This window comes from Geotrypetes seraphini, chromosome 1 (assembly GCF_902459505.1).
Source record: "Geotrypetes seraphini chromosome 1, aGeoSer1.1, whole genome shotgun sequence".
NCBI classification, from domain to species: Eukaryota; Metazoa; Chordata; class Amphibia; order Gymnophiona; family Dermophiidae; genus Geotrypetes; species Geotrypetes seraphini.
This window is the reverse complement of record NC_047084.1, coordinates 407,713,181-407,857,359: the sequence shown is the minus strand read 5'-3', so window position 1 is coordinate 407,857,359 and position 144,179 is coordinate 407,713,181. Positions and strand designations below refer to the sequence as shown.

Genomic DNA, 144,179 nt, shown 5'->3' with positions numbered 1-144,179 from the left:
CCCACCTACTTGCCCAGGACTTAAACTCTGAACCCTTTCCTCATGGATCCTGCTCATCCCTTTCTTCATGGATCCTCAGTGGGATCCATGAGGTCTGCAGGAGTTGAAAAACGAGAATCCTTGCAGATACTATGCCACGGCCACTTTCTTTTTGAGGCCATGGACTTTTAGTACCTTGGGATCCTTATTTTAACATCTACCCTTGATGGCTTCTTTTCTGTTTGTGGTTGGGATTGCTGGTGCTGAATATTGCATAAATTGCCTGCTGTTTCACCCTAGATCTGTGATGCACAGATCCCAAAGCTAACATATTCCAGGTAATACATTTAAAATAAAACTCTTTATCCCAGGACAACCTTTGTTGTCTGCACATTTTATTTTTCCATCATGTTGGTCAACGCTAACAGAAAACCATGTCTTTCATACACACAGAAACACCCTCGCCCAGTATGGAACAGTAATCACAAACTAACTCCCCCCCCCCCCTTTTACAAAAGCGTGGAAGAGGTTTTTAGCACCAGCTGGTGTATTGAATGCTCTACCTGCTCCGACACTCATGGGAATTCTATGACCGTCGGAGAAGCGCAGAGCATTCAGCACAGGAGCTACAAACCTCTTCCGCATAAAGAAGTCAGGCGCTGCATACAATAAAACACCACAGAAACAGTGGTGCATGTCCCCTAATACTATACAAGTAAAGAGAAAGGACCAGTGTTCCATAAACAAATCGTGATATGAAAATGCAGAGAGGAACACAAGTCTCTGGAGCCTTTGTGAGCATTTACCATCAGTGACATGATTTGTACCTAATTCATCTTGAGGTTGCTTTTACCTTGATTTTAATGTGATTGTTTTGAATACACTATTTCTCCTGGATATCCAAAGACTGTGTTTTTGTTTCCATAATACTGTAAAAAATATAAAGATAGCAGATGTAAATTTGATAAAAAGGAAATAACAAATCACTTTACAAATTAACAAACAAAAAAATAAAACAAAAATGGAAAATAAGATAATACCATTTTATTGGACTAATACATTTTATAATGGAAGATTAGGTTTATACCTTCGATAATCTTCTTTCTGTGGTCTCTGTAGGATTCCATAGTTGAACTCTGAGGACTTTCTTAGAGATCTGACTCCACAGGTGACCTTTGAGGGAAGGAATGCTCAGTAAGCCTGGTTCTAAGAGAGAGGTTGTAAAGGCTCAGCATTAAAGATATTTTTCACAGCAACCTGTGAACTGCATATATAATTGCATACATTTGCTTGAGAAGAGAGCTGTTGACTAAAAGGCTTCTTTGGGTCTGTTTAGGATCTTTTTGAGACATTGGGGAGTAGTAAGTGGGAGAGAGAACTGAAAAAATCTTAAAGTCAGGCCAAGTGCATTATATTTCATAGGGGTATGAATCCTCTCACCTCACCTGAAAAGTGTACCTCTGGCTGGTTTCAGCCTTTTATTTTGAGACTGAATTCTGAGGATTTTCTTAGAGATCAGATTCCACAGATGAGCCTTGAGGTTAATTCCCATCCGCCAACCTAAGGCAGAGCTTTTTTGGCTCTTTAGTTTAGGAACAAGGCATTGCTTTGGTAGGATTTTTCTGTTCTTTCTTATTTCTTCCAGGTGTAAGTACTTCTGCAACACAGTATGACTGGGAAACATGTCACCAAAGCTGCTGCTCAAGTTACAGCTTCTGTCTCTGTGCAGAAAGAAAATGTTACCCAGGCAGAGTGAGTGGTTCCATGCACAAGCTGTCTTCAGCTTGAATCCCTCATTAAGGAAGTAAAGGAACTAAGAGAGGAGGTGGCAAGACTGAGAAGCATCCATGAGAATGAGAGGTGCAATGATGAAATGGTTCATGAGGTGTCAAAGATTTCCAGCAGTGGGGAAGAAGAGGCTGTGCTGAGGGAAAACAGCTGGACTCAGATTACGGAACACTGCAAGACTGGTACTGTGACTCCACTGCCCTTGAACTGAAGAACCGGTATGCTGCCTTGGAAGTGGAGGAGATGAGAGCATCCCAGGAAAAGGAAGGCACAAAGCTTGAATTCCCTAAAATTGCTGGATCCATGACCACTAGAAGGTGTGAAGTTTTAGTGATTGATGGTTTCCTTCTGAAGGGTACAGAAGCATCCATCTGCAGACCAGACATGATGTCCCGGGAGGTATACTGTCTGCCTGGTGCCAAAATCTAAGATGTTACAGAAAGATTGCCAAGACTCATTAAGCCTGATAGCTATTATCCAATGCTGCTCATCCACATTGGCACTAATGATACAGCCAGGTACCCCTGCAAACGTATCACGAAGAAGGACATTGTACTACTCGAAAGGGTCCAGAGAAGAGCGATTAAAATGGTTAAGGGGCTGGAGTAGTTGCCGTACAGTGAGAGATTAGAGAAACTGGGCCTCTTCTCCCTTGAAAAGAGGAGACTGAGAGGGGACATGATCAAAACATTCAAGATACTGAAGGGAATAGACTTAGTAGATAAAGACAGGTTGTTCACCATCTCCAAGGTAGAAAGAATGAGAGGGCACTCTCTAAATTAAAAGGGGATAGATTCCGTACAAATGTAAGGAAGTTCTTCTTCACCCAGAGAGTGGTGGAAAACTGGAACGCTCTTCCGGAGGCTGTTATAGGGGAAAACACCCTCCAGGGATTCAAGACAAAGTTAGACAAGTTTCTGCTGAACTGGAATGTACGCAGGTAGGACTGGTCTTTGACCTAGGGGCTGCCATGGGAGCGGACTGCTGGGCACAATGGACCACTGTTCTGATACAGGAGCAGCAATTCTTATGTTCTTAAAAAGTGACTTGTGGCTCTGGGAGAGAAGGAGAAGCAGCCAGGTGTACAGGTGGTATTCTTGTCTATCCTCCCCGTTGAGGGAAAGGGCCAGGTCAGAGAAGCATACATCCTGACGATGAATGCGTGGCTACATGGATAGTGTCATCAAGATCTTTTTGGCTTCCTGGACCATGGGATGATCTTCCAAGGGCTGCTGATGGTATACATCTATCAAAGAAGGGAAGAAGTGTCTTCGCCAGCAGGCTGACTAATCTACTGAAGAAGGCTTTAAACTAGAAGTGATGGGGCAGGGTGATCAAAGTTCCCGAGTGAGTATAAGCCCTCAGGTAAGTAAATCACTACATACTTCTACATGGATGGGAAAAGGGGGCAATGTTTGGAAAGCAGGATATACTAATGCTCGAAGTATGGGAAACAAGATTCTGGATCTAGAAACTGTGATGGAAGAAGAGGAATTGGATATAGTGGCGATCACAAAGACATGGTTCATGGAGAACCATGACTAGGATGTAATCTGTTCAGGAAAGAAAAGGAGGGGGAGTAGCGTTATATGTTAAAGAACATATTAAAGCCACATAATTGCAGAATCTGCTGGGCAAGGAAAAGGCACTGTGGATCAATTTGGAAAGAGGGAATGGTAAATTTATTTAAATTGGTGTAATATACAGGCCTCCTTCATGGACGGAAGAAGAGGACAGATTTAATAGTAGAGTAGAAGTTTTACTAAATAGGTGATCTTAACATGCCAGATGTTGATTGGGGTAACCCTATTGTGTGATCTTCTAGAAGTAGGGAGATTCTGGATTCTCTTCAAGGAGACCATTCCAGCAGTTGGTAATGAAACCCTCGTGGGATGGGGTCATACTGGTGCCCAGCTTGGCGAAACTTTCAAGATGTCGTACAAGGCATCAACCATGCAATCCACTCTGGAGATGAGAAATCCAAATCACGAAGCACCACAGTGTCAGGATCATGACACAGCTTAGAATGACATGTCCGGGCCACAAAGGAGAAGGTCATCACTTTAACACTTGCCGCAGCCAAAGCAAATAGATGCTGAAGGATGAAATCCATGGTCCTGGACATCCTTCAGCCCCCCCCCCCCATCCCCCATCGCTGGGGAGAGATGTGCACTTGGTGATCTGCACCACTAAAGAATCCACCTTCAGGGAAATAAAGTGCTTGTTAAAGACATCTGCCATGGGATAAAGCTGTGCCATGGATTGAGCACATTTCAAAGAATCCACTGGATTATCCCAGAAATCAGTAAGAATCCAAACAATGTCAGGATTATCTGGAAAAGAGACTCTGGACACTCATGAAGGAACATTCAGCAGTGACTGGCTGCTCCGTCTGCAGCTTTAATTCCTGCTGGGATTCAGATATTAAATCCACAAGGTGCATGGTCTTAAACATAGTAACATAGTAGATGACGACAGATAACGACCCGAATGGTGCATCTAGTCTGCCCAACCTGATTCAATTTAAATTTTTTTTATTTTTCTTCTTAGCTATTTCTGGGCAAGAATCCAAAGCTCTACCCGGTACTGTGCTTGGGTTCCAACTGCTGAAGTCTCCATCAAAGCTCACTCCAGCCCACTTACACCCTCCTAGCCATTGAAGCCCTCCCCAGCCCATCCTCAACCAAAAGACCATATACAAACACATACTGTGCAAGTCTGCCCAGTACTGGCCTTAGTTCTTCAATATTTACTATTATTTTTTTTGATTCTAGATCCTCTGGTTCATCCCACACTTCTTTGAACTCCGTCACAGTTTTCCTCTCCACCACCTTTCTCGGGAACGCATTCCAGGCATCCACCACCCTCTCTGTAAAGAATTTCATAACATTGCTCTTGAATCTACCACCCCTCAACCTCAAATTATGTCCTCTGGTTTTACCATTTTCCTTTCTCTGGAAAAGATTTTGTTCTACGTTAATATCTTTCAAATATTTGAATGTCTGAATCATATCTCCCCTGTCCCTCTTTTCTTCTAGGGTATACATATTCAGGGCTTCCAGTCTCTCCTCATACGTCTTCTGAAGCAAACCTCCTATCATTTTTGTCGCCCTCCTCTGGACCGCTTCAAGCCTTTTTGTGTCCTTTGCCAGATACGGTCTCCAAATCTGAACACAATACTCCAAGTGGGGCCTCACCACCTTTTATTCTTCTACTGGTTACACCTCTCTTTATATAGTCCAGCATCCTTCTGGCGGTAGCCACCACCTTGTCACACTATTTTTTCGCCTTTAGATCTTTGGACACTATCACCGCAAGGTCTCTCTCCCCATCCGTGCATATCAGCCTTTCACCTCCCAACATATATGTCTCCTTCCGATTATTAATCCCCAAATGCATTATTCTGCATTTCTTTGCATTGAATTTTAGTTGCCAGGTATTAGACCATTCTTCTAGGACGTCACCGATGTGGCAGGTCGCAAGAGGCTGAAGCTCCGTTGGGGCTGCGGCGAAATTGAATGATTGTGCTGTGAATTTGGATTAAATTTCCCCTTCTTAATGCTCCTGTCGTGGTATGATATGGCAACTGCTACCTGTCGCAAATTACAGAACAGCGAAAGGCAAATCGGGTCCGGGAAACAATAAACAGCAGATTTCCCCAAGCGTATCCAAGATGGTGGCAGACCTGGCTGTACAGCATGGTGCGGGAGCGCAGGTATTGGAGGTGAAGGTCTCCGGATGAGCATGTGGCCCTCCAGAGCCCAGAGGGTTTGCGGAAATGCTGGCGAGCCTTTGGAAGAATATTTATACCAGTTTGGAGCAGGTGGAACCCAGTAAAGAGTTGGGCATTTATAGGAGGGGCTGGGAGACTGACTTACAAGTGCCTTTGCGGACCTGGGATATTTTGGCACAACTCAAGGGAGTTTTGCCAAAATAGTGCGGCCTTGCAGGAGTGCTACTATAGGGTGCTATATTGTGAGTATTTAACGCCTAACAATATTTTTTGTGGGGGTGCTCTCACTATAATGTGCCCTAAATGTGGGACAGGGGAAGGGACTCTTGGCCATATGTTTTGGAGGTGTAGCTTTATTCAGACGTACTGGGGGGACATCCTGCATTATATGCGTAATGTGCTATTTCTTACCCTGACTGGTACACCAGAACAATTGGTGTTGGATCTTCCTGAGGCCTTTGGGACGTTAGGTGGAGTGCGGCGACTTTTATGTCGGAAGCTCAGTCTGGTGGTCAGAAAAGGCATTATGAAATGCTGGACCTCTGATGCACCTCCTGGGTTTTGGCTTTGGCATGCAGGTGTGCATCAATTGACTTGTTGGAAAGCCAGGGATGTGAACGGGTCTAGGAAAGGAGGGCAGAGATTTTTGCAAACTAGGGACCCATATCTTCGGCAGTTACATCCCAAGGGTTGCAGTTTACTTCTGAACGACTTGTGAGTGGTGTGAGGAGGGGGGCAGTCATGATGGGTTGGGGGGGTTTGGATACTGGTGGGTGACCCGGGGGTGGAGTGGAATTGCGGATGCTGATTTCCGGGTGGTTTGTTCTCAGTCCCGAGAGGTAGCCTTTAGGATGGGAGATGTTTTTGGTTTTTTTGTTGGGGGTTTTTTGTTCACTGGATTAGAAACATAGAAAAATGACGGCAGATAAGGGCTATAGCCCATCAAGCCTGTCCACTCCACAGACCCACCCCCTAAGTCTGTTCTAGAGCCCCCGCTCCATTCACCCTCTCAGGGATCCCACATGGGCATCCCATTTACCCTTAAAATCTGGCATGCTGTTGGCCACGATCACCTGTATCGGAAGCTTGTTCCAATGTTTAACTACTCTTTCAGTGAAGAAATACTTTCTGGTGTCACCATGAAATTTCCCGCCCCTGAGTTTAAGCGGATGCCCTCTTGTGGCTGAGGGTCCCTGGAGTAGGAAAATATCTTCTTCCACTTCGATACGCCCGGTGATATATTTGAACGTCTCAATCATGTCTCCCCTCTCTCTGCGTTCCTCGAGAGAGTAGAGCCGCAATTTGTTCAGCCTCTCTTTCGTAAGAGAGATCCTTGAGCCCCGAGACCATCCTGGTAGCCATCCGCTGAACCGGCTCTGCTCTCAGCACATCTTTACGGTAATGTGGCCTCCAGAATTGCACACAGTATTCCAGATGTGGTCTCACCATGGTTCTGTACAACGGCATGATGACCTCAGGCTTCCGGCTGACAAAACTTCTGTGGATGCAACCCAACATTTGTCTTGCCTTAGATGAAGCCTTCTCCACTTGATTGGCAGCTTTCATGTCTGCACTGATATTCACTCCCAAATCTCGTTCTGTCACAGTCCTAGCTAAGGTCTCACCATTTAGGGTGTAGGTTCTGCACAGGTTTCTACTGCCGAGGTGCATGACCTTACGTTTCTTGGCGTTGAAGCCTAGCTGCCAGGTCGAAGACCAACGTTCCAACAAAAACAGGTCCCGTATCATACTATCGTGTAAATTAGAGCTGCTCACTACGTTACATAATTTGGCGTCGTTGGCAAATAGTGTTATTTTGCCTTGAAGCCCTTGAGTCAGGTCCCCTGTGAATAAGTTGAAAAGTAGAGAGCCCAAGACAGGTACTCCGCTTGTCACTTCTGACGTTTTAAAGAGGGTACCGTTAACCACCACTCTCTGAAGTCTTCCACTTAGCCAGTCCTTGACCCATGCAATTAGCATTTCTTCCAATCCCAACGATTTCATCTTGCTCAGCCTACGGTGAGGGACGCCATCGAATGCTTTACTGAAGTCTAGGTACACTACTGAAGTCTAGGTACACTACGTCCAGGAATTCTCCTGAGTCCAGCTTCCTTGTTACCCAGTCAAAGAAGCTGATGAGATTGGATTGGATTGGCAGGACCTACCCTTGGTGAATCCATGTTGACTGGGATCCCGTAGATTCTCCTCATCCAGGATCATGTCTATTTTTCGTTTGATTAGTGTTTCCATGAGTTTACACACTATTGATGTTAGACTCACCGGTCTGTAATTCGCAGCCTCCTCTCTGCAACCTTTTTTGTGTACAAATGGCTATATCTCCACAAATATTCCACAGGCGAAACTAAAACTTTACCAAAGTTCGTTTGAGACATGGTGGACTCTGCATATGAAGTTTCATCAAAATCCGTGATGGTCATGCAGGGCACTTTCCAAGAATCTGATCACTTGAGATGGAATGACCCTGTAAGTGGAACAACGTTAGCCGTTTTCCAGTCCATGGGTACTCTCCCCGTAGTGAGAGAGAGATTGAAGAGTGCAGATAGCGGTTCCGCCAGAACATCACACAACTCCCTGAGTACTCTGGGGCGTAGATTGTCCGGTCCCATGGCTTTATTCATCTGGAGTGTTGTCAGTTGTGGAGGGAGAGCTGCATATGAGGATGGGGGTACAGGGTTATACTGGGGGTTGTGGGGGCTGTTTCTTGAGCCTGTTCTCATAATGCTTGGGAATTATCAGAGCACAGATTCCCAGTTTGCTTTGGTTTTGGTGGATTTGAGGGTACGGGGCTAGCCTTTCCAAGTTCAAAAGTAGCTGGGGGACGGTTGGGGGGAGGGATGGGGGAGAGTATGGGGACTATGTTGATGTAATTTCTGTTTGTGTATTTGTTTTGTTATATTATTAGACCATTATTCTAACTTTTGTAGATCCTTTTTCATATTTTCCACTCCTCCTCGGTGTCTATTCTTGTTATCTTGTTATCATCAGCAAAAAGGCAAACCTTTCCTTCTAACCCTTCAGCAATGTCACTCACAAACATATTGAATAGGATTGGCCCCAACACCGATCCCTGAGGGACTCCTCTACTCACCTTTCCTTCCTCCGAGCGACTTCCATTAACCACCACCTTCTGGCGTCTGTCCATCAACTAGTTTCTAATCCAGTTCTCCACTTTGGGTCCTAATTTCAGCCCTTCAAGTTTGTTCAAGAGCCTCCTATGAGGAACCAGATCAAAGGCTTTGCTGAAATCTAGCATATGTCCTCGATCCAGCTCTCTGGTCACCCAATCAAAAAATCCAATAAGGTTCGTTTGTAAAGATTTGCCTTTAGTAAAGCCATGTTGCCTTGGATCCTGTAACCCATTAGATTCTAGGAAGTTCACTATCCTTTCTATCAGCAACAGTTCCATTATTTTTCCAACAACCGAAGTGAGGCTTCCCAGCCTGTAGTTTCTCGCTTCATCTCTGTGACCACTTTTGTGAATCCCCAGGAACCATTTCCATCTCCAGAGATTTGTTGAACGAGTCTTTAATAGGACTCGCCAGAACCTCCCTCAGTATCCTGGGATGGATCCCATCCAGTCCCATCACTTTGTCCACCTTCAGTTTTTCAAGTTCATACACATTTTCCTCCATGAACGGTGCAGAATCTACTCAATTTTCCTGTGTAATTTTGCCAATCTCAGTCCTTCTCCAGGATTTTCTTCTGTGAACACAGAACAGAAGTATTTGTTTGGCACATTTGCTTTTTCCTCATCACTCTCCACATATTGGTTCCTAGCATCTTTTAGTTTAGCAATTCCATTTTTCATCTTCCTCCTTTCACTGATATATCTGAAAAAAATTTTGTCTCCCTTTTTTACATTTTTAACCATTTGATCTTCCGCCTGCGCTTTCACCAGACGTATCTCTCTCTCTCTCTCAGTTTCACCCAGTACTCCTTTCTGTACTCATCTTCTTGGTTTTCTTTATATTTCAGGGACACCAACTCTTTTGCCTTTATTTTCTCTGCCACTAGTTTGGAGAACCATGTTGGTTTCCTTTTTCTCTTCTTTTTATATATTTTCTTCTCATAAAGTTCCGTAGCCATTTTTATAGCTCCTTTCAGTTTAGACCACTGTTTTTCCACTTCTCTTATGTCCTCCCCTAACAGCTCTTTCATCAGGTACTCTCTCATTTTATTAAAGTCCGTACGTTTGAAATCTAGGACTTTAAGTATCGTGTGGCCGCTCACCACTTTAGCTGTTATATCAAACCAAACTATTTGAGATCGCTACTTCCCAGGTGAGCACCCTCTCGTACATTAGATATACTCTCTCCATTTGTGAGGACCAGATCCAATATTGCTTTTTCCCTCATGGGTTCTGTCACCATTTTTCTAAGCAGAGCCTCTTGAAAGGCATCCACAATCTCCCTACTTCTTTCTGATTCTGCAGATGGAACTTTCCAGTCCGCATCCGGCAGCTTGAAATCTCCCAATAGCAGCACCTCCTCTTTCTTTCCAAACTTTTGGATACCCATAATGAGATCTTTATCAGTTTGCTGTGATTGAGTCGGAGGTCTGTAGACTATACCCACGTAGATAGAAGTTCCATCTTCTTATTTCAGAGCGATCCATATCACTTCTTTCTCTCCCCAAGTCCCTTGCATTTCAGTCACTTGGATATCGATGTTTATATTGTCACAATCCTAGCTCTAAAGCTCGGCTGGTGCCAAGCATGTCTTTGACTAAACCTAGCCCAGACATCCGAAGAGCTGATCATGGTGATAGGGTTGTGACAAAGAATAAGGAAAAACCTGTGTTCCCCTTTAAATCTCAGATGGCTGATCTCTGGGGAGTAGAAGACTATGGAGGTAATAGCCTGGAACAGCCACAGAAGCATTCTTCTCCCCCTGTTAACTCCCAGCTGCAGGAGCTAATTATAAGTCCTAAGAAAGCTAGGCAGAAGTTACAGGCTACCCCTCCCCCTCAGAGAACAGGGTGTGTCCGCCTCAACGCATTAGAGGCTGCTCTGAGGAGGAGACAGTTAGTTTACCCTGGGCCAGCCCAGGAAGGAGACTTCCAGGATTGCTCTCCTGAGTCTCACCCATATCAAGACATTGAGATGGTGGATCCAGCAACTGACCCTGTTGCCAACCAGCCAGCATTACCAGAACCTATGGACTGCCTGGAAACTGTCAGTATGCCTGAAGATATTACTATGGAGGAAAGTTAAGTTTCCAGGTTGGGTAGTTTGTTTGTATGCTCAAGTTAGCCACCATTGATGTTTTGTTTCTCAGTTACTGTTGTTCACCTGAGAGAAGAATGAGAGCAGTGCTGAACTGTTGGCTTGGGGCCTGAAGAAAAAAAAAAGAATTGGTTTTTTTTTGAAAAGCTTAAATGTTCTGAACTAGTTAAGGTTATATTTTGGTTCTTGAAGAGTGTGTGTGTGAGGAAGTAGTGTAATTGGGGAGAATCCACTTTCCATTCTTGGTTGGGATTGCGGGGCCATTTGTGGCAGTCTGTTTAACAGAGTTAAGTTGTGGATTCAGCTACTCCCCTCCCCCACCAACGTCTATTAAGTTGGCTGGGGCCAAGCCTATCTTAAATCGGGGCTTGGACACCACACTGTAAGGAAGCTATAGAAGCAGTATAATAGGTGGTAACTGCCCTCTTCCAAAGGGCAGCAGCATTCAGGACTGCTTACTTCCACTTACCTTAAATACCTGCATGAAGGTGAGAGCTGTGGCATATTATTTTTCAGCTCAAATTTTACTTTGTACCTTTTGCTTATTGTTTGGGGAAAGACTGAACTGAAGCCTATGCTAGGTTCAGCTCCACAATAAAGTGGGACTTGAAGGACCTTTAAAATGGACTCTTTTGAATCTTTTGTCCTTTTATATTGAACTGTGAGACCAGCAGGACTTCCAGTGTTACTGGAAGCACGTCGGAGGTGGGCTATCTTGTGCGCTGACCGGAGCCAACATATCCACAGGCAACGGCTTCGCCACAATTGGTATCAGGAGTGGGATATAGCGCCTCCTGCTGGACATTTGAGGAACTTTGGAAAAAAAAAAAATCTTGGTTTTTTTGGGGGGTTTTTTTGGCTTGTTATTTTAGTTTGTTTCTTTAGTTCCTGCCCGGGAGCAGCCGGTTCCAGACTCTTCGGTCCGTGGTGGCTGGGGGGAAGTGAAGTCTTCTCATGAAGGAGAATATCCTGGCAGCTGAGCGGAGGCAACGTGGTGATGTTACCGGAAGAGTCTGCCCCTACCTGCGAGGAGCCGGTGTTAGCAGGCCACAGGAAGGAATACAACCGGGATTGAGAGGACAAAAACGCGGACAAGCGACTGGAGGCCAAGGAGGCCTACAAACCAAGGCACAGACTCACCAATCGCTCTGGTAAGAGTACCTCAGCAAAGGGGGTTGGTGAGGGAATTAGAGGTGCTAATGTAAAGTACCGCACTTGGAGTATTTTTCTTTTTGCTTCTGTTCTAGGCACAAAGGCAGGATGGATCAGCAGCAGCTGATGGCTTTCCTATCCGCTGAGAGACAGAAGCAGAGCGAAGACCTGCAGGCTGTACTAAAGACTAATCAGGACTTGTGGTACCGGTCGCAGGAGCTGTCGAGGAGACAGCATGACGAGATGGTATTGGCGATGGGGGAGCAAACTAAGGTACTGTCTCAACTTTTACAGAGACCCTCGCCAGCCACAGGCAGTGAGCCAGGACTGAGTGTGGTTCAACAAACAGCAGGAGCAGCTAACCCCCTTGCGATGTTAAATCTGTGCAAGATAACACCGGCAGATGCGCCGGCTGAATTTTTATCTGCCTTTGAGAGGGTAGCTACTGCTGCTGGTTGGCCTCAGGGTCAGTGGGCTGTTAGGCTTCTTCCCTGCCTTGCAGGAGAAACACTATCAGCTTTCCAAACCTTAAGCCCTGAGTTAGCCAATGACTACCAGGCCGTTAAAGTCCATATTTTGGAGTACCTGGGCTATACTTCTGAGCATTATCGGCAAAGATTTAGATCTACCATAATGCAAAAGAAGGAGAGACCCAAGGCCCTAGTACAGAAACTGTCCAAACTGGCTGAAAGGTGGCTATATCCTTGGCTAGGAGACCCCAGGGCCTTAGTTCTTGAAATTATTAGAGAACAGTTCCTGGAATCAGCCCCTAAAAATTTGAGGGGTTGGGTCAGGAGACAAGGATGTAAAACCCTGGCCCAGACTCTAGAGGTTGCTGAGGCGTTTTTAGATGCCCAAGGCGCGTCTGAAGCGGAGCAAGCAGCCTCTACGCAGAGTCTGGCAAAGGGGAGGACTTACCGGATACAGGACCAACTTCACAAAACCTCAGGATATACCAAGCCGAAAGAAACTCTTGTACAGCAAGGGACCCCCCGATGTTTTCGGTGTGGGCAACTAGGGCATATCCAAAGGTTTTGTGACGACAAAAGGGACTTAATGGTAACTCAAGGGGACCCCACTTCGATTCCGGAGGCCTATCGGGTGTTAGTCTCGGTGGCAGGAAAGGAAGTATTGGCCTTGGTAGACACAGGGGCCGATCAATCCATGATGTCCACCCAGTGCTTTCAGCAGCTATTCTCGGCGGAGGGGTGGCGCGAAAGGAAAGACACAGTCACTATTAAGTGTGTTCATGGGGATAGGGCGCAGTACCCCCTGCGGTCTACGACTATTCTGAAGGGAAATAAAGTATATAGGGTAAAGATTGCCATTGTACCGGGCGCTCCCTATGACCTTATACTGGGAAGAGATTGGAAAGGCTTAGAAGAATGCCTCAAGCCCAAGCAGGGACTGGTAGGGACTCGCTCTCAAGGTCTGGTAGTCCCGCCTGAGGAAGGGGAGCTGGGAACAATATTTCCCTTCGAGGACGGAGTGGTAGAAAAAAGCTCCCGAGCTCCGAAACCCCATTCTCGGGCTCAAAACCAGAGACTAAAACGGCAGAGAAGCCAAGCAATGAAGCAGGTTAGGGTGGCTAAGGAAATTCCCTGGCTTCCTAAAGAGGTGATAAAGCTATTCCCCACCTTCCCGGACGAACAGAAAGCTGATGCGTCCTTGTTAGAACTTTGGAGACAGGCCTCAGTACCCACTAATAGTCCAAGTTACTTCAAAGTAAAGCAAGGATTATTATATAGGTGTTTCTCAGGGAAAGACCCCCATGCTAACACAGAGCAACTAGTGATTCCCCGAGGGTTTAGGAGAATAGTCCTACAGACAGCGCATGACTATCCTATGTCAGGGCATAAAGGAGGGAAAGCTACGGAGATTCAAGTGTCTCGTAGGTTCTTTTGGCCAGGAGTCGTACAGGATGTTGCAGATTTCTGTAAGTCCTGTCCTACTTGCCAAAAGCTCTCGTTAAGCAGGCTGGCTAGGGCACCGCTTATACCCATCCCTAAGGTGGGTGAGCCATTGTCCCGATTAGCGATGGATATAGTGGGTCCATTGGAAAGGACTCCCCGGGGGTATAACTTTATCCTGGTAATTGTTGATGTAGCTACCAGATACCCTTGGGCCTTCCCTGTGAGGAAAACTACTTCAACGGCCCTTATGAAAGAGCTAATGGGACTTTTCTGTATGGTGGGTTTCCCTCGTGAGGTCCTGACAGATCAGGGAAGTAATTTCCTTTCGAAGGACATGGAAAAGTTCTGGCAGGATTTTGGAATCCGGCACCTGAAAACTTCAGCATACCACCCTCAGGCCAACGGGTTGGTTGAACGTTTTAATTAGACGCTAAAACAAATGCTGAAGAAAGTGGGGATTCAGGACAAGAAGGATTGGGACTTATACATTCCTTTAGTTTTATTTGCAGCACGAGAAAAGGTCCAGGACTCCTTAGGAGTGAGTCCCTTTGCGATGCTGTTCGGTAGGGTTCCCCGAGGAATACTGGACATAATCAAGGAACACTGGGGGTCCCAGGAGGGTGAAGAGACCAACGTAATATCATATTTGGCCCAATTAAGGAAAAGATTAAGTCAAGTGGCCCAGTTAGGGAAACATAATTTGGAATGGAGCCAGGAAAAACAGAAACGTTATTATGACAGGAGATCCAAAGAGCGTCACTTAAAGGTGGGAGACAGGGTGCTCATATTAGTGCCCTCGGATCCACATAAGTTCCTGGCGGAGTGGAAGGGGCCAGCCACCATCATAAAAAAAATAAATCAGGTAGACTACCAAGTTAAAGATGGGAAAAACCGGATACAAACTTATCACGTCAACTTGCTTAAACCATGGCGTGACAGGGAGACATTAGCTCTAATGGCAGAGCAGAAACCAGACGATGACTTGGGCCCACAAATAGCAGATATGGACCGAGTCGAAGGGGTCAATATAGGGACAGAACTGTCCAGCGAACAGGCAGGACAGTTACAGTCCCTGGTGGAGGGATTCGAAGATGTATTTTCTCCAATACCGGGCCGTACTGAGGTGGTCACTCATGAGATTGTGACTATCCCAGGGAAAGTGGTAAGGGTGAAACCTTATAGGCTTACAGAAGGAAAAAAGAAATTGATACAGGATCTGGTGGAGGAGATGCTGGCACTAGGGGTGATTGAACCATCCCAGAGCCCCTGGTGTAGCCCTGTGGTTATTGTTCCTAAAGCAGATGGCACTCCCAGATTCTGTATCGATTTCCGTCAACTGAATGAGGTCTCGCAGTTTGACGCCTTCCCGATGCCCCGGGTAGATGATCTATTGGACAGGCTGGGACAGGCTCAATTCCTCTCAACGTTGGATTAAAGAAGGGTTACTGGCAAATTCCCCTAGCTCCCAGTGCGAGGCCAAAGACTGCCTTTAGCACACCTTATGGGTTATACCAATTTAAACGAATGCCCTTCGGACTGCATGGTGCTGCTGCTACTTGTTAAAGAGGAATTACTGAAGTACTACGGGAGCACCATAGGTATGCAGAGGCCTACTTGGACGACATAGTAGTATTCTCCACCGACTGGGCACAGCACCTGCAGCACGTAAGGGCAGTTCTGCAGTCTTTAAGGAAAGCGGGTTTCACGATCAATCCCAAGAAGTGCTATTTGGGGCAGAAGGAGGTGAAGTACCTGGGGTACGTGGTGGGGAGAGGGCAGGTCAGACCCCTCATTGATAAAGTGAGTTGTGTGAAGGAATATCCTTTACCCAAATCAAAAAAACAATTGAGAGGTTTCCTGGGTCTACTCGGGTACTATAGGCGATTTATTCCGGCGTTCTCCACAAGGGCTGCAGTCTTGACGGACATGCTAAAAAAGAACAGGCCTGACAACCTTCTGTGGGAAGATAAGGGGAGGCAAGCGGTGGAAGACCTTAAGGAAGCCTTATGCACGAACCCGGTTCTGACATCCATTGATCTAGCGAAGCCCCTAGTCTTGCAGATGGATGCATCAGGAACTGGGTTGGGGGCTATTCTGAGTCAGGAGGTTCAGGGGATGGAACACCCAGTGTTGTTCCTCAGCCGTAAACTATTCCCCAATGAGAGGAACTATGCTACGGTCGAGTTAGAGTGCCTAGCGGCCAAATGGGCGATGCAGACACTAGAACATTATCTGCAGGAGCGGGAATTTACCCTGGTAACAGATCATGCAGCGCTTAAATGGCTCAATACCATGAGGAATAACAATGCCCGTCTAACCCGTTGGTATTTGGCCCTGCAGACATTCAGGTTCAATGTGGTACATCGCCCAGGCAAACTAAGCACCAATGTAGACACATTATCTAGGATGCAGGATGAGAGCCCCACATCCCGGGAAGGCAGGGACGATCAACCCTTAAAGGTGAGGGTATGTCACAATCCTAGCTCTAAAGCTCGGCTGGTGCCAAGCATGTCTTTGACTAAACCTAGCCCAGACATCCGAAGAGCTGATCATGGTGATAGGGTTGTGACAAAGAATAAGGAAAAACCTCTTCCCTCACAATCAAGTTTGTCTAGTCTATGTTGTAATATACACTATTTATACCTCTAAATGTAGAATATATTAACTCCCCTTCCTTATTTTTATTTATGTTTTTATTGTAATGTACACCGGCCAGATATTTATTTGATGGTCGGTATATTAAAACTTAATAAACTTGAAACTTGAAACTTGTTCCCCTTTAAATCTCAGATGGCTGATCTCTGGGGAGTAGAAGACTATGGAGGTAATAGCCTGGAACAGCCACAGAAGCATTCTTCTCCCCCTGTTAACTCCCAGCTGCAGGAGCTAATTATAAGTCCTAAGAAAGCTAGGCAGAAGTTACAGGCTACCCCTCCCCCTCAGAGAACAGGGCGTGTCCGCCTCAACGCATTAGAGGCTGCTCTGAGGAGGAGACAGTTAGTTTACCCTGGGCCAGCCCAGGAAGGAGACTTCCAGGATTGCTCTCCTGAGTCTCACCCATATCAAGACATTGAGATGGTGGATCCAGCAACTGACCCTGTTGCCAACCAGCCAGCATTACCAGAACCTATGGACTGCCTGGAAACTGTCAGTATGCCTGAAGATATTACGATGGAGGAAAGTTAAGTTTCCAGGTTGGGTAGTTTGTTTGTATGCTCAAGTTAGCCACCATTGATGTTTTGTTTCTCAGTTACTGTTGTTCACCTGAGAGAAGAATGAGAGCAGTGCTGAACTGTTGGCTTGGGACCTGAAGAAAAAAAAAGAATTGGTTTTTTTTTGAAAAGCTTAAATGTTCTGAACTAGTTAAGGTTATATTTTGGTTCTTGAAGAGTGTGTGTGTGAGGAAGTAGTGTAATTGGGGAGAATCCACTTTCCATTCTTGGTTGGGATTGCGGGGCCATTTGTGGCAGTCTGTTTAACAGAGTTAAGTTGTGGATTCAGCTACTCCCCTCCCCCACCAACGTCTATTAAGTTGGCTGGGGCCAAGCCTATCTTAAATCGGGGCTTGGACACCACACTGTAAGGAAGCTATAGAAGCAGTATAATAGGTGGTAACTGCCCTCTTCCAAAGGGCAGCAGCATTCAGGACTGCTTACTTCCACTTACCTTAAATACCTGCATGAAGGTGAGAGCTGTGGCATATTATTTTTCAGCTCAAATTTTACTTTGTACCTTTTGCTTATTGTTTGGGGAAAGACTGAACTGAAGCCTATGCTAGGTTCAGCTCCACAATAAAGTGGGACTTGAAGGACCTTTAAAATTGACTCTTTTGAATCTTTTGTCCTTTTATATTGAACTGTGAGACCAGCAGGACTTCCAGCGTTACTGGAAGCACGTCGGAGGTGGGCTATCTTGTGCGCTGACCGGAGCCAACATATCCACAGGCAACGGCTTCGCCACAATATAGAGAGCTACTCCTTCACCTTTTTGACCATCTCTGTCCTTTCTTAAAAAGATTATATCCAGGTCTCCCTCTAACATCAGGGTTTGCAGATCATGAACTTTGTTGCTTAGACTGCGAACATTTGTGGTCATCGCTTTCCAGCTATTTTTCAGTGGTAATCTTTTTTGTATAGTTTTTTGTTTTGTTTCCCTTCCCGTTGCAATGCTAAGAAGTGAGTTGCTAATATTGTTTGTGTTGCAATCTTTACAACATTCACATCATGTCTTTTGCTGGGGTGATCTCTATAATTGTCCTATAGTCAGTCAGGGTCTTAGGCCCCTCCCCGGTGTATCCCAATATGCACAGAGAAGGGGAAGGCCCACCATTCAATGGAGGGGGGCCTGCTGGCTGGAGGGAGTATAGATCCCTGCAGCTGGCCAACTCAATAAGGTAGTTGGGGAGTCCGGGTGGGCTTGGGGGTGGGGGTGTTTCCGGCAGGAGGGACTGGGGGGTTTCAATGTCTCGTGGGATGGTTGTTCCAGCAGGAGGGACTAGGCATTCCTCCTGCTGTGGGATGTCTTGGAGTGGTGGTGGCAGGAGGAATTGGGCATTTTTGCTTTCGTGGACATTCAGGGGTGGGGGGGGGGGCGATTTCAGGGGTTCCAGCAGAAGGGACTGGGCATCCCTTCTGCTGGTAGTCTTCACAGGGGGGACAGGTTCTTTGCTACTAAACTGATCATGGCAGGGAGATTCCCTTGCCTCAATCAGCTCAGCAGCAGCAGTGTGACATGGACACTGGTTAGAAAATCGTGATGTTAGCCGGGCTTAGGGGGGGGGGGGGTCTGTCCATGAGGACAGACATGATTCTATATAGGACACCCATGTGCGATTCTCAAAAACCACTTAGGTGGCTTCTGAGACTGGGCATTCTATACAGAATCTGGCCTAAAGTGTTTTACATATTACAGTATATACAGGTACTTATTTTATATCTTGGATAAGTGTGTGTGTGTGTGGGGGGGGGGGGGGTTAATTGACTTGCCACAGTCACAGGAGGGAATCCTACTGATTAGCTCACTGTCAGTTTTACATTTTTCTGTATATACAGATATATTTACCGACTATGTTATCATACATTATGCCTATTCTGATTCCTGTATGAACATATAACTTTCATATGACAAATATAACATAAATCATTTATTTACTCAATAACTACACAAACTTGCAACATAAGGAGCTTGGTTTTAGAGTACTAATTAAGGTGTAGAAGGGAGTTGGCTGGGAGAGGCATGTCTCAGGAATGCAAGGAGTTTCTGCTTTATTCAATTGTTCCAATGCTTTTCTCTGCAAAAGCTCAGGTAGGCTGCATGATATGTTTTGTGCTGCCAGTCAAAAACATGTAATGTTACGAATCCAATAACTGAATTATAGCCAGAGGAAGACTAATATAATATTAAAGCAACTGATAAAAAGAAAAGCTATGAGCCTTCGTAGAAAAGAGAAGTGGCACTTCTGTTTCTACTAGACCAGTGGTCTCAAACTCAAACCCTTTGCAAGGCCACATTTTGGATTTGTAGGTACTTGGAGGGCCTTAGAAAAAATAGTTAACGTCTTATTAAAGAAATGACAATTTTGCATGAGGTTATAGTTTAAATCTTTCCTTTTGGCTATCTTAATAATAATATTGTAATTTATAGCTAAAGAGACATATGATCAAGAAACTGTTTTATTTTACTTTTGTGATTATGATAAACGTACCAAAGGCCTCCAAATAGTCCCTGTGGCCGAATGTGGCCCCCGGGCCATGAGTTTGAGACCACTGTACTAGACCTATGGTACAGAAAGTAGTACACAGTAATACAGTAAATGGCAGCATATTCCATCCAGTTTGTAAAACAGACAGGCCAGAACCTTGCCTGCCACTCTGTGCGAGCCCCAGTCACCCAGTGAAAAAGGCAATATTGGTAATTACAAATGGAGACAATATTTTTTTAAAGTCGATAAAAGGAAATTTTAATAAATTTCAGGAGGTTTGGGGTCCATTAATAGAATATTGTGATGAGTAGATATCATTTTTCCCATATTGGTACAATTGTAAAGTGAGGGGGGGAGGGATTTCGGATCTGTTATTAAACATTTAGGCAAACAGAAAAGATTATATAATATGTTATATATGTAATCACATTTGAAATAGTGGGGATGGGGGTGGGTTTAAATATAGCTAACAATAACACTAAAATTCAACCCTTCCATATCCCCCCTTACCCACAAATTTCACAAAGCATTCACCCTCAATTCAGATCACTTGCCATGCTGTAAGGCAGTCAGCTTATACATATTCTGCCACTCCTGTAGCTTCTGTACCACCATTGACCATGTATTGGGTCGGTTCCACCTGGCCGCAATCACAGGTCTGGCAGCAGTGAGAGCCAGCTTACAAAAACTAGACTCCCCCTGCTCCAGATCGAGCCCATGCCAATATAGCACTGTATGTTTCCAAGAGACAGGCATGTCTTTACACAATATCCTTGATAGCTCCTGAATTACAGAACCCCCAAACCCCTGTACCTTAACACACTCCCATCCAGTAGCGTACCAAGGGGGGAGGGCAGGGAGGGAGGCGGTCCGCCCCGGGTGCAAGCCCTGAGGGGGTGCTCCCGGCCTTGGCGTTCAGTCCCCCCCCGAAGGACCGCTCGCCCCCCTGGCCTCCCCACACCACCTACGAAGACATGGTTTTCTGTTAGGATTGACGGTGTAGGATTGATCTGTACTAGTCTGGCTTGTTTAGTTTTACAATGGGTGTATTGCTGTAGTACTGCTCACTGCAGCATGTAAGATGCTGCCTTTTCCTAGGTACTTATATATGAGGGCATGTGAAATGGATTTAGGGCACCCGCGCTCTCCCTTGAGCAATGAGAAAAATATAGCGGGAGGTCTCCTCACTGAAGCTTGTAGCATTTCTGGTGGAAAATGGGTATAAAATACTTATGAGATGGTATTATACCCCGGTGCTTCCAGCACGGATGGGAAATGGGGGAAGGGGGGTAACAGACATTGTTGGAGAGGTTGTTGGGAAGTGAGGATCTATTTGCATATGTGGTGGGAGCAGTGGCGTACCTGGGGTATGTGTCACCCAGGGCCCATCATTTTTTGACACACCCACCCATGTAAAAAAATATTTTTTGTAATAACCATGAAAAATAAATGGTCATAATAGAAACAGGCACTGAAAATTTTCTTTTATTGAACCTCATATATGTAACCATTATTCCAAACATAACATAAATTATGTCTGAATTGTCATGACATCAGAAATACATATGGAGTAGTTGCAGGTGATGCTTGGGACAGTTCTGATTGTGTTAGTTCGGTTTTATGTGTTTTTTGAATAGAAGGGTTTTTATTTCTTTTTTGAAGGTTTTGTAGTTTGTGGTCGAGGTCAATAGGTTGTAGAGTTGGGGGTCGAGTGTTAGGAGGTTGTCGAACAGTTTTTTTTCTTTTGACGATTTTGGATGGAAGGTGTGTGAATGGTGCGTGAGTTCTCCTATGTCTGGTTGAGGTGGATTTAATTATTTAACTGAAGAACTTAGTAACCTCCCCCCCCCCATTCCACACACATTAATTCTCTTCCATTTTTGTTCCCATTCTAAAAAACACTGATAAGTTCTCAGAAAAAAAAATACATTAAAATAAGAAGTGAAAACAAAGGCCCCTACAGATGAGAACATAACATAAGAATAGCCTAACTGGGTCAGACCAATGGTCCATTATGCCCAGTAGCCCATTCTCATGGTAACCAATCCAGGTCACTAGTACCTGGTCAAAACCCAAAGAGTAGCAACATTCCATGCTACCCATTTAGGGCAAGCAGACACTTCTCCCATGTCTTAATAACAGACTTTGGACTTTTCCTCCTGGAATTTGTCCAAACCTTTCTTAAAATCAGCAACACTATCTACTTTTACCATAACTTCTGGCCACTTCATTTTTAAGTTTAGATCTTTCCTTCCAAACAGAGACCTTGCTAGATGTCAAATACAGAAAGAACAAGGTAACTTCACAAGGACTTAGCTGTGCAGGAAATGTGAATCTCCTCATACACCTACCATATAGTGCAAAAATGTGCAAAGGTCGGGTTTTTTCTTTCGATCACTACATAGCCTAATGCCACACAAGCAGCACTGTTTCAAACATATTCTGAAGGTCAATGCTAAGGTTAACAAAGTTTCCTTCCTTGGACCACAAGGAAATACTGACAAACCACTAGAAGAGATCCCAAAACAACTACCCAGGCACAACACCCAAAGACCCACTCAGTATGTGAACCAGTTGAGTGGAGTGGATTAACTGGGGGGTGGAAATGGGCCCGGAGTTTGCTCAGCAGAATTTCCCAGACCACCTCTTCCTCTCTACACATTGACACGCTGCCGCCACCACCACCACCATTAGGAACACCTCACCGGGTAGGCCAGCAATGCTTATAAACTTTATAAAACACATTATTATATTTTCTTATAAAGCACATATTTTAACTGAACTCTCTGACATCCTCAGCCTTGCCATTCACAAAAATAGAAAGAAGAAAAGTTCCCGTTTCCTGCTGTCTCATGTCCCCGGCCTATACAATATTTTTCTTCTGCAGACCCTTTAAAAGTCTGACCAAATCCTCGTTTCACTTGCATTATAAAGTACTGAGGATGCCATCTCTCCCCAATCCCAGGTCCTAAAGTCTAAGACAGTAGCGCAAACTAGGGCTGCCCGATTCAAGAAAAAAAAAAAAATTTTGATTCGATTCAGCCTATTGAATTGGTTTTTCGATTCAACTTTCCTGCCCAATTGGGTGTTTTTTTGTTGTTTTTTTTCAAACATCCTGGTGGGTTTATTTTATAGCTTTTTCACCTCCCTTTGGCTTCTCCTAACCACACTGACGCTGTGGTGTAAGTAAAATAAAGAAACAAAAAGGACTTTTCCTCTCTCTGTTAAATCCTAGCTCACGTTTGCGGTCTAACACCAGCTCTGGCAGGATACACATTTCAAATCTGACATATTGTAATCACAAAACAGAAAATAAAATTAGTTTTTCTATCTTTTGTTGTCTGGTTATTTTTCAAATCTTGTTGGTCCAAGGCTCTGGTTGTCTTCTGTTAACTTGCTTGCCAGGGTCTCCTTCCTTTTTTCTGCATGCTAACCATCCATCTGCCATCTCTGTCCTCCCCGTTTCCCTTCCCTCCCCAGGAGGTCTGGCATCTTTCCTTTTTTTCGTCTCTCTCCACAGATCTACATTTTCTCAACTACCCTTTCATCCAGCATCTCTCCCTCCTTCCCCACCACCCCAGGGCCCACTATCTCTCCCTTTCTTTTCCCAACTACCCTCCTATCCAGTATTTCTATCCCCCCTTCACACCATCCCTTGTGTCCAACTTCCCTCCCTTTCTGTTCCTTCCCTCTCAAAAACCATGGTCCATCATCTCTCTCCCTCTTCTCTATTTTCAGACCCATTATTTCTTCCCACCCAAAGTCCGGCATATGCGCGTCTCTTTGAACCCCCCATTCCTCTGTGTATTTCTACACCAGGGTCCCCCTCCCTGAAGGCCTGTCCCCCCTTAAAGGTCTGCATCCCACCCCTGAAGGCCTGCCAGCCTGATCCCCTTGAAGGCCTATCCCCCCCTTGAAGGCCTGCACCCCCGAAGGCTTGTCCCCCCTCCATGAAGGCCTGTCTGTTCCCACCCCTTGAAGGCCTGTCCCTCCCTTGAAAGCCTGCCTGCCTGTCCCCCCCCCCTTTGAAGGCCTGTCCCTCCCTTGAAAGCCTGCCTGCCTGTCCCCCCCCTTGAAGGCCTGTCCCCCCTTTGAAGGCCTGCCTGCCTGTCCCCCCCCCTTGAAGGCCTGCCTGCTTGTCACCCCCCCCTCCCCCTTGAAGGCCTGCCGGCCGCCTTGCCTGCCTGCCTGCCCGCACGCCCGCCCCACAGAACACAGAACACACCTTCGCCTAGTATGGAATGTCATCACAAACTAACCCCTCCCCCTTTTATAAAACTGTAGTGTGGATTTTAGCCACGGTGGTAACAGCTCTGACGCTCATAGAATTCTGAGCATCAGAGCTGCTACCACCACAGCCGGCGCTAAAAAACACTCTACAGTTTTGTGAAAGGGGAATAAAATAAAAATATGTAGAACCACCAAGAAGCTGGACTCTGCATACAATGCAATACCACAGAAACAGTGATGCATCTCCCCTAAAATAAATAAATAAATAGAAAATAAATAAAAAATAAATAATAAATAAATAAATAGAAAACTTTTTTTTTACCTTGTCTTCTCTGGTTTCTGCTTTCCTCATCCTCTTGTTACTCTCTTCCTTCTATCCACTGTCTGTCATCTCTCTGCCCCTATATGGCATCTTCTCTCCTTCTATGCCCCTTCCAGAAACTGTATGCCTCCCCTTTCCATCTCTTTCACCCCCATTGGTCTGGTATCTGTCTCCTCTCCTTCCCCCCTGCTCTGGCATATCTTTCTCCGCTCCCTTCCTCCTGTTTTTCCCTGGTCTTCCTTCTCAATTTATTTTCTGCCTCTGTCTAAATTCTTTTTTACTATTCAGTCCTCAATTTCCCTCTTTCACTGTGTCTACCTATAGCTTGCCAACTCTTTCCCTCACCCTTTCCAGTAACTAACTCTATCCTCTTCCCTCAATCCTGCATGTGCCCTTTTTTTTCTTTCTCCTCCCCACTTCCTTCCAGCATCTGCTCCCCCTTTCCCGCACACTTCCATTCAGCAGCTGTCCCTCCTCTCCCCCACACTTCCATTCAGTGTTTGTTTCCCTCTCTCTACCCCTTCCATCTACTGTTCACCCTCTATCTCGCCCCTTCCATTCACTGCCCTCTGTGCTCTTTCCATCCAGTTTCCACCCTCTCTCTCTCTCTCTCTCTTCCATATGGCATTTTCCCTCCTTCCATAAACTATCTATCCTGTGCCCCTTCTCTCCTTTGTACATGATTGATTTCAACTCTGTCACCTCTCCATTTTTCTCTCTCTGTCAGCACCCCCTGGCATCTCTCTTTTCTTTCTTTCCCACCCCAGGGTCTGGCATCATCCTTTCCATGATTCCCGGCATCTCTCTCTTTCCTTTTCTTCCATCTCCTCCTCCATGCTCTGACATCTCCTCCTTCCTTTCCCCCTTCCTTTTCCCTTGGTCTGGCATTCCTTCCTCCTTCCCTCTATGCCCTGGCGTCTCTTCTTCCCTCCAAGCCCTGGCATCTCCTTTCATTCCCTCCAGTTGGGTACAGCAACTCTCTCCCCCTCTGCTCCCTTTCCTCCTTCGGTCACCCAAGGCCTGGTGTCCTGAACTTCATCGGGCAGCAGCAGCATTCACAATTCACTGCTGTTGCTGGCTTCAGGCCTTCCTCTCTGTTCGGTCCTGTCTTGATGAAAACAGGAAGTAGGCAGGACCCGGCAGAGAGGAAGGCCTGAAGCCGGCAAAAGCAATGAATTGTAAACGCTGCTGCTGCCTGAAGAAGGTAATTGCGCCAGGCCTTGGAGCACCGAGGCAGACCGCTTCTCCTCCCTCCCAGCCGAACCCCCACTGACCCTCCTATCTCTCCCCCCAAGTGAACCCTTCCGGCCCTCCCAGCGAGATGACCGAGCAGCAAACCTCCCTCCAGTAGCATCGGCAGCCGCAGTGCTAAACAGGCTGCTTCACGGCTTTCTCCTGCTGGTGAAGCGTCACTGATGACGTCATCAGTGACACTTCACCGGCAGGATAAAGTCGCGAAGCAGCCTGTTTAGCGCTGCAGCTGCCAACGCTACTGGAGGGAGGTTTGCTGCTCGGTCATCTCGCTGGTCACCTTAAGTAAGGAGGGAGGGAGCGGTATAGGGACCGGGCCGGCTGTGCACCCCCCTAAGGCTGCACCTGGGGCAGACCTTCCCCCCCCCCCTTGGTACGCCACTCACAAATTCATGAAATACGTAGATAGGTCTTTAGGTCTTTTTTGAAATATTTAAAATTAAATTGCTGGTTAATATTAGTTGGTAATGCTTTCCACAGTTTGCTGCTTGATATTCCCATCTGGAGTTAAAAGTTCTATTGTATCTAATGTTTCTAATGACTGGATACGATAAGTATAATTGTTTCTTAGGTTTAAAGATGGATTATTAGAAAATTTTACACGATGTGGCATATAATGAGAAGTTTCCCAAAACCGTATTTTAAATAGAATACAAAAGAATTTATAAAGTATTCTCCCTTCTATAGGTAGCCAGTGTAATAATACATAATAATAAATAATGTTGGACCTGTAAGTAGGGAAATAAATCCTGAGGAAACAACTCATATTTAGTCTGAAGTTCATGGAAAGGCCACATTCTCCCCAATGCCACATCATACAATTGTCCTGCCACACCAAACCCTTTAACTCCAAAGAAACAAACACTGAGCAAACACTGGATTAAATCTCAAGGGAGCAAACCAAGAGTATTATCTGGCCTCTAATGAAGACCCCTGTACTGCCCTCCAAACCCATGTTGTCTCCATATCATCTGAATCTCTGTTAAACCCATGGCAAATGCATCATGGAAGTTCATGGAAAGGCCACATTCTCCCCAATGCCACATCATACAATTGTCCTGCCACACCAAACCCTTTAACTCCAAAGAAACAAACACTGAGCAAACACTGGATTAAATCTCAAGGGAGCAAACCAAGAGTATTATCTGGCCTCTAATGAAGACCCCTGTACTGCCCTCCAAACCCATGTTGTCTCCATATCATCTGAATCTCTGTTAAACCCATGGCAAATGCATCAAATAAGTCTTTTCCACTATCGATTGCCCTATTTCCACCCACTTCTTTGACTCTTGAGCCTGCCATTTACTGAGGGCTCTTAACTGAGAGGCCTGGTAATACTTTACCAAATTGGGCACCGCTAATCCTCCCAAATAAAGAACTCATATCCCTACCCTGGGGCACCTACCAGCCCAAATGAATCACAAAATTCTACTCTGTAAGCCTTTTAGCATAGACCGGTTCACCCAGATCAGAAGAACCTGGAACAAAAACAACAGTTATAGCAAAATCATCATTTTTACCTCTTCAATATGGCCTAACCGTGAAAAATATATCCCCTCCCATTGGTCCAAGTATTTCCTAATGCGATGAAATAACGGGGGATAATTGAGATCATATAAATTTATACCCGGGAGTTCAAAATGGACTCCCAAATAATGCAGGGAAGAGCATACCCACCTAAATGAAAAGAGCTGTTGCAAAGCTACACTACATCTGCCGACAAGTTCACATTGAGCAGTTCAGACTTCCCCAAATTAACCCGAAATCCCAAAACTTCACTATATTCATCCAATTCAGCCATTACTACCATCAAAGATCTTTCAAGAGCCTGTAGGGTAAAAAGCTAGTCATATGCAAAGAGACTTACCTCCTAATTCCCACCTAATAACTGAACTCCCATTATTTGGGGATTGCTATGCAATCGCTGAGCCAAAAGTTCAATCACCAACACAAACAATAGGGGCGACAGCGGGCATCCCTGGCGTATCCCCCAAGATAATAAAAAAATCCTAGAATAGCTACCATTGACCTTTATACATCCCACCGGGTTAGTGTAAAGAATCTGAAACCACTCACACATCCGACGTCCCACCCCAATAAACTCCAAGACCTAAAGGGCCAGGACACCCGATTGAAGTCCTTTTCAGCATCAATTGACAAAAATACTGTCTCCTGTTACAATCACCGGGCCTTCTCCATTAAAATATATTCCCTTCAAATATTGTCGCCCACCTGCCGGCCCACAACAAAGCCAGATTGATCCAGGTGCACAAGACAAGGAACCCAACTCATCAAGCGATCTGCCAATACTCTCGTAAAAATCTTAGTATCTACTCCCAACAGTGAAATCAGATGGTAGGTGACACAATTCATTGGAATAATTGTGACCCCCGCCAAAGCTTGAAGAAGGGCAGTTGAGTATCATCCTCCAACGAGTTAAGAAAATGCAATAGCGATAGCATAAGTAAATCCAGAAAATGTATATATTTTACCGTAAAGCCATCTATCCCAGAAGACATCCCAGGTTTCATAGACCGGAGAAGCTGCCGGGCTTCAAGAAAAGTTATGGGTCTATTCAGCCACACTGCATCCACTTTCTCAAGTCAAGAGATCTAAGATATTGATCCATCTTCCCAGACTGTACCTCCCCCTCTGGAGTGTATAAATGCATATAGTATTCCACAGAGCAATCCCTTATATCTTCCAACCTCCTAAGGACCTCTCCAGAAGCCACCTGAATAGACAAGACATTATTCCTCAATTGACAAACCCGCAACCTATGTGCAATCAACCAACCTACTAGCTTTATTATAGATCTCAAAATATTTTTGCTGCAATAATTGAAGATTAAATTGCAACTATTCCAATTCATAAGTCCTGTCAAGCTCCTTGTAACCACTGCCACTCCTATTCCAAGGTTGATGCTTATGCACCCCCTCCTACTGACAGATCTGGCTAAGTAACTTCTGTATTCCCTCCTGCTTCTTATGATAGGCTGCTAAAGCAATAAGGCAGCCCCTCATTATAGCCTTCAGCCCTTCCCACACTGCTTCCGGGTCTAAATATTCCTGTATCCAAGCCCCTACTTGGTGCTCTACCTCAGAGTCATCCAGTAAACTATCATTAAGCTCCCAAAAGTTTTGTCTCTGGCAGTGGTGTACCAAGGGGGAGGCACGAGGGGGCAGTCCGCCCCGGATGTACGGCTTGGGGGGTACACAGCCGGCAAGATCTGGGTCCTCCTACCCTTCCTTTCCCCTGGCGGCGCCGCTACAATCCTACCTCCCCCCGCCGACAAGAAGTCTTTCCAACGTCAATTCTGATGTCGGAGAAGACGTTCCGTGCACGCCAGGCAGTGATTGGCTGGCCTGTAACATCCTTTCTGACGTCAGAATTGACGTCGGAAAGACTTCTTGTTGGCGGGGGGAGGTAGGATTGTAGCGGCGCCGCCGGGGGAAAGGAAGGGGAGAGGCACTTTTTTTCCCCGCAGCAGGGAGGCCAGCATGTAGGCAGGCAAGCTGGCTGGCTTTAGCGCAGCAGGGAGGGAGGGAGATAGGTAGGCAGACAGGCAGGCTGGCTTTGGGGGTGGACAAAATCTGGAAGGTAGTGGGGGGACATAAGAAGTAGGCACTAAGGACACGGGAAGGAGGCACTGGGGGCACTATGGATACAGGACGGAGGCGTTGGGGGCACTAAGGACACAGGATGGAGAAACTGGGGGCACTATGGACACAGGAAGGAGGTACTGGAGGCACTATGGACAGGAAGGAGGCACTGGGGGCACTATGGACACGGGACGGAGGCACTGGGGGCAATTTGGACACAGGAAGGAGGCACTGGGGGCACCATGAACACAGGACGGAGGCACTGGGGGCACTATGGACAAGGGAAGGAGGCACTGGGGGCACTATGGACACAGGACGGAGGCAATGGGGGCACTAAGGACACAGGACGGAGGCACTAAGGACATGAGAAAGGTACTGGGGGCACTAAGGACATGGGAAGGGGCACTGGGGGCATTATGGACACAGGAAGGAGGCACTGGGGCACTAAGGACACAGGACGGAGGCACTGGGGCACTATGGACACAGGACGGAGGCACTGGGGGGCACTAAGGACATGGGAAGGAAGGAGGGAGGGAATAGAAAGGGATAATTGTTGGGCCTGAGTGCAGAAAGAGAGAAATGAAAGAAAGGATACAAAGTCAATTAATAGATGTCCCCTTTTGATGAAAAAAATAAATGGTCATGTTACCTCTGACTTATTTTCTCTGCAGCAGAGTCGACAGCCGTGCTGAGGTGCAGGAAGATCCTGCACTGACTCGTCTGCCGGCTCTGCTCCGGAAGAAGTAAGTTACATCGGAGGGGGTGGACCCGGCAGATGCAGTCATTGCGGGACTTTGCCACAACTCCCTGCGTCTGCCGGATCCACCCCCTCTGACATAACTTACTTCTTCTGGAGCAGAGTCAGCAGACGAGTCATCGCGGGACCTTCCAGCATGTGGCTGCTGAGTCCGCTCCAGAGCAAGTATGTCGGAGTGGGGTGGACTAGCAGCCGGCAGCTACAATCATCGTGGGACCTTGCTGCATGAAGGGAGAGAAAGGAACAGGATTGCTGGAATGGAAGAGTGGTGGAGGGAAAGAAAGGGGGCAGGGTGGTATGGAAGGGTGGTGCTGATAGAATTGATGTACAGAGAAAGGGGAGAGTCATAAGGGGGAAGGATATTGGAGGGAGAGAAAGGGGGCAGATGCTGATTGAAGAGGGGTGGGGCAGACATTGGATGGTAGTGGGAAGCCTATGCTGGATGGAAGTGCAGATGGGAGAGATAAGGGAGCAAATGCAGGAAGGAAATGGGAGGAGAGAAAGAGGGGGAGCAGAAGCAGGATGGAAGTGGACAGAGAGAGGAGAAGGTACTAGATGGAAGGGTTGGAGAAAGAGGGTACATGATGGAAGGAGGGGATAAATAAAAGGAGGGCACATGATGGGGAGAAAAGGATTGAGTTAGGGAAACACTGAAGGGGTGAGGGAAAGAGGTGGCAAGCTTTAGGTAGACAGTAAAAAAAGGACATTGATGAGAGGGTAGTAAGAACGTAATCTAGACAGATGCAGAAAATAAATTGAAAAGGAAAATGAGGGAAAAAAGGGAAAGGGATTGCAGAGGAGAGGTGTGGGAGAGGGAAGGAGAGGAGAGAGATGCCAGACCAATGGGGGTGAAAGGAGAGATGGAAGGGGGAGGCATACAATTTCTGGAAGGGGCATAGAAGGAGAGAAGATGCCATATAGGGGAAGAGAGACGGCAGACAGTGGATGGAAGGAAGAAAGTTACAAGAAGATGAGGAAAGCAGAAACCATAGAAGACAAAGGTAGAAAAAAAATTTATATTTATTTATTGCTTTAGGAGACATGCGTCACTGTTTCTGTGGTGCACTGTATGCAGAGTCAGTTTCTTACTGATTCAATTTAACCTTTGTCTATATATTTCTATTTTATCCCCCCTTTTACAAAACTGTGGTGCGTTTTGTAGCACAAGCCGTGGTGGTAGCTGAAAAGGATCTGGTCCCAATTACTGCCTCACATGCTCTGTCGTTTGTAAGTCAGATGCATCTGGGGACAGTCTCTTAGAAACAACAGACGCCCATTATCTCTAGAAACATGTCCACTTTATTACAGTCCTGCAACCATTTTTATATCATTTTACAAAGGAAGGGAGGGGGGATGAGCACAACTATGGCATATAATACTGTCTAAAGTCTAAAGGTGCTAGCTTCTTATCTTAATACAGAATTACTTAGTCAAACACAGCTGTGGAAACAGCTAACTTCAAAACAGGATAATAAACGCATAATTCAGACATAAAATGACCTTGTAGCATATCAGCAGAATAAACACAAACTGAGTCTGTGTTTAACTAACCTTGTCAACAAGCAAAGCTAGGAAACTTACAAGACATATGATGTGTGCCCTTTCAGTAGCAGCTCTGATGCTCAGAATTCTATGAGCGTCAGAGCTATTACCACCATGGCTAAAATCCACACTACAGTTTTGTAAAAGGGGGAGGGGTTAGTTTGTGATGACATTCCATACTAGGCGAAGGTGTTTTCTGTGTTCTGTGTGTTCGAAAGACATGGTTTTTCAGACAGACTTCTTGGGTCACTTGGCCGCCCAATGGTACAAAGTGTTAAGTGGATTTAATAAAAAGAAATTAAAAACTGGTTTAAAAGATATTTGGAGCATTGAGATTAAGCATGAAATTACTGTATCTCAATGGCCACGAATTTGGTCTTGGAGAATGAAATGTATGGTGTCAGCATCTATGAGACAAACTTGGTTTTTTCTGTTGCATAGAGCGTTCTGGACCCCTGTTAGGTTACAAAAATTAGATAGTTCTTTGTCTAATAGATGTTGGCATTGCCATCTGGAAGTAGGAACTTTAGATCATTTATTGTTTTATTGCCCATATATTATGAATTTTTGGAAATCAATTTGGGACCAAATTAATAATTTATTAGATAACCCAGTGGCATTATCCTATGATACTGTGATATTTGGAATGGAAATGAGAGCAAAGAGTCAGATTTCTGCAAATAACAATAAATTACTACTTATAATGACTGGTGTTGCCATTCAGCAAGTTACATATAATTGGAAGGATTGAAGGAGATTAAATTACAACTTCTGGTGGAATTCTTTATGTCATATCTACAAAATGGAAAGGTTTTTTGCATTACAATGGGGATATTTTAAGAAATTTCAGGATGTGTGGAAACTATTAACAAAATATTGTAAAGATTAATTGAAAGTGTTTCCCTTATATTTATCAATTTAAGGTGTAGGGAAGGGGGAATTCTCTTATTACATGTTTTATAGGATAATGGAATATATGGGTGGGAGGGATGGGAAAGGGGAAGGGATAAGAATTTATATGATGTACCAATGATTATTTGTAAGTGATGTACTTATTGTTAATGTGAATGAATATATTTGACATTCCGCCCCCCCCCCAATATATTTAACACTCCGCCCCCCCCCCGATCCAGCCGGGACACAGAGAAACTTAAAAAGCCCAGCGCCTGCACCTCACCACCAACACAGCAGGATCGGGACCAGCGTGGGTGCCCTGCTCCGCCCCCCCCCCCCGATCCAGCCGGGACACAGAGAAACTTAAAAGGCCCAGCGCCTGCACCTCACCACCAACACAGCAGGATCGGGACCAGCGTTGGAGCCCTGCTCCGCCCCCCCCCCAATCCAGCCGGGACATAGAGAAACTTAAAAGGCCCAGCGCCAACGGCGCGCTGCAGTTCGTTGCGCCGACAAAGGTGCATGCGCCTTAGCGCCTTCGTGAAATGCCTGCGTGAAAGGCCTGCACCCCAATACTATAACGAAGCCCGGATCTCCTGAACTACCGACTTTCCTGTCGCCCTGTCGACCTCCAAGCCAGGTAACAGCATCATATCTACTCACCGTTAATCTTTCTACTGCATATCAATTATTTAATAATTATTTAATATTTTCTATGAACTCAAGATCATATATTCTGATACATATCCTTTATCTAATTATCTACCAAAAGAGGCCCAAATGTGGCATGACTTTGCTTGATTTTACATTACCTTATTGTTCATCTGTCTCCACGTCAGATCCTATCTGACTCTGTACCAACACTTATCTGCACTACCACTTCCAACATCCAAATTCAAGATATTCTGTTGACCCTGTTACCACTTACCCGGTATTCACAAATAAGCCACCAGTCGCTCCCCGCGCCGCAACTCTACCACAACAACATGGCGCTCCTTCAATACAGCATGTGGATACTACTTATTACCTTTTACCTATTCAGCTCAAGAAGCAAGGCAACTATCCCCCCCCTACCTTCTCCCCCCATCCTCTACTCTTCTATACGTAATTTCAAGCACAAAATCCCCCCAACCCATATCATGGTTACCCTTGATACCCCAGATCCCACCCCTTCAGAGATCCCAATCATAACAACATTCCACAGACCTTCCAGACCCTATACCAAAAAAACAAGAGTACTAAAAAACATAGTCTCCTCCCATTTCCCCCCCACTAACCCTCTACTCTACTCCAACCTCAGAGGTTCCTACCTAAATATAAGATCTATTAGGAACAAATCCCAATTAATCCACGACTGGCTCACTGATACCAACCCTGACTTCGTCATACTAACAGAGACTTGGCTACTCTCAAACGAAGACATCATCATCCAAGAATGCCTCTTTCCTAACTTCAAAATTCTTTCCCTAGCAAGAGAAAGAGGCAGAGGTGGTGGTCTGGCCGTAATCTTCAAAGATAACTTAAACTGCTCCATGCTCAGCTCTAAATCCTCCCTCTCCTTGGAAATCCTTTCTCTAAAGCTTCAATCAGAACTGCTAATCGACTCCCTTACTATCACTCTGACATATATTCCTCCCAGAAAATGGTCTTCAGCCAAAGAAGAATTCCAGGAGTTCCTGTTAACCAATTCGCTATCGGGCCCCTACAACCTCTTATGTGGAGATCTAAACCTACATTTAGAAAATCCAGATCTACCCGAGACCACCGAATTCTGGTCCTTCCTAACTGCGCTAGGCTTTCCTCACTCTCCTCCAATATCAACCCACGCAAAAGGCCACCAACTCGACATTGTTTCACTGACTAAAATACAGCCATCAAACCCTACGATCCGATGGATATCAGAAACCTGGTCGGACTCACTTTGGTCTGACCATAAAATATGCAACTTCGAGCTGGAATGGCTACAGATATCATCTAAAAGGAATGCTAAACAGAAACCCACACTATTTAAAACAAGCAGAGGCAAACTCAACCCCGTAGAATTCTGGTCCCATTACAACATTACCCACAACCACGACGAGGATCCTAACCTCTTCATGAACTCCTAGATCTCCACCAGCACTCATATCCTAAACGAAATGGCCCCACTGAAGAAAAGAAGGATTAGACCTAGAAATCTATCGGGCTGGTTTGACTCAGAGCTCCTTGTAATATAGAGGGAACTAAGAAGATTAGAAAGGAAATGGACAAAGCTAGGAACACCAGAGTCTAGAGACGCATGGCGCCAAATGCTAACTAACTACAAAACCACCATCTCAAAAAAGAAAAAAACCTTCTACGCCAACATTATAGGTAACACCTCCTTAAACAGCAACAAACTTTTCAAACTAGTCAACGACTCGTTCGATACCCACTCTTACACAAACCCAGCAGATGAATCCCCGATCACAGCAGACGACCTGGCTAACTTTTTCATTTCAAAAATATCCAAATCAAGACATTCCCTTCCAAACACACAAGACTCCCACTGGAAATACGCCATCCCCCAGGACCCTGACTCCTCTTCAAAAGCTGACATGAGCTGGTCATACTTCAAGGAAACTGACTGGCTAACATTCATCAAGTACTACAACAAATACGCTAAATCATATTGCAGATTAGACCCGTGCCCCCCAAATGTGATCAGCCCCTATTATCTTCAAAACCAAACTTCTAAACTGGAAGACCTGGGACAAATCGTCATAACTCCTATAAAAAAGAACAAAAAAGAAGCATCCATCAACGTTTCCAACTATAGACCTGTCGCGAACATCCCTTTGGTTGCCAAATTAATGGAAGGCCTGGTAAATGCTGATCTAACCAACTACCTAGACAAATTCAACCTACTGCATACTAACCAATCTGGTTTCAGACCCGGCTTCAGCACTGAAACTGTATTGGCCTCTCTTCTAAACTATCTACATTCCCTCCTTAGCCAAGGCTCCAATGCTTTGATTCTCCAACTGGATCTAAGCAGTGCCTTTGACCTAGTTGACTACTCCATCTTACTAAACTGTCTGGAATCAATAGGCATCTCAGGAAACATTCATACTTGGTTCCGGGGATTTCTTGAACTCAGATCCTATCAAGTACTCAAGGATGACAAATTCTCCTTCAGCTGGAATAACAACTGTGGACTTCCCCAGGGCTCCCCGCTGTCACCGACCCTTTTCAACATCTACCTCATCTCATTGGGACACCTACTACAGAGCTTAAATCTCACCTTCCACGTTTACGCTGATGATATCACCATCGTGCTTCCACTATCCGATATTTCGCCGAATTTCATTAACCTCCTATCCAATATCCTAAACCAAATAGAACTTTGGATGAAGGCCTTCAGACTCAAACTGAACACAGAAAAAACTAAATTTTTCCTGGCTTCTCCCAACGAGCAGATAAAAGACAATAAGATTCACGTGAACGGCAGAGACTACGAAATTGCTCAATCTTTAAAAATACTAGGGGTTACCCTTGACAGACATCTAACACTAGAAAAACATACAGATCTAATGTTCAAAAAATGTATCTCTACTCTATGGAAACTCCGCACCGTCAAAAAATTCTTTGACGAATCATCCTTTCGACTACTAGTACAAGCCTCCATCCTGAGTACTCTGGACTACTGCAACATCATATTCCTGGGAGCTTACAAAAAGTCATTTCACAAGCTAAGATTAATCCAAAACACTGCAGTCCAACTCATCTTCAGACTAAAAAAATGGGACCATATCACCCCATATCTCCAAATACTTCACTGGCTGCCAGTAGAATCCAGAATATTATTCAAGTTTGCCTGCATCAGCTTCAAAGCTATCTTCGGGATGCTACCAACTTACCTAGCTTCCCAATTCTTCACCAACTGCCCGAATAAGTCATCTCGCAGAGCAAACCTCTTTATCTACCCATCACTGAAATCATGTCACTATAAGAAGTACCTAGACAGGCAGCTAAACTGAACACATGGCTAGCAAAACCAATTCTCGAGGCCGCATCATACAAAGACCAGAAAATCACTGAAGACCCGTCTCTTCAACGCCATCTAGTTTTTCTTCTACCAATTGTAAGCCCCCCGAAAGCCCATCCGCTACCTTTCCCCTTCCCCTTTCGACGTATATTGCTGTAATCCTCTCATATTCTCATTGTAAATATCCTCCTATAAACAGCACTGATCTCCTGTATCTTGTTCACATTGTAACACCCTGTTTCTTATTGTAAATATCTTCAACTATCTTACTCACATTGTAATATACTGTATCTTACTCTTATTGTACTTATCTTCCTGTAAGCAGCTCTGAACTCTTGTACCTTGTTCTGAACCCTTCGTTCTGTTACATGACCAAAATCACTTCGCCTCATATTGCTAACTCCTATATTCTAATCGCCTGTATATTCTTGCAAGCTACCCAACCAGTTGTATCTTTACAGCCATATCTTCTTGCAAACTGCCCCATACTGATTTACCCTGTTTCAATCCAATGTATCTCAGATTCCTGGTCCCAAAGCTGGTATCTTATATCTTGTTCTAAACACATGTATTTTGTTGTAAACACCTGTTCTCCTGCTGTAAACTCTGCACTCTCTCTCGGCACGACTCTCATTGTAAACCGCTTTGAACTTAGGGTATAGCGGTATATAAGAAATAAAATTATTATTATTATTATTATTAATGTAATTTTGAAAATGAATAAAGAATTTTTTAAAAAAGACATTGTTTTTTGTTAGGATTGACTGCAGGATTGATCTGTACTAGTCTGGCTTGTTTAGTTTTACAATGGGTGTATTGATGTACTGCTCACTGCATATGTAAGAAGCTGCCTTTTCCTATGTACTCATGTGTGACGTGTGGCTTGTTACTAAAAATCATGTTTTTCGTACAGATGGGGGGGGAAGTGTCAAAAAATGATGGGCCCCAGGTGTCACATATGCTAGGTACGCCACTGGTCTCTGGCCCTCTGGCTATTTGAAAACTGTAGCCAAACCGGTGCATGATCCAACCAGGTGATCTGTTCAATCCCAGCTTGAACCATCCTTTGCAACAGACCTCTATCTACAAAAACATAATCAATCTTTGAATATTATGACAGGAAAAGTTAGAAACCAGAGACATTTCTAGGTTTCAACAAGGGAATAAAGGAACCTGCCCTCTCATTGGAGAGAAAGCTGAAGTCAGTAGCAAATAGCTAAAGCCAAAAGCTGCAGAAAATAAATTTATTCCTGCACCACAGGCTTATTCATCCTTGGGTGAGGATCCTGACAGGGTGAGACAGTCTACAAACTACATATTCTACATCTCTTGCACTAGTTAGGGAGAAGAGATGAGGTGGGGTAGAGAAAGCATCCCAGGCAAAGCTATGGCAGAATGCTTTGAGACAGGCAGGCAAACAACCTGTGCTTCAACCAATAAGAACTTTTGTTTCACCTGTGAGATTGATTAAATGGGTGGGAAGACAAAAGCAAGAGAGCTCCACTACAGGCTGGAAAGGCAAAGAAGAGGGCAGCTTGGCAAAGCCTTCAGCAGTAGCCACTCATGGGAGAAAGGCTGAGAGGGATATCACTGCTAGAGAACCTCTGAGACTCAATAAGGCTACAGATTCTACACAGGGTAGGAACCATATGCCAATGTTCCCAGATGTAGAAATACTGTCTGAGTCTGAAAGAAGTGAAGTTGTGCCAGTGATAGATGAATGCATGGATTTTCAAGAGAATGTTTCGGTTAGTTCTAGAGATGAGACAGAAATGTTGAAGGATTCAGTAGAGGACATATGAAAGTTGCCTAGAACATTGTATGAATATTTCTTCCCTTAGAGCTGAATTAAGGAATATTATGTAATTTTCCTGCTTTATGCTAGTCTAAGAGAGAAAGTTAAAGCTAACCAGCTTCAAGAAGTATTGTTTCATAGAAACATCGAAAATGACGGTAGAAAAGGGCCACAGTCCATCTAGTCTGCCCACACTTGTGACCCACCCCCTAACTTCCTCCATGAAGAGATCCCACATGCCAATCCCATCTTTTCTTAAAATCTGGCACGCTGCTGGCCTCGATTACCTGTAGTGAAAGATTATTCCAGCGGTCAACCATCCTTTCGGTGAAGAAATATTTTTTGGTGTCGCCATGAAATTTCCCATCCCTGATTTTCAGTGGATGCCCTCTTGTTGCCGTGGGTCCTTTAAGAAAGAAGATGTCTTCTTCCACCTCGATACGGCCCGTGATATATTTGAACGTCTCGATCATGTCTCCCCTTTCTCTGCGTTTCTCTAGTGAGTAAAGCTGTAACTTACCCAGTGTGTGGGGGAGGGAAAATAAGTAACCATTTCCTTTCTTGTCTGCTATGCTATGAAAGCAGTGCTATTTTAAGAGAGCATTGCTAAGGAAGAATAACTTTAACCTCACCTGAGGGGATTTTGGGAAGGATTACTATCTAATCGGGAGGATAGTCCCTTCACACTGAATCCCCATAGCTAGACTTAGGGTTCAGAGTACAGCTGATAAACACAATGAATGAAGTGAAAGAATCCAAGTTACTTAAAGACTGCTGCTAGTAGATATTGAGGGCTTATAGTAAAATTCTCTGTTATGTTAGGAAGGGGCAAGGTCACTTTAGAGAATTAGAAATGGGGAGCCAATAGCCTTATACTTTGCCAAAAAGAAGTCAAGCCCTGTAGCCCAAAGGCTGGACTCTGAGAGCCCTGAAGGGCAACTGAAAAGAAATGTATTTGACCAGAAACTGGCAAAAAGCCACTGAGTTTTGGGAACTGTACCTGAATTGCTATTTTGTTAAGCATTTTGATTTTTGGACTGGTTAAGTTTGAACATGAACCTCCTGGATTTATAATACATGAACATCGCTTGTCAATTTTTGTATTTACAGTAGCTTGAGCTACCCTCCCCCGTCTTTGGTACTCCATCTAGATACTGGATTGGAAAACCCTGCTGGGGCGGCTTGACTATATTCATGTGCAAACATACTTCAATCTGTCGGAATACAATACCAATCTATCATAGAACTTGGGACTGCTATGTATCCTGGAGAGCAAGTTTGGCCTCCCACCAGAACTAATAATAATTTTATTCTTCTATACCGCCATAGTCAAATGACTTCTAGGCGGTTCACATTGAAGAATCAGCGAATTACAGAATAGAGCTGGATAGAAAGGCGAATTGCAGAATGAAGCGAATTACAGAATAAAGCTGGACAATCAGCGAATTGCAAAATACAAGAAGTGAGGGTACAACTTATTACACAAGAATTAGATAAAAGGAAAATATGAATCTTAAGTATGTAATATAGGTCTCATGTATGCAACCCAAGGAATGAAACTAGACTAACTCCATTGTCTTCTCGCTTTCTTGGATTTCTGCTGCTACTATCAGGGAGATGGGATGTAGTTGTTTTGTATAGGCAAAGTGTTAATTTTTCTGATGATTGTGTTTAATGGCAATAACAAAAAAAAAAAGTTTGAACATGAAGAAGAAAAGTTTTGGGACTGAGTTGGAGCAGTGCAAGTGCACAAGAATGATCTCTTTTGTCTGCCTTTATGCCCTATTGGGGGGTGAAATAAATATGTGACATAGAGTAAACTGGATTTTGGATCCGTTTGTTTACTTTTATCACCAATCCTAACTGGGCCACTCCAGGAATCGCTCGGCCTGGTGCTGTGGAGGTCAAGGCAGGTCAGCCTTCTCCCTGCCACAATAAGAAGGCGGGTTAGCCTTCTCCCTGTCACAATATGAAATATGTACCAGAGAATAATCTGTGAAATTCCTCCCTGTAGGGTGCAACCAATGCAACCCGTCTTCCACATTCAAATTTTTTACTGTATCCCGAAACAGTTTCCTATCTTTCTTACCATATGCCCAGAATTAGCAAAATTTGGAGTCATGGTTAAGAACATAAGAATTGCCGTTGCCAGGTTAGACCAGAGGTCCATCGTGCCCAGCAGTCCGCTCCCATGGCGGCCCCTAGGTCAAAGACCAGCCCTACCTGAATACGTTCCAGTTTAGCAGGAACTTGTCTAACTTTGTCTTGCATCCCTAGAGGGTGTTTTCCCCTATAACAGCCTCCAGAAAAGCGTTCCAGTTTTCCATCACTCTGGGTGAAGAAGAACTTCCTTACGTTTGTACAGAATCTATCCCCTTTTAACTTTAGAGAGTGCCCTCTCGTTCTTCCTACCTTGGAGAGGGTGAACAACCTGTCTTTATCTTGAATGTTTCGATCGTGTCCCCTCTCAGTCTCCTCTTTTCAAGGGAGAAGAGGCCCAGTTTCTCTAGCCTCTCATTATACGGCAACTCCTCCAGTCCCTTAACCATTTTTGTCACTCTTCTCTGGACCCTTTCAAGTAGTACCATGTCCTTCTTCAAGTACGGCGACCAGTGCTGGATGCAGTATTCCAGGTGGGGCCGTACCATGGCCCGGTACAGCGGCATGATCACCTTCTCCAGTCTGTCCATGATCCCCTTCTTAATCATTCCTAGCATTCTGTTCGCCTTTTTCGCCTCTGCCACGCATTGCGCGGATGGCTTCGTTGACTTGTCGACCAGTACTCCCAAGTCTCTTTCTTGGGGGATCTCTCCAAGTACTGCTCCGGACATCCTGTATTCGTGTATAAGATTTTTGTTACCGACATGCATCACCTTATACTTATCCACCTTAAACCTGATTTGCCATGTAGCGGCCCATTTCTCGAGCGTGTTTATGTCACGTTGCAGGTCTTCGCAATCCTCCTGCGTCTTCACTACTCTAAATAACTTTGTATCATCTGCAAATTTGATCACGTCTCTCGTTGTACCAATTTCTAGGTCATTTATAAATATGTTGAAGAGCACGGGTCCAAACACCAAACGTTGCAGCACTCCACTCGTGATGCTTTTCCAGTCCAAGTATTGTCTATTTACCCCCTCTCTGTTTCCTATCCGCCAGCCAGTTTTTAATCCACGTGAGTATTTCACCCTTAATTCCATGGCTCGTAATTTTTCGAAATAGTCGTTTATGCAGGACCTTGTCGAACGCCTTCTGAAAATCCAGATATACAATGTTGACCGGGTCACCCTTGTCTATCTACCTGTTTACTCCCTCGAAGAAGTGCAGCAAGTTAGTCATGCAAGATCTTCCTTTGCTGAAGCTGTGCTGGCTAGTCTTCATCAGATCGTGTCCGTCAAGGTGATCAATGATGTGGTCCTTTATCAGCATTTCTATTATCTTTCCCGGCACCAAGGTCAGACTCACCGGTCTGTAGTTTCCCAGATCTCCCCTCGAACCTTTTTTGAAGATCGGCGTAACATTCGCCACTTTCCAGTCTTCCGGAATCCTTCCCGATTTGATCGACAGATTGGCTATTAGTTGAATCAGTTCCTTGATTACCCTATGATGGATGCCATCCGGTCCCGGGGTTTATTGTTTTTAAGCGTATCAATCTGCCTGCATACCTCTTCTAGACTGACCGTCGTCTCTGTCAGTTTCACGTGTTCGTTTCCTGCGTATAGCCTGTTGGGTTCCGGTATATTGTGTATATCCTCTTCAGTAAATACAAATGCAAAAAATGTGATCAGTTTGTCGGCAATGGCTTTGTCCTCCTTTAGCACTCCCTTTATTCTATGGTCATCCAACTTCTCCACTGCTTCCTTCACGGGTCGTTTCCCCTTAATATATCGAAAGAATGGATTGAAGTTTTTTGCCTCCTTGATTATTTTTTCCTCGTAGTCTCTTTTGGCCCCTCTTCCGCCTTATGGCACCTGCTTTGATGTTGTTTGTGCTTTTTCCAGTTTTCGTCCGTTTTTGACAGGGGAGATATGATACAGACATTTAAATACTTGAAAGGTATTAATATAGAACCAAATCTTTTCCAGAGAAGAAAAAAATGGTAAAACTAGAGGGCATAATTTGAGGTTACAGGGAGGAAGACTTAGAAGCAATGTTAGGAAATTTTTCTTTACGGAGAGGGTGGTATATGCCTGGAATGCCCTCCCGAGGGAAGTGGTGGAGAGGAAAATGGTGATGGAATTAAAAAAAGCGTGGGATAAAAATAGAGAATCTCTAATTAGAAAACAAAGGATGTAAATTAAAGTACTAAGGCCGGTATTGGACAGACCTGCACGGTCTGTGTCCCATATATGGTGATTCAGTGTACAATGGGCTGGGGTGGGCATCAATGTGAACTCCACTAATATGGAACATGAGGATGTTGCTGGCCAGCCTTTACGGTAGATATCCTGCAAACAACAGGATAGTTGGATAGGCTGAAGTGAGCTTGGATGGCAACTTCAGCATTTGGAACCTAGAACAATACCAGACAATCTACGGCCCAGAAGTATGAAAGAAGAGACATATTAATCAAATCATGTATTCTTTAAATGAGTACAGTATATACTCGAAAATAAGTCGATCAGAATATAAGTCGAGACCCCCTTTTCGCCACAAAAAGGAGGAAAAATGGTTGACTTAGATATAAGTCAGGCGGCTTAATATTCAAGTGCCCTGCCCTGTCAGGCTCTGCACCCAGCACCCTTCCCTCCCTCCCCTGTCAGGCATTGCACCCAGCCCCCTTCCTTATTTCCCTCCCTCCCCTGTCAGACTCTGCCCCCAGCATCCTTCCGTCCTTCCCTCCTTCCCCTGTCAGTCTCTGCACCCAGCACCCTTCCTTCCCTCTCTCCCTCCCTCCCCTGTCAGGCTTTGCACCCAGCACCCTTCGCTCCTTACCTCCCACCCTCCCCTGTCAGGCTTTGCACCCAGCACCCTTCGCTCCTTACCTCCCACCCTCCCCTGTCAGGCACTGCACCCAGCTCCCTTCCTGCCAGGCACTGTACCCAGCACCCTACCCTTCCCTCCCCTGTCAGGCATTGCACCTACCCCCTTCCTTCCTTCCCTCCCCCGTCAGACTGTGCACCCTCCCTTCCTCCCCCATCAGACTGTGCACCCTTCCTTCCTCCCTCCCTCCCAGGCTCTGCACCCTGCCCTAGTCTCATACCTCTACTGCCGATCCCCAGTGAAAGTGCAGTGGGCAGGAGCAAACTTTGCAAGTTCCTCCCCCGCTGCTAACTGGCTGCCATGAGTTTCTTCGGCCACTGAGCAGCACGAGCAGGCGCATGATTTGGCGCTGCTACTCAGTGCTGAGCAGCTTCCTTACAGGCTCCCGCAACACACACTGTGTCTCGCCATTGGCAATTGGTATATTCTTTGATGCACTTTCTACACCAGACACTTTTGACTCCTAAGGCAGGTGCTACTTTGCTGAAATACAGTTCTATGTCAAGTTTTTTTTATATGGTTTATTAAATAAACCTAATATGGTTTTGAAAGGCAGAAAGGACCAAATTCTATTAACGGCACCTAACTCGGTAGGCCAATCAAACTTAGGTACCATTTGTAGAATCGCACCTAATGACACCTAAATCAACTTAGGGCTCCTTTTACAAAGGCGTTCTAGCAGTTTTAGCAAGTGCTACAATATCGCACGCGCTAAATGCTAATGCTTCCATAGAGCTGGCATTAGTATTTTTCATTTAGCGTGTGCTAAAAATGTTAGTGCACCTTAGTAAAAGGAGCCCTTAGGTATCATAATGTCAGGCACCGATACATTAAGCCAAGGTTTTCTTGGCCTAACATACTGGTACCTAACATAGATGCCTAACTACTCCTAACTCAATCTATGTCCTGTGTAGGCACCAGTAGGCATCTCAGTGTAGATGCAGGCAAGTGTTGGCAGGAAGGATGCCCACTCCCTCCTGCTGCCACCCCCAAAACAACCCCTGGCAGGAGGGACGCCTCCAGTCCTGCTGGAACGTGCCTTAAACACATGACTCCACAAACTCCCTAAACCACAAATCCACCAAACCCTGACTCTTACCCCTCCAAACCCAGAATGGTGGTCCTTCCCCTTCCCGGTGCATCCTGTGATGCACAGCGGAGAGGCCTAAGGCCCTGATTGGCCCAGGCTCCTAAAGCCCATCTCTGCTGGGGATTATTTCAAGGGTGCCAACAGGAGGGAATGGGGATACAATATCTCTCCTGCCATGGACAGTGTCGGGGGGGGGGGGGGGGGAGGTGTCAGGATGGGCATCTTTCCTGCTGGCTGACTTGTGGTGGGATGTGAGAGGTTCCCTGCCATGGCCACTCTGCAGCAGGGAGAGTTCCTTGCCACGATCAGTTTAGCAGCCATGTCTATTTGAAATGTAGGCCAGCATTTCAATGGCCTACATTTCAGATGCCTATCGCAGCCCTATGGAAGTGCCTGCTTAAGCTCACCCAAGGCCACTTCTGGGCAAAACCACGCCCATGCCTTTGGCGAACTTAAGCATCCCTAGGCGCCTCCCTGCACCTGCAACAAGATGCTTACAATGTAGGCAGCCTGCCTCTGGGCTTTTTTTTTTTTTTTTTTTTTTTTTAGAAAACATGCGTCCTGATTGGCTGGTAAGACAGCGATAAGATGTCTACCGCTGCCTACAATTGGGACACCATTTATAGAATTTGCCCCTTACTGCATACACTTTCCAAAACTATCACATGACACTGTAACACATCTAATATAATATAATCTAAATTGGTATTTATAAACCTCTTTCTCCCTACAAATAGGTTCAGAGCAGCTCACAATAAAAATTATACTCCTACTTATTACAGGATAAAATTCATAATAAATATATAATCATCCAGTTTCTAACTCATAAATCTCTCAAATAAATATGTCTTAAGACCTTTCTGAAAGAGCTTATATGAAGATTTATTTTTCAATGACTGAGGCAGAGAATTCTAAATTAGCACATGTTGATAAGAGAAAAAGTTTACTAGATTTTTTTTTTATCTAATTCATTTAAACAAAGGTGCATCTATATCTAGTCTATGAGATGGTCGACTGAAATTAGATCTAATTGGAAAAGATATTAGTTGAAAAACCTGTGGTGAGGTCAGTCCATATAAAGTCTTAAAAATGAAACTAAACTAAACTACTGGTAAAACTTGGATTTATAGACTGGGTCATCACCAGTTAGGAGCTCGATTTGGTTAACAAAATTATAAAATAACAAGGAAGTTTCTAGTTAAGAAGATATGATAAAAATTCATAAGCAGGAATAGCCAAATTAATCATGCTTTAATTCTCAATAAGTAATAAATCATCTAGGAAGGCCCTCTAGAAATTTTGTAAACAATAGTGTTTTCAAAGTCTTGCGAAATAATTGAAAATAACCCAATCCTCTTATTGCAAAAGGGATTCCATTCCAAATCGCCGTCAATTTGAATATATATGATTGACCCAATTTTCCAACAGATTTTATTTCCTTAGGTGAGGGGAACAAGAGTTTATATTTTTGGGTATTCCTCGCATAAAGGACTATGAAGAGAAAATAGCGCAGGAGGCCAAAAACTTCAAGCCCTTCTTCAGGTATGTGAAAGGGAGAAAACCTGCAAAAGAGGCAGTGGGACTGCTGGACGACCAGGGTAGGAAAGGGTACATCAAGGATGACAAACAAATCGCAGACAGACTAAATTCCTTCTTTGCATCTGTCTTTACAAAGGAAGACCCTGCGACAATTCCAGAAGCAGTGAAAGTGTCCAAAGGAGCAACAGAGGACAGCCTTACCACAGTAGAAGTGGATTTAGACCAGATTTACCACCAGATTGACAAACTCAAAAGTGACAAATCTCCTGGACCGGACGGAATTAATCCGAGAGTCTTGAAAGAGCTAAAAGTGGAAATAGGAGAACTATTGCAAAAACTTGCCAACCTGTCAATCAAAACAGGACAGATACCGGACGACTGGAAGATAGCGAACGTCACGCTGATATTTAAAAAAGGATCAAGAGGAGTACCGGGCAGCAATAGACCTGTGAGTCTCACGTCAGTCCCTGGGAAGATGGTTGAGGTGCTGATCAAGGATAGCATAACCTGGCACTTAGACACACACGACCTGATGAGAGCCAGCCAACATGGATTCAGGAAGGGGAAGTCATGTTTGATTTCAATTCTTTGAGACAGTGAACAGACAGTGAACAGACAAATTGATAATGGAGAACCGGTGGATATTGTATACTAGGATTTTCAGAAAGCATTCAACAAGGTTCCACACGTAAGACTCCTCAGGAAACTGCAAGGCCATGGAATAGAAGGAGACATACTAAAATGGATAGGCAAATGGCTGGAGAACAGAAGGCAGCGAGTGGGCATAAATGGGAAATTCTCAGACTGGGAGACTGTGACTAGCGTTGTGCCCCATGGCTCGGTACTTGGGCCCATCTTATTTAATATCTTCATAAATGACCTGGAGGATGGAACATCTAGTGAGATCATCAAGTTCGCAGATGACACAAAACTATGCCGGGCAATCAAATCGCAGAAGGACAGTGAGGAACTCCAGAGCGACTTGAGCCGATTGGAGAATTGGGCAGATAAATGGCAGATGAAGTTTAATGTGGAAAAATGCAAAGTGATGCACGTAGGCAGAAAAAATAAGAAACACAAGTATAGTATGTCAGGTGCAACTCTGGGAAAAACTGAACAGGAAAAGGACCTGGGCGTATTAATCGATAGGACCCTGAAGCCATCGGCACAATGTGCGGCGGCGACGAAGAACGCAAATAGAATGCTAGGCATGATAAAGAAGGGAATCACGAGTAGATCGTAGAAAGTAATACTACCGCTTTGTAGAGCGATGGTCAGACCACACTTGGAATATTGCATCCAACATTGGTCTCCATACCTAAAGAAGGATTTAATACTTGAGAGGGTGCAGAGATGAGCAACAAAGCTAATAAAGGGCATGGAGAACTTGGAATATGAGGAACGACTTAAGAGACTGGGATTGTTCTCCCTTGAGAAGAGGAGACTGCGAGGGGATATGATCGAGACTTTCAAAATACTGAAAGGAATTGGCCAAATAGAGCAGGATAAAAAATTATTTACAATGTCCAATGTGACACAGACAAGAGGACATGGACTGAAGCTAAGGGGGGACAAGTTCAGGAAATATATCAGGAAGTTCTGCTTCACACAACGAGTGGTGCACACCTGGAATGCTCTCCCAGAAGAGGTAATTGCGGAATCCATCATTCTAGTGTTTAAGGATAAGTTAGATGTACATCTCTTTATGAGTGGCATAAGGTGACATAGGTAAGGGTAAGCTAGATGCACATCTCTTATGAGAGGCTTAGAGTGATATGGGGACTAAAACTATGCCAGGGTAATCCTGGCGGGGCCTCCACGTGTGTGGATTGCCGGACTTGATGGACTTAGGGTCTGTTCCCGAGATGGCACTTCTTATGTTCTTATGTAATACAAAATACTACAATAATCTTAACTGGGACAAAATCAATCTCTGAACAAGAAGCCTAAAATGTTCATGAAAATAAGTTCTAATAGATCGTAACTGTCTCAGTTTAAAGGAAAGGTTTTTTTAAAAATAAATAATCAACCTGAGCCTCAAAAGACAATGAGGAGTCTAAGATAATCCCCAATACCTTAAATGACCTTTCTACCTTTAGATTGTCATTCTGATTGAGTGGTATAACCTTGGGCATAAATTCCACTTGATTGGAAAAACTATAGGATCTCCAAGGTAGTCTATTGTTTGCTTCATTAGGCACATGTAGCCAACATTGATAATTATGTCCCTTAGTTACTGTGGATCTTAGATCTTGAGTGGGCTCATAACATCACAGAAATCAACTTATATGCTCAGGCCCTTCACCTTTCAATATACAGACTTTAAAAGTAAATCATTGTGCAATAGGAAGCTAATGAAAATGTAATTTAAGGGGGACGTTATCAAGATGGGCAACTATTAAGACATATTATTTCACTGTTATTCCCAGTTATTAGTATTTAGGTCTCATTGTATAAATGGGATCTATGTTAAAAGTACCAGTTAGTGGTATGTAAAATAACCCATTTTACCAGTAGCCCATGTTAATAACTTCCCCAATAAATCTTGAGTACTAGTGCCAATAATCAACCAGGTTTTTACTAAGTATGACGGTATCCTTAGGTAAATAACATTTATAATAATTCAAATCATTGAAGGAGTGTATGTGCATGTGCCAGAACACTGTATACAATCTGTTCTATTATCAAATCCAGTTTGTTTTATTCTAGTTTTCCTCCTACATTTTTGGCCCCATTCTTTAAAATTTGTCAGTTATTTTGTCCCCAGATAAACTATCTCAATCCCTTATGTATAAAATTTTCCAACATTCCATTAGGTTGGAAGGAATAAATCCTGGTGAAGCTGAGGTTAATATAACCAAGGTAAATGAAGTTTTGCAATTCATTAAATGTTGGTAAACCACATCTTATTAATTTTTGGAAAATGAGTGTTGGTATTTTTGTAATTTTTGAAAATATGATTCATGCTATGATGCATAATAAAGATAAATCAGAAGATACAGGTTGAGCAGGTCATGTTTACTTTTAATTTGTTAATCCATTTCTTGTCAGTACTTGTCCCGCAGGAATACAAATGCCAGTATATATTAAGAAAGGAGCTACCAAATAAAATGACTCATCGTTTGCCACAGCCTGGCTTACTTAAATGACTGATGAGACACATGACCACCTGAAAGCTGATGTCGGAAACAAAGAAGAGGAAACCCAATACTAATCAAAGTAGAAGGACTCACACCTGAAAGATCTTGCTAGAGATGTACTTTAAAACATTTATCACCAACAAACTTTAGGAAGACAGAATGGAAAATTTGCATTGCTAAAACTTTTAATCCCATCTCTCAAAGAGGACGAAAAGAACCAGCTTCATGTAGGTCATGAGACTCATCTCCAAAGAATGTTAAAATGCTACATAATGAGAGAACTATCCTTTGGACTAGATGAGAAAATTTTTTTCCATTATCAGGTAGGATTCAAATATTCTTCTTTCCATTTTTTGTCAAGGCTTTTAAAGAATATTATTCTGGGCTTCTATATGCCTTTAACAGTAGGGTTTTAATCTTGAGAGTACTCAGATCAAAGCAGATATGCAATAAACACCACATGCAATACATTTTGAGATGCAGGCTATTACTTGAGAAATTTTTAGGTTTGCAGAAGTCAGCAGATCAGCAAGCAAACATGACAGGAGAAATAATGCAAAAATGAAGACTACGGAGACACTGTTTTCATTTATTTCTTCTTCAGCTCCTGTCCTTTTTTCTACATGTTTGAGTGTAATTGATCAGCTGAAGTGACCATGCCTTTGCTACTGTAGGATTGGACAGAATATCAATAGATGGTGGATGTACTTGTAGCCTATGCAACTGTCATTAAAACTGATAACAAATTCTTCAGTGTAGAAGAGAAGTCTGGATTTTTTATAGGATTGGACAGAATCTCAATAGATAGTGGATGTATTTGTAACCTATAAGAACATAAGAATAGCCATATTAGGTCAGACCAATGGTCCATCAAGCTCAGTATCCTGTTTCCACAGTGGCCAAATCAGATTACAAGTACCTGGAAAAACCTGAAATAGTAGCAACATTGCATGCTTCTGATCCCAGGGCAAGCATTGGCTTCCCCCAGGTCTGTACCAAAAGCAGATTTTGTGATATGGTTTGTTTTTATCTTATGTGTCTTTTAATTGATATAAACCATTTAAAAAAGTTTTAAATAAATAAATAATAAACTTGTTCAAATCTTTTTAAAACCCATCTACGTTAACTGCTTTTACCACATCATCTGGTAAGGTGTACCAGAGTTTAACTATTCTGAGTGAAAAGAATATTATCTCCTATTGGTTTAAAAAATAATTCCCTATAACTTTGAATGGTCCCTATTCTTTGTAATTTTTGATGGAGTAAAAAATTGATTCACTTGTACCCGCTCTACACAATTCAGGATTCTGTAGACTTCAATAATATCTCCCCTCAGCTATCTCTTTTCTAAGCTGAAGAGCACTAACCTCTTTAGACTTTCCTCATACAAAAGGAGTTCCATCCCCTTTATCATCTTGGTTGCTCTTCTTTAAACTTTTCTAATTCCACTTTAACTTTATTGAGATAAGGCAACCAGAACTGAACACAATACTCAAGGTGAGGTTGCACCATGGAGCAGGGCCGCCATCAGAAATTTCTGGGCCCCTTATTGAGCAATCCTATTGGGCTCCCCACGCACCACTTCCCCCCGACCCCCCCTTCTTCCATGGGCCGAATACACACATACTTTTCTCTGTCGCCGCACTCTTTGACCAAAAGATTTGTAAGCCTGCAACCACGTCAAGGTAGACTCTTTCAGCAAGGCCTAACCTAAACTAAACTAATCTATACCTATCTATTCTAAACTAACATATGTCTAATACTGAACTAATAAGAAACTAACAAACATCTGCATAATAAATAACTAATAACTAATAGTGCTAGTAGCTATAATTCACTTTTGAATGTAAAATCTCAGTTAAGGATTGCTTTTGACCTTTGTAGTCCAGAAGTAGATCACAATTGCACAATATTTTTTGTAACAAGTATGAAATGTGTTTTTATAAATACTGTAAGCTTAATAAATATATCAGAAAAAACTACACATCTGAGCGCATATCTGAACATACACATCTGTATGATCCCATCCTCCTCAGCTTGCCTATAGCTGCATCATGCATGTTAAAAATGTATGATATGTTGATATGTGCACCTTCCTTCCTTCCCATCCATTCTCCTCAGCCTGTCCTTACACATCCACAGCTGCATGTTAATGATGATGTATATGTTATGATGATAAATTGGTGCATATGAGCACATCATTAACATGCAGCTATGGATGAATATAAAAAAGAAACAATATTCTGTACAATTGTCAATTTATAAATCAGCGTCTTCTCCCCACTCTCTCTTCCCCATTTCCCTTCAGCGTCCTCAGCCCACTCTCTCTCCACTTTCCTTCAGCGCACACACATAAAAACAAGCAAGTAATTTATATCATTTTCATTCTATTCATTCATAGAAATTAAAGTCTAAATAATGCCAGTCACATAACAAAACATGATTTTACAAAAATAATTCCCTGCAGTCAAGCCTGCAAGGATTACTAGATGTCTTTCAGCAGCTCCCCTCCCTCCCTCCCCCTTACCTTTGTGGCCAAGTCAAAATGATCTACCAACAATAAAATTTTAAAAACACAAAGCACGCTGTACGCAGAGAAAATGTTAATTATCATTTATATTCTGCGGGTTTTCAAAGAGGTCAAGGCAGATGACTTTATGCAATGTCACCTCAGTAACAACTATACAAAAATAGACAAATATTCCCCCTCCCTTTTTACTAAAATGCGATAGCAGTTTTTAGCGAGGGAGCTGCGCTGAATGCCCCACGCTGCTCTCAACGCTCATAGGCTCCCTACGCTAAAAAACGCTATTGCGGTTTAGTAAAAGGGGGCCATAGTGCAAAATATAGACAGCATATATAAATTCTCAAAGCAGACACATTTTGATCACTAAATTGAAAATAAAATCATTTTTCCTACCTTTGGTAATTTCATCAGTCTCTGGTTGCACTTTATTCTTCTGACTGTGCATCCAATATTTCTTCCCTTCTTTCAGCCTCCTATATGCTTCCTCTCCTCAAGACCTCATTCCCTCCCCAAACTTTTTCTTTGTTTCACCCTGCCCTTCTTTCTTTTTCTCTCTCTCCATACCCCCTTTCTTTCTGTATGTCTGTTTTTCTCTCTCTCTCACCCTGCCCCCTTCTTTCTTCCTCTCCCACCCTCTTTCGTTCTGTATGTTTGTCTTTCTCTCTCTCTCCGTGCCCCATTTTTCTTTGTTTCACCCTGTCCCCTTTCTTTCTTTCTTTCTGGCTTCCTGTCCCCCCCTTTCTTTCTTTCTCCCTGCCCTCCCCTATGCCACCACCATTGGGAAAATGCTGCCACCGCCACTGGGGAATAGGCTGCCACTGCCGCCATCGGGAACAGGCCGGCGCTGAGTTCGCCCTGCTTCTCTTCCCCGCAGGGCCGACCAACTCTCGCCACCCGACGTCAATTCTAATGTCAGAGAGGACGTTCTAGGCCAGCCAGGCAGCGATTGGCTGGCACAGAACGTCTTCTCTGATGTCAGAATTGATGCGAGTGGCGAGAGTTGGTCGGCCCCACAGGGAAAAGCAGGGAGAACTTGGCGCCGGCCTGTTCCCGATGGCGGCAGTGGCACTCAAGTGGCTAAAGAGCCGCAGTTTGCTGGCCTAGGGAGAACACTGGAGGGTGGCCAGCTGTGCACCCCCTTGGGACGTAAACTCGGGGCGGGGTGGACCGCCCACTCCCCCACCCTCCCCCACCTTGGTATGCCACTATCTGTACCTCACTCCCTCCCTATGACCAAAAATTCTCCTTTCTTCTATTCCCCGTATACACAACCATCTCTTTCCCTCCCTTCCTCTCTCCCAAGTCCATGCCTTCTGTGTCCAAAAACCCATTCCCTCCCCCACCTCAGCATCTCTTTCCCTCCCTTCCTCTCTCCCAAGTCCATGCCTTCTGTGTCCAAAAACCCATTCCCTCCCCCACCTCAGCATCTCTTTCCCTCCCTTCCTCTCTCCCAAGTCCATGCCTTCTGTGTCCAAAAACCCATTCCCTCCCCCACCTCAGCATCTCTTTCCCTCCCTTCCTCTCTCCCAAGTCCATGCCTTCTGTGTCCAAAAACCCATTCCCTCCCCCACCTCAGCATCTCTTTCCCTCCCTTCCTCTCTCCCAAGTCCATGCCTTCTGTGTCCAAAAACCCATTCCCTCCCCCACCTCAGCATCTCTTTCCCTCCCTTCCTCTCTCCCAAGTCCATGCCTTCTGTGTCCAAAAACCCATTCTCTCCCCCACCTCAGCATCTCTTTCCCTCCCTTCCTCTCTCCCAAGTTCATGCCTTGTGTCCAAAACGCACTCCCTCCCTCCTTTTGTGTTCCGCGTTTGCCTCCCAGCCCATCTTTGCAACTTTCTCAGCAAAACGGAGCTCGAGCCGAGAGGCTTGTCTTCTGTTAACTGCCTGCCCTGCCACGCACAAATAGCCGACCGGAAGTATTCTCCAACGTCAGTGCTGACGTCGGAGGGCAGGCTTTGCTTAAGCCCTCCCTCCGACGTCAGCGCTGACATGGGGGAACACTTCCGATCGGCTATGAGCGGCAGGGCAGGTAGGAACAGAAGACGAGCCTCGCGGCTCGAGATGTATTGAACTCCGCGGGTTCACCGTCAAGCTTTCTCCTGTGCAGTGGGGCGGACCGCCCCCTCCCTAGACTGTGGCCTAGGACCCTGGGGGAGCCCGGGCCCCCTGTCAGCTCCGGGCCCCTGAATGCAGGACTGGTAGTACTGCCCTGATGGCGGCCCTGCCATGGAGCGATACAGAGGCATTATAATATTCTTAGTCTTATTTACCATCCCTTTCATAATAATTCCTAGCATTTTGTTTGCTTTCTTGGATGCTACTACCCATTGGGTAAAAGGTTTCAGCGTATTGTCTACAATGAAACATAGATCTTTATTTTGTGCATTGACTCCTAAGATGCTCCCTAGCATCCAGAAACCATAATTTGGATTATTTTTCCCAATGTGCATCACTTGCATTTGTCCACATTAAATTGTCCACATTAAATTTCAACTGCCATTTGGACTCCCAGTTTTCCAATTTCCTAAGGTCTGCCTGCTCGGGCATGACTCTTAATTGGATTGTCTTACATACAATTGGTCTAACCCTCAATTTTGCTGATTTGCAGCTTTTTGGGTCTAACACTTCAAGACATCAATGTTTACATATGGACAAGTGGACTAACCTAGAAACCAAGGAATTTTGCAGATTTTTACACATGGTTGAATGGGCTATTTCCATTGGCCACATGGACAACTGAGCCAACCACCTCAGGTGTGACAAATGGGTTAGCTCACTTGTCCATAAGACCATCCAATTTTCAGCTCTAGAAAATCACACCAATGTAAGATAGTCTCCAAAATGAAAGTGTTCCTTCACTTCTCTCTTCCATACTCAAAGCTATTCTGGAATTGTTCACTCTTATTTTTTCATTCTTCATTTTCTTATGTTTTATTTTTACTTTTTCCCTTCTCTCATTTCTGTTTTAGCTTCTTTCAGCCATTAGGGTCAAAGATCAAGGTTCATGGATTTTATATACCCTCTTTCTGTGGTACAACTAAAGCAGTTTGTCTCTAGTGGACTCAAAAATCTTGTTTGGAATTTTTGTACCTGGGGCAATAGCATTGATACATAACCAAAATGTGATTTTAGGTTAGGATATTCATAGGCATAAATATTTAGTGTTTGTTTTGGGGTTTTCTGAATTTTACATGATTTTCACAAATTAATTTTAACATTTTTTAAGTTAATGTGCATTTAAAATCAATTATGTGCATGCTAAGGGTCCCTTTCATAAAGCCATTGTAGCAATTTCCACATGGCAAATGCACCAAAGCCCAGTCAATTCCTACAGGCTTTGGTGCATTTGCCGTGGGAGAATTGCTACCACAGTTTTCTAAAAGAAGCTGTAAATTTTAAAGCGAACTGAATGGATGTGAATCCACTTCAGAATATGGCTGTGACATTGTTGGGTAGGGTAACTTATGAGGGTGTGCTGAAAAGTTCTCAGCCCAACCAAGAAGGGAATGACATGGAGCCATGAAACTTACAAGTTATTCCACATATTCATTCCTAAATTCAACACACTTGGCACATCATGTCTGAAGTTTCTGTAACAATACTCTGATATATGGTCCCTGAAATATTGCTCTGATGCTGCAGTCACCTCCGAATCACTTGAAAATATTGCTTGTTCAAACTCTTTTTAAGGTTTGGAAACAGAAAATAGATGGAACAAGATCTGGTAATTAGGTTGAATGTTCTGTGCACTGAACCCCAAACACGTCAAAACATGTCAGCCTTGTGAGAAGATGCACTATCTTGCAAAAACAGAACTCCTTTCCACAACTTCCCTCTACTTTCAGTGCCTCCTTTAATTGGCATAGCAAGTTACAGAAGTATTCTGCATTAATTGTTTGGCCCCTTGGAAGACAGTCAGTCATTACAACACTGTCCTGAACCCAAAACATTGTGGCTATGACCTTTCCTGCTGACTTTTAGGTCTTGAATTTCCTTGGCCTTGGAGAACCTGAGCGGCGCCATTGCATGGACTGTTGTTTTGTCTCAGGATCATAGTGGTGTAACCATGTTTCATCAATAGTAACTAGTCGTTCCAACAATTTGCACCAGCTTGCTGAAAATGCTGCAAAATCAACTTGGAAGTGTCCACTTGATGTTTCTTGTTAGCATTCAAACATTTGGACACCCATTTGGCTGAAAACTTCTGCATACCCAGCTACTCATGGATTATACAACCAACATATTCCCTGGATATCAGTAGTGTCTCAGCAATTGTTTTAGCTGATAGTCACTGATCTACCAAAATCAGCTCATGGGCATGGTCAACAATTTCAGAAGCTGACACCGTTTGAGGTCTCCCAGACCTTGCTGCATCTTCTTGAAATCTCCAAGCTAAAAGTTTGAACACCACTTCTTCACTGTGGAGTATGATGGGCATTTGTCACTCAATGTTTGCATCTCGTACATTCATGGATTTCTTTGGGAGTTTTCTCCTGCAGGAATAGGAACTTCATGATGGCTTGGAGTTCCACATTTTAAAATTCCATACTTTTCATTGATATGGTTCAATCAATGATCTGAAACAATGTCAAAACCTAGCAAATTGGCACTTTGCAAAACAAAATAACACTCTTTTCAGTTACCACGGCATAATAATGCTCAGAATTTAGGAAGTTGGTTGGTCTGAGAACTTTGCAGCACCCCCTTATAAATTCAATAAGGTGACTCCTTTATTACGAAACTTAATTGATTGCCCTTCAAAGCAAAAGCGATATTTGAAATATGTTCTCTAATAAACAAGATATGCTATGGCAATGCCCCTGCCCCACCATACATAAATAATGTGGAGGGGCATAATCGAAAGGAACGTCTAAGTCCGTTGTTGTCCAAGTCGCAAGTTGCCCAAAGTAAAAAACAGCTTAGGACACATTTTCAAAAAATACGTCCAAATTTTTTTCGTTTCAAAAAACATCCAAATGTACGTCCTGCTGATCTGATCGTCCAAGTCACTAAATCGTCCATCTTTATACCACATTTTCATCCAACTTTTTGTCCAAGTCAAAAACGCCTAGAACAAGCCCTGTTGGACATGGGAGGGGGTCTGCAAAGTGATGGACTGAACACCCATATATGGCACCTAAATAGTGAGGTACCTTACAGAGCACTGCTGTGAACTTCACAAAAAGGGTGCCATGTCTTCATTTCACTACAGCTCCCTTATAGGTCATGGTGAGCCCCCCCCCAAACCACTTCCAGAATCCCCTAGATCCACTTATCTACCATCCCAATAGACCTTATGACTGCAGGAGCCACTTTTATGCCAGTAAAAAAGGGTTTTGGGGGTATTTAGGGGAATGCACATGTTTCAATATCAATGCAGTGATTACAGGGGCTTATGGGCATGGGTCCTCCTCTCCATGGGTCCCTAACCCACCCCCAAGACGGCTTAAGATACCTCTGTGCAGCATGACTAGGCTTTCCTATGCCAGACTGCCAGGTGGTGATGTTCTGGAGGCACAATTTTCAAGTTGTGATTAGTATTTATATGGGGGAGGGGGTCGGTGATCACTGGGTTAGTGTGTGGGGGTCTGTATTATGTGTTTGCAATGCTTATCTGGTGACGTTAGGTGGGTTTTTGTGTCTTAAACCATGTTTTAAATGGTCTAAGTCACAACGTCCAAGTTCCGTCGATCCTGTGCTGTATAACTTTCGGTTATACATGCAGTACGACTAAGTCTAAGCCTGCCCATGTCCAGCCCAAATCCCGGCCTCGACACTCCTCCTGACATGCCCCATTTAGCTATGGTCGTTCAGCGGCACTATGAAGGCCTAGGTCATTTATAAATACTTCCAAAACCCGGTTTTATTGTCGGCACTTGGACGTTTTTGACTGATGATCGTCCAAGTGCCGACTTAGGCCGGTTTTTAGACATTTTTCTCTTTCGATTATGAGCCCCTTATTTTTGTGTTCATCAGTTATATTTACATTTTTCCACTCCTGGACGATTAAAATATGAAAGGATTTTTAATTGATTTTTTTGCATATCAAACAGCAAAAGCTCGCTTTAAAAAGTAAAAGAATGGAACCATCTACCCACAGATATTTCCCCCGATATTCAGCTGGCAGTGGTCAGCATTTTATTAAATTCTGACCCTCGCCGGCTGATTTTGCCACCAATATTCAGTGATGGGCCATGTCTGGGCATCAGCTCTGAATATTAGAGGCTGTATGAGCAGTCAGGCTACCGGAGCTTATACAGCTCCAGCCCGATATTCAACTGAGGCCTGCATAAGATATCTTATATGGGCCCAGCTAAATGATGTCGGCACCCACATAAGCCCTGGCTCCTCTCCAGCACTACCCCCTGGCCTGCCCCTGACCAGCCCTCTTTTTGGGGGGCTGGTCAGAGCTGATATTCAGAACAATTTAAATGGTCCAAAGAGGCTCTGGCCTGCTTAAATCATCTATCAGCAGCCAACAACCAATATTCAGTGGCACTAAGTCAGGCAGTGCCACTGAATATTGGCCTGTAAAATTTTAACCAACCAAGGGGGTAGAGGAAAAGTGTGGAGTAAGATGGCTATTATGCTGTCACACTGAGTTGTGCTCTTCTCCTGGTAGAATTACCTTTCTAAAGATAGGCAAATGTAAAGGTTGATCCTGAATTTTAACGGGCAGCTGGTCAATTTACCCATGTTAGGATTTTTGGATAGTGTTGTCCAGTGCAGTTCAGGCCTGACAGCATCCTCACAAAGACGGCTTCTGGGAGATCAGACTATGGTTAGAAATGCAGCATCTCTGCTGGCTTTGGATATCAACTTCATCTTGAGGGATTATAGACAGCAACTATATCCCCACCTAGCAGGTGGATTTTGGCAGTGAAATAAATCTTAAACCCTGTTGGGAGCAGGTACAGTTACCCGAGATGGAACTTACACTCTCCGACTTTAAGTCAAAACTAAAGACATTTCTCTTTCTCGATGCATTTGACTCCTAATTATCCTTTTAAGGACTATCTAGTATTGAGAAGGAATCTTAATACCTGTTCCCCTTCCTATTGTTCTTCTCCCTTACATGTTCTCTTTTTTCCACATATTGTAGTTCCAGACCCCTTTCCTGTTTGTCTCTGGATGACACTAACAATCATGCAAGAAAGCACATTTGTATCCTTGACATACTGACGGGAAGAGAAGGACAAGACCTAACAAAATTTCTAGGATCTATGATAACAGCTTTACTGGATCTTAACTTTGACCAATCCTTCAAAATTGAAACTGCTCACCGAGTTCCATCACAGCCAAACATGAGATAAATACCCATGACCGGTGGTGGCAAGAATTTTATGATATAACCAAACAATTGCAATAATACAAAAAGCCAAACTGAGAGCACCCTTGAAATTTGAAGGAAATAGCATTCTTTTCATACCAGATCTAAGTAAAAACACTGCTCGTCTGTGGAAACAATTGTTGGCATACAGGCCTCGTCTCAAGGAACTCAATGCAAGATTTGGCATGTTTTACACTGCATGACTCAGAGCCATACTACAAAACTGCACAAGGGATTTCACTGACTTCAAATCTCTCACTGAATATCTAGAATCAATAAAACAGTACGTAACTTCATAGACAAAACTTGACTGTTGCAAAACTTTCTTGATCATATTAGTAAAAACATATGTGAATAGAGTGGAATGCTGATTATCCAGACTATCCTCGGCAGAGGGTAGTCTGGATAATAAAAAATCCAGATAATTGGACATTCATTTCTTTGTCTTTTGTTTTTAATTTAAAAAATACCTTCAGCGCACACACACACACAAGAAAAGGCAGCATTCCCCCTCCCTGAACAGACACCTAAAAACCCCCTCCCGGACCCACAGAAAAGACCCCAGGTCTACCTTGTTTCCCTAGTGATCTAGCGGCAGCACTGGGGCAGGAGCGATCCTATTCACTTCTGCCCATGCTGTCAACGACGATAATAGCTGCTGAGCTTTCCAGGGGCAGTCTCGCATTCAACTGTACTTCACTTTTAATAACAATGAAACACTGATTGGATCACACTATGGGATGCTTTCAAAGGCTTCATAAGAGGGATAATCATATTTTACAACATTGATCTTAACACAATGATCTATACTGAAATATTAGAATTAGAAAATAACATCAAAAAACTAGAATCTAGCCATCAATCTGACTTAACAAATACCACCATTTTAGAACAACTGCATCAATGACAACTCAAATATAACCTGTTGCTGAAACTTGACAGTGGAATGAGTGCTTTTTATCTTTATTCTGGCATTTAACGATTCCAGCTAAGTACTTTATTAATGTTTTTGAAAATCTACTCACCCTTGGGTCTGCTAGTTTGGGCTAAAATAGGGGCCAGCCTTGCACATGAGCTCTGAAATTATATATTATATACTTACATTCTAATTCCAGCACAATGTGTTACATGTATTTGATATGTTTTTACTGTATATGCACACAATGGGAGTAACCCAATGATGGTGTGTGGCTGGTCTATTATGTCCTGCCTCTGGTTGCGTGATTGAGCAATAGAGCTATTCCTCTAGAGTGGCTCTTTTGAGCTTACAACCCCATACTGAGAGTACTCCTCACACATTAAAAAAAATTATTTATTAAAAGTTAATGATTATATTTGGGGAATAATTAATAATATTATTGCAGGGAGTGACCAGGGAAACCCACCTCCCCTTTTGAGATATCTTTTAAGTACCATAGGATTGGACTATGGTGGTCTACTTTTGATTGAACTCAAATATAACAGCATTTTAAATAAAAGAGTTGGTAAAACACTTTTTATGAGTGCCGCAACTTATTATGCAGAACATGATAAATCTGATCTTTAATTGGCCAATTACCTCAAAGCTCAGTTAGAAAGAACATTTATATCATCAATTAAAAACTCCAATAACAAAATACTAACTGAGCATTCTGACATATTAGAATGCTTCCACAACTACTACAGTGAGTTATATTCTACACAAACCAGCATTACGAAGGAATGTAACAACTTTTTTTTTTTTAGTTCAAAGAGTTTTATTGACAACTTTTTGATTCTTTTCCACATCCCACTATTACAGAACAAGATAACAGTGAATTTACAAAAATCATGCAGGAATCTGATGTCTTTGAAGCAATTAATGATATGGCTAAAAACAAAACATCTGGTCCAGACGGTCTACCAGTAGTTTTACATGGCATTTAAATCTTTATTAATACCAAAGTTAACATTCTTCTATAACCACTTAATAAATGCTTTAATAGTAAAAGGATCTTTTACAAAAGCACTCGGTACAAAGCTACAGACCATTATCAATGATCAATGTAGATGCAAATATATACACTAAGGGGCTTTTAATTAAAAAAAAAAACAACCCAAACATAAGTCTAGTCTTATTGGGTCAGACCAATGGTCCATCTAATCCAGTAGTCCATCTTCACAGTGGCCAATCCAGGTCACAAGTACCTGGCAAAAACCCAAATAGTAGCAACATTCCATGCTACCAATCCAGGGTAAGCAGTGGCTTCTCCCACGTATGTCTCAATAACAGACTATGGACTTTTCCTCCATAAACTTGTCCAAACCTTCTTTAAAACGACCTACATTAGCCACTCTTACAACAACCTCTAGCAACGAGTTCCAGAGCTAAACTATTCTCTGAGTGAAAAAATGTTTCCTCCTATTAGTTTTAAAAGTGTTTCCCTGTAACTTCATCAAGTGTCCCCTAGTCTTTGTCCTTTCTGATGGAGTAAAAAATCAATCCACTTGAACCCATTCCACACCACACACAGGATTTTGTAGACTTCAATCATATCTCCCCAAAGCTGCCTCTTTTCTAAGCTGAGAACACTAACCTCTTTAGTCTTTTCTCAAACGAGAGGAGTTCCATCTCCTCTATCATTTTGGTTGTTCTTCTTTGAACCTTTTCTAATTCCACTATATATTTTTTAAGATAAGGCAACCAGAATTGAATGCAATACTCAAGGTGAGGTCACACCATGGAACATTGCGAGTGCAATACCCACTTTCAACACAAATCACCACAAAAATAAGTAGATGTATAGTCATATCCCATCCCCCTCCCAATTTCTACCCCAAACCCTTTAAAAAGCCCCTAGGTAATATCTCTGTGTCCATATTGTATCCTATTTCCAACAGTGGCCAATCCACAAGAACCTGGTGGAAACCCAAATAGTAGCAACATTCTGTGCCACTGATCCCAGAGCACACATCATAAGTGCACAAAATAAGTACAAACTAAAACAGTTAAAATATCAAAGGAACATGGTAGAAGAGCTGCTGACAGTTTGGCAGAGGTTTTTCCAGAAGTCAATTATTTTATTTATTTTTCTATACCGTTCTCCCAGGAGAGCTCAGAACGGTTTACATGAATTTATTCAGGTACTCAAGCATTTTTCCCTATCTGTCCCAGAGGGCTCACAATCTATCTAATGTACCTGGGACAATGGGTGGATTAGGTGACTTGCCCAGGGTCACAAGGAGCAGCGTGGGCTTGAGCCCACAACCCCAGGGTGCTGAAGCTGTACCTTTAATCACTGTGCCACACTCTCCCCTACAATCTCTTCTCAGTCTCTATCTGCTCTCCAGCCGCCCTCTCTGATGCACTTCTCTACATCCCCCCTTCCTGATGTTCTTCTCTGCAGTCGTCCTCCCCCCTCCCCTCCCGCTCTCTAGCTCTCCTCCCCAGTGCTCTCCTAGAGTAACAGGCGGAGAACCAAGAAAGACAGGATCCAATTTTACTGCTGCTCCTTGAGATCTTGAACCCTCCAGGGACAGGAAAATACCTCCTGTACATGAAAGTAACTTGCTTTGAACTAATACTGAGAAGATGTGATCAAAATCTAGGACCAGGACCAACAGCCGCAATTCTACCATACAATTTTTCATTTATTTCAGTTGAGGACATAAGTTACACAGCAAGAGCCTACCTAGAAAAGGCATCACCATAAGCATTTTGGTTGGCACTAAAATATTAATATATATAAGGGAAAACTAAACAAGCCAGAATAGTACAAATCGATTCAGCATAATGTTAATAAACCATGTCTCTTTCACAAATGCAGGACACAAGAAATACAGTAAAAAAAGTACATGGGACTTCAATGAACAGGAACTTGTCATTATTGATCCAACACGAACTGTGTTTCGGCATACAATGCCTGCATCAGGGGTCGGCCAATGACATAATGCAATTACCAAACTTTGAGGATCAGAATCAGTCCTAAATGCCAAGCACAGAGAGCAATCTCAAAGTCCTGTGCTACTTCAGCAGGAAAGACTTAGCTATACACATTTCCCAAAGCTAAAGTACTGTATTTGTCATTAAATTCATAACAAAATGCTTTTTTTACTTTAGTTGTCTGGAGATTTATTTTTTTCATCAAGTCGTTTCCAATTTCTCTTTTTTTCTGCTTTCCTGTCTTCTTTATTTCTTCCTCCCTCTCCTCCACCCACATGTGCAACATGTTTCCCTCTAGCTCTTTCTTATTCCATCCATTGCTGCAAAGGGAGTGTGTAAAGAGAGAGAAAGGGAGGGTCCAGGGCACATCACTCCCATCCCTCTACTGCCAAGTCTAACATTTCTCCCTCTCTCATCCCTGGCTCTGTACAGCATTTTTTGCCCCTTCCCACCATCCCCATGCCCAACATTCCTCCTGCTATCAGCCCACAATTTGAGGTGAGGGGTAGTAGACTCAAGAGCAATGTAAGGAAATTCTTCTTTATGGAGAGGGTGGTGGTGGAGAGGAAAACAGTGACAAAGTTCAAAAAAGCATGGTATGAACACAGAGGATCTAGAATCAGAAAATAATAGTAAAATTGAAGAACTAAGGCCAGTACTGGGCAGACTTGCATGGTCTGTGTCTGTATTTGGCTGTTTGGTGGAGGATGGGCTGGGGAGGGCTTCAATGGCTAGGAGGGTGTAGATGGACTGGAGTGAGCTTTGACAGAGGCTTCAGTAGTTGGAACCTAAGAACAGTACTGGGCAGAGCTTTGGATTCTTGTCCAGAAATAGCTAAGTAGAAGAAGAAACCCCCCCCCCCTTACAAATTTTTAGATTGAATCAGGTTGGGCAGACTAGATGGACCATTCGGGTCTTTATCTGCTGTCATCTACTATGTTACTATGCTGCATCTATTCCTCACTTTCCTCCATCACCATGTCCAATATTCCTCCCTCTCACATCCCTTTCCATCTGTCCCACCCTTCTCTCTGCACCACAGCATCCAATATTTCTCCCTCCTCCTCTCCACCACTATCATGTTCAGCAATTCTCCTTCTTCCATTCCCCATAGTAACATAGTAAATGACGGCAGATAAAGACCTGAATGGTCCATCCAGTCTGCCCTGTAATCACATGCATTACAATTTCATGATTAAATTAAAATGTCTTTTTTTGTTGTTGTTATTTCTGGGCCATAGACCTTAGAAGTCTACCTAGTACTGTCCTTAAGCTCCAATTACTGGAGTTGCCATTGAAGCTCATTCCAGCTTATCCAAATCATCCTCTTTGTTGGATTCAGACTGTGAAAGTTTGCTCATTTATATTCTAATTAGCGATCCTCTGTTCATCTCATGCTTTTTTGAATTCTATCGGTTTTCCTCTCCACCTCCCTTGGGAGGGCACTTCATGTGCTCATCTCTCTTTCCCTCCCATTCCACACACCTATATCAAACCATTCTCCCATTCTCTTCCCTCCTCACCCTTTTCAGTCCCCCACTCCATTCAGAATCTCTCTTTCCCTCCCTTCCCCAGCCCTTTCAGCATCTCTCTTTTCCTCTCTTCCCAATCCTCTCCAACACCATGCTACATCAGTCCTTCCCTGCCTTCCCACCCCTGCAGCCATTGCAGCCTCTTCCTTCACTGCCTTCCTACCCCTCCAGCCCATGCAGCATCTGTACTTCCCTCCTTTCCCAACCCCCTACCCATGCAGTATATGTTCTTCCCTGCTTCCTAACCCCCCCCCAACCCATGCAGTATCTCTTTCTCTTCCTTCAATCCCTTGTCCCACAAGTCACACTTAGCATCTTTACAGGCCACTGGCAGCTGACCTGAAATCCTTCCCTCTGATGCAAAAAAGTCACATCAGAGGGAAGGCTTCCAGGTCAGCCATCAGCAAAATTTAGGGACTGCTGCCGGCAGCCTGTAATGAAGAGAAGTGCGCTACCCCCCAGCCTCCCTGTTCCTGTGACATTTATAAAAGTGCTTCCTATTACTGCAGTAATTATACCATGGTAATGGTTACCATGTCATTCCCAGTCCTTACCACCAATTTATAGGGTGGCCAAGGTTCCGCCCCCCCCCCATGCCTATGCTCTCTCTTGTATAACCTTAACTTCCTTTATTATACCGCTTCCCTAACAGGAATCAATAAAAGCCAGATATGTTATGTTGACTGGCTTACCCTTGTCCACATGTTTGCTAATGTGTTCCTAAACACCTAATAGATCAGTAATCCAAGACTCCCTTTGTGAAATCCATATTGGATTTGACCTATTAATCCATGTCTAGCCATGTGAATGGGCATTTTCGATAGGACATTTAAGTCTGACTTTGGACATTTAAAAAAACCAAACAAAACATCAAAAAGTCTGGTGGAGAAAATGTCCATTTTTGAACCCACAAGATATCTATATATTTTTTCTTAATGGCCAAGCTAGATGTTTTATCCAGCTGCCATGATTGAAAAAAACGTCCAAATTAAAAACGTCCAAAACAAGCAATTTGCATGTAAGTGGGGCCAGCTATTTTAATGGCCTGGCCACACAGACATGCCAGCAAACATTGGGGCACCCTAGGGGGCAATGCTGTGAACGTCACATTAAAGGTGCCAGGTATACATCTCATTATAACCTCTGTATATTATATGATAAGCCCTCCAAAACTCCCTCAAAACCTACTGTACCTACCTGCTTACAATCCCAATAGCCCTTATGCCTCCAGGTGTCATCTATATGGCAGTACAGTGGGTTTTTGGTGAGCTTTGGTGATCTCACACTTTTCACCAGAAGTGTACTAGTTAGGGTGGCATATGGGCCTGGGTCCCCTTCTCTGCAGTCCATTACACTGCCCAACAGGCTTATCCAGAGACCTGCTTGCAGCTCAACTAGGTCTGGCCATAGTATCTGTAGCTCTCATAGAAACAGATATGCACTGTTTCATGCAGATATTTGGGAGGTGGGAGGAGTGTGTTTGGGCCATATTTCCAGTGGTCATCTGGTCAGTTTGGGTACCTTTTTGACCCTTGTTTTAAAAACAGATCTAGCCCAAAAAGTCCTAACTATGCAGATTTGGCGGAAATGCTCTTGGAAGTCTGGGAGTCCCGGAAGTGTGCTATGGCCTTGGCAAAGTTATATCCTATGGTATCAGAGTTCACCAAGTGCTTAGTCCTGCCGAAAGTGGATTTGGCTGTGGCTCAGGTCACTAAGCGTACCTCTTTACCCTTGGACAGAGGGGTTGTCCTGAAGGATGTTCAGGACAGAAGAGTGGATTTTATTCTCAAGCATCTTTTTGATTCTGCTATGGCGGGAGTGTGAGCTGCGGCAGCCAAGTCCTTTGTGGCCTGGGCATGTCACACTAAGCTCTGCCAGGATCCCGAGGAGGTTGTCCTTCGTGACCTCGACTTCCTGGTTTCCAGGGTGAATTATGTGGCAGACGCACTCTATGACATCTTGAAAGTTTTTACTAAGCTGGAAGCTTATTCTGTATCTGCCCGGCAAATGCTATGAATTTGCCAGTGGTCGGGTGATTCCTCATCTAAGGATACGCTGAGCAGATTGTCTTTTAAAGGTTCACTTTTTTTTGCTAGGGTCTGGATGACCTTATGGCCAGTGTTCAGGACTGTAAGCCTAAGGTGCTCCCTGGTTCTAAGCCTCGCTCAGCCAGGAGTACGGGACAGCCAAATTTTCATCCCTACTAGTGCACTTCACAGTATGCCAAGCCTCCAGCAACGGGGCAGTGTTTCGGAGCTCCCTCTAAACCTCGGTTTAAAGGTGCAGCACATCAACAGTCTTCCAACTCCCGTCCGTCTCTGGTGGTCCCTCCTCCCCCCACCCCCACCGGATTGGGGAGCAGCTTTCAGCCTTCCTGCCAGAATTTCAGATGATAACTTCGGACCAGTGGGTCTTAGAGGTGCTCAGGGAGGGCCTTCGACTGTAGTTTTTCAGTCCTCCACAGGACTTCTTCTTGTCTTCTCCTGTGGGAAACCCGGACAGAGCCAGTAAGGTGCGAGCCACGGTGCGCAGGTTGCTGGATCTGTCAGCCATAGAGCCCATTCCAAGCAGAAACTTGAGTTCCGGGAGATACTCAATATACTTCATTGTGCCAAAGAAAGACTCCGAAGACAGCAGACCTATTCTGGACCTGAAGGCCTTCCTGCGGGTTCCGCTTTTCCAGATGGAAACAGTGTATTCCGTTGTGGCAGCGGTGGCACCAGGGGAGTTTTTGGTTTCCTTAGGAACCTCCTGTGGTCCGTAAAAATTGGGATGTGGAGGTTCACTTCTGTGAAATCCGAGATTTCACATTCTAGTGAGGCACTTCCAGTTTGCGGCGCTGCCCTTCGGGCTGGTGTCAACACCCAGATCCTTCACCAAAATCATGGTGGTGGTTGCTGCCCATTTGCACTCCCTAGGTGTACTAGTTCATCTGTACCTAGACAATTGGCTGATCAGAGCTCCCTCGCTGGGGGAATGCCGCAAGGCAGTTCGCCAGGTGGTGCAATTGCTGGAAAGTCTTGGCTGGGTGATCAATCTCAAGAAGAGTCATCTCAAGCTGACACAGGACTTGGAGTACCTGGGAGTACAGTTCCACATGGGCAGGAACTGGGTGTTACTGCCGGAACCCAGGAAGCTCAAGCTTCAGATTGCCATTCGGGACATGTTAGCAGTTTTGGCCCCAACGGCTTGGCAGTATCTGCAGGTCTTGGGTCTCATGGTTCAAGTGGACCCTATGGCTCTGTTGGTGGCACATGTTCTGGACTTCCTGCAGGCTGGCCTCAGGAAGGGTCTGGCAGTTTCTTCTCTAACTTACCCTATTAATCCCACCATCAAAATCCTTGGAGTCATCCTAGACCAATGCCTGACCTTCGAACATCACACCAATGCCCAGGTCAAAAAATGTTTTCATACCCTCTGGAAACTCCACACCATCAAACACTACTTCGACTTCCTCTCCTTCAGACTGCTGGTCCAATCCCTAATCTTAAGCACCCTGGATTACTGTAATATTATATACTTGGGCTCCTACAAGAAAACCATCAAACGTCTAAGACTCATTCAAAACACCGCCGTCCGATTAATCTTTGGCCTCAAAAAATCAGACCACATCAGCCCTTACTACAGAAAACTTCACTGGTTGCCACTAGAAGTGAGAATCATCTTCAAATTTGCCTGCCTCTGCTTCAAAACCCTAACTGGCTTGTCACCAATATATCTCTCTCACCACTTTGCGTTCCCAGGCACCACTCGCACACGCAATGCCTATCTGTTTACCTACCCATCCCCAAAGGGATGCACCTACAAAAGATTCCTTAACAGAACTCTCTCATTCCAAGCTGGCAGATGGACAGATTGCCTGACCACCCTCATCTCATCTGCCCCATCTTAGTCTTACTTCAGGAAATCCCTCAAATCTTATCTCTATGATAAATTTCTCGAACCCCTCCCCCCCCAAATAACCTAACCCTACCACCTCTATCTTACTCTTTAATTATCTCAAACAGTATTTTCACTGTATAAATATCGCTGCTGTAGATGTACAAACTCCTGCACTGTAATTCTGCTTTGTCTTCCGCTGTATTAATACCTATGCTAAACTATGTACAGTCCCCTGCATTGTAACTTGCTCTCAACTGCATAGTACATTCCCTTACATTGTATCATCACTGTATATGTATAGTCTATTACACTGTAAACCGCTCTGAACTGTTTGTGGTATTGCCGTATACAAAAATAAAGTTATTATTATTATTATTATTATATGCTCCCCTCTTCTCCATCAGCCGATGTCCTAGCAAACTTCTTCAATGGAAAAGTCACCACCTTAAGAAGCTCCTTCCCGTCTGCAGTCTCCTACAACTCTGGTGTCCACCATTCCCAACCCTACCCCAAATGTCTCCAACCCTAACCCAGTCAACAGATCCTGGACTGCCTTTGAGCAAGTATCCGAATCGCAGGTCCTTAAACTCTGCCTGAAACTGAAATCTTGCAATTGTACCTTGGACCCTTTCCCATCCTACCTATTTGAGAAAATTCCCGCACAGGCCATCTCAGCTCTTACCAAACTTATAAACTCTGCCCTACTATCGGGCCTTTTCTCCCCAGAAATGGGACATATTGCGTTGACCCCCCTACTGAAAAAAGCTGACCTGGATCCCTCCACACCATCCAACTATCGCCCAATAGCAAATATTTCTCTCCTAACCAAATTGCTAGAGTCTATCTTATCCACCCAACTCTCAGATTCTCTATTCTCCTAACCTATCAATATGGCTTTAGACCCAACTTCAGCACTGAATCCCTATTGGCCTCACTAATCTCTAAAGTTCAACAACTTCATTCTCATAATAAATTTGCTGTTCTCCTTCAATTCAACCTTTCTGCAGCTTTTGACGTTGTCCATCATGATATTCTAGTCTTCCAACTCTCCGAGATAGGCATTAGCTCTACAGTCCTTGACTGGTTCTCGAATTTCTTACGTTCCCGTTCTTACACCGTTACCAAGAATTGCACCTCATCCTCCCTATGGAAACCGACATGTGGAGTCCCGCAAGGTTCTCCCCTATCTCCTATTCTTTTCAACATCTATATGTCCTCCCTGAAACTCCTCCACCTATCCCTCCTAGAAATATTTTACACTTATGCCGATGACATCCTGGTCCTCCTCGAGACCAACTCGAACCTCACTAATCTCGCAGCGAACATCTCCTCATGTATAACGAACCTCCAATCTTGGGCCCTCACTGTACAAATGAAACTGAATGAGTCCAAAACAAAACTACTTTGGCTCGGCCCTAAATTAGACCAATTACCCACCTCCATCCCATTGTCCTCAGGCTCCTCACCACAGTTGGAGTTCTCAAGCAAAGTTCTGTGCATCACCATTGATTCCTCTCTATCCTTCAATGACCACCTCAATTCCTTGATTAAAAAGATGCTTTTTTAGCCTTCACATGCTGAGGAAAGTGAGATCCTGCTTCCATCAAAAACACTTTGCCGTCCTCGTACAATCCACCATCCTTTCCAGATTGGACTATTGCAGCTCTATCTACTTAAGCCTAACAAAGAAAAGCCTCCATAGACTCCAACTAATCCAGAATACCGCGGCTAAGCTTATCTTCTCAAAAAGTAAATTTGACCATGTCTCACCACTCCTGTCCAAGCTCCATTGGCTTCCTGTAATCTCCAGGGTCCACTTTAAATGTGCCTGCCTAACCTTTAAGATCCTACACGGCATCCTTCCTCCTTTTATTCCATTATCCTGGAATTCCTCAAATCCAAATTCCATCAGATCCGCCCAAAAACTAAAATTATCCTTCCCCTCTTTAAAAGGCATTTCCCATGTTGGTAAACTAGGGTCTTTCCTCCCCTTCAGAATCACTGAGCTCTGGAATAATCTTACCTCCCCACTTCGTAACTTGAGCTCCCTTCAACTATTCCGTAAGCATCTTAAAACTTGGCTATTCTCTAAAATGCAACTTTTCTTTCCCTCTCTGGTACACTAAGCCCTCTAACCTCTCTTTATACTTACTTCTATAATTCCATTGGAGTTCCTGTAAACTGTACCGAGCTCCATGTTTGTGGAGAAGATGCGGTATATAAACCCAAGGTTTAGTTTAGTTTAGTTTACATGTTCAGATTACGGGACTGTCGTGTTTGGGTTCCTCTTATCTCAGGGGTTCTCTGGCGTCTCTCCCAAACGTTGTACGCTTCTTACGGGGGGCAGGAGGCTGCGGCCTCCCTTGAGACTGCTTTGTCCTACATGGGATCTGAATCTGGTTCTCCACTCGCTGGCTTATCTGCCCTATGAACCCCTGGATGGGATTTCTCTGAAAGATCTTACCATCAAGATTGTGTTCCTTGTGGCGGTCACTTCTGCATGGAGAGTGTCGGAGCTTCAGGCTCTATCGTGCAGAGATCCTCTTCTCCGCATCACAGAGTCTGCTGTTATTTTGAGAACAGTGCCTTCTTTTCTTCCAAAATTGGTTTCCACATTCCACATCAACCAGGAAGTTTGGCTACCCGCCTTTATTCAGTCGGGTTCCAAGTCTAAGGACCGTGTTTTGCGGTCTTTGGATGTGTGGCGTCTCCTTTTGAGATTCCTGGAGGCCATAAATGACTTTCATCTTTCGGATCATCTGTTTGTTTTGGCGGGCCCTGCGCATCGTGGTCGGCCTGCTTCCAAGGCTACCATCTCTCGATGGATCCATGCTGCCATTTCCGCTGCTTATGTGTCAGCGGGGAAGAAGCCTCCCCTTGGGGTTAAGGCTCACTCTACCAGAGGAATGGCTTTCTCGTGGGCTGAATTGGGTGCGATCTCGCCTGATGTAGGGCGGCCACATGGGCCTCTCTTCATACCTTTACCAAGTTTTACCGACTTGATGTGGTGGCTTCAGTCCTGGCGGCGGGCTTATCAGGCCCCCCTGATGTGTTGGGACTGCTTTGATACGTCCCTCAGGTGAAGCTTCCAGAGGTTATTGTACAAGAATGAAAGATTAGGTTACTCACCTCTGTTAATCTTCCTTCTTGTAAATAGCCTCTGGAAGCTTCACACCCGCCCATCTATTATGTCCGATTCAGAGGTTGCCTGCCAGTAACTAGTAAGTTAGATTTTTGTCTTTGACCAGCCTTACGAATTCCATGAGTGTCCTTTTATGTAAGGTTAAGGGGTTAGAGAGGTCCCAGGGTGGTGCCCCTTCTGATCTTCAGGCTATGTCTTCTATAGCGAAACATTATTCAGTTTTGCAGTTTAGAAATGTTTAAATTTCTTCTTATGCTAAATTTGGCCTTTTTGGCATTTGTTAATTATGTATTTGGTTATCATGAGCAAAATTGACTTGTAGAGGAGAGTTCCTGCACCCCCTCTTTTTTCTTGTGTTTCCTGTTTGTACTAGATCCTCCTGGCTTTGCTACCTACTGAGCTTAGAGGGGAGTGTCCTGAGAGATGACATTGCAGAGGGGGATGGATTTATTTGTAAGTTCTGCAGCCAAGGCTGGAATAGATGCAGAACCCTCAGGAGAAGCTGCCAGAGGCTATTTACAAGAAGGAAGATTAACAGAGGTGAGTAACCTAATCTTTCATTGTATTTCAGTCTGAGTTTTAGATATGAATGATGTCTGGAGCTATGGGAAGAGGGAACAGGAATATGATCTTTGCCAGGAAGGGTGAGGATAAAAATTTTGAAATGTACAATGAATCTGCTTAGGAAGTATGAGGGATGGATGTGCCTAGCCTGACTAAGGTAAAGTGCGAAGAAATCTAATGGGGGAAAGAATTAGTAGGGGGCAAGGCAGGTCTTCAGGAGGAAGTAGAGAGCAGAAAAGTATAGAATGGGGGTATGCTAACTACACTTCTCCCTCCGTATTCGCGGTTTCAGCATTCACGGTTTCGATTATTCACAGTTTTTAGCTTGCTGGCTCCTTCCCCCCAAATTACATCAGCTTGCATAGAAAAATTGCTGATTCCAAGTGTTTACAGAGAAAATCGCTGATTCCCAGCACTTTGTTCACCGTGTTTTGCCTCTCCTTCAGAAACAGGCCAGGTCTCCTACCATGTTATTCGTGGTTTCACCATATTCACAATGGTTTTTAATAGAAAAGAGCAAATACATAAAAAAGTTATTTGCAGTTTTTCAGTATTTGCAGTTCTGTTAATCCCCTATCACAGCAAATACGGAGGGAGAAGTGTATAGCTTTTTACTGGATAGTTTACAGCTTCACTGATAGATCTCCTCAGGTTTTGTACTGAAAAACAAGGACTCCTCTGAATGGCCAAGCACTGTTGAACTCACTCGGAGTTATACTGGCAATTGTATGAGGCTATTCAGTTAACCCTTAACTTCTGTAATCTTAATGTTATCAGCCAGTCTCTATAGTTCTTGAATTGGGTAGGGACAGGGATGAGTTCATGGGGATGGGGGACTAATTTTTCCCATCATTCTCTACTTTGCGCACATCTTCCCACCTTTTAGTTGACCATAGATGTAGTGCTTTGCTGGGTTGATCTTAATATTTTTTTTTTGGGGGGGGGTCAATAATTTATTTTATTGTTATAATGCCACAGCAATATCTGAATAGAATCAAACAATGCAATAATACTACTACTAATTTATTTTTATATACCGCCATACCCGAAAATTCTAGGCGGTTCACAACAATTAAGCATAGTACAAACAATGCAAATCATTTGAGATTCGGCAAGTTATATGCATACAATATAGAGAGAAATACATACAATATAAAAAAGATACAAGCAATTTTAAAATGGAATAAAAAATGTTAAAATAATAAAATACATTAAGAACCCAATCTGTTGAATAATTGAGTTTTTATCTGTTTTCTAAAATCAGGATAAGAGGAGACTTTTAACACAGTATTGGCAAGCCATGAATTCAGTTTGGCCACCTGAAAAGAAAAGGTTCTTTCAAGGAACCTTTTGTAATGACATAATTTTATTGAGGGATATGCAAACAAGTGTATTCTTCGAGAACTCTTGTTAGTGTAACTCAATGTAAAATGAGGGATAAGATAACTCGGTAGCATGCCAAATACTGTTTTGTAGCTAATGCATGAGAACTTAAACAAAACTCTGGATTCCAATGACAGCCAGTGGAGCTTTTGATAAAAGGGGGTAACATGTTCCCATTTTTTTAGGTCGAAAATAAGGCGGAGAGCTGTATTCTGAACCACCCTCAATTTTCTTAGGATTTTCTTGAAAGCACCCAAATATATGATGTTACAGTAATCAAGAATACTCAACAAAACTTAGGGGTACACATACATTACCAACAAAGAAACAAAAGGGAATAAAATGAAAAGAACAAAAATAAGATCCTGACGTCAGCAGAACATAAACAAGAAAGAGAAACTACTAAAAGGAAGATTCTCTAATGTTCGCAGTAAAATCCAACAGGCTGCTGACGCGGACACTTTTATAACAATTTCAAAAAGAGGAGTCATTCTTAATAAACCATGTGGAGGAGTCGCTAAATTTGCATGGGATGAGTCACTGGTGATAGTGATTGCAATTTGTACAGAATATACTGTACCTGCAAATAAAAAAAGAAAAGACCCCAAATTGAAGATCGGCAGGAGGGATGCCCACTCTTTCCCACTGCCATCAAACAGCCCCCGATACCCCTCCCCCAGTAGCGTAAAACAACTCCCAACAGTGGGAGGGATATCCACTCCCTCCCACTGCTGCTGTGAAACAGCCCCCACTGACACACACCCCCAGCAGGAGGAGGGATGCCCACTTCTACCGTTGCAGTCAAACAACCCCCCCCCCCCGACACCCCACCGGCAGCGACACCCCCCGACACTCCCTCTCGCCGCTACTGTCAAGCCCCTTACAACCCCCCGTGCTCCTACCCCCCTACCTTTTTCACAAAGGCCAGCCAGAGGGATTCATACTCTTCAAAATGGCGAGCCTTCCCAGTGCATCCTTGGATGTACCAGGGAGGGGCCTAAGGCTCTGATTTGCCCTCCCATGGGAGAGGCCTTAGGCACCTGGGCCAATTAGAGCCTTAGGTCCCTCCAGGAAGGGAAAGGCTCACCATTTTGAAGAGGCAGGCCTGCCAGACGGAGGAAGTAGGCATCCTTCTGGTTGACCTTCATGAAGAAGGTAGGGGGCGGGGGGCATTGGGGCATGGGTGGGGTTGTCGGGAACACAATGGCTGCAGCGGGAGGGAGTGGGCATCCCTCCTTCTGCCAGGGATGGTGCCGGGGGAGTTGTTTGACGACGGCGGCAAGAGGGAGTGGGCATCCCTCCAGCTGATCTTCAATTTGGGGTCTCTTTGCTTTTTAATTTGCGGAGCTGTCAAACCTTACTTTCCTGTCAGTGCCTGAGCCAATCAGTGCTGAGGCACTGATCAGAAAGTAAGGCTACGACAGCTCAGACCCTGCCAGAAATCTTTGCCTGCAAATATTCTACAATGAGGTTAGGGAATCACCCAGCAATGATAGAGAATCGCCCGGAGTGCTCATTTTAATATTAATGACTTTGTACTAGATTTGCGTGGCAGAGTCGGAGACAGCTAGGAAGCTCGGAAAAGAACATGGGGAGCCGTTCTGATAATTGGCCAGTAAAATACTGCCCCACTAAACTGGCTGGAGCAGGTTTAGAGACTACATTAAAAGCATGTTAAGTTTTCCCTAAGTCCCACAAACACAGGTGACGTGCAGAAAATAGCAGGCAAGTGAGACTAATGATCCAGATGAACTTGCTTTATTGAACAATCCAAATTAAGTCAAAATTCTCCACAACAAAAGTTTTTGGTACAAACCAATGCAACCAAATATGCTTAAAGAACCATGGGACCCAACAAAGTCTGTGTTTTGGCTATATTAAGCCTTCCTCAGGTGTCCTTAAATTAAAAAGTAAAATGTGTGTGAGAGGTAGTGGTACATATGAGACTAAGTGTGGATAGTGATAGACATGATAAGGTGCTGCGCATTGAAATAATAAATAAATAGTGAAAAAGCACAGAGACTTCAAGGTGATGAAGTATAATCTATATCATACATATCTGAAAAAGTGCAAACTATATTAAAGGGGACTTTTAGAGTATGTAGGTATTAAAAACTAATAGGTGAAGGAACATGCTGATGTTATTATAATGAGCATGAAATTATATCCAAAATTATGCAAACATATAAAATTAATATTAGAGTGAATTGACCTTAAAAAACTAATGAGCAATTGAACATGCTGATACTTCTATTGTGATAAAAATGAAAATGTGTCATGAACCATGCAGAGTTGTGATGTGTGCACAGCTATATATCTGATAAGATATACCAGAGTTTATATATGTGTGAAGAAAGCTATTGAACAAACAAAAGTGTTCATATTTAAACATTTTTCTCAATGGAGGAGAGTAAACAGTGGAGTGGAGTGTCGCAGGGGTCTATACTGGGACTGGTGCTATTTAACTTATTTATAAATGATCTGGAACTTGGAACAATGAGTGAGGTGATTAAATTTGCAGGTGACACTAAACTGTTCAAAGTTGTTAAAATGCATGCGGATTGTGAAAAATTGCAGGCGGACCTTAGGAAATTGGAAGACTGGGCATCAAATGGCAGATAAAATTTAATGTGGACAAATGCAAAGTGATGCACATTGGGAAGAATAACCTGAATCACAGTTACCGGATGCTAGGGTTCACCTTGGAGGTTAGCGCCCAAGAAAAGGATCTAGGTATCATCGTAGACAATATGATGAAACCTTTCTCCCAATGTGCGGCGGAGCCAAAAAAGCAAACAGGATGCTAGGAATTATTTTAAAAAGGGATGGTTAACAAGACTAAGAATGTTATAATGCCCCTGTATCACTGCATGGTGCGACCTTATCTGGAGAATTGTGTTCAATTCTGGTTTCCTTATCTCAAGAAAGATATAGTGGCGCTAGAATAGGTTCAAAGAAGAGTGACCAAGATGATAAAGGGGATGGAACTCCTCTCATATGAGGAAAATGGTTAGGGCTCTTCAGCTTGGAAAAGAGATGGCTGAAGGGTGATATGATTGAAGTCTACAAAATCCTGAGTGGAGTAAAACGGGTACAAGTGGATTGATTTTTCACTCCGTCAAAAATTACAAATACTAGGGGACACTCGATGAAGTTACAGGGAAATACTTTTAAAACTAATAGAAGGAAATTTTTTTTCACTCAGAGAATAGTTAAGCTCTGGAACGCATTGCCAGAGTTTGTGGTAAGAGCAGATAGCATGGCTGGTTTTAAGAAAGGTTTGGACAAGTTCCTGGAGGAAAAAGCCATAGTCTGTTATTGAGAAAGACATGGGGGAAGCCACTGCTTGCCCTGGATCGGTAGCATGGAATACAGTAATAAAAATGAAAAATAAATAACAGTAAAAGGTAAACAGGGATAAAAAGGTATTAGCCTCATATATCTAGATTGCCAATTTAAAAAATAAAGTATAAGTAGTGTTGAGCTGTGTACATAAGTGAGTGTACATGAGGCACTGGTGCCATACAAGAACTTTATCGGGACACTTCAACCTACATGCATATAAGATATATCGCGATTATATTCACAATGTAACCTATGGTAGTGCTTTGAAAATGAGCTGCATTATCTGCAGCAGAGCCCACAGGAATAAAGTATGTCCTTTGGCAGATGACATGTTCTAATCTTTGGTAATAGACCCCCTCAATTCATAATCCTCCTCCGTTTTTACACTTTCAATTTTGCATACAAAATCAATCTAACAATCTATTTGCATTTTTAAGTTTTCAGATACACAGGGGCTCATTTTCAAAACAGAAAAACATCCAAAATATGGCACGAAATACATGATAAACTTTTTTTTTTTTCAGACATGTCCAAATCACTATTTTTGAAACTCATTTGTAAAGTTTGTCTCCATAGTTCATCTAAATCTCAAGTTAATGTGTTTTGGGTGGGACTAGGGTGGGCTTATGATTTGTATGTTTTTCTGCAATAATGGAACATTATAAAAAAGTCCATGGCAAAAAATAGGATGTTTTGGTGCAGAGGACTATAAAGAAAGGAACCAGGCCCAAATTCCACTCTAACTGGTGCACTTGTAGTAGAAAGTGTGAATGCCCCCAAACCCACAAAATACCTACTGAACCTACATATAGATGACAGCTGCAGGCATAAGAACTAGTGTAGTGTGTTATATAGTTGGTTACAGTACATTTTATTGCTATTTCCGGAGGGATCACCATACAATATAAGGGGGTTATGATGTGATCTGGGACTGGGACCTTTTACGTGAAGTTCACTACAGTGCCCCTAGGCTACTCCACTTCTCTACCTGGATGTCTGTGTGGCCAGTCTAGTAAGACTGCTGGCCCACAGACATCCCAATGGCTTGTTTTTGAGGATTTTTCCCTTGGATGCTTTTTTGTTTGACAATGGCCTGAAAAGATAGATGCACTGAGCACAAATACATCTAAAATATGGTGATTTTTGAACAAAGAAGATAGATGTTTTTCTGGTTTGAAAATGACCATTGTTTGCCACTGGATTTATGGGCATTTTTTTTTTTTTTTTTCAAAAATGGCTAAAATCAGATTTGGACATCATATTGAAAATGCCCCTCACAGACTCCTAGCAAACCAATTATCATAAATCTTGTTCACTCACTCGCACAAGCAACCTCAGAAATTAGCAATATTCTCTTTGTTTTATGCATTTGAGTCATCTTTTCTATCATTTGGAGCTTGCATTACTCTCTCTTGAGATTATTTAGTATTAATTGTGTTTTATCAAATAAAAGTTGCATTTCTGGTTCCTTTTGTGTTTTCTTATTGGATATATTCATGACCAACAGATGATAAGAGGCAATAAATTCCCTTGTTGTTGTTTTTTTTGTTTGTTTCTTTTTTGAAGGTGAGAACAGGGAGAACAAAATCTTCAGTTCCATTTTAGAACTTCAATCTTCACAGGTTGAAAATAGAGGAATAGGATTCTGCATGGCAACTCAGGAAGGAGAAAGAGATGACAGCATTTGTAGCAATCAAAGAAGTGTGTGTTGTTCTTCCCTTTTTGTTTTGATTAACTCAGTGGCTGGTCTACTTTTGGGAGGAGCTGCTATTATTTTCATTTTTGGCATTTTGAACTTGGGCTTTTCAATAGGACCAATACTTCTGGGTATTGGCATTGGTCTCTTTTTTGTCACCCTCTTGGCATATTGGGCACTTTGGGTATGGGCAAGAGAAAAGCACAAGAGAAACCAGCCAAATGGCGACTGCCTGGGAAGAGTCAATGATGAGTACTCTATCTCTGTAATAAATCCACACTTTAACATGGGCATGCCAGCATCACCTACAGAAACCTCCACAGATCATATGAAGAACTCTTCAAATCACAGCCACCAGCTTCACCACTATTATTTGGATTCTGCCCCTTGCCCTGGTCATTCTCTCACCATTCCAGAAGATCCTCCACCCAGCTATTGGGAATCTATCTCTTGTCCTTCTGATCCAAGAACCAGACATGAGTTTTTATAACCTTGGGAAAGCACCTGACTTTAATTGAGTGTTGAATTTAAAATGACATCTTTTACTATTACCATGATTGGTAAAAGCTCCTGAGAACTTTTTTGAGCACTGGAGGCTGAACTGCCTTGCAAGTAAAACTGGCTAAAACCAGTCCTACTTGCAAGGCAAGTTTTTGAGCACTGGGGCCTGAGTTATTAAACCGGTCCAAGAAATGTCTGTGCTATGAAACTGCTGTATGTCATATTGGATAGATATCTCCTCCCTCCAAAATAAAAGATACATACTATAACTTTATTTCCTTCAAATAGGTTATTTTTATATATTTTTCATGTTTAGTACTTATACTATATAATCCTCTGGTTTTCTCATGTAACATGTGATAGAAAATATAACCCCCAAATATCAAAAAGCCTAAAGTTCTTTATAAATATGAAGGAGTCAATTGCAAATATAGTACACTCACACAGACCTGCTTCAGTTCCTTGTATTCCAACTATGCACCAGCACTCACTCTATTCAAAAAAAATTAAGAAAAATTAATTTGTAGAATGGTTAACACAGGGAGACTAATCAGTCCTGGGAACTTCCTGAGAGATAAAGCTCCAAAGGAGTTCATCTTGGTGTATGCTCAGCGCAAGAGCGCACAAAGTGCCCTATAGGATTATACCCACAAACATCACATTCAGTCTCCCCATGAACCTTTTAAATATCAAAGTGTCTTTCATATATAAAACAATCAATAAATAGTAAAGTGCCAAGTGCAAGTTTGGAATCAAGTAAATCAATCGTGTATCAGTGAAAACGTTTAAATCTAACAGTTCTTAAATATAGCAGTTTTCTCCATAGAATGTAATATGCAGAAAAACATAGCTAAAGAGAGAGCTTTGATTCCATGAGGACTCTTGAAAGCTATGGGGTTCATAATAATAAAAAAAAAAAGTCTAAAAAGTGTCCTAAATGGCTACTTGGACGATCAAAAAGCCTGATCGTCCAAGTACCCATAACCAAAGCTGGTTTTAGATGTATCTAAAACCAGCTTAGGCCTTTCCCCTGCCACTAAACGCACAGAGAGAAAAGAGACGTGTTTAGAGGAGAGGAAAGGGCTGGTGGTGGGCAGGAGGTGGGCCAACCTACACCTAGGCGTGCAGCAGGTTTAACAAAAACCTTAGGCAGGTTGCCTAGTCGGCACTTATATCTTTTTGACTTAGACAAAGTCAAAACAGGTCTAAGTGCCGAAAAAGGAGCCGCTCAGCTGATTGCAGCTGGCACGATCAGTTCAGCGGCCCGGCATCCTACCCACCCACCCACCGCAACCATCGCGGCAGGAGAGATGCTTCATCTCCCTTACCGCGATGCGATCACCCCTCTACCCGAACTGCTGCGACCCATGGCAGGAGAGATGCCCAATCTCTCCTGCTGCGATGCATCACCCCCTCCCCCCTGACAATATCGGGGCAAGAGGGAGCCCAAGCCCTCTTGTTCCGGCGATCGTCGGCACCTCCCCCATTATGTTTGGGCCAGGATGGAGCCCAAGCCCTTCTGGCCTCTCGCCCCCCACCCCCTACAATATCGGGCAGGAGGGAGCCCAACCCCTCCTGCCCAGGCGGACCCCCACCCCCCAATACAATACGGGCAGGAGGGATCCCAGGCCCTCCTGCCCTCGACACATCCCCCCGACTGCCCCCCCTGAACCCACGATCTGCCCCCCCGCCAACCCGCAACCCCCCACCGACCCCACGACCCCCCCACCCCCAATCCCACTCCCCATATCTGGTAAATGTTGGCCGGACGGACGGGTGCCAAGCCCGCCCGTCCGGCAGGCCAGCCAGCTGCAGAATGGGGCAGGATTGGCCCAGGCTTCTGAAACCCCGCCCACAGGTGGGGGCCTAAGGTGCCTGGGCCAACCAGAATAGGCCCTGGAACCTTAGGCCCCTCCTGTGGGTGGGGCCTTAGGCACATGTGCTCCCTCCTGGCCCAAACGTAATGGGGGGGTGCCGATGATCGCCGGGGCATGAGGGCTTGGACTCCCTCTTGCCCCGATGCTGTCGGGGAGTTGGCGGGGCAAGAGGGCTTGGGCTCCCTCTTGCCCTGAACATAGTCGGGGGTTTGGGGTGCCGTGGGCCTGGAGGGCTTGGGCTCTCTCCTGCCCGGATCGTTTTAAGGTGGGGGGATTCTGTAACCAGTGTTGTTTTTGACAGACACTGGTTACAGAATTCAGCTTTTAGGCGAAGGATTGGCTCCTCCTTCGCCTAAGAGCCCTTGTGTTGGACGTTTGGGGCTTAGGCGTTTTTTTGGTTCATTATGGGGTATAAGTGTAGACGTCATGGGGGGATAAGTGTAGACATAGTGGTGGTCTGGGCATTTAAACAGCTGAATGTAGAGGCAGACCATTATCAAAAAAAGGACGTTTTTTTTATTATTGACATTTTCCCTGCTTCTACTTTCAATGTTTAAGGCCTTAGGCCAAAAAGGGACTTAGACGTTTTTTTTTATTATGCCCCTCCACGTTTTTCTGCATATTACATATTGGTGGCACTAAATAACCTCCATAACTTGCACCTGGGACAGAGAGAGATAGTGTAAATGAGCAGTGGCTCAGTATTAAAGCTGCTTCCTCAAGAGTCTGAGGTTGTAAGATCAAATCCCAATAGTGCTCCATTGGCAAGTGTTTATAAAAAGGATATTATACAGGTTTGTACAGGTTATTTATACAGGTTTAAACAAGAAAGTGTTTTTAACATTATTATTTGTAGCTGGTTAGCTACACTGATACTTACAGCACGAGGGAAGGAGGCACGCTTGTTGTACCTCCTTGTAAGTCTCTCCCAGGCCATTCTCTGGCCTGGGAGGACAAGAAAGTGATGTTCTTTGGGGAGAAAGAGCCTGGCCAGCAGCCTGGAGTCTCTGTGAAGTTAGGCTGCCATTAGCATGTCATTTTGTGGGAAATACAGAACAACATAAAATCGCCGTTCTAATGACATCATGATGCTAAAACATGATTACGTTATTAAACGCTGTCCTAAAGAGCGATTCTACAAAACATGCCTAAATAGCACATAAAAACACTCGATTCTGTAAAGGACGCCTAACAATATAGATGCGCTTAAATTCACTGAGCGCAATTTTCTATTGTGCGTCTATGCTTAATAGAATCGTGCTGAGCGTTTTGCTGCTGGACGTCTATATGATACCTAACTTTTAGATGTCCTTTATAGAATTTGCCCCTCAATATTCTCAGAAACATAAGAATTATATTTCCCCCTCTTTTCAATGCTGTAACAAAGCTTTGAAGTCAATTTCATATCTGAATTTAAATATTGCTTTATTAGTCACTGAACAAGTTGAAATAATAATTTGTTTTCTTATTTTTAATCATCTGAGCTGGAAGCTATTTAAATAGCTGAAGGTTGTCTCTGGTGCTCTAAAGTGGCTCATCTAACATGGTCTTTTGCTTCTGATTTGGATTTCTTGCTTGGTTCTCCTAGAAAAATGTTAGAGAAAAAATATTTATTAGTGCATTAATGAAGTGTGATCATTAAAACAACTGAAAAGTTAATGGCCCTGAAACTTAGACTGTAGTTTAGACTGTGGTATAAGACACACAAAGAAGATATACTGATGCCCAGAGAACCAGGGAGACAAGGAAGGCAATTGCCACTCTTGCAACAATATCAACCAGTGAAAGGAGAAGCACCAAGGTTAAGTGTTTAGTGAATCTTACTTTAGGTCCTTGAGGCTAGAGAAGCAACTTGTTTCATTTAAGCATGCTGTTTTGAGTTGGGTAGGAAGGATTTTTTTTTTTTTAAATGTTTACAATTTAATAAGGAGTCAGAGCTCCTATTTCATGACACAGTATTTCACCATCCATCATTTCTCACACAGGTTATGCCAATATTTTGCAAGTTTTGTCATAATTTCATATACAGTTTCTTATAAAAAGGTTAGAGAACACACACCCAGTGGCTCAGTAATTAGTGCTCATGAAGCTACCTGATTCCCAAGCCAAGACTTTAAGGCTGCAAAGACAGTGGCCCCTATATTCAGACTGTGGGAGGCATTGACTTTCTGGAGCCACCGTGGACTTAATCAGCCAAGCATAGTAACATAGTAGATGACGGCAGATAAAACCCAAATGGTCCATCCAGTCTGCCCAACATGATTCAATTTAAATTTTATTTCTTCTTCTTAGATATTTCTGGGCAAGAATCCAAACTCTGCCCAGTACTGTGCTTAGGTTCCAACTACTGAACTCTCTGTCAAAGCTCACTCCAGCCCATCTACACCATTCCAGCCATCAAAGCCCTCCCCAACACATCCTCAACCAAACAACCATATACACACATAGACCATGCAAGTCTGACCAGTACTGGCCTTAGGTCTTCAATATTTGCTTGTTTGATTTTATTTGTCTTACTGAATTATGTATGTAATGATATGTAAACAGTTTAGGTTTAAACAGTATATAAATTTTAAAAATAAATAAATAAAATATTTTCTGATTCTAGATCCTCTGTGTTCATCCCATGGTTTTTTTTAACTCTGTCACCGTTTTCTTCACCACCTTTCTTGGGAGCGCATTCCAGGCATCCACCATCCTCTCCGTAAAGAAGAATTTCCTTACATTGCTTTTGAGTCTTCCACCCCTTAGCCTCAAATTATGCCCTCTGGTTTTTATCATTTTCCTTTCTCTGGAAAATATTTTGTTCTACGTTAATACCTTTCAAGTACTTGAACGTCTGAATCATATCTCCCCTGTCCCTCTTTCCTCTATGGTATACATATTCAGATCTTCCAGTCTCTCTTCATACGTCTTTTGGCACAAACCTCCTTTCATTTTTGTTGCCCTCTTCTGGACCGCTTCAAATCTTCTTATGTCCTTCGCCAGATATGGTCTCCAAAACTGAATACAGAACTCCAAGTGGGGTCTCACCAATGACCTGTATAGGGGCATCAACACCTTCTTTCTTCTACTGGTTACACCTCTCTTTACACAGCCCAACATCCTTCTAGCAGCTGCCACCGCCTTGTCACACTGTTTTTTCGCTTTTAGATCTTCAGACACTATCACCCCAAGGTCCCTCTCCCCATCCATGCATATCAGCCTCTCACCTCCCAGCACATACGGTTCCTTCCCATTATTAATCCCCAAATGCATTACTTTGCATTGAATTTTAGTTGCCAGATATTAGACCATTCCTCTAAATTTTTCAGAACCTTTTTCATGTCACTCACAAACATACTGAACAGGATTGGCCCCAGCACCAAACCCTGAGGGACTCCACTACTCACCTTTCCTTCCTCCGAGCGACTTCCATTAACACCACCCTCTGGCGTCTGTCCAACAACCAGTTTCTAATCCAGTTCACCGCTGTGGGTCCTAACTTCAGCCCTTCAAGTTTGTTCAAGCGCCTCCTATGAGGAACCGTGTCAAAGGCTTTGCTGAAATCTAAGTAAATGACATCTAGTATATGTCCTCGATCCAGTTCTCTGGTTACCCAATCAAAAATTCAATCAGGTTCATTTAGCACAATTTACCTTTAGTAAAGCCATGTTGCATTGGATCCTGTAACCCATTAGATTCTAGGAAGTTCACTATCCTTTCTTTCAGCAACACTTCCATTATTTTTCCAACAATCGAAGTGAGTCTTACCAACCTGTAGTTTCCCGCTTCATCTCTGTGACCACTTTTGTGAATAGGGACCACATCTGCTCTTCTCCAATCCCCAGGAACCACTCCCATCTCCAGAGATTTGTTGAACAGGTCTTTAATAGGACTCACCAGAACCTCTCTGAGCTCCTTCAGTATCCTGGGATGGATCCCATCTGGTCCCATCGCTTTGTTCACCTTCAATTTTTCAAGTTGTTCATAAACACTTTCCTCCGCAGAGTCTAATCCATTTTCTTGTGTAACTTTGCCAGACAATCTTGGTCTTTCGCTGGGATTTTCTTCCGTGAACACACAACAGAAGTATTTGTTTAGCATGTTTGCTTTTCCTCATCACTCTCCACATATCGGTCCCCAGCATCTTTTAGTTTAGCAATTCCATTTTTCATTTTCCTCTTTTCACTAATATATCAGAAAAAACTTTTGTCTCTCTTTTTTACATTTTTAGCCTTTTGCTCTTCCGCCTTTGCTTTCGCCAGACGTATCTTTCTCTTAGCTTCTTTCAGTTTCACCCAGTAGTCCTTTCTATACTCCTCTTCTTGGTTATTTTTATATTTCAGAAACTCCAACTCTTTTGCCTTTATTTTCTCCGCCACTAGTTTGGAGAACCATATCGGTTTCCTTTTTCTCTTATTTTTATTTTCTTCACATAAAGGTCTGTATCCATTTTTATTGCTCCTTTCATCTTAGACCACTGTCTTTCCATTTCTCTTATGTCCTCCCATCCTAACAGCTCTTTCTTCAGGTGCTCTCCCATTTTATTAAAGTCCGTACGTTTGAAATCTGATATTTAGGGGCTAAATCTGATATTTAGGGGCTGGCTTAGCAGCCAAAGATAGACCTGCTTTTTAGATGGGTTGCCTTAGTCAATGAGCCGCTGAAAATTGGCAGTGACCAAACAAATAATGCTGAATATTGGCTAGAGTTGTTCATAGCACCTGTGTGAGGGGGGGGGGGGGAGTTCTAGATATTGCACAAGGGCAGCACCTACTGGACATAACTCTATGCTTCTGGAAAGAGCCCTAGTGTATGGCTCCCAGATAAGAACTATTAATATAATGACTGAACTAAATGAGTTGGATAGGGATATAAAAATGGAGAAAATCCTTGGTAATTACAAATTGTGTTCATAGTGCAGCAGCACAAAGGAAGCTGGTTCTTGCTGAGCTAAAAACCCATAGAGTGGGACCAAACTGCTGAAAGACAAGGTTTTAAAGTACCTTCCAATGTAAAAGCTCAGAGGGGTGGATGTCTAAATCTTTTTATGGTGGCATGAGTATATAATATGCCCTTCCCAAAATAACATGTTGTTGGTAATCAGATATAAGAACATAAGAACATAAGCAATGCCTCTGCTGGGTCAGACCTGAGGTCCATCATGCCCAGCAGTCCGCTCACGCGGCGGCCCAACAGGTCCAGGACCTGTGCAGTAATCCTCTATTTATACCCCTCTATCCCCTTTTCCAGCAGGAAATTGTCCAATCTTTTCTTAAACCCCTGTACTGTACTCTGCCCTATTACTCCCTCTGGAAGTGCATTCCAGGTGTCCACCACTCGTTGGGTAAAGAAGAACTTCCTAGCATTCGTTTTAAATCTGTCCCCTTTCAACTTTTCCAAGTGTCCTCTTGTTCTTTTATTTTTCGAAAGTTTGAAGAATCTGTCCTTCTCTACTCTCTCTATGCCCTTCATGATCTTATAAGTCTCTATCATATCCCCTCTAAGTCTCCTCTTCTCCAGGGAAAAGAGACCCAGTTTCTCCAATCTCTCAGCGTATGAGAGGTTTTCCATCCCTTTTATCAAGCGTGTCGCTCTCCTCTGAACCCTCTCGAGTAACGCCATATCCTTCCTAAGGTACGGAGACCAATATTGGACGCAGTATTCCAGAAGCGGGCGCACCATCGCCCGATACAATGGCAGGATAACTTCTTTTGTCCTTGTTGTAATACCCTTCTTGATTATGCCTAGCATTCTATTTGCTTTCTTAGCGGCTGTTGCGCACTGTGCCGTCGGCTTCATTGTCATGTCCACCATTACCCCCAAATCCCTTTCTTGGTTGCTCTCATTCAATAATATCCCTCCCATCGTATAGTTGTACCTCGGGTTTCTGTTTCCAACATGCATTACTTTGCATTTCTTAACGTTGAACTTCATCTGCCATCTCGCCGCCCATTCCCCCAATTTGTTCAAGTCCCTTTGCAATTCTTCGCATTCCTCTTTAGTCCCAGCTCCACTAAATAGTTTTGTATCGTCCGCAAATTTTATTATCTCACACTTCGTGCCTGTTTCTAGATCATTTATGAATATATTAAATAGCAGCGGCCCGAGCACTGAGCCCTGCGGAACACCACTCGTGACCCCCGTCCAGTCCGAGTAGTGGCCCTTCACCCCTACCCTCTGTTTCCTACCCGCCAACCAGTTTCTGATCCATCTATGTACGTCTCCGTCCACTCCATGGTTCTTCAGTTTCCGGAGTAGACGTTCGTGAGGCACCTTGTCAAAGGCTTTTTGGAAATCAAGGTATATGATGTCTATGGGGTCTCCTCTGTCCATCCGTTTGTTAATTCCTTCGAAGAAGTGCAATAAGTTCGTTAGGCACGATCTCCCCCTGCAGAAACCATGTTGGGTTGTTTTCAAAAGTTCGTTTCTTTCCAGATGTTCATCGATGTGTTCTTTAATCAGTGCTTCCGTCAGTTTCCCCGGAACCGAGGTCAAACTCACTGGTCTGTAGTTTCCCGGGTCACCTCTTGATCCCTTTTTAAAGATGGGCGTGACATTGGCTATCTTCCAATCCTCCGGGATCATGCCTGTTTTCAAGGATAGGTTGCAAATTTGCTGCAGTAGTTCCGCTATCTCCTCCTTTAATTCCTTCAGAACCCTGGGATGGATTCCGTCCGGACCCGGGGATTTGTCAGTTTTAAGTTTTTCTATCTGCCTGTGTACATCATCAAGGCTCACTTCCATGGATGTACTTTCTTTGTATGCTGTATATAAAACTGGATTACTTTCACACAAAATCAATAAAGTCATTTAGGACTGAACAATATTGTGGTGATTTTTAGTCTGTATACCTATATTCCATGATGCTCAACCAGCCCTGAACCCACACTATGGGGCTCATGATCAAAACTTTAAAAAGTCCAAATACCAGCCTAAGTCAGCATTCGGACATCCTAATAGCAGGGACGTGCAGCAGCACTTGTAAGCTGCTGTGCCTCCAGAGATCAAAGGGGCGTGTTGGGAGGTGTGTTATGGGTGGGAATCGGGCGGGCTTCAAACTGGATGTATCACAGCCATAATCAAAGCTTTCCTAGAGGGAACTTAGATGCTGGTAGTTAGACCTGTTTGAATTGTGTCTAAGATCCACAAAGGTGCCCAAACTGACAAGAAGACCACTGGAGAATGTAAGGCATGCCCCCCCCTTACTCCCCCAGTGGTTACGACCCTCTCCTATCACAGAAAAAACCCCAAAACCCATAGGCTTCTCATCAGTTGATCATGGCAGAGGAATCCATATCAGCTGAGTTGGTTTCAGGGATATCTGGCGGCTCAGCTGACATCTCCCACATCCCCCTGACATCCCGGACCTCCCCCAACATCTCTGCCCCCCATATCCCCCCCCAAGCATTCCTGCGCTCCACTCCCACATCCCTGGAATCCCATGTACCTTCAGATGAGAAAATGGCAGGAGGGAAGCACACTCCCTCCTGCCTATAGGGCTGTTTGCTGCAAATGACAAGGCTTCCCCCTCCCAATGCATTTTGGGATGCAGTGGGAGAGGCCGAAGTCCCTGATTGGCTCAAAATAGCTCAAAATGCAGCATGCGGCCCTATAGGCAGGAGGGAGTGAGCTTCCTTGCCAGTGGCGTACTAGGGTATGTGGCACCCAGGGCCCATCATTTTTTGACACCCCCCCATGTAAAAAAATATTTTTTGTAATAACCATGAAACGGAATAAATAGTCATAATAGAAACAGGCAGTGAAAATTTTCTTTTATTGAACCTCATATATGTAACCATTATTCCAAACAACATAAATTATGTCTGAATTGTCATGACATCAGAAGTACATATGGAGTAGTTGCAGGTGATGCTTGGGACAGTTCTGATTGTGTTAGTTCAGTTGTATGTGTTTTTTTAATAGAAGGATTTTTATTTCTTTTTTGAAGGTTTTGTAGTCTGTGGTCGAGGTCAATAGGTTGTAGAGTTGGGGGTCGAGTGTTAGGAGGTTGTCGAACAGTTTTTTTTTTCTTTTGACGATTTTGGTTGAAGGGTGTGTGAATGGTGCGTGAGTTCTCCTATGTCTGGTTGAGGTGGATTTAATTATTTAGCTGAAGAAATTAGTAAACCCCCCCCATTCCACACACATTAATTCTCTTCCATTTTTGTTCCCATTCTAAAAAATACTGATAAGTTCCCAGAAAAAAAAATACATTAAAATAAAAAGTGAAAACAAAGGTCCCTACAGATGAGAACATAACATAAGAATAGCCTAACTGGGTCAGACCAATGGTCCATCATGCCCAGTAGCCCATTCTCATGGTAACCAATCCAGGTCACTAGTACCTGGTCAAAACCCAAAGAGTAGCAACATTCCATGCTACCGATCCAGGGCAAGCAGACACTTCCCCCATCTAATAAAATAAAACGCTAGGCCGCTCATGCGCACTCCCATCGCGTGCATCCATTTTCTGTGAGCTGTAGCGACCCGCAGGTAGGACTGCGCATGCGCGGCTTACGGTTCAGTTTTTCGGTCTGCCTTGCTCCCTGCTGCTCCTTGCCGTATTGTATTTTGTAGTTGAAAGACACAGCGGTGGCTCCTCTCACGATCCCTGCCTGCGTCGGACTTCCGACGCAGGTGGGGATCATGAGAGGAGCCAACGCCGCGTCTTTCAACTACAAAATACAATACGGCAAGGAGCAGCAGGGAGCAGGGCAGACCGAAAAACTGAACCGTCTTTCAACGCCGTCTTTCAACTGAACCGTCTTTCAACGCCGTGACTCACCCACCCCCCTCTTCCCCCCGACGACCCTACCCGACACAACTGAAACTCCCATTGACCCTCCCACCGCTACAAGGCTGACAAACCCGGCAGGAGCAGCAGCGTCCCAGGCACACTAAACGCTGCTTCGGGTCTTCTACTGGCCTAATTTCTTCTGCCGCGTCCCTGATGACGTCATCAGGGACGCAGCAGAAGAAATTAGGCCAGTAGAAAACCCGAAGCAGCATTTAGTGTGCCTGGGACGCTGCTGCTCCTGCCAGGTTTGTCAGCCCTGTAGCGGTGGGAGGGTCAACGGGGGTTTCAGTTGTGCCGGGTAGGGTCGGCGGGGGGGGGGGGGAGGAGTCGGGGGGGGAGTCAGGCAGGCATCGGAGGGGGGGGAGGTTCAGTGGAAGGGGAATGGGAGGCAGGCAGGCTGGCATTGGAGGAGGGGTAGGGGGTTCAATGGAAGGCATGGGGGGGTTGCATGAAAACATGCTGCTCAGGGGGATGGGAGGCAAGCAAGCAGGCAGGCATGGGGGTGGGGGGGGTTTATTGGAAGGGGAATGGGAGGCAGGCAGGCTGGCATCGGAAGGGGGGTGGGGGGTTCAATGGTAGGCAGACAGCCAGGATGGCATCGGGGGGTTCCATGGAAACATGCTACTTAGGGGGATGGGAGGCAGGCAGGCAGACTGGCATGGGGGGGTTTCGCTGGAAGGGGGATGGGAGGCAGGAAGGCTGGCATTGGAGGGGGTGTGGGGGTTCAATGGAAGGCAGGCACACAGGATGGCATCGGGGGGGGTCCATGAAAATATGCTGCTCAGGGGGATGGGAGGCAGACAGGCTGGCATAGGGGGCTTTCAATGGAAGGGGGATGGGAGGCAAGGGAGGGGGTGGGGGATTTTCAATGGAAGGAAGGCTGGCATCGGAGGGGGGGGAAGGAGGCACTGGGGGCACTAAGGACATAGAAAGGGGCACTATGGACATAGGAAGGGGCACTAAGGACATAGGAAGGAGGCACAGGGACATTCACAGACAGAAAAAATGACAGACAGGCAGCATGCAAGGAGAGAGAGACAAATAAAAAAAATACCCAGACAGACAGACATGGAGGGAAGGGGGGGCCGACAAAGAAGAGGACTCGAGCCGCAAGGAAGAAGCTGAGCCTGCCTGTCTGTGGGGAACGTTATAAGGGAAGGGGGGTCCATGGAGGACCTGGAGGGGAAGCCAAACACCGCTGCTGCTGCACAGGGAAGTTGGGGGGGGGGGGGGGAAATACTGTTGCTGTTGCTGCTCCACAGGGAAGTGGGATGGAAATGCTGCTGCACAGGGAAATGGAGGCAAAGAATGACTGACAGACAGCAGGAGGGAGGGAGACAGACAGAAAGGAAGAAAGACACAGGGGCAGGGAGAGGGACAGAAAGACAGACAGAAAAAGGGAGCCAAGGAGAGAGAGAGAGAGACAGAGAGACAGCGGGAGAGAGAGAGAGACAGCGGGAGAGAGAGAGAGACAGAAAGAAAGAAAGACAGACAGACATATATTCTAGCACCCGTTAATGTAACGGGCTTAAAGACTAGTGTCTTAATAACAGACTATGGACTTTTCCTCCAGGAATTTGTCCAAACCTTTTTTAAAATCAGCAATGCTATCTGCTTTTACCATAACTTCTGGCCACTTCATTTTTAAGCTTAGATCTTTCCTTCCAAACAGAGACCTTGCTAGATGTCAAATACAGAAAGAACAAGGTAACTTCACAAGGACTTAGCTGTGCAGGAAATGTGAATCTCCTCATATACCCACCATATAGTGCAAAAATGTGCAAAGGTCTGTTTTTTTCTTTCGATCACTACATAGCCTAATGTCACACAAGCAGCGCTGTTACAAATATATTCTGAAGGTCAATGCTAAGGTTAACAAAGTTTCCTTCCTTGGACCACAAGGAGATACTGACAAACCACTGGATGAGATCCCAAAACAACTACCCAGGCACAACACCCAAAGACCCACTCAGTGTGTGAACCAGTTGAGTGGAGTGGACTAACAGGGGGGTGGAAATGGGCCCGGAGTTTGCTCAGCAGAATTTCCCAGACCACCTCTTCCTCTCAACACATTGACACGCTGCCACCACCACCACCACCACCATTAGGAACACCTCACCGGGTAGGCCAGCAATGCTATAAACTTTATAAAACATATTATTATATTTTCTTATAAAGCACATATTTTAACTGAACTCTCTGACATCCTCAGCCTTGCCATTCACAAAAATAGAAGGAAGAAAAGTTCCCGTTTCCTGCTGTCTCATGTCCCCGGCCTATACAATATTTTTCTTCTGCAGACCCTTCAAAAGTCTGACCAAATCCTTTTTTCACTTGCATTATAAAGTACTGAGGATGCCATCTCTCCCCAATCCCAGGTCCTAAAGTCTAAGAAAGTAGCGCAAACAAGAAAAAAAAAAATTTGATTCGATTCAACCTATTGAATTGGTTTTTTGATTCAACTTTCCTGCCCAATTGGGTGTTTTGTTTTGTTTTTTTTCAAACATCCTGGTGGGTTTATTTTATAGCTTTTTCACCCCCCTTTGGCTTCTCTTAACCACACTGGCGCTGTGGTGTAAATAAAATCCTAGCTCACGTTTGCGGTCTAACACCAGCTCTGGCAGGATACAAATCTGACATATTGTAATCACAAAACAGAAAATAAAATTAGTTTTTCTACCTTTTGTTGTCTGGTTATTTTTCAAAATTTGTTGGTCCAAGGCTCTGGTTGTCTTCTGATAACTTGCTTGCCAGGGTCTCCTTCTTCCTTCTTTCTGCATGCTAATCATCCATCTGCCATCTCTGTCCTCCCCATTTCCCTTCCCTCCCCAGGGGGTCTGGCATCTTTCCTTTTTCGTCTCCCTCCACAGATCCATCTTTTCTTAACTACCCTTTCATCCAGCATCTCTCCCTCCTTCCCCACCACCCCAGGGTCCACCATCTCTTCCTTTCTTTTCCCAACTACCCTCCTATCCAGTATCTCTATCCTCCCCCCCACACCATCCCTTGTGTCCAACTTCTCTCCCTTTCTGTTCCTTCCCTCCCTAAAAATCATGGTCCATCATCTCTCTCCCTCTTCTCTATTTTCAGACCCATTATTTCTTCCCACCCAAAGTCCGGCATATGCGCATCTCTTTGAACCCCCCCATTCCCTCCGTGTACTTCTACACCAGGGCCCCCCTCCCTGAAGGCCTGTCCCTCCCTTGAAAGCCTGCCTGCCTATCCCCCCCTTGAAGGCCTGTCTGCCTGTCCCCCCTCTTGATGGCCTATCCCCCCCTTGAAGGCCTGCCTGCCTGTCCCCCTGGCCTGCCTGTCCCCCCCCTTGAAGGCCTGCCTGCCTATCCCCCGCCTGATCCCCCTTGAAAGCCTGTCCCCCCTTGAAGGCCTGCCTGTCTGTCCCCCTAGAAGGCCTGTCCCCCATCTTGAAGGCCTGTCCCTCCCTTGAAAGCCTGCCTACCTGTCCCCCCTTGAAGGCCTATCCCCCCTTGAAGACCTGTCCCCCCCTTAAAGGCCTGCACCCACCCCGAAGACCTGCCCCCCCTTGAAGGCCTGCCTGCCTGTCCCCCCCTTGAAGGCCTGTCCCCCCCCTTGAAGGCCTGCCTGCCTGTCCTCCCCTTGAAGGCCTGCCTGCCTGTCCCCCCCCCCTTGAAGGCCTGCCTGCCTGTTCCCCTGGCCTGCCTGCCTGCCTGCCTGTCGCCCCCCCTTTGAAGGCATGCCTGCCTGCCCGCCCCACCCTGAAGGCCTGATGCCTCGACCCACCCCGAAGGACCGCTCGCCCCCCTGGCCTCCCCGCACCACCTACAGTAGAGAAGCATCCTGCAGCAGGATCGCGATGCCAGCGATCCCTGCGCTGCTTCGGAGCTGCTTCCTCCGCCGCGGTCCCATCCCTCCTCTGACATCTGGCATCGCGATTCCACTACAGGCTGCTTCTCCACCGCAAAAGGTGCGGGGGGAAAATCCGGACGTCGGGGGGGGGGGGGACTAGACGCCAAGGCCGGGAGCACCCCTCAGGGCTTGCACCCGGGGTGGACTGCCCCCCCCTTGGTACACCACTGTTCCTTCCTGCTGTTTTCTCCTCCAAAGATATAGGAGGGGGGTGTCTGGAGATGTGGAAGGGAGGCACAAGAATATCTGGGGGATGTCAGGGGGAGGGGTATAGGGCTCCATGGCTCAGCTAACCTGGTAGGGAGAGTCCCCATCAGTTGAGCCGCCAGGAATCCCCGAATCCGCTCAGCTATTGAGGATTCCTTCTGCCGCGATCAGACAAGGAGTTGGTTGGTATGCCTACAAAACTTGCTTTTGTATGTTTTTCACATGGACGTTTTTATTTTTGAAAAGGGGCAAAAAAGGTAGACATCCTAAGGACCAAAACTTATACCTAGTTCATTTTCAAACTTAAAAGATATACATTTGGCAGCTTTGAAAATGGACATTTTTCCTACTGGGTTTGTGGACGTCTTGCACAAAACGTCTAACCTCAGATTTAGGCATACTTTTGTTTATGCCCCTCTACCTGTTTGGCTTTTCAGGCTATTTGTGAGTTTTTTTTCCAAATTTAAGAACTATATCATGTATCTGGCTCTCACATACATTCCTGAAAATCCAATGGTCAAATGGGTGTTTAAGGACTGGTTTTTATCACCATTGCTGTTTGTAATGTGATTGATTACTTTCATTACAGAAGTAGAGTTAAACCTATCTTGCTTTCTAGTGTGTACATCAGAAATTTGTTGGAAATTATCTTACATTCTCTGAACACAGAGCAAACACTCATTGGCATAGGTTTCTCCATCAGTGCCACACAGTGGGTCGTAGTTCATTGGACAGGCTTCAATAATTATATCGCCACAGTCAGGCTGCAAACAAATAAAATCAACTTATCAAATAGTATGTTGTTATTTTGATAATTGAAAATCATAGTTTCTTTCATAGTACATTGTCATTTTTATATGTTTATATTAATTATATGTTAGATTTCATTATATGCAGAGCCAGTCTAAGGCAGGGGTGAGAGGTGCAGCCACAAAGTGCCCAATGCTCCCAGGAGCCCTATGGCCCAGCATGTCATCACCTCTGTCCCCCTCATCTTCCCACTCCACTTTTAAAAATGTATTTTGCTGTACAGGAGATTGCTGGCAGTAGCAACTCTAATACACTGCCGTAGGCCTTCCTGCTGCTATTCCTCTGTCGCAGTCTGCCCAGAAAACAGGAAGATGCATCAGAGAGAAGTAGACCGCAATAGAGGTATAGCCACCAGCAGCATATCAGTTGCTGCCAGCAAGATATCTTTAGCGCTATAGAAATGATAAGTAGTAGTATTTATTACACTTTCAATAAAGAGAGAGAAGAAATATATCAACAATGCATTATAATAATAAAATTAAATACTGTCCATAATGTAGGAAAATCTAAGGAGGAACCAAATAGGAAAATTGGGGGAAAAAATACCCAGCTTCTTATTACTGGTAAAGCCTGTCCTAACATCAGTGAAGAATTCAATTCTCTAGGTTCTAGACAAGTACTTTCATTTCCTTTCTCAGAAAAATAAAATCCAATAGTTGCTTAAGGTCAAATAATGAATATAATTTATCCAAATATAACAGCACACATACACAAGGATATTTAAGGTCAAATGTGCACCTAACTGAAGCACTCTTGATCTCAAAACCAAGAATGCCTAGTGCCTCTTCTGAGTATCTCTAGAAAGATCAGTAAAAATATGAATCTTTGCCCCCTAAACTGTTTATCAAGATGTCAGAAATAAATAAACCAAAGAAAAGAAGAGATATGATGAAAATACATTATTATGGTTTTACAAATTTATCTTTACACATCCAGGGGGGTAGGGGGTTGGAGGGAGGGGAATAAATATTGATAGTGATATTTGGGTAACTTTATTCTTTATTTGTATTGTATATTAGGATATATTATGATATTATGATATGCAGGAAAATGAAATTATTGAATGATATTTATGTTACCTGTATAGATAATAGTGGAATATGTGGAATATCTTTTGTATGACACTGTTTTTGTTTAAAAAATCAATAAAGAATTTAAAAAAAAAAAAGATGTCCGAAATATAAATTCAGAATGTTATTGTAGTTCAGTTCAAGAGCAAAAGTCACAACCAATGTCAATTGTGTTATAATATCCAATGATGATTCCAAGAAGTCTGTGAGATTTAATTCAGAAATATATTGAATTTTTACAATAGCTGGAATAGCCTCAGCTACTCGTATAATCTTAAGTATTTCCTTAAAATACTTCCTCAACAAATTTATCCCCAGTATCAAGGGGGACTTAGAATATCAGTTACAAGGGAGGAACAACTTGCATTTTTAACTTCTAAGTACTCTATCCTCTTGTGCACAAAAAAATCTGTTCTTTATCAAAGACTCCATAAGTGGTGGAATACACTATGGCCTGTTTTACAAAGCTGCGCTAGTGGCCCCGAAGCCCATAGAGATTTAGGGCTCCTTTTACTAAGGTGCACTAGCAGTTTTAGCATGCACGCTAAATGCTAACGCCTCCATAGAGCTTGCGTTAGTATTTCTTGTTTAGTGCATGGTTAGCGCGCGCTAAAAACGCTAGTACACCTTAGTAAAAAGAGCCCTTAAAGGGCTTCGGGGTTGTTGCCGCGCAGCCCAAGCCATGTTTAACTGCGAAATACGAAAAGGCCAATGCCGAGAAGTACAACATACTAAGCTCCTACCAACACACATGGTCACTTTCCCATTGCAATATACCATATCACACTTGACCTTTGGTATTAATAGGTTTTTAATCAACTGTCTAATTAATATTTGATCAGCCTTTTTCCTTCTCACATACTGTTATACACAGCTAGTAATACCTATGATACTTGTATGTGAATTTCTCCATAATGAGATTGCTCCCATCTCATGCTTCTCTGTTGTACAATTTGTTTATTTGTACTTGTGAATTGTTTTATTCATATTAAACAAATAAAAATTTTTGAACTGAAAAAAAAAAGACTCCATAAGTTCATGCATTTCATTCATTTTAGGCTGCAAGGTTTGGTTATGCATAAATCCAGCTCTCTATTTTGGTCTACAACAATTTCAGCTAAAAGTTTAGTATCATTCACAAAGTTCGCAGACAGTTTAAGGAGTGAAGAATTCAGTATCTGTATGGAATCCCAAAGTTCCTCCAGGGTTACAATGGACAGTCTCTGTAAATCCTTGACCTGCATCTCACCAGAGTGTTCTTCACCTCGATGAGCTGTACCTGTCTCCAAAATTGAGCCAGTTGACATGATAGTACAGTGGCTCCAACCCGGGGGGAAGATTCTGCTAAGGGCGGGCTCCCTAGCAATGGTGATATCAGTGTCTGCTCGGACCCGATGCCTGCTGCCCTGCCATCAGGGATTTGCTTTCAGATTGCAGGGGCACCGTATGATGAACAGGGCTAAGAGAAGCCCTGTTTCATTGCTGCTCTCAGCCAAAGCTGATTGTGTAGGAGCAGAAGAACCAGGCAAGGGAGAAACCACCAACACTCTAAATTTTCGCAGCATGGTCTCCCTCAGTGTTAGGGCAGGAGCAGGTTCTGGGAGAGCTGCCCGCACCTTACCCTTCTGCTTGCCCATACCACTGACAAGTTCAAATAGGTCCCTCTAGCTACCACAAAGCTGAAGAGCAGCAGGTAAGACCACAGCCACCAACACCAACTTGGATCTCCCTGCAAAATACCTTTTGAAAATGGAGAGGAAAGGTGAAGAGGATGAGGGTAGAGAGAAGGGGATGACATGCCAGGCCATAGGGCCCCCAGGAGCTGCTGTTTTTTAAATAGACTGGGGAAGGGGTTCAAAGAGAGGGAGGAAATGCCAGATTGGAGTGTGTGGAAAGGTGAAAGGGCAGAAATGATGGGCCTGGAAATAAAGGAGAGGGAGAGAGAGATGGTGGGCAATGCAAAGGAGAGTGGAAAAAGAAAGGGAGAGAAGGATAGGGGTAGTTTGGAGGGAGGGGGATAGAGATACTGGATGAGAGGGCAGTTGGGAAGAAAAGTGGAGAATGGATCCAGGAGAAGTGGGGTGGGGGAGGGAGAAATATGGTTTGGGAAGGTAGTTTAGAAGAGAGGGAGAGATGGTGGATCTGAGAGAGATATGGAAGACAGTTGGGAAGGGAAAAGGAGAGATGGTGGACCTATGGGTTGTGGGGAGGGAAGAAACTGGATGGGAGAGCAGCCTAGAAAAAAAAAAAAAAAGTGAACCAGGGAAAGGAAAAGAAGGGAAGGAGGAAAGAGAGTGAGAAATGTTTGGTTTAGGGTGGTGGAATGAAAATGAGTGAGTGGAGAATAGTGAGCACATTTATATGGTAGAGAATGGCACATGGATACATTTTTCCCCATCCCCATAGGAACTCAATTTCCCTGTCTCCCTATAATTTTTGTTGCTGTCCCTGCCCTTGCCCCATTCCTGTAAGCTCTGCCTTAACTGCACAAGCCTCGAATACTTATGATTTTAAAGTGTTTGAGGCTTGTGCAGATGAGGATATAACTTGCATGAATGGGATAGGGACAGGAAAAGAAGTCTCTGGGACAGGATGGGAAAATGAGCTCCCTCGGGGACAGGGAAAAATTTGTTCTCCTGTCATTCCCTATTCAACTTGGTTACAAATTTATTTGACACCACACGCCACACTCAATCCATGCAAAATATTAAGCTACCTTCAGCAAATGATCTAGCACAGCATTTTGATTCAAAAATTATAAACTTAAGAAATAACAGTTCGATAAATGACATATATGCACATTAAATAGCTAACATACAAGGAAATGAAATACCAGCGGATATGATTTGGAATTCCTTCCAAGATTTAGAATGGAATAATTACATCAAATTATATAACAAGTACACTAAATCTGTGTTCTTTAACCTTTTTACATCCGTGGCCTGGCAGAAAAAAAGGAATTATTTTGTGGACCGGCAAACTACTAGGACTAAAATTTAAAAACCCCGTTTCTGCCCCATCTCCGCGAGCTCGGTCCCCACAAATCATCTGATCCCATCCACACAAGCCTCAGTTATGATTTTATATTGAATGTATTTTATTAAAGTATAAAAAGAAACAATATTCTGTACAATTGTCATTTTTTAAATACAAATAATTCAGAGCAAGGATCAACAAAACCCCTGTCTCCCCTCCCCTTCACATATATCCCCTCTACTATCAAGAAAACTGAACAAGCCAAATTATTACAGAATGCTACACAGAAATATCATGCTAACAGAATACTGCAGTCACACATGACAGGAATAGTTTTAGGGGAGTGCAACTAGGGCAACTGCCCCCTGGTCAGAGAGTGCCCTAATCCAGCTGGAAGCTAAAGAAGCACTGCCTGGGTTTTGCAGTCCCCAGTTATGTCTAACACCAGCTCTAGCAGGATATATATTTCAAATCTGATATATTCTAGTCACAAAATAGAAATAAAATTATTTTTTTCTACCTTTTGTCATCTCTGGTTTCTGCTTTCAATCTTCTTTTCACTCTCTTCCTTCCAGCGTCTGCCCTCTCTGTCTCTTCAATCCAGCATCTGCCCCTTCCATCCACTGTCTGTCCTCTCCCCCTTCCATTTGGTATCTGTCTTCTTTCTATGCCCCTCTCCCCTTTCCATCCAACCTGCGCTCCCTCTCTCCTTTTTACATGATTCATTCCAGCTTTACTGCTCTCTTTATTTTTATCTCTCCACCAGATCTACCATCGTTGTCCCTCTATGCTTATTTTTCCCAGCAGCTCTTCTTACTTCCCAGCGCAGCGATTCAGGAAGGCAGCCTCAGGTCCTTTGTTGGGTCACGCTGCCTCTGAGGAAAGAGGAAGTTGCATCATCAGAGTCAGCCGCGACTCAGCAAAAGCCCCAAGGCTGCCTTCGTGAATCGCTGCGCTGGGAAGTAAAGGAGAGCTGCAGAGAGGGGAGAAAGCCACTGTCGGAAGCTCCCCAAGATCTCTCCGGCCCAGCGCAGACTTCAGATGTTGATCTTGCCGGCCCTGCGCAGACCGGCAGGAAGTTGAAGTGAGTCAATCTTGCCGGCCCTGCGCGGACCGACAAAAATTTCCTGCGGACCGGCACCGGTCTGCGGACTGGCGGTTGAAGAACTGTGCACTAAATCATACTGCATTCTGGACTCCTGTCCCCCAGATATTATGAAAGCAGCTCCATTAGACTTTAAACTAACTTTGTTGAATTATTTGACCAATCATTTAAAAAACTGAAAATTACTTACTCATAATGGTCACATTATAATAACCCCAATTCCAAAAAATCGTAAAGAATTCTTAGCAACAATAACCAACTATAGACCAGTGACATCCATTCCATTTTTTGTAAAAATCATGGAAGGACTGGTACATACCCTATTGATGGAATACCTTGATCAGTTCTCTCTTTTACATGAAACTCAATCTGGTTTTAGACCTTTGTTTAGTGCTGAGACAGTAATTGCGGCCATCTTGGATAATTTACGCTCCTTATTTAGCAGGGGCCATAATGGCCTGATCATGCAATTTAACATGAGTTCTGCCTTTGACTTGGTGGATCATGAGAAACTGTTACAATGCTTAGATGCAATTGACATCAGAGGAGAGGTGTTAGACTGGTTCTGAGGTTTCCTTATGTCCTGCACCTATCAAGTACATTTCAATTACAACCTCTCTAATACCTGGAGTAATCCATCTGGCATTCCGCAGGGGTCACCATTATCCCCATTGATTTTCAATGTTTACATGTCATCATTAGGTGCGCAATTGACCCAGCGGAGGATACAATTATTTAGTTACTTCTCTCTCTGAAGCTACACCTATGGCAACAGAAATACTAAACTTGATGGAACAATGGATGACTGAATTTAGACTGAAGCTTAATTCAGAAAAAACAAAATTCTTTGTAGCCTTACCACAACCACTTGTCACTAAAGCATCACTATGCATCAATAAACTCAATTACCCTATTCAACCTACAATGAAGGTTTGGGGGGTAATACTGGACCAGGGCCTAACCATGAAAGACAAAGTAGACTCTTTGGTTAGAAAGGGTTTTTTAACTCTCTGGAAGCTTCGGTCCATTAGAGCATATTTTGATGTTTCATCATTCAAAATTCTGGTACAATCCCTTATACTGATCCATCTTGATTACTGTAATATTGCCCATGTGGCAATTTCCCAGAAGAATATGCAGAGATTATAACTGGTGCAAAATGTGGCGGTCAGGCTGATTTTTGAGTTGAAGAAGTCCGATCACATAACCCCTTCCTACCGACTCCTGCACTGGTTGCCGATGGAAGCATGTGCGAAGTTTAAGTTTGGATGTTTTTGCTTTAAGGTACTATTCAGTTTAGCCCCTAAATATATAACTGACCTTTTCTCTTTCTCAACCAATAGACATAAGAGAAGCTCACACCTGAAGTTTGTCTCTCCACCAGTTAGAGGATGTAAATTTAAAAGACATCATCAACATCTTTTCTCTTATCAAGCAGCATTATGAGGTAAAGATCTGGAAAAATTACTTATGCATGCTAATAACTATGGGGAATTTAGGAAACACCTAAAAACATATCTACTTAGGTAGCTGATCTGCACAATCTCGCCCACAACTGATCTCTACAATTGTTAGTCACTAATCTCTAACTTTGTTAGTTCTACTCAATTTGTAGCTTTTTTAATCATTGTAAACCGCATAGAACTTCACGGTCCTGCGGTATATAAACTGTTATTATTATTATTTATTATTATGTGGTAAAGGGGAGTAGATGGAAGGAAATAAGAGGCTGGGAAAGGAGTGAGATGGAGACCTAGGGATTGAGAGGAGATGGAAAATTGATAGCTGAAAATTAAAAAGAGGGGTGAGAGGGTAACATTTGAGTGGAGATAGGCAGAGAAAAGAGAGGAAAGAACTGAAAGAAAAATCAATATTTTAGAGACAGGCATAATGATGGAATGGAACAAGAAAGAAAAAGAAAATTGTATACCGCTTAGAAACCTGATTAAGCGGTTTAAAATTTTTTTTTAATAAACTTGAAACTTGAAAAGAATTAGCAAAGACAGATAAGAAAGTAGACAAGAGAAACTTGGACAAGATGACAGAAAAAGATAAAGTTTTATATATATATATATATATTGTGGCCGGGCCCGTCCCCAAGTAGGTGGGAAACACCGGCCCGGACCACAAGCAAGAATTTTAGTACGCCTTTTATATGGTGGTGAAAGGAAGACCCGGATACCAGATTCCTTGAAAAACAGTACCAGGTTTATTAGTGTCCCAAAGTACAAAGAAAAGAAAACAGAAGCAAAAAGAAAACATTCACCTTGGTTGGTTACAGTCCTTTGGGTGCATCCTGCACACTATTATATTACAGTCCAGGTGAGTCTCAGGTGTTTTACTGAGGAGCTGGATTGCACCTCCTTATCAAAAGCAAAAAATACTATAACATATCAGTTCAATGCCTTCCTTGGCCCGCATCCCCACTGGGATTTATTGATCTCCCTGGACCTTAACACCTTCTGGCTTTTCTAGCTGAGCACGGCTTGCGTTAAGCCTTTTCCCCTCTCAGCTCTCTTTATCTGCTTAACACGTTTTTATCACCTCATTAGCTTTGCCAGCACTGCTCTGGCTTCCGTGTGAAACAAGTAAACAATGGGAGAACATTCTTCGTGAGAGTAGCTGAGGACTTTCAAATACTGTATTCCCCCAGGTCCATGTACTCTTCACTTATACTATCACTCAGGACACTGCACATTTCCCATTCACCCTCATGGGAACTCTGGCTTAACATTTCCTCATTTCCCCCAGGCTGTGCTTCCCATCCCCCTCTCTGCAAGTCTGCCAAAATACCTGCAGCCTTTCCCTGGGGATAATTTCCCAGCCTTTCTCTCTGGGGTTCAAGTTGCCAGTCACTGTACCTCCCAACTGCTGCACCACCTTTCCTTAGGTGCTGGCTTCCTGCCATACGCTCATGCTTGGTCTTAGGCACCCTCTGTGACCTGGAAACTCCTTGAGTGATTTGGCTTCTCTCATCAGAGACAGCTGTGTCCTCCTTCTCTCTCTCCCTCCTCCTTCCTAAGTTTGCCAACTTACTTTGCCTATAAGGCACACATGTCAAACACAAGGCCCGCGGGCCAAATCCGGCCCGCCAGGCCTTGCAATGTGGCCCTCACCGCGCTGTCATCACTGCACGCCGCTGCGTTCCATCACAATGACGCGCGGTGACATAGGAGGCTTCTGATCTCGCTGGCCGTACTTGCTATCTATTACGCATGCGCATAGATAACAAGTCACGCAAGATTCAGGAGGCGTGACCTATAGTCCGGTATCCGATGTGGTTGTGCGGGTGGCAGAGCAGAGGAGAGAGTGAGTGTGCGGGCATAAAAAATACACAGCAGAAGCTGCCAGTTCCTGGCATAAAGTGCAGGCATAAAAATCGCAACAGAATCTGCTATCTGTACCTAGCCAGGCATTTATTGACTGACTTTTTTTTCTTCACTCCATCTGCCAAATCAAGCTATCCCTGTGCAGTTTTCAACTTTTTCCTTCTAACGCAGATTTCCAATAAACTACATCTTTTACTGCCAATATTGATCCCAAAATGTCCAGGAAAAGAAAAGTTGACGGTGAAGGCAGACAATTTAATGACAAATGGGAAAATGAGATAATCGAGCTTCAGTCTGACATTGGCCTGAAATCAAAGTTTCAGGATGTTGAAATTGAGGACTTCTATCCTCTACTGCCCCCTGACTCAATGCCAGAGCTCCGACTTCATGCTGCCCGTATTCTATCCATGTTCAGGAGCACCTATCTTTGTGAACAGATGTTTTCAATAATGAATCTGAACAAAAACAAGCACAGATCACGCATTACCGATGACAACCTCCATGCTGTTTTGCGGGTTGCTACAGCCCAAGAAATAAAACCGAACATTGACTCATTGATCCGGGGAAAACGGTGTCAGACATCTAGCCAGAAAACAAAACAATGAGCATTTTAGGTACATTCCAATATTACTGTTTTGCTTGATACCAATATTTCTGTTTTGCTTGATAGCATGTGAGTTGGTTAACAGCACTGTTAAGGAAAAGATTGTTCCACTCATTTTAAATTCACATTTCTGGTTAACATTGTCAGTTTATGACTGTTCAGTAAACCATTCGGCCCGCGATTTAGGCTGGATTTTAGATTTTGGCCCCTTCTCTGATTGAGTTCGACACCCCTGCTATAAGGCAAACTCCCGGGTCTGACTCCACCCCTCTCTAAATTGGTCTCAGGTTTCTCCCTGACCTCTGGAAAGGAGTGATAGGGGAAATTAGTGGTTCTCAGAGCCTTCCCTAATTGGCTCTTCAACTGTGCTGGGACCTGCCTTGGCTTGTATTCTTTTGGCTGAGCCAGCTGTCCTGGCTCCATGCCGGGTTTTACAGAGCCCTGTGCTGCATTCTGGGGAGTTTTAGCAGTAGTTTTCACTGTGACAGGAGCTTCCCTGTCACAATATATATATATATATATATATATATATATATATATATATATATATATATACTAGTCTTTAAGCCCGTACACTAGTATATATATATATATATATATATATTTACTAGTCTTTAAGCCCGTTACATTAACGGGTGCTAGAGTAGATGTCTGTCTGTCTGGGTATTTTTTTTCTTTGTCTCTCTCTCCTTGCACGCTGCCTGTGTCATTTTTTCTGTCTGTGAATCTCTCTGTGTCCTTAGTGCCCTCAGTGCCTCCTTCCTATGTCCTTAGTGCCCCTTCTTATGTCCATAGTGCCCCCAGTGCCCCTTTCTATGTCCTTAGTCCCCCCAGTGCCTCCTTCCTCCCCTCACCCCCACTCCGATGCCAGCCTGTCTGCCTGCCTCCCATCCCCCTTCCATTGAAACCCCCCCGATGCCAGCCTGCCTGAGCAGTATGTTTCCATGGAAACCACCCCACCCCCCGATGGCAGCCTGTCTGCCTGCTTCCCATCCCCCTGAGCAGCATGTTTCCATGGAAACCACCCCACCCCCCCCCCGATGCCAGCCTGCCTGCTGCCTTCCATTGAAACCCCCCCACCCCCTCCGTTGCCTGCATCCCCCTTCCATTGAAACCCCCCCGATGCCAGTTTGCCTGCCTGCCAGCAGCATGTTTCCATGAAACCTCCCCACCCCCCTCCGATGCCAGCCTCCCTGCCTGCTTCCCATCACCCTTCCATTGAAACCCCCTCCATGCCTGCCTGCCTGCCTCCCATCCCCGAGCAGCTTGTTTCCATGGAAACCACCCCCATGAAATCCTGCCTGCCTGCCTTCCATTGACCCCCCCACCCCCTCCGATGCCAGCCTGCCTGCCTCCCATCCCCCTTCCACTGAAACCCCCCACCCCACCCCCAATGCCAGTCTGCCTGCCTGCCTCCCATCCCCCTGAGCAGCATGTTTTTAACCACCCCTGCCGACCCTAGGCACACCACTAACACGCCGCGACTCCCCCCCTTCCCCCGACCTTAGGTACACCACTAACACGCCGCGACTCCCCCCCACCCGCCGACCCTACCCGGCACAACAGAAACCCCCGTTGACCCTCCCAGCCGACCTTCCCACCGCTAGACGGCTGACAAACCTGGCAGCTCCAGCAGCGTCCCAGGCACACTAAACACGCTACTTCGGGTCTTCTACTGGCCTAATTTCCTCTGCCACGTCCCTGATGACTGGCATTTAAAACAAATTATAACTGGGGTCCATGCTCGGGATAACACAAACTGCAAGACGGATTGGGTGATTTACATTATAATGTGTCCCTGCCCCCTCGTATACGTAAGCCGTACAAAGCGACTGGTTCAGCTACGATTGAATGAGCACAAATCTCGTATTACCACCGGAGCCCTTTCAGCCCCCCTTGTCCAACATTGGATCTCGAAGAAACATTCAGTGGACCAGATCAAATGGAGAGTCATTGATGAATTGACAACTCAGGGGGCGGAGGGCAACATGGAGGAAAAATTAAACTTCTTAGAACAGAGGTGGATCTACCCACTCAATACAGTCAGTCCTTTCAGGCTTAATTTAAAACTAGAATGGTTGTCCCTTATATGAGTTTTCCTTGGGAGGGTATCCCATCTGCATCCATTAAGAAATGAATCTAGTAATGATGGGGAGTGTTTGAATATTGAATTATAATTCCAAAATTGAACAGTTGGCTGAAACGCCCCCCCCCCCCCCCCAGTCAGTGGTTGGTACCGCCCTTGTGACGTCACTGACAGCTGACCGGGAGGTATTTAGTATGAAGAGGAGCACGCCGCGGCCATCTTGGTAACAGGAATTTGCTGGTCGTGTTGCGGGTGACTAGTTTCACACAAGGTGAGAACCTCTTGGAATGTTATTGATATAAATCCAAATGTTTTGGATTCAGTGATTTATAACGCTAAATTAGTTTTATTAATAACGTGGGTTTTATTGTTCTAGGGATTGTAGCCCTTAAGAAACCCCCCAGTGTGAAACATGTTGGCGTATTTATCCCTTAGAATTTAACCACCCAAGCTAAGTATTAATTACAAACTATTTATTAAATGTTCACTAAGTATTTATGAATTTAAAGATATTCATCACATTCAACTTACAACATGATAAATCGAATTGAGAAACCCGGTGAAGATCAAAATGTATAAAGCCAGATACTATGAAATTTACTTGAGTATCTTGGTGGCATTTCTGAGGGTCTAGATGACTAACAACATACGTGAGGGCGATTAAGGGGTAGCCATAATCAGACTACTCTCGAAGCACTGGTGGATATATACTCTCTCACAAGCATTTTGAAACACTGATTATCAATTTCTATATGCTATGGCCTCTTCCTATGATCAGCGGAATTGACTTCTTGATTTAAACAGCTATGTTCTTTATGGCAGACAAAGACCAATGTCTCACATCTATTATGGAAGAAACTGGAGCCTAATATGTCGATTACCCACCAAAAATAGCTACTCTATGATACCTATGATACTATGATACTCTATGATACTCTATGATCTACTGCTACGATGGCAGCCATCTATAGATCCAAAGCTTTTCCATTAAGATAGTACAGATCCCAGGACTCTGCTCCATTAGCAGCTGCTTATGGCATGCAGGCAGTTGCATATGGAACACAGGCTGCTGACTTGGCTGCTGCTTATGGAATTTAGACAACTGCAAGTCTCTGCTGTTCTGATATCTACTTTTGGAGTGCAAGCTTCAATTATCATGGCAAGTGCTTATGACACCCAGATTGTCTTTGTATTGGCATCTGCTTATGGCACACAAGCCTCTGTCATAGAAGGCGCACTTGGAATATAGGCTTTGGATGTTCAGGGGACTTTTTATGCATCACAAACTTCAGCTTACAAGTGAAGTTTCTGGAGTGCAGTGCTAGATACAAGAAGGAAGAAAGGAAGAAAGTGATGCCACTTGAAGAAAATATTTAAATGTACAGCAGATGCAACAGGAGATGTATGACTCATAGGAGTAGAGGAATGAACAGAAATCACTTCTTCATGGGACAAAACTGTCTGGTTATCGGAAAATGTTTCTTTGGTGTCTCTTTAGTTGTTAGTAGTTGATTTTTCTTTTGATATTGCTGGTTCCTCTTCTTCTCAAGGCTGGTGTAGTGGACCTCTAAGGATGTTGTAATATGATTGATAATGTTAGATGAACATAATGAGTCTTTTAACAGTACTAGCCTCTGTGTAGTGCATTTCAATTCACATTCCATATTTAACATCTGATAAAACAATCTCCTGTTGGGCTAGCCAAGGATTTCTGTAGGGTAAAAACCTTATGTCAATAATCTTTCTCTGATTATTTTTTGTTTTGTTTTCTATATGCATCATACATTATTTGAGTTGTTGCAATACATGTGGTATTATATAACTGGTAGTTGTTGCTAATTTGAATTGTAAAATTATGGGGCTGGTTTATTATTTGCCTGTTTATTTATTTAGTTATTTGTCCAATTATTTAACTACCTATTTATTTATCCTTATCCAATTATATAGCCATTTATTTCTTTATTTTCATCTAAATTATATAGCCATTTATTTACTCATTCATATTTATCTTCATACTTATTCATATATTTAACAGTTTCTTCACTTATTTACCCAATTATTTATCAACCTATTTATCTATTTATTTATTTTATTTAATTTAATTATATAGTCATTTATTTATTTATTTATACACTCATCGATATATTTATTTATATATTTAATTATTTATTTAGTTGTTCCATAGTTGATCAATTATTAATTGATCTATTTATTTAACTATTGCATAATTAACTGTAATTATATTTATTTATTTGCTTGTTGTTTATTTATAGAGTTATTTATAGATTTATGGATTTGCTTATGTGCATATAATATGTATAATTAATATGGAATTGGGTTTTATTATATTATTTATGTTTTTTGAGGTTTGGGCTATTGTTTATGGTCCTTGGAAAATCTATGCTGGCCAGTTGGGACCAGGGGACAGGATACATCTTTGTGACTTGAATTCCATGATTTCCTATGAGTTTAGTAAGGAGATCAGAGAAGTTGTGGGAGTCATGGGGGGAGGGGTTGGGGATGGTTTGGAAATTGGAAAGGTTGGAGGGGGAAGAGGGGGGAAGGGGGATATGTGGGGAAGGGAGAGGGTGGGGAAGGGGATGAGTTGATTGTGTAAATTATGTGCTTCAATCAGGTATGCTTGCTTATGTGTGGAGTCTGATTTGTAGCTGGAGGGAACCCAGGTCATCCAAGGGGAGGGCACTAAGGGCAGGGACAGCTTCCTCTGTAAATTTCTGTCATGGTTTGATGAAGCAGATTTTTTGTTCTCATGATTAAAACCATGACATGGAATGTGGGAGGGATTTCCTCTCTGATAAAGTGTGAAAAATTGTTTCATGTTATGAAAAAACAACAGGTTGATATAGCCTTACTTCAAGAGACACACTTGTCTGGGGAGGAACATAAAAAATTGTGTAAATGGTGGGTGGGAGATATGATTGAAGCTCTGGTGGTGGGGAGAAAAGCTGGAGTGGCCATTTATTTCATAAACGCTTGCAGGTCCACCTTCCATTCCCTCGCCCCTCTCTCCACTAAAACCATTTCCTACTCCCGTAAGGCCCCTTGGTACCTCCCATACCACAGAGAACTGAAACAGAAATGCCGTGCTCTGGAACGAAAATGGAAAAAATCTAAATCCCCTACAGACAGACTCTCCTGGAGGGTCAACATTAAAATCTATAATACTGTTCTAAAAAAAAGCAATGAAAAACTTATACGGTGACAAAATCTCCAAATCCAACAATCAGAGTAGCACATTATTTAACATCTGGCGTTCCTTAACCTCCAAAAATGACTCCATACTTCCCTCCTCCCCCTCAGCCGATTCTCTAGCAAAGTTCTTCAACGATAAGGTCTCCACCTTGAGGCGCTCCTTCCCACCTACAATCTCCTATAAATCTCTGATTCCAATTGACCCCCAACCCTATCCCAACAGACTCCTACCCTATCCCAGCAGGCAGATCCTGGTCTTCCTTCGAACTTGTTTCCGAATCCCTGGTCTATAATCTCTGCTTCAAATTGAAATCCTGCAACTGTACCTTGGATCCTTTCCCCTCCTACCTCTACGAGAACACTCCCCCTCAGGCCATCTCATCTCTTACCATTCTCATAAACTCCGCCCTCCATTCGGGTCTCTTCTCCCCAGAAATGGGCCATATTTCCTTAACCCCACTTCTGAAAAAAAACTGAGCTTGACCCCTCTACACCATCCAGCTACCGTCCAATAGCTAACATTCCCCTTCTTACCAAGATGCTAGAGTCCATCATATCCACTCAACTATCTTCCTACCTTGAGAAATTCACCGTTCTTCAACCCTACCAATATGGCTTCCATCCCAATTTCAGCACCGAATCCCTTCTGATCTCCTTAATCTCAAAAGTTCAATATCTCCATTCTCGCAACAAGTTCGCCGTCCTTCTTCAATTCGACCTCTCTGCAGCTTTTGATGTCGTCCATCATGATATTCTAATTTACCAACTCACCAAGATAGGCATAAACTCCACAGTCCTTGACTGGTTCTCGGTTCTTACGCTCCCGCTCCTACATAGTCAACATGAAGGGCACTTCTTCCTCCCCCTGGAACCCGATCTGTGGAGTCCCGCAAGGCTCACCTCTCTCTCCTATCCTCTTCAACATTTATATGTCCTCCCTTAAACTCCTCCATCTCTCCCTCCTTGAAACACTCTACACTTACGCAGACGACATCTTTGTCCTCCTCGAGACCGACCAGAACCTCACCAACCTCTCGGCGAACATATCCTCATGTATATCGAACCTTCAATCCTGGGCCCACACTGTGCAGATGAAACTGAACGAATCTAAAACAAAACTTCTCTGGCTCGGCCCAAAATTGGACCAACTGCCCCACCTCCATCCCACTGTCCTCTGGCCCCACTCTGCATCTTGAATATTCTAGTAAAGTTCTGGGAGTCATCATTGACTCTACACTTTCCTTCAACGACCACCTCAACTCCCTAGTAAAAAAATGTTTCTTCAGCCTTCACATGCTGAGAAAAGTGAGATCCTGTTTCCATCAAAAACACTTTGCCGTCCTTGTCCAATCCACCATCCTTTCCAGACTGGACTACTGCAACTCTATCTACCTTAGCCTAACAAAGAAAAACCTTCAAAGACTCCAGCGGATTCAGAATACCGCTGCTAAGCTTATCTTCGCAAAAAGCAAATTCAACCACGTCTCACCGCTTTTATCCAAGCTCCACTGGCTTCCGATTATCTCCAGAGTCCACTTCAAATGTGCCTGCCTCACTTTCAAGATCCTACACGGTATCCTCCCTCCCTTCATTCCTCTTTCTTGGAACTCCTCTAACCCCAATTCTGCCAGATCCACCCAAAACGGAAACTTTCCTTTCCCCTCTCTAAAGACATTTCACTTGTAGGAAAACTAAGTTCTTCCCTCCCTTTCAGAATCACTCAGCTCTGGAACAACCTTACCTCCCCTCTTAGGAATCTGAGCTCCCTCCAACTCTTCCGTAAACATCTGAAACCTGGTTATTCTCAAAAATGTAACTCCTCCTCCCTCTCTGGTTATTCTAGTCCTCTAAATTTTCTCTTCATTTTGCCTCTTCCCTCCACTGGAGTTCCTTTCTACCCTAACTCTTGTTAACCGTGTCGAGCTTTACGAATGTAGAGATGATGCGGTATACAAACCTAAGGTTTAGATTAGATTAGATTAGATATGCTAATTGATCCACACGGCAGATATATTACAGCTCATGTACAAGTAGATAGAAATTCCTTCCTTATCTGTAACTTGTATGCCCCTAATGTTTATAATAAGAATTTTTTTAAATCTCTCATTACAAAATTACAGGGTCAGTTGAGTTCTGCACAGTTAATCATAGAGGGTGATTTAAACTGTGTTGCTGATCCTGCTCTTGATAAATCTTTATCATCCTAGGTCTGGTTTGGGAGAAAGGGTCAAAGTGGTATCTTTGATGTGTGAAGCTCTGGAGGTGGTGGATGTGTGGAGGGTTTTAGATTCTACTGTTCATGATTATATTTATCTTGGGCCCATTTGACTCAAGCTTGTTTAGATTATATACTCCTGGATCATAAGACTTTTAGACAAACTTTAGAGGCTACTAAATGTCCGACCATTATTTCAGATCATGCCCCGGTGTGGATCATGATTCAGGATGTTTATGTGAGGGATAGAGCCTAATGGCAATTTCCTTTGGAGTTAGTTGTATGGGGACTCTGCTTTTCTAGAATACTTACATCAAAGTGGGCTGATTATCAACATAATAATGTGGAGCATAGGGCCGAACCTGTTCTTTATTGGGAGGCAGCGAAAGCTGTGTTAAGGGTTATATAATAGCGTATCTTCATACCAAGCAGAAATTACTGGATCTTGCAATTTTATGGTTAGAGCAAAGGTTGGTACAGCTGCGGAGGGCCTATGATAGTTGGCTTATGGAGGGATTGCGGACTAATCTTCTGACTGCACAAGCGGAACTGAATTAGCTGCTTCATCAGAGAGCCAGAAAATCTGCTATGTATTATCAATATCAACTATATCATTTGGTAGAAAGCCTAGTGGTATGTTGGCCCATAGGTTAGACGGGAGTGGGGCACACAATGTGTTTTGATTCTTCAGGATCAGTCAAGTAATTGTTGCATGAGGATGGTAAGATCTCGAGGGAATTCCGTTTTTATTTTTGAAGCACTGTATTCCAGGGGTTCCCCAACGGATTTTGATCCAGCTGTCTATTTAGATAGTATGGATTTGCCCATGATATCGCAACAGGCTGTACGAGTGATTAACCTGCCAATATCCCAGGATGAAATAGAATTGGCAATTTAAAAGAGCAAATTGGGGAAAAGCATCAGGCTCTGATGGTTATCGTGCTGAATTTTATACGTTAATGGGGAATGGCATTTTGCCACTTCTAACAGAATTGATGAATCTTATTATAAATGGGTAGGTTATGCCAGATTCCTTATGTAGAGGTCAGGTGATTGTTTTGCCTAAACCGGGAAAGGATCCAACTCTCCCGAAGTCTTTTAGAGCAATCTCATTGCTTGCTTTGAGATTAAGTTATTGGCATCTGTGTTGGCTAATCGCTTTGCTAGAGTTCTGCCGGATATATTGGCGTCTCTACAGGTGGGTTTTGGGAAAGGGTGTAGGGCAGTGAAAAATACCCAGACCATATTGGCATTATTGCAGGCGGTGCATGCTGCAGGGACTCCCTCCTTGCTCATTAGTTTTGATGTGGAAAAGGCTTTCGATAAAGTGAGGTGGGAATTCCTGTATGCGGTACTGAAGAAACATGGTATAACAGGTCGTATTGGACGATGCCATTCAAGTATTATATGATAGACCTTTGGCCCAAATGTGGGTGAATGGTCAGCTAACGGATCCCTTTGACATAAGGAAAGGGACTATACAGGGGTGTCCCTCTCCCCATTGTTGTTTGTGCTCACAATGGATCCTCTTATTTGTGAAATTATGGGGAATCTGGAAGTCACTGGGGTTCATCTAGGGTTGGAACACTTTAAAATTTTGGCCTTTGCTGATGACCTTTTGGTACATCTCACTGATCTGATCTCCTCGCTCCCAATTTTATTGGAAAGTATGTGTGAATATGGGGACTTTTCGGGGATTACTTTGAATATCTCTAAATTGGAAGCTATGGCGCCATTATCCCAGACTAAGGAATCATTTGCGTTGGTCAGGGGATGACTTTAATTATCTAGGCATTCGTTTACCAGCAGATCCGAGAAGGCTTTATGAATGTAATGTTCCTCGTCTACTGGTGGATACCAAGCGTGGTTTAAATGTATGGTCTTCATTACCATTGTCATTGAATGGGAGAATAGCGCTATATGGCATGATCATTTTCCCATTATGGTTATATACTCTTTAACAGCTGTCATTGTGGATTAAGAAGAAGGATAATGTTGCTTTGGCTTCTGCTTTACAATGTTTTTTTTTGGAAGAGGAAAAAATCCTAAATTGAGATTGGATTATATGATGGGAGGCTAGAGGAGGGGGGAGGATGGGGGGTTCCTAATCTTTATTTTATTAATTTGGCTTTTGGACTTAGACATCTTAGGGATTGGTTTCTAGGTACTTTGGAATATACGTGGTGTGAGACGGAACGCTCTCTTTTTTCAGCCTTTTTTCTTTTACTGACTCATATTTTTTAATGTGCCAATAGTATTTCGGGATCACCCGATTTTGAAATATATGCAGATGGTGTGGTCTGCTTTGATGAAGATATGGCAAATTAGGGGACAGCACACTGACTCTCTTCCAATAGTGGGGAATTTGGCATTTCTTCCAGGGATGGATCAGGATCCTATTCAAAGATGGGCGTGCTCCTTGATAGAACATATATTTTCTTTTGTGGTGGAGGACAACAATGTACTTTCATTTGAGGGATTTGTTGGCTCATTCGGGAGTGTGGTTCACTGACACGTTTGCTTATGTACAATTGATTCATTATATCAACACATTGGAAAAGGGAGGGTTTGGTTTTGGAGGTGGGTATAAATTGGGAGTTTTACTTGAACAGCTGGATGTTCTACCCTCTGTTTCTTATTTTAAAAGATCCTTGATTCTGTTTATCCAAGTAAAATTATATAGGGGAATAGCAGCTAAGTAGACTAAGGAATTGGGGCTGGAGATTGGGGACGCTGTCATAGAGAAGGCTCTTCAATTAGGGGTTTCTTCAATTTCTAGTACTTATTTATAGAGAGAGTCTTTTTCAACACGGATTCACCAGGGTAGGTCCTGCCAATTCAATCTTATCAGCTTCTTTGACTGGGTAACAAAACAGCTAGACTTGGGAGAATACATGGACGTCGTATATCTAGACTTCAGCAAAGCTTTCGATAGTGTCCCGCATCGCAGGCTGTTGAGCAAGATGAAATCAAGGGGGCTGGGAGAAACACTAACTACATGGGTCAATGACTGGCTGAGTGCCAGACTTCAGAGGGTGGTAGTTAATGGTACCCTCTCTAAAACATCGGAGGTGACCAGTACTGCAGGGCTCAGTCTTGGGCCCGCTCCTTTTCAACATATTCATAGGTGACCTAACTCAGGGGCTTCAAGGTAAGGTAACGTTATTCGCTGACGACGCCAAACTATGCAATGTAGTGAGAGATGGCAATTCACCCGATAGTATGACAAAGGACCTACATTTTTTGGAGCTTTGGTCCTCGACCTGGCAGCTGGGCTTCAACGCTAAGAAATGCAAGATCATGCACCTCGGCAGCAGAAATCCGTGCAGAACTTACACCTTGAATGGTGAGATCTTAGCTAGAACTTCAACAGAACGAGACTTGGGAGTGATCATCAGCGCAGACATGAAAACTGCTGATCATGTGGAGAAGGCTTCATCTAAGGCAAGGACAGTTGTTAGGTTGCATCCGCAGGAGTTTCATCAGCCGGAAGCCCTGAAGTAATAATGCCATTATACAGAACCATGGTGAGACCTCATTTGGAATACTGTGTGCAATTCTGGAGGCCACACTACCGAATAAGATGTGCTGAGAGTAGAGTCGGTGCAACAGATGGCCACCAGGATGGTCCTCGGGGCTCAAGGATCTATCGTACGAGGAAAGGCTTGAAAAATTTGCGGCTGTACTCACTCGAGGAACGTAGGGAGAGAGGAGACATGATCGAGACGTTTAAGTATATTACCAGCTGTAACGAGATGGAAGAAGAGATTCTCTTTCTCAAAGGACCCTCAGCCACAAGAGGGCATCTGCTCAAACTCAGGGGCAGGAAATTTCATGGCGAGACCAGGAAATATTTCTTCACCGAGAGAGTGGTTGATCCTTGGAACGAGCTCCCGGTGCAGGTGATTGAGGCAAAACAGCGTGCAAGAATTTAAGAGCAAATGGGATGCCCATGTGGGATCCCTTAGAGCAGTGGTCTCAAACTCAAAACCCTTTGCAGGGCACATTTTGGATTTGTAGGTACTTGGAGGGCCTCTGAAAAAACAGTTCATGTGTTATTAAAGAATTGACAATTTTGCATAAGGTAAAACTCTTTATAGTTTATAAATCTTTCCTTTTGGCTAAGTCTTAATAATAATATTGTCATTTATTAGCTAAAGGAGACATATGATCAAGAAACTGTTTATTTTACTTTTGTGATTATGATAGACATACTGAGGGCCTCAAAATAGTACCTGGCGGGCCGCATGTGGCCCCCGGGCCGTGTGTTTGAGACCACTGCCTTAGAGGGTTAAGCCAAGGGAACCTGTCACCAGGAGTAGGATCCCTAGGATAGTAGACTTGGGGGTGGGTCAGTAGAGTGGGCAGACCTGATGGGCTATGGCCCTTATCTGCCGTCAATCTTCCTATGTTTCTATGTTTCTATGAGAGCTTACGTTTCTCAAGTTCAGGCTTTTCATTTTGGTTGTGTAGATTAAAAAATATGCCAGAGATCAATGAAAATTTTCCTGACTGGTTATGCTGGAATGGCAAACTCATGTCTCCCCTGAGGATTAAGTCATGTTCTAAGTATTAAGATGCCTAGGCTATATAAGTACAATAGAATTTTAGTAGACACGTGGCAAACTTTAAAATACATCAATAATTTTACACCTATTCCAATTCATAAATCCACGTGTTCAGACCATATGGGCAAGATTCAAATAGGCGGGTTTAAGATCATTTGGAAACACTGGATGGACATTGGTCTGACCCAGTAAGGCTATTCTTATGTTCTTTATTCTGCGGTAGTATTTCTTCCCTGCTAGTTCCTTCTTTGTTTACAAAAGAGCCCAGGAGATTGAAATCCTTTACAACTTCTATTTTATCGCAATCAAGATCAAAATCTTCATCAATTTTCCATGTTCATGAGCTTCGTCTTGTTTGTGTTCAGTTCTAATACCATGTTATGACTTTTGGCTTTGACTTTTCTCAGTAGATATAGCAGGTCTTCTTTGCTGACTGGTGATGAGTATTGTATCATCTGCATAGCGCAGGCTGTTTGTAGAGGTGTGAATTTGTAATATTGCTATAATTTGAAGAAATGTGCATGATACGAATTAAATGACCACTAGTATTTTTGCTTCATGTTCGCTCCTGTGTACATTCTATGAGCACAAGTGCAAGCTTAAATGCATATATTTTTGAATAGGGACAAAAAAAAGATCTGCGGGATATTCATTTGATATTACTGCTTAGTTATAGGTGGTCTAGAAATAAATAAATAATAGTTAGAATCCTCCAGATGCTTATCTCTACGGTTGTACTGTAGTTTTCACACATCTTTTTGTTTATAATAAATTGTTCATATTATATTTTGCTTTGTGCTTTTTGAACTTGTTTTACCTATTTGTATATATATATATATATATATATATATATATTTTTTTTTTTTTTTTTTTTTTTCCTGTCATCATCCGGGTACTATGTGCTTTTTTTGTTCTACTTTTTCCCACATTTGGTTGCTTGGGGTATTTTTTTGTGGAGCCTGTGCTTCCCCTCTCTTTGTTTTACCAAGCAAAATATTCAGTGGGCATATATCTCCAAAACACTTCTATACTGGCTGGAGGAGCTGTGGTTCCATTGCCTACATTTCATTGCAATCAAAGATCTTTTCTTCATTATTGAAGATTTTTGTGTAGTATTGCCTCCACTAATTTTGATACTTTAATTTAGGTTTTTTCTAGAAGCAAATATAATAATATGGCAACTGACAAGATCACTAAATAAAAGGCAATATAAAAAAAGCAAAAAAGGCTCTCACCTGCTGGATTTCCTCTTTCATTTTATTGTAAGCCAGCATGTCATCTGAATATAAATTGTTGGTAAGAGATGTGAGATTAAGCTGCAGTGATAAAGATTCCATATGATCATAATGGAAAATTTATTTGTTCTCACTGTCTGTCTACAACACTGTGGTGACCATACCTATTTCTTGTATTCTATAACTCCTGAATTCCTCATTGCTGTTATCACTTCTGAGCATTTCTGGCTTTAGTAATCCGTTCAGTGCTAAGAAGGCCATAAGCCATTGTAACACTAATAGGGGAATTCAACAAAGGGTGCTAAGCGCATTAGCACACGTTAATGCATTAGTACATGCAAACCGCTAAAGATACCCATTTCCAATGGAAGTCTTAACAGTTAACATGCGCTATGCAGTGTTTTCAACCTTTTTACACCCGTGGACCGGCAGAAATAAAAGAATTATTTTGTAGACTGGCAAACTACTAAGACTGAAATTTAATAAAACACATTTCTGCCCCGTCTCCGTGAGCTCAGTTCCCGCAAACCATCTGATCCCATCCGCACAAAGCCTCATTTATGATTTTTATATTGAACGTATTTTATTAAAGTATAAAAGGAAACAATATTCTGTACAATTATCATTTTATAAATACAAGTATACAGAGCAAGGACCAATAAAATTCTTGTCTCCCCTCCCCTCTACTATCAAGAAAACTGAACAAGCCAAATTATTACAGAATGCTACACAGAAATATCATGCTAACAGGAATAGTGTTAGGGAGTGCTCCCTGGTCAGAGAGAGCCCTAAGCCAGCTGGAAGCTAAAGAAGTACTGCCTGGGCTTTGCAGTCCCCAGTTATGTCTCTAGCAGGACATATATTTCAAATCTGATATATTCTAATGACAAAATAGAAATAAAATGATTTTTTTTCTACCTTTTGTTGTCCTCTGGTTTCAGCTTTTATTTTATTTTCACTCTTTTCCTTCCAGCGTCTGCCCTATCTCTTCAATCCAGCATCTGCCTGTTCCATCCACTGTCTGCCCCTTCCAGAAACTGTCTGTCTCCCCTACCATCTCTTCTCTAGAACCCCCCCCCCCCTTTGGTCTGGCATCCATCATCTTTCCCTCTGTTCCCTCATGGTCTGGCATCTTTCTCCTTTCATCTCTCTTTCCCTCCCCCCTGTGGTTTTTAGCATCTCTCTCTTCTCATTTCCTCCACTCAGATCTGATATCTCTGTCTCCTTCCCCATTCTCTGGCATCTCTCTCTCTCCCTCTCTCTCTCTCTTTCCCTTTCCTTCTCTGGTCTTCCTTCTTTATTTTCTGCCTCCCGTCTAAATTAAATTCTTTCTTACATATGAAGTCCTCAGATTCCCTCTTTTCACTGTCTACCCACAACATGCCACCCCTTTCCTTCACCCCTCCACTATCTCACTAACTCTACTCTTCTTCTACCCCCATCCAGCAAATGTCCTTTTTTCTTTATCCCTCCTTCCATCCAGTATGTGTTCTTTCTCCACTTCCATTCAGCATTTGCTCTCCCCTTCTCCCCCATTTCCATCATCTGCCCTCTTCTCTCTCCCCACTTCTCCCACCTTCCATCATCTTGCCCCTTCTCTCTCTTTCCCCCCACTTCCATCATCTGCCCCTTCTCCCCACTTCCAATCATCTGCCCATTCTCTTTCTTTCCCCCACTTCAATCATCTGCCCCTTCTCTCAATCTTCCATCCACCACAGGCCCATCTCTCTACCTTCCTCTCACCTTTCTTTCGATTTTGGCAACAAGATCGGCAACACCCCCCTCCCCCCCACGATGACACTCAAGATCGGCAACAGGCCTCCTTTTCCCCCGGCATCAACAGCACTTCAGATCGGCAAAACGGTGCTCAGTCCAAAGCTTCCCTCTGATTAGAATTGCCCTGGGCGAAACAAGAAGCTGGAGTCAGAGGGAAGCTTTGGCTGAGCACCACATTGCCGATCTGAAGTACTGTTGATGCCGTGGGAGGAGGCCCGTTGCCGAACTTGAGTGCCATCACAGGAGGGGGGGGGAGGTCCGTTGCTGATCTTGAGTGCCGGGGGGCCCCGTTGCCGATCTTGAATTGCGTCGCGAGGGGCCGCCGATGCCGATGGCCCCAATCCGATCTTGCTGGCCCTGCACGGACCAGCAGGAATTATCTGTGGACTGGCGGTTGAAGAACAGTGCGCTAATGCATTTGCATGTGCTAATGCGCTTTAGCACTCTTTATTAAATTCCTCTCTACGGGCCCCTTTTACAAAGCTGTGGTAGCAATGCTGCCTTGCATTGAAGCCCATTCGATTTCTTTTTTTTATAATTCTTTATTCATTTTCAAGATTACAATAAGTGTTATATATGTTCAATCACATTAACAATAAATACATCACTTAAAAACTATCATTGGTATCTTACATAAACTCTTATCCTTCCCCCCTCCCCTTCCCTCCCTACCATATATTCCATTATCTTATATAATATGTAATATTAAAATATCCCCCCTCCTTCACAATTAAACTAAATAAATTAAGGGAAACAATGCCAACTAATCCGTACAATATTTTGTAAATGGTTTTCACACATCCTGAAATTTCCTGAAATATCTCTGCTAGCGTTGCAATAATATCTTTCCATTTTATAGATATAACATAATGAGTTCCTCCAAAAATTATAATTTAATCTTCTAGGTCGTTTATTCCAGAGCACCTGAGAACCATTTTGGACTACCCTGACTCCTCTGGCTCGCAGCCGCTTGCTTAACTGTTAATTTTTCTAGTCCATTGTTCCTTTTGTTCTGCTTGGTATGACTGTGTCTTTTGGGTTTACTTTTGTACTATTTCTTTGGATGGAGGACCCAGGGTGGGGGGGATGCTTTGTGGGACGGTTTTGGGGTGGGGGGTGGATATGGGTAGATTGGGACCTGTGGGTCTGGGATTTTCTGTGGAAAAAGTTGAGCTGTTTGCTTACTGTACCATTGTTGTGATGCTGTTTTTGTTTGCTCAATAAAATATATTTGACATATAATTTAATCTTCTCCAATCCTTCCAATTATATGTAATTTGTTGAATGGCAACACCAGTCATTATAAGTAATAATTTATTGTTGTTCGCAGAAATCTGACTTTTTGCTCTCATTTCCATACCAAATATCACAGTATCATATGATAATGCCACTGGGTTATCTAATAAATTATTAATTTGGGTCCCAAATTGATTTCCAGAAATTCATAAATGGGCAATAAAATAATAAATGGTCTAAAGTTCCTGCTTCTAGATGACAGTGCCAACATTTATTAGACAAAGAGCTATCTAATTTTTGCAAACGAACAGGGGTCCATAACGCTCTAAGTAACAGAAAAAAACAAGTTTGTCTCAAAGATGCCGACACTGTACATCTCATCCTCCAAGACCAAATTCGTGGCCATTGAGATGCAGTAATTTCAGCTTAAATCTCAATGCGTCCAAATATCTCTTAGACAGTTTTTTAATTTCTTTTTAATAAATCCATTTAATACTTTGTACCACTGTGTGGCCTGGTGACCCAAGAAGTCTGCCTGAAAACATAGAAACTCCATACTATATTGATTATTAAAGTTTTTCCAATCAAGGAACCCCGCCTGAATGGCATGCTTCAGATGCAACCATCTAAAATTTTCTGATTTATTAAGTCCAAATTTATGTTGCAATTCGATTTCTATAGGCTTCAGTGCGTTTACAATGGCAGCATTGCTACCAAGGCTTTGCAAAAGGAGCCCTAAGTGTAATAAGAGAGTATGAGCAATCACACTAATGTAACTGGAGGGGCTGTTTCTTTAGCATAGTATGCAGAGTGGCAGGTTCATATCTCCAGTTGCCAAAACCATCTTTGCAAAGTACAGCACATAGCATGTGTTGAGCTTTATATATGTTGGTAATCCAACCCTGGACACAAGTAGTGTTGATGAGGAAACTTGTTTCCTTCATTAGCAAGAAAGCATGCAGCATCTGAAATAAGGGAATGGATAAGAGCAATTAGATAAGGTACTTCTACTAGATCAGTTAGAAATGGTTGCTTCTTTAGCTCACCAGTAGAGTCTCTCTTATGGAACCCTTAGGCTATAGATTCAAATTCCAAGATCCCTAAGTAGAAAAAATAGGTGACAGTACTGGAGAATGTAATGTGCATGCTGATCCGTCACAGCTATCTTCCTTACCTGCAGGCATTTTTTTTTTCTTGCTATTCCTCTCTACCTGTTCTGGTTACTGTAATATATATTACATTACATTACATTAGGGATTTCTATTCCGCCATTACCTTGCAGTTCAAGGCGGATTACAAAAGAATTATTCAAGATGTATTACAACAAGAACTTACAAAAAAAAAAAATAAAAATGGTCATTTTCAAAAAGAGTGAGAAATGGGTATAGGTTATTTGTTTGGGTAGTTGGCTTTAGTGAGAGGTGGAGTTTGAGACTTGCAGTATTATTTCTTTTTTTCAGAGTTTCCTTGAAGAGTATGGTTTTAATTTCTTTTCTAAAAGTCTTGTAGTCAAGAGATGCTGTCAGTAGATTGGCGATTTGGTTGTCTAGTTTGGCTGCTTGAGTGGCCAGGAGGCCATCATATATTTTTTTCCGTTTGACCTCCTTAATTGGGGGGTATGTAGCATGGGCGGTGTGAGTTATTCCTAATGTCTATATTATATAGGCCATCATATAACCATGTGGCCAGGTGGTTAAAGCTACAGCCAGTTTATTAGTGATTTGATAAAAACACCTATCAAATACTAACGGCCTCTTTTACAAAGCCGCACAGCAACAGCCCTGAAGCCCTTTAAATCTCTATGGGCTTTGGGGACGTTAGCGCAGCGTGGATTTGTATAAGAGGCCTTAAGTGTTTTACAATAAAATTTACAACAAAATGAAAACAAGGACGCTACATAATAAGACATACAGAGAAACGTGATGGAAAAGGGGAGGAACTACAATATAAAACAGGAAAGAGAACAAAAATGGAAGCAACAATGGGGAGGGGTAGCAAAGAAATGTGTTTTTAATTATTATTTTTATTTTCTTTTATAAAAGAGAAATTTATTGGTCAAAAGCATCTGTAAACAGGAAGCACTTAAAAAATCCCTTGAGTTTATCTAAATTTTGTTCTACCCAAAGATGCATTGGTAATATTGAAGGTGCTGTTACTGAAAATATTGTAATCCAATAGGTATTTGTAATTTTTAAAGAGGGGACCCAAAGCAGATTTTGACTAGAGAATCTGAGGTTGTGGGTTCAAACCTCACTGCTCCTTGTAACCTTGGGCAAGTCACTTAATTCCCCATTGCACCAGGTACATTAGATAGATTGTGAGCCTGCCAGGACAGACAGGGAAATATGCTTGAGTACCTAAATAAATTCATGTAAACCATTCTGAGCTCCCCTGGGAAAATGGTAAAGAAAATGGAATAAATAAATAAAATATTACTTTATCATGAGTAAATGACACTTTAGGGTAGATTGAGGGATTAGAATGTAATAAAGTGCGCTTAGGGCTAGATCATGATACTTTTGGAAATTTCGGGGGAATGTGATATTGTCAATCACCATAACTGTTGGCATGATTGTTTGCTTTGGGCATTAGAGTAGTCTTGGATTGGTTTTGTTCTTTCCTGGAAAACAGAATGTTCTGTGTAGAAACAAGGCAGGAGAAGTCTAGTTGGTTGTCATTGTCTGCGGTTTTATTTAACATCTACTTGCTACCCTTGTGTAAGAAGTTGAGAGACTTGGGTTTAAGTTTTCATCTTTATGCAGATGATATCCAGTTTTTGATCCCTGTAGACAAATCAATGACTGAGGCCAGGGCCGGATTAACGGGTAGGCCCAGGCGGCACGTGTCTAGGACCGGAACTTGTCAGGGGGGTCCGCTGAAGAAACAAATATCATATTTTTCTACAGACCCCCCTCCCCGGTACCTTTTTTTAATCCCTGTCACTAGGCATGCCTGCCTACCTGCCACTAGGCCGCCTGCCCTGTCCCAGCCTGCCACTAGACCTGCCCTATGCCCTGTCCCAGCCTACCACTAGACCACCAGAGGGGGGACGGGGTACACCATTTGGTTCAGAATTTTTTTTCTTGGTTTTTCCTCTTCTATAGCTAGGTGCGTCTTATGGTCGGTTGCATCTTATAGAGTGAAAAATATGGTGTTTAACAGACAACTCAGCATGGAAAAATTATGTTCTTACCTGTTAATTTTCTTTCCCTTAGACGCAGCAGATGAATCCAAAGACCAATGGGATAGCCCACATCTACCAGAAGGCGGAGATAGAGAAACTGATTAACAGGTGGTCCTATTGGCTGGCACTCCTCCTGTCTCATCAGTATAGCTCCTTGCCCAAGCACACGTAACCAGCAATAGGCATAGCATGTAAAAAACTTCTTTCCCAGAACAAATCGCAAAAGGCAATGATACAGAATACAACTATCAACCACAACAAACCGCGAAAGTTGCACGAGAAAAAACCGGCAGACAATACCAGAAAGGGTGGGGCTCTGGATTCATCTAAGGGAAAGAAAATTAACAGGTAAGAACATAATTTTTCCTTCCCTAGCAACAGCAGCAGATGAATCCAGAGACCAATGGGATGTAGCAAAGCAATCCTCAATCTGGGTGGGAAGCAAACGCCGCCTCCGCAACAACCAAAGCACTAAACACATCTACCGCATGTGTCCCCACATCCAACCAGAAATGCTGAGAAACAACACTCTCGGAAGACCAAGCAGCCGCGAGACAAAACTCCTCCAAGGAAAAAAACCTCTGGACCAAGTCCTAGAAGTAGCCATCGCACTGGCAGAATTGCCATGAAGTTTGTTCGCCAATCGCTTTCCTGCCATCAAGTAAGCAGAATGTCCTCCTGGACCCATCGAGCGATGGCGGCTTTGGACGCTGCCAGAAAATCGAGGTGATCTAAACAACCAAAAGGCATTAGAAACCTTGCTCTCGAAGAAAGCTATGCACTATCAAAAAATGCAATGAATAAAAACACGACTCCCTATTTCTCCTCCCAGGAAGAAGGAAGGAAAAGTGAGCTAGTCATAAAAGAAAGGATGACACCCCCTAGAAAGAATTGTGGTACCGACTGAACTGATACCCCAGATAATGGAAATCAGAAATAAGAATCCCCGCTGAACAAGGCCTGCATCTCGGAAAACTGCAGAGCCGAAACCAAAGCCACAAGAAACCCCGTGGTCAATGGCACAAGGAGGAAATGACGCCTACGGGAAACTGCGAAGAGGTACCGGAAGATTGCACTCCAGACAGGGCTTTTAAGAGGTGTACAAATATACCATGCTCGTTTAGGAACGGAACTACATGAAGCTGAGAAGTAATCGAAGAGCAATATACCTAATCCCGGTAACCAGCTAAGAATAACACTTGAAGTTGAAGGGAATGGAACGCTAAGCCCTTGGCAATACTCCTGTGCCAAAAAGTAACTATGTAAGGGTGCAAAGTTGAGAAGTATCCAAAAGGAAGCAGAATCCATAGGTGAAGACATCTGTAGCACCAGGATAAGAGAAGAAACAACCCGCAGCGCATAACCCTTACACATCAGTCAGGACTTCTCAAAAGCAAGGTCGTAATACCAAAGTAGTACGAATATCCATGTCGATTGGACCCTAGGTGAGCAAATCCAGAGATACCAGGAAACGTCATAGTCCAGCTGTCGAAAGAGTCATCCGATCCGCATAGCAAGGATGGCGTAGCCAAGCCAGAATTCTACAAATACAGTTCCCGGAAAGCAAGCTGGAGATGGCAAATCCAAGCCATCATCAGCCAAGGGAAAACCCTGAAAAAGAGAAACCAGAGGTGAGAAAGAAGCCACGCTGTTTCCCCCTAACTCCCACTCCCTGTGCTAGGAAGTATTGAAACGTGAGACGAGACCAAGAGGTCTAATACCAGGAGATCTCACGTCCATAAAAAGAGCTGGAACGCCTGAGCCAAAATTCCCAATATCCAGGACGGAGAAGATTTCACTATCACTAACATGCACACTAGCTAGAGCGTACACAGTGCTGGACACTGTAACATACAAGAAATGGGTCATGGTCAGATTGCACGGAGAGAAAGTCTATCCAAACTCTTTTCTTGACCCCTAAAATGATCTGCTAACAGAAGAGGAAGATGAGGGTCTACCCATCGAAGTAGAATAACAACTGTACCCGGCAATGGAGTACAGCACCTACTGCCCAAGCTGTAGAAAAATACCCCATCAAAATACCAACTGAAAGGCCCTCAGCGGCATTCCGGAAGAAGGGTCCGAAGCTCCAGAAAGGTAGCCTGACCACGCTCAAGAGTAGAAGAATGAACAAGTACGGAGTTGACCCTGAAGCCCAGACTCCTGGAGCTGAGGATGGAAGGCCCCCCAACCCAACAGCCCAGGATGTATGGTGGCCATGAGCTAGTCCAGCAAAGACCGAGGCATGCCTTTTAAAAGAGAAATCTCACTGAGCCACCAAAACATACAGAGCGATGCATGAGGAGCCTAACAACTAATCGGAGCCCTGAGAAACCGGGCACCACCAGAACAAGAGCGACTGCTGTAGCATTATAATGGGAAAGCAAGCCGAAGTTCCAAGCGCGGTCAACAAGAGAATTCCATACTCTGAGTCATGGTGACCAAAGAAGCCTGCAAACCTGAGACTGTGACCCATCGCCCAAGTTTCTGGGAAGAACACATGTCTCTCCCATAGGAACAAAAAAACATCTCCTCGACATACCTATAAATAGTACAGGAGAAAAGAGCGCTGTGCAAATTTCGAAGATTCACGTCCAAAGAACTGAGGAAAGAAATCCCCCTGTTCGTGTTAGTCAAATGACCCGACTGAAAGACGTCCGAATCCAGCATTCAGTCAAGAAGAAATTAGGTGAATTACCTGGTAGCACCAAAACAGTACCTCTGGCCACATTTCTAAAATTTTCTTGAACCTTGGATAGGAGAAATGGCACGTGCCAAAATCGAAAGCGCTGCCCAAAGAGAGACAAGCAACTAACTGCCAAGGTATTGAATCCATGATTGCCACCCCTCCATATTATATCATTAAATTGATGCCGTGTATCCCGCCAATACCTCTCAGTCTAGGTGGATTACAACAAGAGGGTGCCTCGGCACTGCCATGGAGAATACATGGATAAAAGAGGTATGTGGTGAGATCAGGGAGGGTCAATCAGGAATTGCTAGATCAATTTAACAAATGACTGGAAGAGAAACCGGAAAAGCGTTCATCCGGGACACCGCTGCAATGACAGGTTGTCCAGAGTGAGGCGCTATCAATCCAATGGAAATATATCGGACACAATATATACCAGCAAGGCCACTAGACTGTCCCATTTAGGGGCCAGATTGGAAAAGAGAGACCGCACGCCGCTAGGATTCAGAAAGAATCGGAGCGGAGTATCCTTTACCATCAAATAGGGGAACGCCGGAAAGGCCTGTGCAACAGCGGAGGAACATGAAAAGCACAGGAAAGGAAGAAAGGTATTCCCCCTACCATAAGCGGATAACAACTGCTGCCCCAAAACTGAGTTCAGTGCCCCTCAGCGAAGGACATGTACCTGGCAGGCAGAAAGAGAAAACACCCTGTCCAAAATACACTGCAGGGATGATGCAACCTGACAAACAGCCCTGTCTCCACATGGCTACCAGGGAACGACCCCGCGAAGAGGACAATGCGAAGAGGGAAAAAAAGAAATAGGGGAGCTGATTAACATACGTCAGGAAAAGACGAAAGCCGCACAAGGCTGTTGAGTATCCCGAAAAACACAGGACCCTGCGTTGATCCAGATACAAACAAAACCTAGTCCTGCCCGCTTGAAAAGTGAAGGTGCCACCAGGTAACCCCAAATTACTAAGCGCGTAGCCCCAACAGGAAACTCAGCACGCCAGTACAAGGCGGTTTATTTTTATTTTATTCTTTTTTTTTTTTTTTTTTGTAAATTCTATATCCCTTGTATTATCATCAGTAAGGTTACAAAATCACTTAAACTCTCCAGCAATATAATAGACATACATATGACATGACAAGGAAATATTGTAATCGCACCACCTGATACCAGCAGCGCGACCCCAAGGCGCAAATAAGAGGCAACAGACAACAGGCAGAACTCTTACCATACCGGGACCCCGGGATGCAGGAGGAGAGATCCGAACCAAGACCCGGGTATCCCTCCCCCGCCGCTGACCGTCCCAGCAGCAAAGCACCTCCTGCTGACCCAGCGCCGTGACAAGCTGTAACCGAGGGGCCAATTGCCGAATGGACTCCCTCTCCAGCGTCCTCAGGCAAGGCAGGATGGCTCCCAGACCCCAAAGAAGCACTTTGGGAGAGAGTCCCACCGCCGCATGAACAGCAACTGTACCTGCAACCCCCGACACAGTCAGGACCAGAACCGGGAGACTGGGGAGGTGCAGAGATAAGGCCGCAGCTGAAAACAGGCGCCAATAACGCAGTGGCTCCGCCGCCAGCGTCGGAGCAGAAGCGTGAGCCACCCGCTCGCTGAAAGGCACTGACTCCACAAGTGCGACTCACTCGGCGGCTTGAACACCACTGCGGCACCCACTGCGCACAGGACAGCCCTAGCGAACAGGCCGCAAAAGTCAGGTCTCTCCGCCCACGCACAAAAACAAGCTTGCGGCTCCCGCGCGCAGGAAAACACCGATTTGAACAACAGTGCCCAAGACACCAAACAGAAGGCCTGAACTGAAAAAAGCACACATTGCAAATGAAAAACTCCCCATACTGCACAGTGTTCACTGCCCTAACAAGGCATAGAAGATGAGGAAAGCCAGTTGGAAGGCACGCAACCGCACAGCTGCAGGTACTCCAGAACAAGCACAAAACCAACACAAATCCGTAGGTCCAAGACAACCGCAAAACAATGTAACCCGCAGGGCAACGCAACAAAGGGATACTCACAACCAGGCTTACAGGACTGACAGACACCGGTAGACACCGGTTGAGCACCCCTGAGAATGCATAACTGCAAATAGCAAATGGTCTCTTTTTTTTTTTTCAAGGGAAAGAAGAAAAATTAGAGACCCAGCTAACCCCTCTATCACTGGAGGGAGGGTGAGGCAGGGACAAGGGGGGGGCCCAAGTGTAACCTCTAAAGCCGGCACCGTCCAGCCGGACACCCCTGTCTCACTGAAGAGGGAAACCTCAACAGGAGAAATATAATTGCTGCCTCACTGAAGAGCAAACCTCAACAGGAGAAAATATTTATCCAGCCACAGTCAGAATCCAGGAGCTAGTGGAACAGCGACTTTCCCCTGCTGGGAGATAGAGCATACTGATGAGACAGGAGGACCACCTGTTAATCAGTTTCTCTATCTCCGCCTGCTGGTAGATGTGGGCTATCCCATTGGTCTCTGGATTCATCTGCTGCTGTTGCTAGGGAATTTAATTTTTTTATGGCGATGGGCCCCTGGGAAACTAAGATCGGCATCACAATGCATCACATCGGGTCCCCTCCCCACAGCATCGGGCCCCCCCCCTCCCTGGCATTGGCAGCAACCATTCTGTTGCCCGGCCCAAAGTTTCCCCTCTGATGCAGCTTCCTGTTTCCGCCTGGGCGGTTCACATCAGAAGGCAGCTTTGACTCAGCAGCAGCAATACTTGCAATAGAACGGTTGCCGCTGAAACGGGGGGAGGGGTGGGGGGGGCCTCATTGCCGATCTTACGTTGATGCTGCCGGAACCCATTACTGTTTGAAAAAAATATATCAGAAAGAAGATGTGGTGGTGACCTACACGAAGGGAGGAAGATGGGCCTGGGGTGGAACCGGGAGAAAGAGAAAGTATGTTAGTAGTTCTATACTAAGTCATGTTTGTTTTAATATAAATTCCATTTATTTTAATGTGCAACGCTTTGAATTCTATGTTAAACGTTTAATCAAAATTTTAATAAACTATGACTGGAAAAGTGGCAGATGATGGAAGTGGGAAGTTTATAAGGTTTCTTATTTAAACAGATGGCTTGACGTAAAGCCTGCACGTACTCAGAGTTAATTAGAAGCTTTTAAGGAGGCACAAAACAGTCTGTTAATCATAGGCTCCTCTTACATATGGGGGAGCACAGTAAAAAACTCAAGCATACACTTGAGAAAAACCTGAGCTCTAAACCCAAATGTAGAGACAAACACACAGCACTCAGGGTAAAACAGTGTACTAAACGTAGTTGTAGAAAAAGTATATCAAGAACTTAGCTGTGAAAAAAAATTTCTCCTCCAGTTGTTTGAAGCTGAAGATTATGCTGCAATTCCGCAAACCAGGGGTGCCCAAAAGGTTGATTGTAATCGACCAGTAGATCACAATGGCAACGCGAGTCAACTGCGGAGCCCAACCTGTGCTCCACGATAGACTTGTGTTGCCTTTGCGTTCTCCCTGTTCCTTGACACCACAACAGGCCGGCAGTGACTACAGATGCGTCGGACACACCAGCCTTCCGCCCCCCCACGTCAATTCTGGCATCAGAGAGAAAGTTCCAGGCCAGCCAATCGCAGCTTGGATGGCCCGGAACTTTCTCTCCAATGTCAAAATTGATGTCATGGAGAAGGCTGCTGTTCTGTTGCAGGAAACTGGGAGAACTCAGTGGCAACTGCAGCGGCGGTGGTGGTTTGGGGGCCTGTTCCCAGACAACAGCCCCAGCGGTGGCTTGGGGAGAAAGAAAGGGGAGACAGAAAGACAGACAGGGAGACAGAACAGAGAGACAGAACGACAGACAGGGAGACAGAAAGAAGAAACGACAGACAGGGAGACAGAAAGAAAGACAGACAGAGAGAAAGAAAGTAAGAAAGGGGGGCTGGGAGAGAGAAAGAAAGGGGAAGAAGGCACAGAGAGAGGAAGAAAAAGTTGGGGGAGGGAAAGGAGTGTGTTGGGTGGCAGGCGGCAGGCAGGGAGAGAGGAAGAAAAAGTTGGACTCAAGGACAGAGATGCTGGTTGGGGAATGGAATGAGGTCTGGAGGAGACGAAGCATGCAGGAGGCAGAAAGAAGGGAAGAAGTATTGGATGCACAGTCAGAAGAAGAAAGTGCAACCAGAGACTCATGAAATCACCAGACAACAAAGGTAGGAAAAATGATTTTATTTTCAATTTAGTGATTAAAATATGTCCGTTTTGAGAATTTATATCTGCTGTCTATATTTTCCACTATGGCCCCTTTTTACTAAACCGCAGTAGTGGATTTTAGCGCAAGGAGCCTATGAGCATCGAGAGCAGCGTGGGGCATTCAGCGCAGCTCCCTGCGCTAAAAACGCTATTGCAGTTTAGTAAAAAGGGAGGGGTATATTTGTCTATTTTTTGTATAGTTGTTACTGAGGTGACATTGCATATTTTAAAGTCATCTGCCTTGACCTCTTGGAAAAAAACCCCGAATATAAATGATAATTAACATTTTCTCTGCGTACAGTGCGCTTTGTGTTTTTTAAATTTTTTATTATTGGTAGATCATTTTAACTTGGCCATTTTAAAAGTAGCTCGCAAGCCAAAAAAGTGTGGGCACCCCTGCTGTAAACATTATCCGTTTGAAAGATGCACAAATTGTATTCTCCAATAAGCAGTGATGAAATCCCAGCAAGGACAGTGTATCAAGGTGGTGATAAACAGTATCAAATGGAGAGGTCACGTGATGCTGTGAGCTGGGTAGCAGCACGCTGTGCTGGCTCCAGAGCCCTGTTCCTAAAATCGCCTTTCTTTGAGAAACTTCGTGAGACTCTTTGACCACCACTAACAGAGTTAACGTTTGCTACTGCATGGACAAGTTTTTGGCTACATCTCCTACTGCTATGGCCTCTAAAACTACTACAAAAAAATCGGGAATGGGGAAAATCGAGTGAAGACAAAATGGCGGATGTGCCGCAAACAAACAGCCCGGCGCTTACCCCGGCCATGCTCTCGGACTTACAACAGGTAATCTTACAGGCGTTGGAGCCACGCATTGAACAAATATCGACCCAGCTCACTAAGTTGGAGTCACTGCTGGAAGACAACTCCACCCGCGTCACAGAGTTGGAGACTCGGGTGTCTGCGGTGGAAGATGGGGCTACTGTAATGGCATCCGAGGTGGCCATGCTTACAACCCAACTGCGCACTTGCCAGGAAAAATTGGAAGACTTGGAAAACCGATCGCGCCACGGTAACTTGTTTATTGGACTCCCTGAAACCATTGCTGATTCGGTGCTACTCTCTGTGGTGGAGTCGTGGCTGGCGAGTGAGTTGCTGATGCCGACATCTTTGGGACCGGTCCGGTTTGAATGGGTACATCGGGTAGGCTCTCGTACTGGGGCAGATCAGCGCCCCAGGGTGATCATAGGCAAACTCCACAATTACCGTCATAAAGTGGAAATACTTCGGGCCTACCGCGCTAAACGGGAATCGCTGGTCTACGAGACTATACCGGTGAGAATCAGTCAAGATTACTCAGCTGCACTGACGGAACGGCGTAAAGTGTTTCATCCTCTTTGTGCCAAACTAGTGGAGAAGAAGCGTCGTTTCATGTTTATTTACCCGGCCATTTTGAAAATCCAACATAATGGAAAGTGGCATGTGTTTGACTCAGTGGACTTAGCGGGTGATTTTGTGAATCGTCTGGAGTCTTCCTCGCTCCCCACTTGATTCCTTCCGTATGAATGTGACCTTTCTGGTAATGGTGGTGGACCTGCTTTTGTTATCTTTTTCTACAAATTTCTCAAGACATGTAACATTATTTATTTTTGAGGACAGGGCACTGAAGGCGTCAGTGTCGTGACTCGCTTTCCTAGGGCCCAGAGGGTTTTTAGCAAGCCATGCACTTGGTTTGGGGGTTGGGGAAGGAGTGGGGGGGGGGAGTTTGGGGTAGTTGTGGGGGGGGAGGTTTAGGGGAACGTGGAGAGTGGGATATTCTGAGGATTTTTGTTTTCTCCATTCCAGTGTATTTCATGACTTTCCAATGTGTTACTCTGTGTGTTTCCTGTGTGTGGATTATTCTGTACTCTCTCTTAGGCCTGGCTGGGAGCCTGGGAGAGAACTTTCGAGGGATTGGGCGAGTACATTTGTTCCTCTCCTTCACTGAGTGAGTGATAAGACCTTTCGCATATTGTCCTGGAATGTATGTGGCATTACATCTCCTGTAAAGCGCAGTAAAATATTTCAATGCCTCCAACATCATAGAGCTGACTTGGCATGTCTGCAGGAGACCAGATTGACTGATGCAGAACATGCCAAGCTGCTGAGCCTGGGTAGGTCAGGTGTTTTATGCTTCTTCCCCGAATAAGAAGGCGGGTGTTGTTCTTTTGGTACGCAGGGGGTTCCCGGGTAAGGTTGAACAATTATTTAGTGACTCTTTGGGGAGAATTTTATTGTGTAGGGTAACTATGTCTGGACACATCTTTAATCTCTTGGCTGTATATGCACCTAACCAATATAAGAATGCTTTTTTCACTTCTTTGGCTAGTTTAGGCCTCCAGGATCCGACTAACCCTGTGATTCTGTTGGGAGACTTTAATCAGGTCTTAGACCCAGTTTTAGATAGAACGGGCCCGGGTACCTCCCAGACCTTTAGTACAACTCGGGGTATTCCCTTTCTTTGTGACACTTTGGATCTTATTGATCCTTGGCGCTTGCTCCATTCTACTGAGAGGGATTTTACACATCAATCACTGGCCCATCATACTTTCTCTAGAATTGACTATATTCTGACTTCGGCTGCTTATTTATCCCAGGTCCATTCTTCTGTGGTAGGACCTCTCTCTGTGTCAGACCACTGTCCTATCTGGGTTGACATTTTACGGGGCGATGCAGTTTCTATTGGGGGGGAATTGGAAATTTCCATCCTATTTAGCCACTAATCCAGAGTTTCTTAAATATCTGACTCAAAAATGGGAAGATTATGTAGCTTTTAATCCCCAACATCAGAACACCCCTCTTTTGTTTTGGGAAGCGGCTAAATCGGTCCTGCGATAATATATCATACGTTATTGCCCAGAGAAAACGTCTTTCCTGGGGACTCCTACACTTAGAACGGGAATATAAAAAGTTGAAACGAATACATCTTACCCATCCCACTCCTCAATCCCGGGAAGCTATGTAGGCGGCGCAGGTAGCTTTGAATACACTGTTACATGAACGCACTCAGAAATATCTTCATTATTCTAGATTTCACTATTACAAATTTGGGAATAAGGCGGGGCGGTTATTGGCGAACTTGACGAGACCCCGTCGCCCTCCTCGTTACATTTCTAGTTTAATACTTAAATCGGGGAGGGTAGTGACCTCAACTGCTGATAGCACCAAAAGTTTTTTAACATACTTTAAAGAATTTTATGCATCGAGAGATCCACAGGGGGGACCAGAGGTTGCGGACTATCTAGCGGAGGCAGGGGTTCCCCGTTTATCTTTTCCGGACCGCCTCTACTTGAATCGCTCCATACAGGGCAAGGAACTGCAAGTGGCGGTTAAGCAGCTTAAAGGTGACACTTCTCCGGGTCCAGATGGATTTTCTCCCGAATTTTACAAAGCACTTTTAGTCTCCATCTGTGGCCCTTTAGAAGCTTACTATTCGGCGGCTCTTGCGGAGGGGAAGTTCCCTATGGGAGCTAATCAAGCGTTTATAACTTTAATACCCAAACCGGGAAAACCATGAAATGGATATTGAATCCTACCGGCCAATCTCTTTACTTAATGTTGATATCAAAATTCTGGATAAAATTTTGGCAAATCGCTTGGCAACGCTATTGCCTATACTGATAATCCCTGAACAAGTTGGCTTTGTACCCCATCGTCACTCAGTGCGAATGTGCGCAGACTACTTACTGCAATGCAGAGGGCGCAGGACGCTGGTATTTGGGGCGTCTTGGTCGGCTTAGATGCAGCCAAGGCCTTCGACCAGGTGACACTGGGTTACCTTTTTTGGGTTCTCTCTTATATGGGTTTTGATGGTTGGTTTTGGTAGATTGGTCCGCTTGCTATATACAGACCCTACTGCTAGTATTTTTAGTGAATGGTGCCCGTTCATTCGGTCCTTCCAGATAGCCCTGGGCAGTAGACAAGGTAGTCCGCCTGTCCCTTCTTCTATTTCTTCTTTACTTAGACCCTTTTCTTTGCACGATTTGCAGTATGACAAACTGCAGGATTACCGGAGGGAGACTCGCAATTGCGGGTCTTGGCGTATGCAGATGACCTTTGTTGACCCTGGGGAATCCAGACTTCTCCCTTCCTAGAGTGTTGGAATTATTAGATGAGTTTAATATGTATTCGGGCCTAGTACTTAATAAACAAAAATCTATGGCATTGCCTTTATCTCCTGCAGTTCAGACATCAATGGCAGGGACCATTTCCCCTTACATGGGCTCCGGGAACTCTTACTTACTTGGGACTTATTATCTCCCCTGACCTCGCTGCACTTTATACTCTAAATGTAGACCCTCTTGTCTGTTCTACACAACACAAACTGGAGACCTGGAGGGTATATCCACTCTCTTTAATGGGAAAAATAGCATTGTATAATATGGTATTGGTGCCTCAGTGGCTATTGGGGTGGTAGACAGCTGGGTACAGTTGGCTTTGGATGAGGTTTGGAGAGTTCCCCATACAATGTAAGGGGGCTATGTGTAACTGGGATCTTTTATATGAAGTTCACTGTAATGCCCCCTTGCAGGGCAGGATTAAAGGGTAGGCCAAGTAGGTTCGTGCCTCGGGCCCGAAGAGTTCAGGGGCCCCAGAATGCTGCCTGCTCTGATGACATCAGTGTGCCTGCCTCTGTGTCCGGCTTCAGGCGTCCAAGCATTGCCTTTTTCATTATTCAGCACAGCTGAACTCACAGTCTTCAAAAGGCTATGGGCATTGGTTCCTACACGCTGCCTGCAGCTGACCCGGAAGACATTCCTCTGATGCTGGGATTTTGCATTAGAGGGAAGGTTTCTGGGTCAGCTGTGGGCAGCGCGTAGGAACTGCTGACTATGGCCTTTTGAAGACTGCAAATTCGGCTGCACTGAATAATGAAGGAAGGAGAAGGTACTACTTGGACATCTGGAGTTGGGGGGGGGGGAACATAGGAGGGCAGAGGCAAGGAGGGGACAGGGCCATGGAGGGGCAGGTCTAGGGAGCCCAGTGTACTTGGGTGCCTAGGGCCCACTGAAGAATTAATCCTGCCGTGTCCCCTTGGGTGCCCCACTTCTCTGCTGGCATGTCTGTGTGGCCAGTCTACTAAAAAGGCTGGCCCCTTCTACATGTAAATGGCTTGTTTTATATATTTTTCATTTGTATGTTTTGTTTCGAAAATGTCCAAAAATGATAGATGCATTAAGGGTGAACACGTCTAGAAAGGTAATTTTTGGAAATAAAAAAAAAAAAAAGATGAACGTCTTACAGTTTCAAAATGGATATTTTTCCTAACCGATTTTTGAACGTGCTTCACAAAACATCCAAAAGTCAGACTTAGATAACATATCAAAAATGACCTTCAATATATCTGAGAAATGAAACAGGGGAAAACAAAACCACAAACACAAACATGCAAAAGGCAGAATGGAATTGTCCAGATCAGAATGATGTGCACCAATAACAGTGTCCTCCAATTCATCTGATAATATAAGAATCTTTATTCATCCAATAGCACAATGATACATCCAACGACTCAATGACTCGACATGTACATGTTTCGGTCAACAGGCCTGCTTCAGGAGTCTTAAGAGCCACCAATGATAATGTCTGGAATGTACTTCCACTCAGATAGATTTTGCCAGACTTCAAACAAAAAGAGCTGTCGTATAGCTGTGGCAGATACTGATCCTCTTTCCTGTTTAAAATCCAGCAGGGCTTAGGCTGTGGCAGCCGCAGGAAAGAGGACCAGTATCTACCACAGCTATACGACAGCTCTTTTTGTTGGATGTATCATTGTGCATTGGATGAATAAAGATTCTTAGATTATCAGATGAATTGGAGGACACTGTTATTGGTGCACATCATTCTGGATTCTGGACAATTCCATTCTGTCTTTTGCATCTTCAATATATCTGAGCAGAGAACTGCCAAGATATATTTGGTGAATTATTTACAAAATTAAAAAGTCATATTTCATATATGATTACAACTAGTTACTAATTTGAGTCACCGCATTAGTAGTAACTAGGTCCTATTGCATAAAATGGGATCTGCTGGAAAATAACACACATCAACAGACTATAGCATGTGCTGAGAATTAGTATGCATTAGCCCCCCCCACACACACACACACACACTTTTATGAAGCCGCATTAGGCTTTTTTTTTGCTGGCCGCAGTGGTATTATCTCCGATGCTCATAAGAATTCTATGAGCATTGAAGCTAATACTGCCAGCGATAAAAAAGAAGTTTAACACCGCTTTGTAAAAGGAGCCCTAAGTTACTTTTGCTGTAATTCTTTGCTTTGGTAGTCTAGAAGACCCATTTTCACCAGTTCCCTGTTTAAACCCCTTGGTTTTTGCAAGCAGAGAGCCTCCCAGAAAGTGTATACCTAGCTGAAAATAAACATGCAGTCAGAATCTGTGGTTTTGATTACAGTTGGACGATGAAAGATATGATTTCTGAAATTCTCTTATAATATCTGTGGCTGGATAAATAATGCTATATTGTCTTTCTTGTTCTTCACTTACCATTTTAGAGTAAGATAATTAAAAATATAAATCCATAGTCACATGTAATATATTTTCAAAAAGTGTTCACCAGATGGAAGCATGTACATCACTGTAACATAATACAAAGTAATTAAACGAATATAGAAGGAGGAAATTTTTTTTCACTCAGAGAATAGTTAAGCTCTGGAACACTGTTGCCAGAGGTTGTGGTAAAAGCGGATAGCATAGCTGGTTTTAAGAAAGGTTTGGACAAGTTCCTGGAGGAAAAGACAATTATTGAGAAAGACAATGGGGAAGCCACTACTTGCAGTAGCATGGAATATTGCTACTCCTTAGGTTTTGGCTAGGTACTAGTGACCTGGATTGGCCACTGTGAGAACGAGCTACTGGTCTTGATGGACCATTGGTCTGACTCAGTAAGGCTATTCTTATAGATCATTATCGATAAGGATCTTACTTTCCATGATCACATTAGTTCGGTTGTAAAAATCTGTTTCTTCAAACTTCGCCTTATTCGTTCATTAACTTCGATTCTAGGGACAGATGCAATCAAAATTCTGGTTCATTCCTTAGTCATTTCCCACCTAGATTATTGCAACTCTCTTTATAACGGTCCTCCCCCAAAAAGAAATCCGACGCCTACAATTAATACAAAATACAGAAATAAAACTCATTTACAAAATAGGCAAATATGATCATGTTATCCCGCTTCTGAAAGAGGCACATTGGCTCCCTATCACACATCGTATCACCTATAAAATTATCTTGCTGACCTTCAAAATAAAACTCTCACACCAGCCTTTATATCTTGATAAGGTTCTCATTCTCTCAATGTTTCTTCACGTACTCTGAGGTCCAACAGATCAAAAACTCTTACTAATTCCTTCCATAAAAGATTTCTAATTACACCCGGAAAATAAATTTTGCAGTAGTCGCCCCAACGTTGTGGAACGCCCTGCCACAGCAACATCCGAGATGAACAACATCTAGATAAATTCAAGATTAGCCTGAAGACTTTTTTATTTCGTGACGCCTTCACCTGTGCTTAGAGCTATCTTCTTTTTTTTTGTTTGTTTGTTTTCTCATCCTTCTCTTCTCTCTCCTTCTCTCTTCTGTTTCCTCTCTTATTTAACCAACCGCTTTAAAAAAGCGACCCCACCCAATATGTTTTACCCTCACTCCCACTTTCTCCTTCTCTTCTCAAAACATGTAACTTATCCCCTCCTTTCCCTTTTAACCCTCACTTTCATATCTGTCCAGTTAATGTTTTTGATGTTCACTCATATCATCTTAAATATCTATGATTTTTTTTCTCTTTTTAAAATTTTATTGTTAACCGGGCCAGATAACTTGTTGATGGTCGGTATATTAAAAAGATAAATAAACTTGAAACTTGAAACTTGTATAACGTGCATTTGGTTTCTGGAAAATTATATACACATAAGACATTGCAAAATTAAATTTACATATATAAAATATCAGGAAGTAACATGAGCAAAGGTGATGCATGTTAAAAATATTCCCCCCTTTTATAAAACCGTAAAAGCACTCTTTAGCACTGGCCCTCATGCTGAATGCTCCGCACTGCTCCTGACGCTCATAGGAACTCGAGTGTCAGAGCAGCATTGAGCATTCAGTGCTCCGGCCAGTCCTAAAAAACCGCCTTTTCCATAATCCACCATTATGTAAGTTAATCAAATTCTACAAACTAAAAAAAAATCTGAAAAATGGCAGAAATAACCAAAATGATCCTAATATAAAGTAGCAATTTTTTCCCATGCACACCCTTATTCATATGTTTCACACCTACCAGCGAAAACAGAGAGACACAGAAAAGCCAAAACAGCAGCACCAGCTTTAATTTGCATCCTCATTGTAGCACAAAGTCCGCAAATAGCACCCTTCAGGCCTTACAATATTAGTTTTCATTTCTGAGAGCTTTAAATATTACCTCTTCTTATAGGAGGAGATTAGAGTTTATCTGATGATGACTGGGAACTCCAGCACCTGGCAGATTGTAAAACCTTTTAATGTTTAAGCAATTTTATTGATCAAGTGGACAAAGATCATGAGTTACATGTTGTCAACTTGTGAGCATTATTAAAATCCAGACAACAATGTAACATTGTACAGTCCATCCAGTCTGCCCAACATCATAAATACATAGCATAAAATATGATGTATACTACATATGCATACTTGATCTTGATTTATCCTTGCACTAGCTTTGCTTCTCAATTACTTATGTTGCCATCTAATCACTGCTAAGCTTGTTTGGTTCCGTTCAGGATTCCTTTGTATTTATCCCATGCATTTTTAATTCCATTATTGTTTTAATTTCTACCACCTCCCGCAGAAGGGCATTCCAGGTATCTATCACCCTCTGCATAAAAAATATACTTACTGACATTATTCTTGAGTCAGCACCCCTGCAACCTCAATTTATATCTGAGTCTAGTTTCTATCACGTTCCTGTCTCTAGAAAAGGTTTATTTGTACATCAATACCTTTCAAACATTTGAATATCTGTGGGCTCCTTTTACAAAGGTGCGCTAGCGTTTCTAGCGCACGCACTGGATTAATGTGCGCTACAGCGCGCTAGCTGAAAAACTACCACCTGCTCAAGAGGCTAGCGCGCGTGGCATTTTAGTGTGCACTATTCTGTGCGTTAAGGCCCTAACGCGCCTTTGTAAAAGGAGCCCTGTATCTTATCACCCCTGTCTCTTCTTTCCTCCATCTTCTGGTCCTCAAGTCTCTCCTCATATATCTTGTGGTGCAAACCCAATACCATTTTCATTGCTTTCTCTGAACCATGACAAGTCTTTTTATGTCCTTAGCAAGTTATGGCCTCCAAATCTTGTATTTATACAGGGGCATCAACACCTCTTCTTTTTCTGCTGGTTATACCCCCTCTCTATGCATCCTAGCATCCTTCTGAACCACCTTGTCACATTGTTTCATCAACTTGAGATCCTCAGACACCATCACCCCAAGGCCCTACTCCTGAGCTGTGCTTAACAATCTCTCTCCTCCTATCTTGTACATCTCATTTGAATTTCTGCACCCCAAGTGCATCACTCTGTAATTTTTTGCATTACATACATTTTATCTGCCAGACTGTTTACTATTCTTCTAATTTTTGAAGATAGTGACATAGTAAATGACAGCAGATAAAGACCTGAATGGTCCATCAAATTTGCTAAATAGTTACACGCTTTTTAACTTCATGATTAAATTAAATTGTATTTTTTTCTTTGATATTTTTTGAGCCATAGATCCCAAAGTCTGACCAACACTGTCCTTAGGTTCCAACTACTGGAGTTGCCGTCGAAGCTCACTCCAGCCTCCGCCCCGCTCCGTTGCCTTCGGCGAAGGTAAAACCTGGATCTCCTGTGTTGCTTTCGGTGAAGGTAAAACCCGGATGCCCCCGCTCCGCCCTGCGTTGCTTTCAGCGAAGGTAAACCCCGGACACCCCGCTCCACATTGCTTTCAGCGAAGGGTAAACCCCGGATGCCCCGCATCCCGTTGCTTTCGGCGAAAGTAAAACCCAGATGCCCTGTTCTGCCCTGCATTGTTTTTGTCAAAGGTAAAACCCGGATGTCCCACTCTGCCCTGTGTTGCTTTCGGCGAAGGTAAAACCCGAATGCACCGCCCTGCGTTGCTTTCGGCGAAGGTAAAATCTGGATGTCCCACTCCACCCTGCGTTGCTTATGGCAAAGGTAAAACCCAGATGTCCCACTCCGCCCCGCGTTGCTTTTGCTTCTCGGACTGGGAAAAGGTGATGAGCGGTGTACCCCAGGGTTCGGTCCTTGGGCCCATCCTGTTCAATATCTTCATAAACGACCTGGAAGAAGAAAACAACAAGTAATTTAATCAAGTTTGCAGACGACACAAAACTATGTAGGGTAGGTTGGGTCACAAAAGGACAGAGAAGAACTCCAGAGAGATTTGAACTCAGCTAGAGAAATGGGCAGAAAAATGGTAGATGAAGTTCAACATAGACAAATGCAAAGTGATGCACCTGGGTAAGAAAAACAAGGAACATGAATATAAAAATGTTAGGTGTAACATTGGGCAAGAGCGAACAAGAAAGGGACCTGGGGGTACTGATAGACAGGACCCTGAAGCCATCAGCACAATGCGCAGGCGGCAGCAAAGAAAGCAAACAGGATGTTGGGCATGATAAAGAAGGGGATCACGAGTAGATCGGAGGACATCATAATGCCGCTTTACAGAGCAATGGTCAGACCACACTTGGAATACTGTGTCCAACACTGGTCTCCCTATCTAAAGAAGGATATAACCCTGCTGGAGAGGGTGCAAAGATGAGCCACGAAGCTAGTTACAGGTATCAAGAACTTGAGCTACAAAGAACGCCTCGGAAAACTGGGATTGTTCACCCTCGAGAAGAGAAGACTGCGAGGGGACATGATAGAGACTTTTAAAATATTAAAAGGATTTGACAAAATAGAGCAAGAAACATCGTTATTCACATTGTCCAATGTGACTCGGACAAGAGGTCATGGATTGAAGCTGAGGGGCACCAGGCCCAGGACAAATATCAGGAAATTCTGCTTCGTACAACGAGTGGTGGACGCTTGGAACGCGCTCCCGGAGGAGGTCGTGATGGAGACCACCATTCCGGGATTCAAGGGCAAGTTGGATGCACACCTTCTCGCAAATCACATTGAGGGATACGAGTAAACAAGGTTTCTCAACAGAGAACACCTGGCTTGGCCTCCGCAGGTGCGGGTCGCCGGACTGGATGGACCTAGGGTCTGATCCGGCGAAGCCATTTCTTATGTTCTTAAGGTAAAACCCGGACGCCCCGCTCCTCCCCGCGTTGCTTTTGTGAAAGCAAGCCCCGCCCTCCTCCCTTCAGGACATAAATCATTTCATCTGCAATGGCCAAGTTATCTTAATTCTTTAACCGTACCAGCAGCGGCAATTCTTATGTTCTTACTCCATTATGAACATTAAAATCATTACAAGATAATAGGATGGTTTTATCATCAGTCAAAAGGACTAAATGGGAATTTACCTGTAACAGCTGGATCTGGAAAGGCCCCTTGGTCTCCCACCACTCCACCTATTCTGCACATCCCCCCCAGACCCCTACCATATATATATCCCTTAAATAAATCACACAACAACAGTTTGGAAAAAAACGAGTCGCAGCTCCTGTTTATTATAATAACAAATAACCAATTATACAACCATCAAGCTACCACACAGTAACCAAACAGCTTTTTGGCCCCGTGACCCCACCCCTGTCAGCAAGGGTCAGGGGGGTGGCAGGTGCTGCCCTGCCCCTTCGGCCAGGTCACCAGCTCACCTGGGACCCACTTCCGAACCAGCTGCCCTTCTGCCGCTCATCTCCAGATGAGCCCCAGTTTTTGGTAGCTTGTCACGAGCCCGAAATCACATTACAGGCTCCCCCCAAGAAACAGAGCTGCGACTAAAAACCCCCTCTAACTAAACACGCCTCGCAACACAACGACAGATCATCCAAAAACAAATCTACGTCCGAAAGATGCACCCCATCATGAGCAAACAGACCCTGGCATGACAAATCAACCCATTCATGGCGAATGTGCAACCTCCCCCCAGGCCACCACCCAAGCCCCAATTTGTTTGTTTGCCTTGGACAAACCCCTAGTCCACTTCTTGGACCCCCACCGCCGCGGATGCGGGACAATGTCCGACCACGTCAGCCACGTATTCGGGAACCAAGCCATAATATGCCGAAAATCATCCCGCACCATATTAACGAGCTGTATGCCAGTGCAGTAGTCCACATCATTGCCCCCCAGATGAATGGCCAGAATATCCGGGGTCCAAGCACAGCTCCGAAGATCATACAACAAGGGCAGCAGCTGGCTCCACCAAATACCTCTCTGGCCCCACCACGAAACTCGGACACACAGATGGGACAGGCCAAGATGTGTTCCGCCCAGACGTACCAACGCCCAATCACTGGCCCAATGGACAAAGGAATGTCCCATGATCCATATGGTAAAAGATCGGGGGACTAAACCTAAAAAACAGAGGAAATGACTGAAATGACTGAAACATGGGAACAACATCCAAGCAAGAAGAACACATGCCAGGAAAACACAGAGTAACAGGCTCGGATGCAAAAAACCGGTGCTCCCCTGCTCAACTCTCCCAGCAATCAACACAGACAGCCCTATTCCCCCCCACCCTAGCCAACCACAATCCAGACTTACCACATCCCCAAACTAATATAACCCTGAACACCTCAGAAGCCCATCTCCCCAAACTTTGAATAGCCCCATCAGTCAAACCTGCAGCCCTAGCACTCGTGGCAGCCCCAATCCGAAAAGAATGGGTTCCGAATAGCGCCGGATTCTGTCCACACCGCCCCAAAGCCTTCCGCAGCACTGCCAGCAATTGATAACGGGTAAGAGGCGACCCGTCATGGTGAACCAATAAAACCCCCCCCCCCCCCCCCCCCCAGCAGGTTGGATCGCCAATTACCACTCCAGCAAGGCCACCGGACATAAACAATTACCCGGAACCCGCCTAAGCCGCACCAACTGACCCCTACCTGCCTGGTCTGTTTTAGATCGTGCACTCTCAAGGTATCACCATCCAACTGCACATGATACAACCGCAGGCCTTCCTCCCTCTGACCACTCGAAGGCCGCGCCAACAGTTCCCCAACACACAACGCCCCCAAAAAGGCCAAGGAAAAGGAAACCTGGAAAAGTGGCTCTTCATAGGAGGAGAAAACAAACGACCCAAGGACCTGAAGCAAACTGAATCAACAAGTCATGGGTGATAGGGACTCTTCCATCAAGAATCGCAGGCTGGAGCCTGCCCATAACTGCCAACATCCTCTGCACCAAGAATCCAGCAGACGGATTGCCCCATTCGCGCACCTTGCAAAAGAAGGCAAAACCAGATAACTTGCCAGCCACTGAACTACATGACATTCCCTGGTGGAAGCAATCCACCACAAACTCCGCCAGCACTTCATCCGCAACAGGTCCCAACAACCAACCTTTGAAGAAAAGAAGTAACTGCCGCCCAACCCGCTCTATAATGAGACCAAGTAGAAGGAGCCACTGACCACCTCAGCATGTCCCAGACAGAAGTCCCACCAGCTGCCACAGATGCTCCGGCATGGACCGTCCCACGCATTGTGCGCCTGGAGCCAGTCGATGAGACTGAAAAAAAGTTGAAGACGAGACAACGCATCAGCAATGCCATTATCAACCCCAGGAACATGACACACCTTATATGAACAGATTAGAGAGATAAACACCTGAGACCAGTTCCCTAATCAACAAATGCCTCCTGCAAACACTGAGCAGTCAGCCTATTAACCACAGCAACTACAGCAGCATTATCACAACCGTCCCAGTCAATCTCTCTCCGGCCAGAGCTCGCAAGCCACCACCAAAGGAAATAACTTGAGCAACATAATATTCTTTGTGACACCCATACTATGCCATGCCACAGGCCAATGAGCAGCGCACCAATCCCCATTAAAATACAAACCAAAATAAATGCCGCCGGCAGCATCTGAAAAAAGCTCCAGCTCAAAATTAGACTTCTCCCCTGCTTGAATAGAAAAGTCGCCATTGAAAGACCGTAGAAATCAGGGACCAAACCTGTAAGTCTGCTCGAATCCCAGCCGAAATCCGGACAAATAATGGCCGAGGGCAGACGCACACCAGTCATCGCATACGGCCAACCGCCTAGAAAATGTACGCCCCATAGGTAGCACCCTGCAAGTGAAATTCAAGGAACCAGCAAGGAATTGTAAGTCTCTCAAGGTGACCTTCCTCGCCCCATCACTCGCCGAATTTGGTCCAGCAACTTACGAATCTGGGTTCCGGAAATCTGGGTCACCATAGCTACAGTATCCAACTCGATGCCCAAAAAAAATCGAGCGAGGTAACTGGCCCCTCTGATTTATCTGCAGCTAACGGCACCCCAAAATCCTCAGCCATGAGCTCGAAAGTCTCCTTCAACACACTACAAATCCTCAGAACCTGGAGAGCCGATGAACAAAAAATCATCCAAATAATGCACCAAGGAATCGAGGCCCGACCGCTGAGCGTCCACCCAGTGTAAAAAAAGTACTAAAGGTCTCAAAAAGGGCACACAAGATGGAAC

The 144,179-nt window shown here is 44.0% G+C and overlaps 1 protein-coding gene and 1 long non-coding RNA gene across 2 annotated transcripts; one reads left to right on the top strand and one right to left on the bottom strand.

Moving 5' to 3' along the window:
* The first annotated feature begins 47,305 nt into the window (after positions 1-47,305).
* On the top strand, positions 47,306-79,433 carry LOC117347414. Its single transcript, XR_004536787.1, has 2 exons — positions 47,306-48,985; positions 77,837-79,433. It is a non-coding gene; the product is annotated as an uncharacterized LOC117347414 (long non-coding RNA).
* Positions 79,434-81,486: 2,053 nt separating this feature from the next.
* Positions 81,487-137,965, bottom strand: SPINK4 (serine peptidase inhibitor Kazal type 4). Its single transcript, XM_033918321.1, has 4 exons — positions 137,842-137,965; positions 116,430-116,473; positions 93,873-93,982; positions 81,487-81,928 (listed from the first exon to the last, which is right to left on the bottom strand). The coding sequence occupies exons 1-4, from the start codon at positions 137,903-137,905 to the stop codon at positions 81,883-81,885; spliced, it is 264 nt and encodes an 87-aa protein (XP_033774212.1). The 5' UTR covers positions 137,906-137,965; the 3' UTR covers positions 81,487-81,882.
* Between the last annotated feature and the right edge of the window lie 6,214 nt (positions 137,966-144,179).

What these genes read in the sequence shown, in the direction of transcription:
- SPINK4 (XM_033918321.1), bottom strand. Translation starts at nt 137,905, where the DNA reads ATGAGGATGCAAATTAAAGCTGGTGCTGCTGTTTTGGCTTTTCTGTGT. An exon ending in GTGTCTCTCTGTTTTCGCTG is followed by an intron (nt 116,474 to 137,841) that starts GTAGGTGTGAAA and finishes ATTTATATTCAG; the next exon opens with ATGACATGCTGGCTTACAAT. An exon ending in TTGCTCTGTGTTCAGAGAAT is followed by an intron (nt 81,929 to 93,872) that starts GTAAGATAATTT and finishes ACATTTTTCTAG; the next exon opens with GAGAACCAAGCAAGAAATCC.